General features: G+C 44.1%; 2 protein-coding genes, 2 long non-coding RNA genes, 1 other non-coding gene and 1 pseudogene across 10 annotated transcripts; 4 read left to right on the forward strand and 2 right to left on the reverse strand.

Moving 5' to 3' along the window:
• Nucleotides 1-5,797: 5,797 nt before the first annotated feature.
• Nucleotides 5,798-13,246, reverse strand: Barx1 (BARX homeobox 1). Its single transcript, XM_034510849.2, has 4 exons — nt 12,947-13,246; nt 10,959-11,250; nt 10,775-10,859; nt 5,798-10,421 (listed from the first exon to the last, which is right to left on the reverse strand). The coding sequence occupies exons 1-4, from the start codon at nt 13,167-13,169 to the stop codon at nt 10,257-10,259; spliced, it is 765 nt and encodes a 254-aa protein (XP_034366740.1). The 5' UTR covers nt 13,170-13,246; the 3' UTR covers nt 5,798-10,256.
• A 15,033-nt stretch (nt 13,247-28,279) lies between these two features.
• On the forward strand, nt 28,280-29,208 carry LOC117713784 (eukaryotic translation initiation factor 2 subunit 3 pseudogene; annotated as a pseudogene).
• A 7,181-nt stretch (nt 29,209-36,389) lies between these two features.
• LOC143443266 (uncharacterized) lies at nt 36,390-47,976 on the reverse strand. 2 transcript variants are annotated; one of them, XR_013112080.1, is made up of 4 exons: nt 47,674-47,976; nt 40,148-40,568; nt 38,261-38,298; nt 36,390-36,804 (listed from the first exon to the last, which is right to left on the reverse strand). It is a non-coding gene; the product is annotated as an uncharacterized LOC143443266 (long non-coding RNA). The 2 variants fall into 2 exon arrangements; XR_013112079.1 differs by having other exon boundaries at nt 36,390-40,568.
• Nucleotides 47,977-48,031: 55 nt separating this feature from the next.
• Nucleotides 48,032-94,610, forward strand: Ptpdc1 (protein tyrosine phosphatase domain containing 1). Of its 5 annotated transcripts, none has more exons than XM_034510706.2 (10): nt 48,032-48,246; nt 67,929-68,016; nt 81,636-81,807; nt 83,629-83,709; nt 83,929-84,047; nt 85,311-85,448; nt 87,542-88,788; nt 90,292-90,477; nt 91,250-91,360; nt 92,592-94,610. In XM_034510706.2, the coding sequence occupies exons 2-10, from the start codon at nt 67,935-67,937 to the stop codon at nt 92,709-92,711; spliced, it is 2,256 nt and encodes a 751-aa protein (XP_034366597.1). In that variant the 5' UTR covers nt 48,032-48,246; nt 67,929-67,934; the 3' UTR covers nt 92,712-94,610. The 5 variants fall into 5 exon arrangements, with proteins under 5 accessions (XP_034366597.1, XP_076795186.1, XP_076795185.1 ...); XM_076939070.1 differs by lacking the exon at nt 48,032-48,246 and adding an exon at nt 62,107-62,248; XM_076939071.1 differs by lacking the exon at nt 91,250-91,360 and having other exon boundaries at nt 48,068-48,246.
• A 5,878-nt stretch (nt 94,611-100,488) lies between these two features.
• LOC117714437 (small nucleolar RNA SNORA17) lies at nt 100,489-100,620 on the forward strand. The gene has a single exon (XR_004607522.1). It is a non-coding gene; the product is annotated as a small nucleolar RNA SNORA17 (small nucleolar RNA).
• A 25,868-nt stretch (nt 100,621-126,488) lies between these two features.
• Nucleotides 126,489-137,695, forward strand: LOC143443267 (uncharacterized). Its single transcript, XR_013112081.1, has 2 exons — nt 126,489-126,618; nt 134,879-137,695. It is a non-coding gene; the product is annotated as an uncharacterized LOC143443267 (long non-coding RNA).
• The last annotated feature ends 3,769 nt before the right edge of the window (nt 137,696-141,464 follow it).

Consider the following 141,464-nt stretch of genomic DNA (forward strand, 5'->3'; position numbering starts at 1 on the left):
AGCCTCATCATTTATCAAGTGACACTAAAGGCTGGCAGTACCCCTGTGGTGAAGCAGTCCTGCACCACTCCTGAACTGCATGCCTCTTGTGAAGGGGACCTCTCTGTCTGATAGACAGCACTGGTGTCTGACGGTGATGGACCCTCTTCATCCATGTCAGCTGTCCCCAGGAACTGTTTCCCAGAGCATCATGTGGCTCAGAGCCCCAAGCTTATCCCTGCTCCCGAGACCCTGTGTATCTTCTCAAGTGTCTCTTGGGTCTTCCTGACTAGAAACTGCTTGCTAAGCATAATTTCAAGGTATGGGAGGCATCTGTGGGCCCTCTGTTCCCCTGGGGACCTTCCCACCCACACTCAGCTCAAGCCAGCCCTCAACATACTCTTCTTCACCTCTCCAGCCCCAGCCTCACCATCTCCCTCCTTGACTATGGCATCCTTCCCTACAGCTCCTGCCTGGGTCTCAACCCACCGTCACATGCAGAAAGGGAACCCCCCAGACCTCCATCAGACCCTCTTGAAGAAGAAAGCCAAGATCTGGGCATGCCTCATGGCTTCTAGCTGGACCTCGCAGGAATCTTCCACCGGCTGCTCCTTCCAGTTCACTTCTCCTTTTCATCTCCTCAGCCTGTTGGTGGTGCCTGTCAAATGCCTCACACATCCCCGCTGCCTGCTTTCTTTTCACTGAAGCTCCCATCACATCCTCTCCTCACTTTGCTCACTGTCTGTCCCCACTTGCAGGTGCCTATTAGTGTTTGTAGCCGGTGGTTGGCTCAGTCAGTAGAGTGCTTGCCTTGGTTTGATCCTCAGCACCGTGTAAACCAAGTGTAGTGGTGAATGTCCTTAGAAGGCAAAGGCAGAAGGATTACAAACTTAAAGTCATCCCCAGCAACATAAAGAGTTTGAGGCCAGGAGCTCAGTGGTTAAGAGCATTTAATTAATTAATTAATTAGTTTATTTATTTATTTATTTTAAACTCCAGATTTTATTCCCCTCCCTGTCCACCCTTCTACTGTTCCACATCCCATACCTGCTTCCTGCCCCCCTGTCTCCACAAGAATGTCCTCAATAAATCTCCTTTAAAAAAAGCAACTCTGTGTAGTTCTGTGGTTTCAATGGCATTCACACTGTTGTTCAGTCATTACCACCTGATGAGGTCATCAACATCAGGACCAAAACTCTATGCTGACTGAGCACAGAACCAGGAGGGAGTAGACTCATCACACCCAGCATCAGCACCAAATTATGTAAGTTCTATGATGCAGGAACAAGGGGCAAGACAAGCTCAGACACCACTGTGAGCTGCTTCTCCATGCTTGGGAGACCTGCTGGGGCCAGAGGTGGAGTCTTGTCTACATGGGCCCTCACACCAACATCAAGAGAGCCTGAAAGGTTCTGTGGTAAGCAGAAAGTGACCCACTGGCCAAAGGTCATCTGTTTCCTACAAACTGTCCAGCCAACTTCATCATCTGCCAAAGTCTCAGGATGCTCCAGCCCAGTCCCTAAGGTATCTTTAAGGACCACAAAAGAGAAAAGAAGAGAAACCAGTCGTCCCAATTACACCTCCTGCCCAGTGTAGACGCCTTCTGCACAACAGTGTTATGGAGCTGTCCTATGGTTGGCTTATTTTGCTAAGTAGGTTGTCCCCTAAGTCTCTACGTTTTTTAAAAAGTATATGTCATGGTCTCCTTATTTCCAAGACTGAATAATATTCAATCATATGTATCCATCACATTTTTGTCATCTGTTTATCCAGTGGTGGGTACTCACTAGATGCAAACATGGCTACCCTCAAACTTGGCTGCCTTAGCTGACACACCCTAAGGTCACCTAAAAAGAAAGCTTCTTTTGAGAAATTGCCCAGATCAGATTGGCCTATGGGCATGTCTGTGGTGGAATTATCTTTTTTTGTTTTTGAGACAGGGTTTCTTTGTGTAGCCTTGGCTGTCCCAGAACTCACTCCGTAGACCAGGCTGGCCTTGAACTCAGAGATCTTCCTGCCTCTGCCTCCTGAGTGCTGGGATTAAAGGCATGTGCCATCACCAGCAGGCTCAGGGATTAGTGGGATGAGGGTTATGAATTTCTGGGCACTCCCAGGATCTGATCACAGCAGAAGCACCAAGAAGACCACATGGTGATCACCCATTCAACACTGATATAATCATCACTCACCCATCACCCATTCATGCATTCATCCATTCATCTGTCACCCACCCACCCATTCACCTATGCAGCTACCCATCCACTCATGCATATGCCTATACACCCACCCATACATACACACATGCTCACCTACTCACCTACCTACCCATCTATGTACCCATCCATCCCTCCATCCATTCACTGCAGGGTCTAAAAGGCAGAGAAGGAACAGCTAAAGCATGAGTATAGTCATAGCCTGGCCTAACCTTCAAGGTTCTGAGCAGAGATCTTCCATCCGAGGCTGCCAAAAAGATCTGCTCAGCACCTCATTCCTACTGCCATTTGCCGCCAGCCAGTGCTGGGGGAGGGGATTTTATATTGTGGACCTGGTGAAAACAAAGACCAGACTAGTGATTGTTAGTGGAAATCCTCACAAAATACATAGCAGCTAGGACCTCCAAGTCCAGCCATCCCTCACCTCTCACTTCTCAACACAGGCACCAGTGGAACAGACAGCCCGGAGTGCAGCCATATGCTGCTAAGGCCTGACACTAACTCCAAGGAGACAGTGAGATGTGCTCGGTGGACCTTGGTGACAGCAGGGTCCTCGGGGAACCCAGACCGTGTGTGTGTGTGTGTGTGTGTGTGTGTGTGTGTGTGTGTGTGTAAGCCCAGGCTCCTTCTTTACCAACACTCAGTCCATTTTCCTTTAACCCTGTCCCATTAACTTGGCAAGCCTGGAGGATGCACCACCTCAGTAGCTCTAAGCATCCCACTTTAGGCGGCAATAAACCCTTTTGCTGTATACCCAGGCACTTCAATGAGACCATGACGTGCTGTTATTCTTCCCATCTTAAAGAAGGGGAAACTGAGTCACAGCTCGTGTGCTCACAGTCCTGGTTATCTCTTAATGCAGGTCTGCAAGTGCAGTGGGTGTCCCTGTGGGGCAATGCTGGGTAGATAGGAACAGGAACATGCTGAGGACTAGGGTTGTGCCCGGAACTGAGAGACGGGGACTCTTAACTACAAATATAGGGCATCTGAGAGTAGTGAGCCCCAGAGAGCAGCACAAGGCCAGAGTCAGAGGGTGGGGAGGGGGGGCTAGGTTTAGATGGGGGCTGCAAAAGCAGGTGTTGAGTCGCCTGAGGAAGGAGGGAACTGGATGAGTGTGCAGGCAAGGAAGCTTTCCTTCCCACTGTCCACCCCAAAGGACTCAAGGTCTGTTGTCAAACTGCAGGGTGGTTTGGGAGCCCTGGGACTTCACAGTCTTCCTTAGCACTTTCCTGGAAGGATTCATTCTTTCCTTCTTCCTCCGCTTCCCCCCGCCCCTTTGTCTTCTCCCGGATCTGCCACCGCCTTCTCCTCCTCTCCTTGTGTGCCCCCCACTGCCAATTTCCTCACCTCTTCAACAAGTGTGGGTCAATTTTTGGCACCTTGCTTTGACTTTGCCCTGCCTCAGTTTCTCTCTTCTTCCTTCCCGTCTTCTTCCATCCCTTTTCCTCCCCTCTTTTTTTTCCTTCCCCATCTCTGTGCTCACCCCCACCTCACTGGGCAGGGCCAGTAAGGGCCAGTTCCCGCCTCCACCTGCCCCTTCCCTCCAGCAGCGCCCCTGCAGCCTGCCTAATGCTTTTCGCATGGTGCGTCAGTCAAACGCCCTTCTAATGTCCTTAAAGCACGCAGAAAATTGCAACCTTATGAAAAAGAAAGAACATGCACATGAACGCGTGCGCATGCACACACACACACACACACACACACACACACACACACCACAAAATTGCCTGGCAGGGGCGGAGCTGGAGTTGAGTGTTTGCTCCCAGACTATTAAATTTAGTGTGCAGAAGAGCAGTAGGCGGAGGGACCGCCTCCCAAGGCTGCCTCCTTCAGGCTGCCTTCCAGGCAGGTCTGGATCCACCTCCTGACTTTTCCCTCCCTTCCTCACTTCTACTTGTGAATTCTTTCACAGCTCAGGAAACACCCAGGACCTTTGCTCTTACTCTGATCCTGATCTTTCCCCAGGAGTAGCAGACACTTTCTTCTTGTCACTGAGGCATCCATCAATAGACGTTTCCTAAGCTTCAGAACCTCCATGACCACCCTGACTAAAGACTGCCCCCATTCTTTATCTATGGACTGTTAATTTTCCCTTCCTCCTCTCCTTTCTTTCTTCCTTTCTCCCTTTCTTTCTTTCTTTCTTTCTTTTCTCTTCCTCTTTCTTTCTTTCTTTCTCTCTCTCTTTCTTTCTCTTTGCTTGTTTTGTTTCTTTGCTTGCTCTGTAGTCCTGGCTGTCCTAGAACTCATTATGCAGACCAGGCTGGCCTAGAACTCACAAAGATCTGCCAGCCCCTGCCTCCCAAGATTGCTGGTAGTAAAGGTGTGAGTCACTGTACCCAGCACACCTGCTTAATTTTCAACTGACTTGTCATTGTGTGCCATTGTCTCTAGTTTTAATTGTGACTTCATTACCTTCTACCTAGCCTATTCCCACCTGCAGCGTGAGCTGATGGTCATGGGCTCCGTGCCTAGCACAAAGTTTAGCCCCAGCAGCTCCTTAGCACTTACTGAACAAATGCTAAGCTCCATTATGGGTGGCTCAAAGCATTGGGGACTCTAAGGCATCGGAGACCCTCTCCCACAAACATACACTAGACCTTCAGGCTGCCAGGCAAGGGGTTGTGGTGACCCCCCACCCCCAGCCCCCAGTCAAGTCAGATCCAAATTCCACTCTTAGTGTCTCTGTGTTCTTCAGCCAGTCACCTAACATCTCTGAACTTCATACTCATCTGCCAAATGAGAGCACCTCTCTTACTTGGCTAATGGGTGTAGGAGGGACATTAGGCTCATGGGAGCAGGCGTGTCCTCAGGACTAGAAGCTGCACATGTCAGTAAATGCTTGTTTGTTTGGTTTGGTTTGGGGATTTGTTTGTTTTTGGTTTTGAGTCTGGACTTTTTCTGGATAATTGCCCAAGCTGTCCTGGAACTCAGTTTGTAGACCAGGCTTGCTTCGAACTCATAAAGATCAAACTGCCTCTGCCACCAGAGTGTTGGGATTCCAGCTGTGCACCACCACTGCTGAGTGCTTGGTAAAAGAACAAAAAGAATGGAGGAGAGGAGATAGCTCCATCGGGAAACTGCTTATCTCACAAACTGGAGGAGCCTATTATAACCCAAACACTGCTGTATTCCCAGCGCTGGGGAGATGGGCTAGACCACCTGGTCAGTAAGCCCCATACTGTGCCCGAGAGACCTTGTTTCAAACACAAGGAAAGCAGTACCTGAAGAGTGACACCTGAGCTTGACCTCTGACCTTCACACACGTGCACACATATGTGCACGCACACTTGCATGCACTGTACATGCACATGTACATAAATATTTTGAAAGAAAGAAAAAAAGAAAGAAGCAAAGAAAGAAAGAAAGAGAGAGAAAGAAAGAAAGAGAGAAAGGCTGGCCGTAAATATTAGAGGGTTTGAGATGCCATGATGTCAGTCACACGATTACTCCCTGAAACACTAAAGAGAAAAAAAAAAGTCACAACGATGTCAGTGAAGCTGCAGCCCATTGCTTTGCCACTACCCGGGAATTTTCATTTCTTCTTACCCAAAGATCTCTGCAGCATTATTAGGACATAGTTTTTTTTTTTATTACAAACCATTCTTGGGTTTACATTTGAAAAATAACAGAGAGGTGTCCCGCAGGCAGGAGGCATGCACTTGATCCCCAGCACCACAAAAAGAAGATTAAAATACTTAAAAAGAGGGAGGGAGAGATAAACTAATCGGCTAAAATGTTGTTCCCCTGGGTCCCCTCTGGTGCCCTTGGCCTTTTCCCTACTAGCTCAGCTTCTACCTCTTGGCTGAGGCAATGTGGGCGCCCACGCTAGGCCTAGGTGATGCCTCCTGGCCAAGAGACACCACAATCAACTCCACCCCACCCCCACCCCCCAACACACCTGTTAAAAGGACCCAGAGGTTGTCGTGGTAAAACTTGAAACTTTTGAAGTCTTACAGATGGGTCCCTTTTCGAAGTAGGAAGAGAGAAGGCCTTGCCTTTGAGTGCAAGCGCTGGCCCACCTGGAACGCCCTAGGAATTAGTTGTGTCCCATACCCCAAGATCCAGCACACTCAGCATGCAGCGGGTGGTGTCCTACAGCAAGTGAGGTACCCAGCCCGCGTGCTTCTCCGAGGCCAAGAAGATTCCAAGCTTCCCAGGAACTCCTGGCTTAGACAGGATTCCTGAGCAGGCTCTGTTTTGCTTTTGGTTTTTGGTTTTTTGGTTTTTGTTTTGTTTTTTTCCCATGGGTTTCTTCTCTCTTGTTGTAGCTCCTAGGTCAGGGGTTCCCAGGATGTAAAAACAAATAAGGGGAACAAAACGAAACCAGGCCGAGGGACTCTGGGTAAACAGAGAAAGCGTCTGATTTCTTCGGGGGACCTCGGAGTTGCCCAGACGAGGCAAAACTGGAGCCAGACTTTCGGCCACCTGCAGCTGAGTGAGTTATGGCCCTCTCGCTTCCCCGTTAGGGCTCCGAGATGCTCCCTCCGGTTTCAGGTGATCTTAATCTCTGTCTTAGTTAACCATTTAGTTAACCAGACTCTGGGTGTGGGGTTCTTTCTTCCACTTTGTAAGTTCACACCGACCATTCTTCAAGAGGTCAAGAACAAGGAAAAGGGTACGGCGACTTTTATTATTATGAAAAAGTGGGGCATCGGCGTGGTGAGCTCGGGGCCGAGACTCTGCTGGTGGTGCCTGGGCTGTGCGTACAACCAGCACGGGGCGAAGGCTCCAAGGCCAGAAATCCAGGTCTTCCTGGATTAGCCCTTGCCAGGCCGCAGAGGCAGCTCCCAGAATGAAGCCCGGCTCCCGCCTCTCCAACCGCCCAGACTCAGAGCTCAGGACCCATGGAAGCGTATCCCTACTCGCTGCGGAGCGCTGCCACCCTCCTATCCTCGAGTTCTGCGCTTTGCGGAGCCGCCACCGGCCCTATGTGTGCATGCAGCGCGAACCTAGAGTGTCCGCGAGCGAAGCCCATCTGAGGGTTCCCACCGCTCTTCCGGCGGTCTGTCCTTCCCTTCCCTGAGTCCCGCAGGTCCTCGCTGCCCCCGGAGCCACCAGAGCCCGCATCCTCCCTCAGAGGGCTCCGTGAAATACCGCCCCGGCCGCAGCCGCCTGAGATATTTCTGAGGTCTGTTTCCCAGGACCTTGGGGGCTGAAAACTGACTTTTGAGGCAAGGGTCTAGGAGGAATGAGAGGGGCCTTCTCTTCCCCCCTAAACGCCCGCCTGGAGTGAGGGGCGTGGCCAATGAAGGCAAGGAGGGGCCCTCGGCTCTGGGGGCGCGAGCGGGTGGCACACAAGCCAGCGCCTTAGGGCTCCAGTGGTTAAGAAGAGCCCTTCACCGCGAACCCCGGCTTTTAGAACACTTCGGACTTCTCCCCTCCCGGAGCCACCTGCCTGGAAGTTTCCGTCGAGTCTCAGGTACTTTCCCAAGCAAGAAAACTCCTACCTGCCCGCGAAAGGAAAAGCATTACTTTCTCTCTTCCCTGGCTCGGGGACCCTGTTTATGTTTGCATAAACCTGATTCTGATGTATACCTGGAGCACTGCCGCTCAGACAGCGATGAAACCTTGCCACCTCTTTCTGCGTCGGGATAAAGAACCAACCGCCTTTTGAGACTCAGCTTGCCTCCAATGACCCACTGATAATTGGAGAACCGGAGTCAGGTTCCTCATCTGTGTATGGAGGGCGCTGCACTCTGAAATTTACTTTGAGTCTCGACTCTGAGTCTCGCCTCTGCCCGTAGCCCTCTGGCTCAGCTGGGGTCAGCCAGTGAGGAGCGTCCCTGAGGAAGCCATAGATGCACTTAGCAAGTAATTTGCATAAGATTGGTGTCTTCAGATTGAACAAAACAAGGGGGGCCGGCAGGAAACGTAACTGACTGAGTTAGAACCCCGTACCCATTTTCCGGCAACCTAATAGGTTCTACCCTTCTATAGTTTAGCACAGTTGATGGAGAAAAAGCTGGAACCTCAGTCCTCCAGGCCTCTGGTCACCTTCCTTTTGATCTGTAAGGATTAGCCCAAATGACTGCTAGGGCCTGCTACAAGAACATTTCGTAATAACACTGCTAGGCTGAGCTAACCTGGGACCGGAAGGGATTAGAGGGGCACAGTGTCTCTCTCTCTCTCTCTCTCTCTCTCTCTCTCTCTCTCTCTCTCTCTCTCTCTCTCTCTCTCTGTGTGTGTGTGTCAGACAGACAGACAGACACACACACACACACACACACACACACACACGCTCTGTTCCTTCCAGGTGGCCAGGGTTGCATCCTTTCTTGGGCTGTTTGTAAGGCTCACTTAGGGACCCAAAGCAGAGATGGTCTCTCAAAGACCTAGCACGACCAGGGTGCCAGAAGAAACTTCTCACAAAGCCCTCACAAAATGTGAGTTTTAGTTTCTCTGGACCATGCCTATGGAAATTCCAGGGAGAAGTGTAAACTGGGTTCTAGGAAGAGACCATCTAAGCAGACGTAACAAGTCTGGAGCTGGAGAAGCAGGCAGCACCTAAGAGCTCAAATACTATTCTTGCAGAAGCCTCGGATTCTGGTCCCAGCATTCGTATCCTTTGGCTCACAACTGCCCCAACTCCAGCTCCAAGGGACTCTGATTCCTCTAGTCTTGCCCCACAGCTGCACTCAGGTGCACATACCCACGCCACAACACACACACACACACTTGAAAAATATGAAAATTTAAAAATAAAGGGGATAGTCACCAACACAGGTGACTGCCACATTCTTAAACTTAAAAGCTTTGCCATGCATGTTTTTTAATCCCATCATTTGGGAGGCAGAGGCAGGCGACACTCTGAGTTCAAGACTAACCTAGTCTACGTAGCAAGTTCGGGGCAGTGAGGGTAACAGCGTGAGACCTTGCTTTAAAGCAATGACCACCAAAACCCAAAGCCAAACCACAAAGCCTACAGCATTTTGGGGACCCCAAGAGGACACGGCTTCGAATGCTAACGTGTCCAGAACTGCATGGTCAAGTTGTATCCCCTTTCCAAGCTTTAGCTAGTAAAGTGAACATTCCTCCATTCCCACCCGGTGGTCACCATGAGCCCCAAACACAGAGACAGAATGTCACATAATCACACACCCCCCTACACACACACACACACACACACACACACACACACACACACACACAAACAACTGAGACCTTTTTGGTTAGGAGAGGCACCAGTAGGCATTCCCTGCCAAGTCACTAGGACTGACTGCCTAGCATGCAAGAGCATCCCATGTGCCTCAAAAGAACTGGTCAGGAACTTCCGAAGGAAGCTCCAGGAGACCTAACCAACAACTTGTATGGCTCAAGCTCTGGGACACTTCTGAACTGGTGCCTGACTGATTTCTGATGGTGCCCTCCCAGGTCCCCCCACAGCTGGGAAGGGAGAGTTCAGTCCATATTGGCCCCTCATGCTCATGATTAATTCTTAAGTAACCTAGCTGTTGCAGTGCTTGGGCCATTAGGTAAGGGCACCGCTTGTAATTTCTAAGGCCTTTCCTACCTTACCGCCCCTCTATCCCTCATTCCGGAAGCCCGCCATCAAGCCCCCCACTGTGTCATAAAATATTTTATTGGAAAAAAAAAGTCACCGTCTTTGCAAGAGGGGGGTAGAAGCCTCAGCGACATCGGGGACCAGGTATCAGTTGATCTGCTAGAGCCGACTCTGCAGGGCAGGGCGGTAGGAACCTGCACCCGGCGGCTGGGTCCCCAAGGCGCGGAAGCGAGTGTGTGCCTGCCGTGTCCGGACCCAGAAGGCCGGCTGGAGGCCGGGGAAAAGTGTGGGCAAGGAGCGGGGCGTGAATGCGCGTGGAGCGCCGGGCACTGCGGAGGTCCAAGAAAGACCAGACGCTTCGGCCACGCTGGACATGACTATCCCAGACTGGGGACAGGAGCTCGCTGAGACCTGGGATTGGCTTCCGGGCCTGTGTCCTTCTTTGTCTGGCCCTTAATTGTCCGCATCCAAAGTAGTAAGAAAACGTTTAGAAAGCAAACGGCCTGAGCGCGGAAGGGCCAGCTTCTGGGTCCCTGTCGACGGCGCCGCACCCTCCGCGACGCTCAGTCCTCGCAGTTTCGGTCGCTGGGCTCGCCCGGCGTCTCCGCTGGCTTCTCTGCCTCCTTGGCACGCTCCTGCTCCGTGAGTTGCTCGCTCGTGGGGATGGAGTTCTTCTTAGGTCGTCCCTTGGGCTTAGTGGGAGACTCCAGGCCACCACCCTGCAGCACCTGTTCCGTGAATGAACAGTACTAGGTGAGAAAAGAATCAGGTCAAGGACCACCCGGTGACCAGGGCCCCGACCACGGCATCACCAGTGTGGCTCCAAGCCCTAAAGAAATCGTGGCCGTTTAAAGCGCTGCTGGGGAGGACGGGCCGGAGATGGAGGAGTTAGAGGCTGCCAGGAGGTGCCTGGGATAGAGGGGGTATGTCGGCTCTATAACGAACCTAAGCAGAAACAGCAGCGCACTGGATGGGCTGGGCAGAAGTCTTAGTGTGAGGAGGGCAGGGAGGTATTTCTTGGAGGACACCGGGGACAAAGCCAGGGAACCCCAGCACGCAGGAAGCCACCAGCCACACTCACTATTTTCTTCCATTTCATCCTCCGATTTTGATACCATGTCTTCACCTGTAACTGGCTCAGGCCCAGGGACTCAGCTAGATCTATTCTGGAAAGAGCAACGCACACCCTCAGCAGGTCAGGACACCACCTGCCGACAGCACCCCCCCCCCCCCGCCCCCTCCAGCCCAGTCTTGCCCGGCACTACCTGTCAGGGGTAGAGAGGTACTTCTGCTTCTCGAAGCGTTTCTCCAGGCCCATCAGCTGCAGCTCGGTGAACACCGTGCGGCTCCGGCGTCCTTTCTTGGCTTTCGTGCCAGGTTCCCCGGAGCCAGCTGCTTCCAGCTTCCCGCGGAGTTGCAGCTCCAGCGGCAGGTGCGATGCGCCTGCGGTACCTGGCATCCCAGGCCCCGCGGCCAACAACGCCGAGCCCAGCCCGGAGCAGCCGAGCGGCGCCAGTGGGAACTTAAACACTGCGGCCTGCTCGGCCTTCAGCACCGCTGCAAGGGGAGAAAAGAAGAGAACCCGGTGAACTGGATTCCAGCCTCCGAGGCCACAGCGCTATGCTGCTCTTGGGAGCGTGAGCTCAGTCTGAGCCAGACACTCCGCGAGGACTTAAATCCAGCATCCTGGGCGACTCTCCTTCACGTAGCTATCCAGAGAAGTCTAGAAAAGACTATCCCTCTCACCCCTTGCTCTGTTTTTTTGTTTTTTGTTTTTTGTTTTTTGTTTTTTTTTTTTTTTTTTTTTTTTTTTTTTTTTTTTTTTTTTTTTGCAGTCCCCATGAGTCAGCGGGCTCTGAAATTTCAGGATTCTTTAGAGCAAGTTTGCTGCTCCGAGGACACGGAGTATGTCTTTCGTAAAAAAGAGAAACCAAGAAGAAACGGGTGAATTTGAAAGGGGAAGCTTTTGCATTGGGAAAAGAACGCTGTGGAATATGAGCGTTTGTTTTTCTGGGCGCTGCGCTGCACCTACACGGACGCCTGAGGGTTGGACATCAGCAAGGCAAGGGTCACCAAAGCCTCCGTTGAACCTGAAAATTGCCTTTCTTGTTCTCTCTGTTCAGGCTTTCCCCTCATGGAGATCTCGTCCGTATTCTTTAGCCCTAAACCGGCTGTTTGCCCGCTTCAAACGAATTGCCAACAACCGAGTCGTTGGTAGTGAAGAGTCCTTGGCAGATGAACCTCAAACCGGCAAACTGGACCAGCTACCACCAAGACAGGATCTGGGGCTGGTCCGGAAGGCCGCTAGCTAAGCTGGAGTCTATATAAGACGCTTCTTTTCCTGGTAGGCTTCTCCTTAAAGGATGGATCTCCCTGGCTGAGAACCATCAGGGTGAGGTAAGCTTAGGAAGGATAGTAGGGAGTGGGACGAGAATCTTGGGGAGCGGGAGAGGTAGAGGGGAGACAGACCCACTTTACCAGAGAGAGTTACTACAAGCCCTGGGCCGAGGTGCGGTGCAGGGCAGACTGTCTCGCAATCCCCCAAGAGACAAGACTGAGACAGAAAAGATCTGGGCAAGTGGTTCAAGACACATGAAGTCCAGCTGACCTGGAGGTGGAAGGGCCAGCTGGGCAGCAGATCACAACCAGGCCTCTTTCCCTCCAACAAGGCCTACGGAGATCCTGGCTGCAGCACAGGCCTCGGCTGATTGCTGGCTGGAAAGCACGGGGCCCTGGGAGGCTCCTGGGTGGCTCGGGCCACCACCAGCATCCAGCACTATGAGACACGACGCTCTTCTCCAGAGGTCTGAGCTTTCCCAGTCTGGGCAGTTACTGTTATGCCTAGTTAACCCTATCGCGAAACTCAGGCTTCCCCTGGTTTGAAGTCATTTTGATCCAGAGTGCACGGTAGATTGATTTTATATCTACCATGGGGATGCGGGCTCTGTCTGGTTCCTGGGACTGGCCTATCACCCCATTTGAAAACTCGAAGGCGGCCCTGAAGCAGAAGACTAACTCTCTTCTGGCTTGGCCTGAGGACACAAGGCCTGGTTTCTGCGTAGCCCATGGCTCGCACGCACCCTCCACTTTCCCGCTGGAGTGCGCGAAGAGACGCGCCTGGGGCCTGCGCTGAGCTGCATCCCAGGTCGCTCCAGAAACAGGGGAGAAAGAGGCTGGATTGTGGACAACCCCGGGGCTCGACTCCCACCCTCCCGCCAAACCCAGGCCGCTGCACGGCGGCCGATGCACGTACCCAGGTGGCTGTGGAAGGGCCGGGCGGCCAGCAGCGCCTGCACGCCGAACTTGAGCAGCTCGCCCGCGGCGGCAGCGGCTGCGGCCGGCGCTGCGCCCTTGGGCCCGGGAGGCTCGGTGAGGATCTCTTCGATCATGAAGCTGCGGTAGCGATGCGGTCGATGATCGGCACAGCCCTCGGGCTGACCGAAGCGCGCGGCGCCCGGCTCCCCCGGCCGCTGCATCGCCGCTCCCGGGGATGCGCCCGCGGCTAGGAAGCGACGGTGGCTAAGCTCGGGCGCGGGGCCCGCGCGGGGCTCTAGGCCGGCCCGCAGCTCGCGGCGGCGCGCGGGCGCCGGCTCATGCCCCCTCCCCCGCCGGCTGGCCGGGCGGAGGCGCAGGGCGCGGGCGGGGCGCGCGGGGCTCGGCCAGTCGGACCCGGGACTGCGCCCCCGCCCCGCGCCGCCGCGCCTCTAGCCTGGCCAGCCCCGCGTCACTGCCTTGCCCCGCCCGCCCTGCCCCGCCCCGCGCCTCGCCTCGCCGCCGCCCCCCACCCCCTAGGCCGAGCTGGAGGGAGGGACCCAGGAGGGAGGAAAGGAGGTTGGGAGGAGGGAAGGAGGGAAAGAGCTCAGGATAGGGGCTGGCAGGCCGGGATCAAGGGAGAAAGAGGAGAGCTCGCCCTGAGGATAGGACACTGCGGAGATGGGCAAACTGAGGATCTTGAATGAGAGGCGAGAAAAAGTCTGAAGACAGAGAGCAAGGACCACGCAGGATCCTAGGCAGTGATGTGAAGGTGTCCAAGACGCCTCTTAGACGTGAGTGCGCCGCCGAGAAAGGAGAGAGCCCTGGAGGTGCAGGAGGGCACAGGGAGGGTACAGCAGAAGGGCCAGGGACTGGGTGGAATGGGGAGGGGCTGGAGTGGTCAGGAGGAGGAGGGGCAAAAGCCACGCAGGGAAAAGGGTAGCCTTAAGCAGCATCCCCGGGTCAGCGAGATGTTATAGGGATGTGGTGCCGCAATACACCGGGGTGTAACTCTCAGTGTGGCGACCATGCCTGTGCACCACTCCTCTTCCCTGTCCACCCCAACCTCAGTTTACCATTCTGATCTCAATTCCCTGGAAACTGCGCTGGGAGAAAAAACAATTCTCCAACTAGGATTTACTCAAATGTGTTATCTAAGCATAACTGGACACATTTTCTCTGGCAACCACCAGACTCAGTGGGCTGAGTTACGTTTACTCAGTTAGAACAAGGGACAGGATACAGGCAGAGGAATAAAAGGGAAAAGACTGTCACTGGATGGACTTGGGGGCAGGGGTCATGGAGTATTCTGAGAGTCTGGAGGGTCTGGCTCTACCTCTGAGCCCCCAGGTTCTCACAGGACTAAAGGTGAGATCTTCCTCTTTTTCTCTCCCCAAGCTAAGCTCCGTTGAGTATGCCTCAGAGTCTTAGCACTGACAGTTTCTGAACTGTCTCAAGCCTGGAAGACTTGACTCTTGGCTCCAGGGAGTTTGTGGGGACGGAAGATGAGACTTTTCTATTCCCAGGGTGCCCCACACTGGCTGCTCAAGAGTAACAAGAAGGGTAGGGTGTTCTAGGGAGGTTAGGAAAGAACTTGCTGCACTTCCTAGCTTCCTTTCTGGAGTCTTGGGTTCTGTCTCCACCCTGTCCAGCCTTGCCAGTCAGTTCCTCCTGGACTGGCCTCCATGTTTTAAGCCACTCCTACTTCCCACGAAAGCTCTTCACAGAGCCTAAGTCTTCACCTCTGGGAGACTGAGTTCATCACACCCATATCCCAACTCTCCAAGTTGAAATAATTTCTTCTGCCTGCTGACTGGGGGCCTCAGAAGCTGGGCATTGGATTGTAGCATGCAAGACACTAAGAGATAGCCAATAGCCTTTGTCCATTAGTCCTGGGAAGGGGACAAAGGACATCTTTCCAGACTCTCTGCTGAGATGCAGACACTGAAAGCCAAATGTTTAGTGACTTTCTGAGCCACCATCAAGACCAAAGGGAAATAGTCTTAGTGACTTCCAATTGCTTCAGACTCCCAGAGGGGGGTGATCAGGGAGCAAAATGAGTCTTTTAGAAGGGTGATATGGAACCCACTAAAACTTAAGTACCCACACACACAGGAAAGAGTGGCAGTGATTTTGCCCACTTCGGCTGACCCAATAGTCATCTTACTTCCCACTGGACAGAGGAAATCACCATCTACTCATGACATAGGAATCTTGGATGACTCTGTTGCCTGGACAAGGAGTTCAACAATCTCCTTTCTCAATACAACTCAATCCAAGGACTGGTCCAGGCACTCCAGTGAGTAGAAACGGCTTTTTAGGTCCCCTGTCCATACTAAAACCAAGGCCTTTCTGCCTCCACTGGTTCTAGTCTGTCCATCCCTGGAGGGCTCAACATCAGGCCCCTCCAGCCTCTTCTTGTACATCGGAAGGAGTATAGCCTGGAATGGTTTTCATCGGGGAAGAGCCCCAGCCAGCTCCCATCCTACCTTCTCTTCTCTTATTTTGATCCTGACAGAAACCACTCGTATCTGAACACTATGTGCTTCCCTTCCAGTTTCAGCCAGGTTTCCCAAACGCAAGATTGATCCTGGAAATAGGTCTTGAGACACCAAGACCACTCACTCCTATTGTATCCAGTCACCAAATCTGTTTCTATTGCCAGCAAGAGGCTTAAGGTCAAGCTTAACAGAAGAGGCTCCTTTCCCTCTCCCGCCCCCCCATGAAGGCCTTAATTCTAGATGTAGAAAGGCAAACGAGACCCCACCCCCACTCCATTCCACAGGTGTGCCTCTCCCCCTCCCACACACACCCTCCAGCTCCTTGGACGCTGGCCAGGGCTGTTTCAAGCCGCCCAGGCCAAATGCCTGCAGTGATTCGTGCCTGCTAAGAACGAAGCCCCAAGGGCTAAAAGCTTAGCCTGGCACCAAAGGCTCAGGAGCCAGGCTATGCCCTGATGCCCCCTTTAAGCTCGGCCCCGACTCATCCTTTTTTTAAAAAAAACTACATTCTTTCCGAAGTCCGAGGGATCCTAAAGCAAACCTGTGAATAAGCCCCGTTTAGACGAAAAAAAAAAAAAAAAAAACCAAACAAACAAAGTCAGAGATCCTTTGTTCAGGAACCCTGCATTGGCTGACTGGAAAGGGGTTCACGAGGAAAGGGGTCCCCCCTTCCACTTAGAGGACACGGGAAGAAGGGAAGTCCCCACTAGAGGCGCTGAGTCCTAAGCCTGAGACCCGCCAGGGCCTCCCGCCGTCGCCTAAGCTAAAATCCCGGAAACTGGCCGCTCAGGGAGAGGCAGGCACGGTGGAAAAGGTGACCTCAGCGTCCCAGGCCAGCCACCCTCCCGGGTGGCCCAGCAACGAGGGACTCCAGGCCTCAGGAGATCCTTGGAGCAGTCTCCTCGCCAAGAGGGGACCCCTAAACGTGGAACCCGTCTCCTTTCCCACTTGCGAGCCCGGAAGACCCCAGGACTTCCTTCAGCTGGCTGTGGCGGGTAGAAGGGAGGGTTGGGTCACAGCCGAACCGTAGAGCAGGGCCGTAAGGTTTTGATCCGCCCCAGCTCCAACTGCAGTTTCTTAACCAAGCGCCTCCAAGAGGGACGGGATTCTGCAGGCGATCTACCCGGGGAGTGGTGGTAGTCCCTTGAGCCACTAAGCAGCGGGAGTGTCCCAAAGCTAGGTCAGCGACCAGCCTCAGGGGGCTTCTAAGTGGGGCTCCCCTCCAACCCTCCCTGGATCTTGAAGACTTCTTTTTTGTCTACTTTTCCACTTCGGTTGATCTGTATCTTATTCAGCAAATTGAATTTGGGACCGCGGTTGTCTGGAAGGAAGGTTTCTTAAAACTTCTCTGAGCCAAACAACTATCTGAGGGGTTTCCAATTCCCATCCCCATCACAGTAAGCTCTAAGTCCCACCAAGTTCGCCGCCCTCCCAGAGCGCTCTGGGTAAGTTTTCTTTCCAGGAACACCCTGGAGAGCCCCAAATGGGGTTCGTTCCCTTTGGCGGTTTATTTCTTTAAGCCTGCCTCTCCGGGAGGGTTTGTGGTGGTGGCCTTGGCGGTGGCCTTCGGCAGGGGGTACGCTTCAACCTAGATGGCCGAACAGAGGTCCCCTGGACCCGGAGGGCAACGTGTGATCTGGGCAGGGTGCCGTCTGCGCCCTGCACTTTGCTAGAAAGAGGTCATCAGTTTGGGTTCAGTACGCAAAACTGTCGAGAATATAAAATTACGCGGTCCCTACACTCACAGACCACATCTAAGTTGCCTTTCGTTGGAGAGCCGGTCTCTGTAACTGTTTTATTAGGGGTAGTTCGATGTCCGTGTGGACTTTCGTTTTGAGTCTTTCCTAACTCTTCCCGGAGCTTGTAAGTCGGAATGTATTTTGTGTGACAGCGCCTTTGCAGATATGATCTTTAAGATCGGGTCTTTTGTGTTTAAGGACTTGTTGTTTAAGAATGTGTGATTTCCTTTGGAAATTTGGATTAAGATATATCCATAACGCTCTCCAAGGAAACGGTTGTTGATGGTCAAGGCCCCTGGCGAGCAATCCTTCGCTGGTCCTGTTACACACCCATCCCTGCCCTTAGAGCTTTTGTTGCGACCCCAGAATAGAGGTGAGAATCTGGTCATTTCCAAGACGGAGACACAGTGGTCATTGACTTTGGCTCCGAGGCTCGCGCGGTATGGACTGTAGTTTCTCTCAGAGCGACTCACACTGGATCCATTGGGCAGCGAATGCAGAACCTGGGAGACCCTGCCCGGGCCAGCAGAGGTCTGAAACCCCTGCGCAGGAGTGCAGGCTGGGGACTGCAAGTTTTCTATCTCTTCGGGGTAAAGAGATGACCGTCGTGGTGACAGTCAACTTCCAACCCCCCCGTGGGCAGGTGCCCCGCCACCCGTGCTGACCACCTGGCTCGCACCCCGGTTTCTGGTGTAGTCCCGAGGCTCTGGTCGCCGCGGTTAGATTAAAAAACCGCAGACTGACCTTGCAGAAAAGGTTTTTTTTTTTTTTTTTTTTTTTTTTTTTTTTTTTTTTTTTTTTTTTTTTTTCTGCAGAAAAGAAGAGGCCCCAGAGTGGTGGCAGCTGGAAGACAGGAGGAAATGGTGAGATGGAAAACGCCCGCTTTCTACTCTTGTTCTTTCGGGTTTTCCCCCCCTTTCCCATCCACCCATTTCTCCCTCTTCTTAACTCCCTAATTCTAGCACAGGATCCCTTGCCCCTCCCCATCGATAAGTCATAGTTCCCCTATTTTTTCTTAACATCCGGGGTAGAGGCAGTCACAAAGGCCTGTGGCACCCGGTGCAGACACCCCGGTCTCTAATGCTTTTAATACGGGATTGAATCTGCAGAGTCCTTGGAGAGTTTTCTGACTTGGTTATTGGGGTAGGGTCTCCTTCTAGCCTGGGCACCATGAGGAGTCAGCCCCGGTGTGAGAGGTGGGGAATTCAGACCCTATCCCCTGTGCCCTTTAGCTGTACTGCACTCCCGGAAGGAGCCCCTAGTCCTCCATGACAGCGCTCCAAATAAAAGTCCTGTCAGGAAAAGCAAACAGGTGAGAGGGGTGGGCTGGGCAGCATTGCAGCTTTTTTGCCTCAGATGGGATTTGGGTCCTCCCAGGGGTGTGGAAAAGATAGATACAGCCACCTCATTCTTCAGATTTGAGCCCAAGACCAGCCTCCTACCATGGATCCAGGCTACCCTTCTCCTGTCTGCTCTTTTGAACTGGCCTGAAGAGGGAGAGTCATGGCTGCCGCCTCCACAGGTCCTGTGCTTTCCTGGGCCCTCTCTCCTCACATGACACTTTTCTATGTCAGAGACTTGTGTAACTCTGGCTGGTCTCAAATTCACTATGGTGCCAAGAATGGTCTTAAAGGCCGGGCTTAACTGATCACATATCACAAATGTCCACAGGTGACCTCACTGGGCACCCAGGACCACCCTTACCATGTTCTCCCCAAATAACAAACAAACAAACAACACAAGCAAGCAAAACAACAACAACAAAAAAAACAAAAAACAAAAAAACAAACCAAAACAAAAAAAAACAAACAAAAAAAAAACACCCCAAAACAAAGAAGCAGGTGTTTATTTATTTATTTATTTATTTATTTATTTTGAGGTAGTCTCATGTAGCCCAGGTTGGCCTCAGATTTGAACTTGCTATGTTACTGAGATGGGTTCCTAGGCTCCTGATCCTCAGGCCTCTGACTCCAACCAGGACTTGGGTACAGGACATGAGGGATGGTGGGGTGTGTCTCTCTTAACAGCTTCCACCAGGAACCAAAGGCCTTTTACTTTTACTGTAAGAAGCCAGACCAGTAAAAACCTTATGCTTTTTAGGTCACGTGTTGCCTGTTTCAGGTCCAGCTTCATCTGTGTGCCCTGAAATTTAAGTTTGACACCATTTTCGCGTCATGAACTATTCTCCTCATCTTGATTTTTTTTCAACCACTGAAAAGTGTAAGGTCTGTTTTCAGCTTATCTGCCTTATAAAATCAGGTGGGGAATGGCTGCTCACCAACTTCTGGGCTATAATTTATTCTTCAGACTGTAAAACACACACACACACACACACACACACACACACACACACACTCGTGTTCAGAGGGTTATCAAAGCTTTAAAACTTGTTTTGTTGTTCCCTCGACCCTCAGAGAAGCACCTGTTTGTTTGATAATACCCTTAAAATCACAGGGGCAGTCTCCTCTGTCTGGCTCTGGGTTTTTTCAGCAATTTAAAATGTTCTTACATTTTCATCAATTTAAAATGGGAATACTGTAGTAATCAAACCCTTAACTGAATAAAATGCAGCTATCTGCTTTCTCTTTGTCTCATTCTCTTTCCTCATTTAAGTTTCCTGAGACTGGGGTCTCCCTACATAGACCAGGAGGGCTTTGAACTCAGGGATTCACCTGCCTCTGACTCCTAATATCTCCTTTTATGTTTTTCCTTTCCACCCCACTCTGTTTGTTTGCGTCTTATGAAGTGCAGGCCATCCTGTACTATGTAGCCCAGGTTAGCTTAATCTCCTGTTCTTCTCCTCTGCCTCCCAAGTTCTGGGATTACAGGCCAGTCCAGTTACACAATCATCTCCTCAATCAATTCTCACACAAGTCTTTGGAGTCGAGTTATTTACCCTGCACACTCCTTGTAATGGGGTGCTCATCCCTTCAGTGGCAGCTCTAACAGTCTTCTGAGAGCCCAGTGACTTGGAGCATCAGTGTCAGGGAAGGCCACCCCTGGGGAGAGTGTTCCCACCATGCTACATCCTTTCCCATCTCCCTCCGTTCCATCTAAATCCTCTCCAGCTGCTGAAATGTGGATGGTCAGGAGGCTGCGGCCTGGACTTGTTGGAGTTTCCCAAGCCCTGAGCCTTTGCAGCTGCCAAGTGACAAATTCTGCAAGGAATAGGCAAAGGGAAAGAATGGCAGCAGAGTGGCTATTATAGATGTGAAGCCAGTTAAAAGTTTCTCCAGGAAATCTTGCTCCAAAGCTGGCTCTTTGCCCCACCCCCTCATCTTCCAGGATTCTTCTGCCCTCTGCTGGTCACATTATGTCTTAACTAGACTCACTGAGGACAGCTCAGGAAAGGGAAAAAAAAAAAAAAGAGAGACTGCTTGAGGCCAACTTGTGGAAACAGCTGGGGATGCTGGGAGACAGAATTGGTAAAATGGTGTGTGTTTGTGCGCGCATGTGTGTGTGTGTGTGTGAGATGTGCATGTGTTTGTGAATGATATACACATCTGATATACTTTGAGTTGAGGCTAGGGGCAATATTGTATGTCTTTGTCTATTTAACTGAATCTTATTTTGTGACAAGGTCTCTTATTGAAGTCGGGGCTCCCCTGTTTGGCAAGACCACCTGGCCAGTGACCGCCAGCATCCCCCTGTCTCTTTCTCCCCAGCACTAAGGTATAGGTGTGCACCACCATTCCTAACTTTTTATATGGATTCTGGGGATATGAACTTGGGTCTTTACGGCTGTGTCCAATCACTTTATTGACTGAGCCATCTCTTCAGCCTCAATCCCAAGTAAAATCATTTAAAAATTTTGTCTATTTATTTATTTCTATGTGTATACCTGTGAGTATATCTGTGCACCACATACACACTTGGTGCCTGTGGAGGTCAGAAGATGGTGTCAGATCCTCTAAAGTTAGGGTTACAGGCAGTTGTGGACCAATATGTGGGGTGTTAGGGACCAATCTTGGGTCTTCTGGAAGGACATCAAGGGCTCTTAGCCTCTGAATCATCTCTGCAGCAGCCTAAGTAAAACTTTTGTTTTGTTTTTTGTTTTTTTGTTTTTGTTTTGTTTTTGTTTGTTTTTCGAGACAGGGTTTCTCTGTATAGCCCAGGCTGTCCTGGAACTCACTCTGTAGACCAGGCTGGCCTCGAACTCAGAAATCTGCCTGCCTCTGCCTCACAAGTGCTGGGATTAAAGGCGTGGGCCACCACAGCCCGGCCCAAAACTTTTTTTTTTTTTTTAAAGAAAGAAAATCGAGTACCTTCTTTTCCTGGCCATCACTGGTGCTGCTGATGGAAAGAAAATGCCATTTCATCTGCTCTCAGAGAACAAAGTCCAGCCGCTGAGGTGGATCTAGGAGCTTGCAAGGATGACCCAAGGTTATGGGCATAGCAAGGCAGGAGCCAGCTTTCTACAAAGGTGACCTGGTGTAGCTTGAAGTCCAGGTTACTTCCAGAAGCATATGGAGTAACATGGCTTTTTCAGCAAGGTATCTATCATCCAATCAGTGTAAGGCCCTGGATCCTTCCCTGTTCCTGTCATATCTCAGCCAATCTTATATTTTCTACTCTAGGAAGCTGAACCCTCCCCTCCCCAATGTTTAGCCCAGGCTAGCCTCCAACTTGTGATCCTTCTACCTCAGCTTCTCAAGTATTACAGGCGTGTGCCACCACATCCAGCTGAGATGGACATTTTTATGCTTAATTTGCAAGCAAGGATACTACCAGAAGGCATGGAGGAGTGGTGGCCTATTTGCTTGAGTTAGCAGAGTGGGCTTTGGAACCAACAGTCCTTTGAGGATACCTCACTGCTACCATAGGCCTTACCTCATGCTGAGTGGAGATGGGTTGGGTTAGCCATCTTCTGTCCTGAGTTTCAGGACCTGACCATTGGACAGGGAGGGTTTGTTTGCAAGGGCCCAGGAGACTATGAAGGCATCTCCATACAGAGGGCAAGATGCCGTGGCTTAAGATATCCAGAGTACTGGCCTTTCACTGTGGGCAAATATACCCTGCCCTTTTTTTTTTTTTTTTTTTTTTTTTTGCATCTACCCTGTCTCACCCCATCTCTGTCTAGGGGATGAAGATAGCCACAATAGACTAGATGGCTTGTGGGGAAGTAGAAACCTGTGCCCAAGAGTCCTGATTATTCCCTTCTGTTTGCATAGGGACAAGTGGGGTTAGGAGCGATATTACTTTAAGCTCTGTGTGTCCCTTTCCTAGAGGATAAGCAACGTGAGGGAGAGAAGGAGGAAACACACTCTGTCTTTGCACTTCCGATTCAAAACGCACTGTACCTTGGAAAATCATTGGCTCGCCAGCTCTCCTCTTTCTGCTGTGGGTCCGTTGAAGCAGGGAGATCCGTGTGGCAGGCTAACTCTAAGGCGCCCCCTGGTGTCCGTTTCCTGCATAATCCGCCAAGTTGAAGGTAAAGCCGTGCAGCCGCGCTCCACACAATGCTATCTTTATAGTAAATGCAATTGAGTCCTTAGATAATTGACTTGCATTGATCTAATTGGGTGATGCCTTTAAGAAGCCTTTAGGGATTTCCTGAGGTTAGAGATGTTCTTGAGGACTTGAAGTGGTGGTAGGGGGATGTTAATGGCCAGAATCCTGGAGTAAGGAAGACAGTCTGCCTCCCACTCAGGTGAGCTCAGAAGAAACTTCATTGGCTGAGCAGAGACCACAGCATGGCAGACACTTTGCCCACAGCCTCCTGGGATCTTGGGTAGACAACTCGTAAGAGCCTGTCTGCCAGGATGCCCAGCTTGGTCTCTGTCACCACTAACCAGGAACAAACCTCGGAGTCACCACATCAATGAGTCTGCTTACCAAGACATCAAGACCTCTCTCTTGTCTCTGCAACACTTGCCGTTGCTCAGGGAGTCCCCTTCGCCAGGCTGACAGGTGTGGGCAGGAACTATGTGGTACTGATAGGGTCCATGTCCTGGCCTTCCCATCAGGTTCCATCTTACTATGATTAAAAGTGACAAAAAGCCAGATGTGGTAATCCAGTATTCTGGATGCTGAGGCAGGAGAATTGCATGGAGTTCAAAGTCAGCCTGGAGAAAAACAGGAAAACCAAAGCAAATGAATCAAACAAACATAGAAATTATTCCCCAGAAGGGGACATCGTCCAGAGAAGGAAGTGTTCCTAACCTAGGCAGGTCCTGAGCTGGATCCACAGTGATACCCAATCACGTAGCTGAGTTCACCAGCAAGGGGGTATAGAAAAGGTGGGCCAGCAGCAGCTGCAGAGCAGATCTGTTGGCTCCTCCTGCTCCTGTAGAGTTTTTAACTTGCCTGGACTCGGGAGGCAGGACTAGGGTGCATAGAATTTGGTCCTGAGGCAGCTGCTTGGCCCCTGGCATCTGTTGTATCAGCCTTGCCTCTGACATAGCTTCACCTTCGGGCTACAGGCTCTACCCACACAAGGCTTTCCTCTTCCTCTGTGGTAGACTTCAGTGACCCATCTCACCCTCTCTTAGTGGATGCTTGGAGACTCTCAGAGGCCAAGGCCCCAAGAAGACCTGAGAAGAAGCCTGGGGAGTAAAGGCCCAGCCCAGGAGGAGCTAGCTTCAGCCAATCCCTACTTTTTCCAAGTGGATGAGCTGTGGGATTGGTTCTCTCCTTCCACCACATGGAAGTGACTTCATTGTAGAGCCATGTCAACACTCCCCTACCTTATTTTTGAGACAGGGTGTCTCGCTGAACCTGGAACTTGCCATTTTAGATAGACCAACTGGCTGCCAGTCTCTGTGCTCTACTTCTGGGCTTCTAGATGTGCACCATGGCATCCAGGTTTTATGTGGGTGTTGAGGATATAGACCCTCACTTTACTTCCTGAATCATCTCCCAATCTCTGAAGTAGGATTTAGCACTAACCAAATGAATACCATTCCACCTGTCAGAGCCGCCCGTTGCCCAGACACAGAGGATGGGGAAGAGCTGAGGGCAGTGGATCTGTATCCCCGAGTCACTTGCATAGTAAACTCCCTCAAAGGCCAGCAGCACACACACTAGAAAAGCTTGTGACTGGAGTGAACAGCTGTGGGGGTGGCTGCGGGAACTAGGGCTTGTTTGCTGAAGACACCAGCAGTGTGCTATCACCCTATCTACTGGAAACAATCCAGCCTTTCAAAGTTGCCAGCTGAACTGGGGATGTGAGTTTAGATTCCAGAGGGGAAAGACGCCTTACCAGAGGGTAAGTGTGAGGATGGGCTGAGAACAGTAGTGATTCTGGGAGGGAGGAGGGGCTGGGAGGCAGAGGGGAGGAGTCACTGGAAAAATTGGCACAGTAACTAGCAGCCTTTGGAAAGAGGCAAATGCCACACTGGCTGCCATGATCAGTTCCAAGTATGGTGGCTGACAGGTGACAGATGTTCATGAGGACAGAGAAATTAGGGTCTGGGGACATCAAGAAGTCTGGGATTTACAGGACAAAGGAAGCAGAGTCACAAAGAAAGAGCTTTAAAATTGAAAAGGGCTCATGGCATCTTTTTAAAGATTTATTTATTTTATGTATATAACTAACATGTCATTGTCTTCAGAAACACTAGAAGAGGGCATCAGATCCTATTACAGATGGTCATGAGCTACCAAGTGGTTGCTGGGAATTGAATTCAGGACCTTTTGGAAGAACAGTCAGTGCTTTTAACCACTGAGCCAGCTCTCCAGCCCCAACTCATGGCATATTTGTCAGCGCAGTTCCTGCAGGGGAGGTAGGGTTGAAGAGGCTTGATGTGAGTGGCCTGATAACATGTGGCATTGGGCAGAAGGCCACACACCAGGGTCATGCTTAGAAGCATATTTCCCAGATAATGAGCTTCTCTGAAGTTACTTTAAAACCAAAATTATGACATTCAAGCATCAAAAGAATCAAATTGTTCTGTAGATAAGCTAACTGTAGCCCAACCAATGGAACAAGTCTCTAAAATAATATCATAGAGTGTACAGCTCAACAGCATGGAACTTCAATAACCAATATCCAGCTGCAAATTTTCAGGGATGCAGAAAGAAGAAAACATGAGCTGTAAATGGGCCAAACAAACAAATAAACAAATCAATTATTGAAAGAGACTGAAAAAATGGCAGAGGTAATGAAGTTAGCAGACAGGAAAAAAAAACCACATTTTAAAAGTAAATCAGCAGACCAGCTTTTGCAGAGATGGCTCAGAAGTTAAGAGCACCTGTTGCTCTTGCAGAAGACCAAAAGGGTTGGGTTCTTTGCACCCATAACCATCTGTAAGGACAGTTCCAGAGGCTCCAATGCCCTCTTCTGGCCTTCGTGGGCATTGCATACCTATAATGCACCAATAAACATGCAGGTAAAACATCCATACACATAAAATAAAAATCTAACCATATAGAGAATTATATTACATTACATGTACAGTGGCTTAAACTCTCATACTAAAAGGCAAAAATAAAAATATGTATAGATAGTTAGGCAAAACCCAACTATGTACTTTCTACAACAAAGTCTTTTGAATAGAAAATCATAGATATATTAGTTAAAAAAATTAAAAAGAGATCTGACACAAACTCCAGGATGAGGGATATTATAATCAGTTGGTTTCTCAGCATGATTTAACCTTAAGTTGGTGTATGTCCCATAGAGGGCTTCAAAATACACAAAGGAAAATATACAAAGCAAGCCAGAGAAACAGAAAAACATCCCTTATACCTGGAGATGTAAACCTTATCTGCTCGGACTAATTGAGAAAACTTGGTCTCCACATGTATATGTGTGCACACATAGCCATGTAAACACATGTGTGCCTGTATATGCACAATACATGAGCACTCCCAAAGAAAAATAAATATTAAATACAGAGCACCACCACTAGCCCGTTTGACTAAGCTGACAACAGCACACATTATATTCCTATATAATTCCAGTGCACATGGAACTACTTCTCAGAGTAAACTAAATGCTGTGTAGAAAGCCAAGCATCAATATGTTTAAAATGTTTTTAATCATTTAGAGCATGGTGTCTGATCTCAGCTAAATTATAAATCAATCACAGAAAAGTATTAGGAAAATCCCTCACATTGGAAATTAGCCAACAGACAGACAGACACACACACAAACACACACACAATGAAAAGGGGAAAACAACCCATGTTAAAGTTTGCAGAGCAGGGAAGAGTAGGTGCAGAGCACTTGCTTAGTATGAGAGGTCCTAGGTTTGCTCCCCAGTACAGCAAAATACATCAAAATACATGCATAAATGAAGCTATGTGCACAAAAAGCAGTGTTTAGGAAGGAGCTCAGCATGCTGAATGACTTTCTAGGAATTAAACATCTGAAACCAATGCTTTTAGAGAGAATTGTTGCATACTGTATGGAAGCATCACCTGTCAATAAAAAAGCCTGTGGCCAATGAGCTGAGGCAGGAAACAGGAGGCAGGGAGTTCTGGCAGAGAAGGAGGTTAGGGAGAGGAATTCTGGGAAGGTGTTGGGCATGGGAGACAGTCAAACCTGAGAGGTAACTAGCTGTGTGGCACTCATAGAATAAAATTAATGGGCTAAATAAGTCATGAGCTAGTTGGGGGAACAAGTCAAAGCATTTATTCATTGGCCTAAGCATTTATTCATATATAAGAAGTCTAAGAGTCATTCATTATTTTCAGGGGCAAAGAGGCTAGGGTGAAAAACCCCAAGGTTACAAATGATCCAAGCTTTTATATGAGCAGATTGGGGAAAATGAGAAAATGAAAGTAAAGCCTAAAGTAAGTAGAAAGAGCAGAGCAAAAGGCTAGGGATGTAGTCAGGGGTAGAGCCCACAGATGACATATGCAGGGCCCCAGGCTTGAGCCAAAGCACCAGGGGGAGGGGAGTAATTGAGAGCAAATCAACAAAACCAAAAAAAAAAAAAAAAAAAAAAAGTTGTTTGAAAGTTTAAGCAAAATGAGCATACTTTTGGACAGACTAAGAAGAATATGAGAGATTATCAATATGAATAGAAGACAGGCTGGTGAGATGACGCAGCAGGCAAAGGCACTTGCCACCAATCCTGATGATCTGAGTTCAGCCCTCTGGGACCCATGGTAGAGGAGAGAATAATTCCTGCAAGTTGTCCTCTGACCTTCACGTACACACTGAGACACATGCATGTGTACACACACACACAGTCACACACATAGAGACACACACAGACACACAGAGAAACACATAGAAATTCACATACACATGCACACACACAGACACAGTCACACACAGACATACACACACACACACATAAACACACAGAAAAGCACATACACATGCTCACACACAAGCACACATAAGCACACCCCACACAATAAATGTAAAAAAAAAAAAAACTAATAGAAAGAACCAAAGACAATATATCAACAAATATCTGACAGCTATTAAAAGAATAATGCAGACATTATAAAATTCTTAATGCCAGGCCATTCTAGAAATGAAATCAGATTGACAGATAATATATATATATATATATATATATATACAAAAACGTTCTTTAAAATATACAAAATATGATCCAAATGCGTAGTAAGGGGATGATATCATCCAAGGAGTCTCCAGCCATTATGCAGCCCTAAATTTGCAGTTAAAAATATTTGGTGAAGGCACAAAAAAAAAATCTAACAGGACTAAAATGGATACATTCCAAAACTTTGTATCATGTTTTTAAGTAAAGTCACTTGGAGTTCCTGTGCAAATTAAAAGAGAGAAGTCCAAGCAGTGAGGATGTTACCAAGTTGACACCACTTTCACATAAAGTTATCAGCAGGCAAGCTACAATTAATATTGGCACAATTGGTCATGTAGCTCATGGGAAGTCCACCGTGGTGAAGGCTATTTCTAGAGTTCACACTGTCAGACTCAAAAATGAGCTAGAAAGAAACATCACCATCAAGCTTGGCGATGCTAATGCTAAGATTTATAAACTCAATGACCCAAGTTGTCCTAGCCCAGAATGTTACAGATCCTGTGGAAGCAGTATACCAGATGAGTTTCCTACAGACGTTCCGGGGACCAAAGGCAACTTCAAATTAGTCTGGCATTTTCCTTTGTTGACTTTCCCTGACCATGATATTTTGATGGCTACGATAGCTGAACGGTGCAGCAGTGATGGACGCACCTCTTCTGTTGATAGCTGGTAATGAATCATGCCCTCAGCCCCAGACTTCTGAACACCTGGCTGCCATAGAAATCATAAAACTCAAGCATATTTTGATCTTACAGAATAAAATTGATCTAGTAAAAGAAAGTCAGGCTAAGGAACGTTATGAGCAAATTCTCGAATTTGTGCAAGGAACAGTAGCAGAAGGGGGGCAATTATTCCAGTTTCTGCTCCTCTGAAGTACAGTACTGAAGTCATCTGTGAGTACATAGTGAAGAAAATATCAGTAGCCCACAAGAGGCTTTACTTCAGAGCCCTGTCTCGTTGTTGTCAGGTCATTTGATGTCAACAAACCTGGCTGTGAAGTCGATGATCTTAAGCGAGCTGTAGCTGGTGGTAGTATTCTAAGAGGAGTGTTAAAGATTGGCCAGGAGATAGAAGTCAGACCCGATATTGTCTCCAAAGATAGTGAAGGAAAAGTCATGTGTAAACCAACCTTTTCCAAAATTGTGTCACTTTTTGCCGGAACATAATGATCTGAAGTATGCCACCCCAGGTGGTCTCACTGGAGTTGGAACAAAGATCGACTCTGTTTTATGCCAAGCTGACAGAATGGTGGGACAAGTGCATGGTGCAGTTGGAGCTTTACCTGACATATTCGCAGAGCTGGAAATTTCCTATTTCCTGCTTAGCCGTTTTTGGGCTGTACATACTGAAGGAGAGAAGAAAGCAGTAAAGGTCCAAAAGCTGTCTAAGAATGACATCCTTGTGGTCGACATAGGATTCCTGTCAACAGGAGGAAGAGCTAGTGGTGTCAAGGATGATTTGGGCAAAACCGTTTTGACCAATCCTGTGTGCATAGAAGTAGGAGAAAAACTTGCCCTTACCAGAAGAGTTGAGAAACACTGCCATTTAATTGGCTAGGAGAGAGAAGAGGAGTGACCAGTTAATCCGACTCTGGATGATGACTGAAGACTTCAAGTTAAACAATGCCTTTGGATGGAGCTGGAATTTCTTTCAATAGCCTAGGAGTATATTTTCAAAGCAGTACTAGAGAGAATCAGTTTCATAGCGCATTACCTTACTAGTAGCTATAAGTTTATTCTTATATTTTGCCGATGAAAATGTAACCTCTACTTTTTTTTCTTTTTATTGATTCCTTGTTTCACATCATGTTGTCCAATCTTACTCATCCCCTCATATCTGACCTTTGTCCTTGCAACCTCCCCCCCAAAAATACAACAACAAAACAAAGCACAGAAAACATCATTGTGGAAGCTGTAGCTTCTGTGACAACACCAATGTTGGATCCTCATCAGGATCCTCCAGTTAACCTGTTGCTGTGCTGCTGTGCTGTGCCATGGAGATCCTGCAGCTTTGGAACAGCAGGGCTGGCCTTTCACAGTCTCAACCATTGGAAGATGATAGAGATTTTAGGGTGGGTCAATTCAGAGCCCTGGATCTGGGCAGGGGTGGTAGCTGAGCTGGTCAGCTGGGCCCACTCTTCCAAGTGCTACAGCCTGTGAGGGGCTGGGCCAGCTCTCCCAGTGTGTCTTCACCATCAGGGCCAGCTTCACTGTGTTGCCCAGGTGAGGTGCAGGGTCTGCTCATGCCCTTAAGGCCAGCTCTCCCTACAGAAGGTGGCAATGGGGGAGGGCATTCCATCCACACCACCTCATAACAGATGAGTGGCAGGGCCAGCTGTCCAGAGTGCTGTGTCCAATGAAGGATGGGGTCAGATCTGCACAGCCTTGGACATCCCAGTGTTCTCTAGTGGTAATAGTGAGCCATGGACACTGACCCACCACTTTGGACCCACGGACTCAAACATGGCCCCAGTTGCAGGGATGCCCACTCATAACAGGCTACTTCTCTCCACTCTTGAGCCTTCAATTCCTTTTTTCTCTCCCATCTCTCATGGTGACAAGCATGTATCTATCTACAGTTATGCACTAGAGGGCAGGTCTGTGGGTGCCGTGGAGGTCTAACAAGACCTTGTGTTCCTCTTCCCATGCTGTGCTGCCTTGGTTTAATTTGTTTTTTATAAGCCCTAGGCATAAGATTGAGTTTTGGCCATCAAGCTAGGATGAACAAAGGATTGCATCTGTTCCGCCCCTGATATAGAACAATACCGCCGACAAGGTGTCGCTGTGCCCACTGCTGGCTGGGCTTTCTATACATACTATCTTAATACCAAAATTTAACAGATGCAGTGCATTAAAAACAGACAAATGTTTCTTAGATTCAAAGAAAATTCCAATTTGAATCCAGATGTAGAGAGAATTTAACACTTTTCATGACCACTTGAATTTATCCCAAGAATACAAGATTGGTATTTAAAAAAAAATTTTTTTTTTTACTCACCAGGCTAATGTGTATTTAAAAGAAGATTAGCAAGTGTTTATTTCAAGGCAAACAGAAGCAGTGTGTGACAAAGTTTAACATCTGTACATAATTTAGATAAACAAACAAACAAAAACAAAAACAAAAGTACAAATCTTCAATGGCTGGAAAGATGGCTGGCTCAGTGATTAAAAGTTGGACGCTCTTGAAGGGGACCTGAATTCAGCCCCTAGCTAAGGTCCTACTACAGGCTGTAACTCCAGCTCTCGGAGAATCTGATGCTCCCTTCTGGTCTCTGCAGGTTACTGAACTCATGTGTGAATAACCCTGCAAAATCGCATAACTAAAAATAAAAATATTTTCCAAAAACTTCTCAAAACTATGACTAGAAGGAAAGAACTTTAATCTCATAAAGATCATTCAAAAAAATTTAAAAAATTTTAAAAAATTATCTAATTTAAAAAAATAGTAACTAATGACAATAGATTAAATACTTCTTTCAAAGATCAGAAACAAGTCAGTATCTACGTTTTAGCATTTGTATTTGAATGGCAGTGGAAGTTCTAGACAGTCCAATAAAAAAAGAAAAGTGTCTGTAACTCCAGTTCCAAATAATCTAACACTCTCTTTTGGTCTCTGTGGGCACCAGGCATTCATGTGGTGCACAGACACATGTGCATTCAAAATGTATTAAATAAAAAATTTTTAAATTTCAAAAGAAAAGCGAGTAAGAGACATACAGATCACAAAGAATTAGGTGAAAATATTTTATTCACAGATGTAGAAAACTCATAATTGACAGAGAATTTTCCTGAATTAATAAATGAGGTTAGTCAGTGATTTCAGAATAAAATCAATAAAAATCATCCTTAATAGCTAGCAATAAAAAATATCTAAAAGATGAAACAGAGCTAGTTTATAATCGTATTAAAATATGCAGTTTCTCTTCCTGACCTGGCCGCCATCTGAAAACAGCAGGTATGGCCCTTTGATACCCCATGGCCGTGGGCCTCCACAAGGGCCAGCAAGCTGAGACACAGCCGTCACCCGGGCGCCTCACCAAGCACATCAAGTTCGTGCGGGACGTGATCCGGGAGGTGTGTGGCTTCGCGCCATGGAGTTGCTCAGAGTGTCCAGGGACGAACGCGCACTCAAGTGCATCAAAAGAAGGGTGGGCACGCACATCTGCGCCAAGAGAAAGCGGGATGAGCTGAGCAACGTGCTGGCAGCCTTGAGGAAGGCAGAGGCCAAGAAGGATTGAATGAACCCTCCCCCAATAAAAGATCATCGTTCCTAGGTGCATACCTGCATTCAGAATGCTAAAACTTTACTGAGAGAAAATCTACAGACTGTAAGTGAATGAAGCCATCTGGTGGAGTCACGCATGGATCCAAAGCCTCATTGTGACCCGCATGAACTCCCAGAGTTCCTAACACCACACATAATGGTCAATTGGACAGTATTGTTTGTGGGGGTGGGGCAGGCTGAAGGGGCTGATGAAGTCACAAGCAGACTCCTTATAAGAGGCCCTGAGCAAAACGGTGTTTTCCTCTACCTTGGTTGCCTTTTGCTCTCCTATCCCGTGTCCTCTAGAGGACAGGGCATTCAAGGTTTGATCTTGGAAGCAAGTGAGTAGCCTTGTCATGCGCCATGTCTAGCAAGGCCTTGATCCTGGGCTTCCAGCCTCTGGGACTGTGGAAATGAATTTCTAATCTTTGCTTACACCCAACCTCCAGTATTTTGACTATTATAATGGTGTTAGTGGAGTGTCGTTGTTGATTTCTTCAAACAAGGAGTCTCAGTAGGCTTTAGATAGAAAGTCGAAAGTTGATTCTATTATTTATAGTGAGACAAAATAGGAAAAACTATTTTGAAGGAATAATAAGTTTTACTTAATTTAAAAGTTGGCTTATAGTCCTAATAGTAGCTGGGCGTGGTGGTGCATGCTATTGATCCCAGTACTCAGGAGGCTGGCTGATCTCTGTGCGTTTGACAACAGACTGGTCTACATAGCAAGTTCTAGGCCATCCAGGGCTACATAATTAGACCTTGTCAGAAAAACCAAAATCCCTACAGTAGCAACTGTGTGTTAGCATAGGGACAGACCTACGAAGTCAGCAGGACACAATAACACACATATGGTGACTCAGTGAAGGGAAGGGGGTTCTTTTTTTTTTTTTTTTGAGGTTTTATTTTTATTTTTTTTAAGATTTATTTATTTATTTAATGCATATGAGTACACCACCATTGCTGTCTTCAGACATACCAGAAGAGTCACCAGACTCCCATTACAGATGGTTGTGAGCCACCATGTGGTTGCTGGGAATTGAACTCAGGACCTTTGGAAGAGCAGTCAGTGCTCTTAACCACTGAGCCATCTCTCCAGCCTGGGGGAAGGGGGTTCTTGTCAATAAGTGACTCCGGATAAATGGACAGCCATACGGGTAAAGCAGGCTTCAGATTCTACCTTACTTTAAATGGATAGTAATTCCATAATGCAACAGCTAAAACAGTGAAACCACCAAAGCCAGGGACACACCTGCTCTGTAAGCACTTTATGCTTTGCAGGACAAAGCGACTCTGTCGGAGCCACTCAGCTTGGACTTCAAAGCACTAGAACAGCTAACAATACCACAATACTAGTTGGACACAACCACACTGAACCAACAAGGTTGTGTCCAACTAGTGCCTGGCTTACAAAATCAGGTAGAGTTCTAAGTTTGAAGCCATGTGCTACCTGAAGCTCTCTGTTCTGGAAGGAAGCAAACGAAAAAAATCTGAGTTTGGGTTAGGCAATGATTTCTTCAGGTCAATTAAAACAATCTATCATAAAGGAAAATATTGATATATCTTCACTGAAATAAAAACCTTTGCTTTGTCAAAGGGGGGACGGTAGTGCACACCTTTAATCCCAGCACTCAGGAGGCAGAGGCAGGTGAATCACTGTGAATTCGAGGCCAGCCTGGTCTACAGAGCTAGTTCAAGGACAGTCAAGGCTACACAAAGAAACTCTGTCTCAAAAAATGATTGCTTTTTCAGTAAATCCATTCCGATTTTCAATTAGCCGAACTGTTTCTGTGGCAACACTATAGATCTCATCAGGGATTGATGTTGGTGGACTGGTTCCTCCTCTTCCTCCTCCTCTTCTTCCTCTTCCTTTTCCTTTCTTTTCCTGTTGGAAGAGCAAGTGCTCAACAGGAGCATTTACCAAATTAAATTTGGCCAAAGGAAGTCTAGGTTTCTGAACCCATCATGGTGCCATGATGTCACCATGGCAACTTTGTTTATACATCTATTGGACCAACAATGAAATGGCCTGGGAAAGAGGCTATTGGACACCTGCAGAATGAGTCATTTTCTCCCCTTCCCTCAGCACCTCCTCTGTGGTGACTGTCCTTGGTAGCCATTCACAGATCACAGATGAGGACCTTTGACTTCTGTGGAAACTCAGAGAAACCTGTCTGCACAACCCTCCATCAGCTTAGCTACCACCAGCCATCCAGTCCTCTCCTGACCCCCCAGCCTACTATGAGATTTTTATGGCTGTCTTTCATGGTCACTTTGAGTGGGGGCTATAGTGCTATTCATTTGTGAACAGTAAAACAAAACAGTCTCCAATTCTCCCTCAGTTAATCTATTGTAAGGAGCATTAATGAGAGGCCTAAAGGCCTCTGTTGAGGGAGAGAAGACAGCTGAATGGTAGTTGGTGTTGATGAAGCCTCAGTCACTTGCTTAAGCTATTTTGCCTTCCAAGGCTACCAGACTGGCTTCCTATACACCATTACCAAGTGTGATAGTTTTTTGTTTGTTTTTCAAGGCAGCGTTTCTTTGTGTAGCCCTGCTTATCCTGAAACTCACTCTGTAGACCAGCTCTTGAACTCAGAGATCTGTCTCTGCCTCCTGAGTGCTGGGATCAAAGGCATGTGTCACCACCACCTGGCTGTGATGGTTAGTTTTAATTGCTAACTTGTCACCACCTAGAATCAGATCCTCACTGGGGGATCACGACAGCCCCTGGGCATGTCTATGGGGGATTATCTTGATTGCCTTAAATAAAGACCCAGCCTGAAAATGGACAACATCATTCCTGGGTTTGGGGCTCTGGACTGTCTAAGAGTAGAGATAGCTAGTTGAAATCTAAATATGCATGCTTTTGTTTCTTTTTGCTCCTGACTGTGGATATGACTAATTGATTTGGGTTTCTTCCTTGACTTCCTGAAATCATGCAGTATAACCCAAAACAGGGAGCTGAAATAAACCCCTTCTTCTCAAATGTGCTTTGTCATAAAGCTTGTATTTTTACCATAGTAATAGAAATGAAACTATGATGTTGTTTGATGGTAGATTGCTGTTGCATTCACCGGTGTTCTGAGTAAGTTTGCAGACAGAAAGCTTTGGTCACAGTGGCTGCCTCACTTTCCATGGTTAAGAAAGTCAGCCTCAGCTGCGCAATGATGGCTCACGCCTTTAATCCCAGCACTTGGGAGGCAGAGACAGGCAGATTTCTGAGTTCGAGGCTAGCCAGGTCTACAGAGTGAGTTCCAGGACAGCCAGGGCTACTACAGAGAAACCCTGTCTCAGAAAGAAAGAAAGAAAGAAAGAAAGAAAGAAAGAAAGAAAGAAAGAAAGAAAGAAAGAAAGAAAGAAAGAAAGAAAGAAAGCAAGCAAGCAAGCCTCTAGAGAGATCCAGCAGCAAGTCAAGAGTTTCCAAAGCCTGCCCATTCCATAAGCCCTGGACGGTGACTGTCCTTCTGAGTGCCAGAGGCTCCACACAGCTGGTTCCACTTGGCAGCCACCACCATTTCTGCTGCACCACAGACCAAGACACAGGTGTGAGTTCTGTCTGTCTTCACTCTCCACGAGACCTCTTGCTGTCAACTCAAGCAGGGTTTCTATTCTGAACAGCTCACACCGCCAGAGCCTGGAACATCAGGAAATCGGTCTGCTCTGACTCCTTTATCCAGGCCCTTTCATCTGACTATTTCAAAGTGTCCTTTCCACATTAATTAAATGATGAATTAATCAACAAAGTCATTAGCTAATTGGCTTTCATGTCTGGAAGCTCTTTCATAAATGTCAGGAAAAATGACATTTTCAACGTTTAAAGATACATTCCCCAACCTGAAATGCTGAACTACAGAGGATGACTTCCTGCTAAGGCTAGATCAGAATGAAGGGGTGGGGTGTAAAAGACAGAAGAATGGTTTCTGGGCTATGGCAGTCTGTCACTGTTTAGAGGGGCACTGCCTGCTTTCCACGCTGGTTCTGATAGGTACAAAGCTACCAAGTGTCTCATGTTTGACATTCAGCTGAGTAATCTTAGAGGTTAATTTCCATGACCCTTATCTATGAAGTGGATACACATCTAGTCTTTTCGAGGAGACTAAATCGTTATGTAAAAGCACATTATGAACTGCTAAGTGCAATTATATAGCGTTCTATCCGCATGGACATTTAGCTCCTGGGCATATGGAGTGGGGCTGAAGTTGAGCTAGAGCTTCCGGAAGAGCTAGAAACTGCAACATTGTAAAGAACTGTAGAAAGGAAAGTGGGGCCTTCAGGACAAAAGGAGCCCGACAAAGGCAAGAGAGGGCTTGGTTTCCCTGACAAAGAGGCCAAAGTTTGCACCGCTAGGTTTAAGGACTGGGGGAAGTGGAGTTGGGAAGAGGGGTCACGAGCAAGATCATGAAGCCCCTTGAGACCATCCTAAGGAGTTTAGACTTGTGATAAGTGTGGGAAAAAAACATTTGAAGAGGGAGTGGCACGGTCAGCATTATATTTAGAGTTTGTTTGTGTTAAACAGACCAGAGCAGTCAGGATAGGCAGAGCGCTCACCCAGGCTGGTGCAATGACCTTATGAGGGGTCTGGGACAGGGAGATTGTAAAAAACGTGGGGAAGATCATGTTAACTCAAGTGGTTCTGAGGAGGTCCAATCTGCCGACCAGGTGGTCAGGAGGCAGCAGGGGAAGGAGGGAAGATGTTTCCCAGGTTCTCTCTGAGGCCGAGGGATCAACGCTGGTGGTGAATTGTACTCAGAAGCAGCAGTCTGGTGGTCAAGGACTAACTGAGTTCTAGAATGTTGAAACAGTTCACATTCTCTTCCGTGGGAGGTTCCTTTGGGATAAGTAGAAAAGTATCTAACAGACTTAACAACGAAGTCCCAAAGCAATGGAGACCTTAGACAGATAAATATAAAAGTATTATTATTTTTTACTGAGATTATCAACTTATTGATAGTATGAAAAATATTTTACACCCAAGGAATTAGGAGATGGCTAAATCAGCAAGGTACTTGCCACTGAAGCATGAAGACCTGAATCCAGATCTCCAGAACACATGTAAGAAGGATCTGTAATCTCAGCATTGAGGAGGAAGAGACAGGTAGACCCTGGAGCTTCCTGGCTACCCAGCCTAGCTGAGCCAGTGATAACCCAGTTCAGGGAAAGACACTGCCTCAAAAAAAAAAAAAAAAAAAAAAAAAAAAAAAAAGATGGAAAGTGATTGAAAAAAGTCTTGACCTCTGACCTCCACATACATGTGCACACACATATATGATTACATTCACATTTTAAAAATTAATAATTATAAAATCAAAGGATACTTTGTATCTATAGTTTTTTAACTTCATACTCGTTCAATCAAATGAGAAATTGCAAAGTCTAAATTATATTTTAAGGATTACCATATGACATTTAACCCTTCATTTTGCATGAAATCATGCTCTTAAACCCCAAGAGAGGGATCACTCCTAAGGACACTTTAGCCCAGGGATGCTTTTCAAGGATAAACACATTTTCAGTATTGTGTCCAGTGTCACGTAACACTTGCTTGAGAATTGCCTTCCACATTCAACTTAAAATCTTGTCTCTTGGTCCCTCACCTGAAATAAAGTCTCGCTGTTAGCCTGTATGATAATGCAACTTTAAACCTGTGATTTCACTCTCATACATATGAATGAAGAATAAAAACTCTGAGCTGCCAAGAGATTTCCAGGCTTTAATAATAACTTACATTTTTTACTGTTTTCCCATGCTCTGAGTGGGACTGAGAACGCTCAAGGGGTCCAGGAGGCTCTATGACGGAGACCTATTCTGCCGTCATGTGACCTTCTCCTCTTGTCTTGCCATTTTGGGATCCTTTCTAAGGCCAGAAGTACCCACTCTTATCCTCATCAACTGCTGCTTTATTATGGCTATGAATACGCTGGCATACAATGTGACATCAAGGATAGAAGAGAAACTGCTCTTTCCTTCCTCTTGGAGTGTAAGTCTTGGACCAAATTTCCATGATTTGAAGGCTGAACACGGTTAGGGTTAAACTCCATAGTCTAGCTTGGATTTGTACTAGCTTCTCAAAGATATGAATGGGGAGTTAATGACTTGAATAAAACCAGCTTTTGCTCATTAAAGGGTAAGCAAAGAATATTATTTTATTTTATGTACTCTGGTAATTTGACTGCATGTATGCCTATGTGAGGGTGTCAGATCCCCTGGAACAGAAGTTACAGACAGCTGTGAGCTGCCATGTGGATGCTAGAAATTGAACCCAGGTCCTCTGAAAGAACAGCCAGTGCTTTTAATCACTGAACCATCTCTCTAGACCCGCAAGGAATATTTTAAAGTACGTACTTACCAGGCTCATTTTAGAAGAGGTAATAATGCCGTAAGCAACTATGCCATTATAAAAGAGAGAATAGAGAGATTTACAAGGTTAAATATGAAAACGTGCTTCCTTTTAAATGAAACATATCAGCTTATTAACCAAGATAACATAGTTAGAGAAAAAAAAGTAAAATAAAATTTTTGACACATGCTATTCAAAAAATGGGTGCATAAAGACAGGCAGATGATCAATGGTTCTCAGTAAAAGTTGGAAGCTGATTGATGAATACTCCAAATAGCAGAGATAAAGTCTAAGACCTGTTGGTGCAATATATGCAGTGACAGCCATGAGCCACAAGGTGGTGCTATTCTCAGACAAGAATCCAGTTGGTCCAAGATAGACATTTTACCACTCTATTCAGATAGAGCATCCTTTTAGGAAATCAGCCCTGAACTTCTCAAGTGCTTAAGAACTATTTTACATTCATGTTGTTATTCCTTTGGCCTGGGATCTTTCTCACTTTTTCCTCCCTCCATCCCTTTTCTAACTCACATTCACCTCATCACCTAGAACACTGTTTCTACAGGAAATCTCACCTCTTTGGAATAGATTTGTCTCATAGTGTACACTACCAGAACATCCTAGTTCTCATATAACATATATGTATGTTATACATATATATACATGTTATATATGTAACTATATATAACATATAAACTATATATAGACCATATTATTTACATAGTAATATAAATATTATAAGAATATATATGTGTGTGTTATATGTGTATATATATGTTAGACATGGTCTTGCTATGTAACTCTGGCTATCCTGGAACTATGTACATCAGGCTGTTCTCAAACTCACAGAGATTCACCTGCATCTGCCTCCCAAATGTTGGGATCAAATGTGTGTGCTACCATGACCAGCTACTATTTTGTACTTGAGAAATTTCTTCTTCTATTAAAAATTTTTATTCTATTTTATTTATATGGATGTTTTGCCTACATGTGTCTGTATACCACTTGCATGCCTGATGCCCTGGAGGTCAGAAGATAGTCTCAGATGCCCTGTAACTGGAGTTTCAGACAGTCAGGAGCCACCGTGTAGGTTCAGCTGATAGGAATGCTTGCACCCAAGCCTGGACCTAAGTCAGAACACCAGAGTCCACGTAGAGGAGATGGAGAACTGACACCCATATATCATTCTCTGACACGATAAAATAAAACTCATAATAAAATTCCTTAAAATTAATTTAATGCCAGGCCTGGTGACTCATGTCTTTAATCCCAGTACTCGGGAAGCTGAGACAGGAAGATTTCTGAATTTGAGTCCATCCTGAACTACAGAATGAGTTCCAGGATAGGCAGGGTTACACAGAGAAACCCTGTCTCAAAAAGCCAGTACAGCACGTATGTTAACCTGCTGAGCCCTTTGAGCAGCTCCTGGGTGAGTGGTCCTCACTCCTCAGGGGAGACTAGTAAAATCTTGCATTGTGTGGCAGGTGGAACCAGCAATCAAGTCTGAAAAGTGTATAGTCGACATAGTATCAACTTTTCAATAACAAAGGTAAGTCTAGCCAAGGAGGGCAAAGGTCAACCAGATTATCCTTCTGAGAAGCTATGCAACAGATTGAATAAAGGATGAGGAGACTGCCCCCATGCCAATTGCCTGGCAGACCTCTCAGCCTCGATCAACCCAAGTGTTAGAACCTTTACGTGTACTCCCTCCTCTGGGCTTCAGAAAGCACTTTGCGATGGCTGTCTGAATGGACGCTGACCTACACACACTGAAGACAGCCACTTGAGCAGGGACTGCAGTCCATTTAGGAACCTAAGAAATGATACAGAAATCTCTCTTTTCTGTTGCTGCATAAATTATTTCAAGTTTGGAGGCTTAAAACAATTATCTATTACCTCACAGTTCTCCACTCACGGTCTGGCTTACGGGAACCAAATGTCCGAGGCAGTTTCCACCTGAAGGCTCTGGAGAAGGTCCAAACTCATTCTGGATGGTAGGATTCCATTCCTTCCAGATGCAGGACAAAGGTCCCGTTTTGTTGCTGGGCTTTAGCCAAGGATTGCTCTCAGCTTTTCAAGGCCTCTACCATTTGCAAGGCAAAAACAGTGAGAAACTCTCTCTTGTTCTTTGAACCTCTGATCCTTGCTGCCACTACCGGTCAGAGATCTCTACCTTTGAAAGTTTCAGTTGATTAAGTCAGCCAGGCTCGTCCTGATTAGTCTCTTTCTTCTTCTTTTTTTAAAGTTACATCTTTATTTTTATTATATGAATGTTTTGGCTTCATGTATGTCTGTTTGCCACTTGTACGCCTGGTCCCTGTGGAGATCAGAAAAGGGCATTAGTTCTCCTGGACCAGTAGTTACAGGTGGCTGTAAGCCACTTTATGGGCACTGGGAACCAAACTGGGACCTCTGCAAGAGCAACCAGTATTCTTAACCACTGAGCCATCTCTTCAGCTCTCTAATTTCTCTTTCTTAACATTAATTGTGCCATGTCACATTTACTGCTCTAGAAATGGTGGTGAATCCTGTCAAGTTCTTAGTCCCAAGGATTATATAAGATGTGAACATGGGCACACCAGAGTGGGAAATCTTAGAAGACAGAATCCTGTGTACTGCACAAGCCTCTGAAATTGTACAGGTGTTGATGTGACATCAGCTTGATCTTCCACCTGCTGCAACTGGACAAACCATTAATCACTGAGCTGGTGTTTCATTTGTAGGGTGGCAATAAATACTCTGTTTATTGGGCTTTGTAAGCATCAATGAGAAGGTAGATACACACGTACTTTGCGTCATCAGGACCTATGTGCCAGGATCTAACTGCAATAATATGCACAAATGTACAGTATACCACAATGCAGTAGAAGAAAGTCTCCGAACTTTCTCTCTACTCTGTACATCAGTGCTAAGGATGGAACCAACATCCACACACACTCCAATAAGCGCTTGACTATTGTACCATATCCCCAGATCCAACGAGGTCTCTTTGAATATGACAAAACCAAAGACCACATTTCCTAAAGTGTCACAATAAAATAAAAGATTAGGCCACCAAGAAACACAAAGCATTCTTTCAAATGGCCATTTCCCATCCAAGGCAAAGCTAGGCCACGCTCATAGTTCATATACGACTAGACTGTTTTAGCTTTCAGCCAAAGGTGAAATATCTTTAAGCAACTGGCAACTAACTACGGACTCCCAATCTAGCATGGCTTCGCTTGCACAGTGTTGGGGTCAAACTCAGGGCTCTCCTTAAATGTGAGGCACTACAGGCATGACCGGGCCAAAGACAGATGGACATGGCCTATCTACGTTGCTTCCCCTGTGACCCTTCTTTCATGCAGACACTGTGAGCAGCAGTAGCATCTAATTAAAACTCTTCACTTGTAACGCCAAGATCCTCTGTAGTCTGTAAGGAAGCACAAGCATCTGGTGAAAACCCAGCTTTACTTTTGTTTGTGTGTTTGTTTCCCACAATGCAGCTTGCTTTCTGAGAAAGAAGCACACAGACCTTGATGTATCTTCATTAAGAACAATGACATTTTATCAGACCTATTTCCTTTTTTAAAGTTTTTAAAATTAAATTTATTCAATTTTATGCCAGAGTGTTTTGCCTGCCTTTTGTATGTCTGTGCACCATGTGTGTGCTTGGTGCCTGTGGAGGTCAGAAGAGGGCATCAGATCCCTTGGAACTGGAGTTACAAATGGTCATGAACCATCACGTGGATGCTGGGAATTTAATCTGGAATCTGGTCATCTGCAAGAGGATCGGTGCTCTTAACCACTGAGCCATCTCTCCAGCCCCATCTTTTATTTAAAAAACAAAATTATTAGGTGATGTCTTCCTGAATCCTTTCTTTAAAAAACACAGTGTGTGTGTGTGTGTGTGTGTGTGTGTGTGTATGTGTGTGTGTATGAATGTGTGTCTATACAGCATGGCAAGCATATGGAGGTAAGATAACAACTCACTGGAATTGGTTCTTTTCTTCTACCATGTGGATTCTGGATCAAAGTCAGGATGTCAGGCTTGGTATTGAGTGCCTTTACCTGCAGAGCCATCCCACCTATTGCTGCCTCAGCACTTTCCAGCTAAATGCCTATAAAGCACAGTACAGAATCTCTCACATAGTGGGTCTATTTTAAAGTGCATGCGGGGCCTGGGGAGTTGCCTGGTTAACCAGACATACCGGTTGTGCGTACTTGTAATCCCAGCACAGAGGAGGTGAAGAAGGGACGATCCTCGGGGTTCCATCGCCAGCCCGTCTAGAAAAACCACTGAGCCCTGGGTCCCAATGAGAGACTCTCATCTCTAAAAGCAAGGTGGACAGCTCCTAAAGAACAATACCCAAGGCTGCTCTCTGGCATCTACACGCGTGCACACATGCACATACCCCCACGCACATACAAAAGCGTTTGCTCAATAAATAAAATGCAAGCGTTAAGGCGTTAGATAACTTAAATGTGGCAGCTCCAACAGCCCCTAGAAGTTTTACATCACTGGACCTGGGAGATGGGTCAGCAGCTAGGGGTGCTTGACACCAAGTCTGGTGACCTGAGTTCAATCCCTGAGACCCACTCAGTGGAAGGAGAGGAAAGGAGAGAATCCACTCCCAAAAGTTGGGCTCTGACTTCCACATGTGGACCATGCCACATACATACATACATACATACATACATACATACATACATACACACAAGCTAAAAAAAAAAAAAAAAAAAGGGAGGGGATCCAGGTTAGCCTGTCTAGTTAAAGCTACCTCTAGAAATAGCCATGCAGGATAGGAGAGGGGTTCATGAGCCACTACCCTTAGCTAAGAATCTACTGGCAGTCGATGGCTGCCAAAGAAGGTTAAAAGTCATTTTACTTTGGGCTGTAGCCCCAGGAGGGTTGTCCACACTCTCGTGGGCAGCCCTACACAAATGCACACATGGACAGCACCAACTGGACTCAGGGGTTCTTTAAACATAAAAGAGTACATGAAGTTGGGAGATGTGTTGGGTGTCCAGGAGAAGTTGCAGGGGGGAACAGTATGAGCAAAACACGTTAAATATCATGAAAACTTCGAAGATTAAATAAATAGTATAAAGATGCAAGAATAGCCATACAGCTGAGATGAGCAGCTGTCTCTCTGCTGCCTTGCTTCTCTGTCGTCTGGAGCGGATGGCACTCAGGGAGGTTAATGAGCCCTCTCTGGCTCATGCCAGCTTGCACAGTCTCCTCCATTTAGAAGATAAACATCCACTTGAAGTGTCCCTCATGTGCTAATGACAATATGATGACTAGAGCTCTCCTGCTACATGATTTGTGGACTTTTAAGAGGCTACACTGTAATGCTGAAAATCGGCTTGAACATTGTAGCTACTCCGTTCAAGGTTTTTAACCCTTCATTTCCTCCACTCATCCCTTAACTGTATCTCTTGGGGTCCTTCTATCTCACATGTAAAATGGAAGCGGATTGGTATGGTGCTGCACATAGCCCTAGCTATTTCAGAAGCTGAGGTCAGAGGTCATGTAAGCTCATGCTTTAGAGATCAGCCTAAGCAACACCAGAAAGAGAAGGGACGAAGAAATGGCGAGGATAAGAAGTTGACCAGAGAGATGCTTCTGCTGAAGCTTCCTGCAGACCAGACTGGAGCTTGGTTCTCAGGACCCACATCAGACAGTTCACAACTCCAGCTCCAGATCTGAGGCCTTCTTCTGGTGTGCATATGTGCATTCCACATTGGCAGGCACATAATAAAAATAAATCTTTCCTACAAAAGTTAGATTTGTATGGATACCCTGAAACTCCAAGACATGTGTAATATGCCTAGTATAGAGCACATTCAACAAGTGGGGTGCTGGGATCGCTGATGTGTGGTGCTTCGTCGTGATTGTCTATTGGATGATGTTTAGAATCACTGTAGAAAACAACCTCTGGGCATGTCTGTATTGTTTTGATTAGGTTAACTGAAGTAGAGAGAGTCCTCTAAATACGGATGAAAACTTTGAATGGGCTGGTGGCCCAGACTGATTAAAAAAAAAAAAAACTCACTTTTTGCTTTCTGACTGGAGATGTTGCCTTAATGCTTCTGTGGCCACAACTCCCACACAGTGATGGTCTCAGGCCTCAAACTGTAAGCCAAAATAAACCTTTCTTTCCTGAAGTTGTTTGGTCAGGTGTTCTGTGATATAATCAGTAATGAACACAGTATATTTCTCCATGTATAGTCTTGAAACCTAAATATAAAGTCGTTTCTAAAGTATGCATAAGGTGACTATCTGCCCATCACTGCTGGATGATGGAGATGTAGACAAAGAAGATGGGTCAGAAGAAAGCAGGAGGACATGAATATTTACCAGCAATCACCATTGAACGAGGAACCATGCACCCGGAATCCCAGCCATTGAGTTTGGCTTTTGAATCTGATGCCTCTCTAACATATTTGTTCTTCAAGAGACATCAAAGTCACCGAAGCTCCTGTGCTCTCTGATGACTGGAATCTCTCTGAATTTAGTGAGGTAGAAGAGCATACTTCAGAGACCTCTATCCCAGCTGGGCCTGAGCTCTCTCTCGGCCTCCTTTTCTTCTCTTCCTTATTAGCCCATTGGCCATGATGAGCTATTCCATTCTCTCATCAGAAGTGTGGCTGTCCCGGGTCTCAGTATATGACTTAGAAGGTAATTATACTGTGGCAAGCTCATCTGCCCTCCAGTTAAGGGTTTTTATAGTTTGGTCCTCATCTCCTCTTGGTCAGTAAGACTAAATTTATTCCTCTTTGACAGTTTGTGCTAAGTCCTGTTAGATAACGCACATTCATAAAATGTCAAGAAGACATTCCTGGCTATATATAGGCACTTAAGAGAACCTCAAGATGAAGAAAACATTCCACAGTTCTCATTTCCCACAAATCTTCAGTAAGACACTCATTTTATTTTATTATGATTTTATTTAATGTGTGTATGTATGAGTATGCATGTGCCAGTGCTGTGTGTGTGTATGCATGTGTGGGTGTATGCGTGTGTGTGTGTGTGTGTGTGTGTGTGTGTGTGTGTGTGTACACCTCATGGGCATCCACTCTCTTCTACTGTATGGGTTCTAGGGGTCAAACTCAGACTATCAGGCTGGGCAGGAGACACTTGGACCCATTGAGCAATCTTGCCAGACAACAAGACACTCACTTTTAAAACTGTTTTGGAGTCATCCATTTGTAGTAGTAGTAACAACAGCAGCAGCAGCAGCAACAACAACTAATTAAAAATTTGGGGTTGGAAAGACGGCTAAGTAGTTAAGAGTACTGATTGCTCTTCTAGACTACACAAGTTCAAGTCTTCTCCACACCACATGGCAGCTCACAACCAATTTTAGTCCCAGGGAATCCAATGTCCTCTTCTGGCCTCTGAGGGCACTGTGTGCACATGGTGCACAGACATACATACACATACATGCAAGCACAGCACTCATACATATAAAATAGAAAAAAAGGTAAACAAAACAAACCCCACCTCTCACAGCTGCTAAACCTTAATTAGTCTCTTTCTCTCAACACAGTAATTCTAGAACGATTGAATATAAATAGGTCTGTTGAATACATTGTAAGGAGGTTAGACAGTAACAAGAGTACCAACTAAAAAATCTTGACTAAAAAAATCTTCAAAGTTAAAAAAATAAAATCATCATGGAGATGTTAAAAGATACTTTGTGATGGTGATATGTTCATGTAGTTTTAGTGGGAGGTGTCCTTTCTTAATAAAACATAAAAGCTTCAAAGAAAGGTTGGAAACCAAGCACAGTGGTAAATGCCTATAATTCCAGCACTCCAGAAGTTGGCAGGAGGGTGAAGGAATTGAGGAAAAAGAATATATTTCAGTGGGTAGAAGACTGTCTCAACTTGGGTGTGCTTACTTTTTAGAAGGTAGGCTGCTGGACACTCACAAACCAACTAAGCCACTGACTCCCAGTTCTTGTCTCTCAAACGTAAAGAATGAAATTCACAGATCAGAACAGTGAGTTTTAAAAGGAGTTTTTTTTTTTATTATAGACAGAAAGATCTATTGCAGAAAGTAAGCAAAGCTCCAGAGGGGGCCTGTGGTGGTTTGAATCAGAACAGTTCCCTGGAGCTTGAGCCTTAGCTCAGCTGTTAGGAGCATGGGCTGCTCTTCCCGAATTCCCAGCACCCACATGGTGGCTCACAACCAACTATAATAGGATCTGAGGCCCTGTTCTGGCATGCAGATGTACATGCAGATAGAGCACTCATATACATCACATACATTATAAATAAATATTTTATTTTATTTTATTTAAAAAAAGAAGAATCCCCATAGGCTCATATGTTTGAATGCTTGGTCATGAGGGAGTGGCATTACTTGAGAGGGGTTAGGAGGTGTGGCCTTTTAGAGGTCATGTTACTGAGTCTGAGTATGTAAGATCTATAATCTGATCAAGTTGTTGGGTAGGCTTCTAGAAAGGTCTTTATTAAAATAAGGACATGGTAGATGGTGCTCCATCTACCATTTTGACCCATGACACAAATTGAAAGGAAGCCTGATTTTTAAGGGCGACAAAGCAGAATGTTTGGATCCCTGGGTAGAGCTAACTCTCTAATGAGAAGGCATGCCTGTGGGTTTAGGTCAGGATTCTGGAACCTGGGGTTTCTGTTATAGAGGGCAGAGACCAATCAGCCACTATTAACGACAGGACCCTCGTTCCTATCCATGAATTCTATTCCTGGGTGATTTCTCCAGGCCTGGAGTCACCAGAAGTTCAGATGCTGGAAAGGCTTTGACAAAGAAAGACTAAGAACTGCAGGAGAACAGAAGGAAGTGGCTCTGGTGTTACAGAAAACTGACCAAAGAAGAACACCACTCTGAGAGTTGGAGAAATAGGATTTATTAGGCTAGCCTACCCTACTGTGGAGAGATTTATAGTTTAACATAGTACTTATGGGTTTCAGCTTTGGTCATTCAACTGCTATGGTACTGGTGTCTTTAAATTATTTCCTTAGTGGCCATTTGCAGATGGTACGTTTCAGGACAACCGAGGGAAATTTTCTACTGCAGTTAAAGCATGTTTACATTAGTGAGTGGCAGTTGGGACTTTGGTTAGCTACACGGATCGCTGCAGGCACGTGTTTCACCAGATACTTACGGGATCCATTTCTTGTGACAGCACTTGCTCTCCATTTTTCTCCCTCTACATAATTCAACTTCCCCTACTAGTACAACTCTAGGGCTGATATTTATATTTAACCTGTCACAGTGCAAGACAATATTGAATATATTAGACAATACTAAATATAATAGTTCAATTATATTAAGGTGCACACTGAAGACATTCGATGCATAATATGGGCTTTTCTTCTTCTCTGGGCGCTGCGATGGAACACGTGGTTCTGTGAGCGAAGCTTCAGAGCTGTCCTCGCTCCTCCTTACTCACCTGCGACTCTGCGCGGGGATGCTGGGGAGTCGGTGTCCCCATGCTTCAGGCTGGCAGCCGCGCTCTCTCACGGCCCTGAGGGTCCTCCGGCTTTCCGCGCACAAGCTCAGCGCACACGTAAACTCAGCGCGCGATCACACAGCCCCAGCTCGGCCTCCCGGCCGCTCCCGCTGGTTTGAAAACCTTAGGAGCTGTCCGTCGCGTCACGGGCCTCCTCGAGTCTCCATTGGCTGGTTCGTGTCACGTGCACCCAGCGGCTCCGGCTATTGGCTGGCGGGTCGGGCGCGCGCAAGACCGCGGCGGCCGCGCGGCGTCATCGGCTGCCCGGCTGTGGAGTGGCCCGTGCGCGCGCCAGAGGGAGACGTTGTGTGGCGCGCCCGGCGGGGAGTCCCCCTGCTCAGAGGCGCGGCGGGGAGGCCGGGCCCGGCTGCCGGTGGGCAGGCCGGCGCCGCGGAACCGGAGCAGCGCCTTGGGCCGGCCGGTCCTCTCCGCCCGCGCCTCCCGGCCCCAGACGTGTGAGACCGACCCGCCGGCTCCAGGGCTCCGAAGCCGGAGAGCGAAGCGCGCCAAGAGGTTCGGAGTCCGCAGCCAGTTAGGCGCCCGCCGAGCGGTCCCCAGACGGTTGTCCTTACGCGGCGGGTTATCCAGGGAGGCGTTTTGGAGGCGCATCCCTAGAGGCGGGGCGGGGGACCAGGGCCACCAGGCGCCCCTCTGTCTTGTCAAGTGCTGCGACACTCCGATTTCTCGTGAGCAGCTGGATGCTTGCTTGGGTGTTTTAGTTGAAATCTCTTGATTAGAAATTTTAGCAACCAGTTTTTTTCATTACAAATAAACCAGACAAGACAGTCACAAGGTTACGGTGTCAGACTACCACTTGGTGATCCCTAATTCAGACCCAATTCTGCCAGTAAATGAATCACTTGACCTTGACCAAGTCACTTTTTTCTCTGACATGCATTCTCAACATTGATGTCCCTGCCCTCGTGTGTCTGTCTGTGTGTGTTCTTATATAATACAGGGTTTGTGGCCTTTCAGAGGATCACAACATAGATACACACCGTACCTGTTGGTATTAAATTTTAATGAAAAAGAAAATATAGGAAACAAAGAAGGCCCAGGGAGGAGAGGGAGAAGTGGGGCGGTGATGAAGGGGGAGGAAGCTTGAGAACCAGTGCTTTAGAGAAATAGCTGATCAGATATTCCAGCAAGAGTTGTCTATGCTAAAAACTGAACACAAACTATCATTTATTGACTGCGAGCCGAAAGAACCTGAGAAGCTGTTAGCATGGCGGACACTATTAAGCTGTGTGAACATGTACACATCCGCTTCTACATCACTCCCCAGCCCCCAAGCTGCACACAGCATAATCGTATTTGATTTTAACAACAAAGTGTCATTCCAGGTTGTTATTGTTGTTGTTGTTTTGTTTTTCCCTCTGAGAGAACGGAAGGCTCGGGTGATTTGCCACAATCAGAGCTGTTAACGGAAAGAAATAGGATGTAAACACGAATGTATGGCTCCCAAACCACCCTGTGGTTTCTGGATTTCCTGTTCAGTTGTAGCGAAATTTCTCTGTACCCAGGAATTCCACCTGTGGCTTTTTAAAAAGTGTGGATACCCAGGTCTTGGAGAAAAACTGGGACCAGCCTGAAATTTGCCTCACAAATTTCAAATTTTAAACCTCACAGATGATTCCCATTTGGTAGTCCATAGCCCATCTTAGCAATAACTAATTCCTAACCAGATTCCAGTGCTTTCATAGCATTGAGTCCTGGAGACCCAAATTCCCCCATCTCAAGCAGGTACTCCCATTCCCTTTTAAGGGAGGACGGTTTTCATCAGAAGAAAATCCTTTGTTGGTGGAATCCAAGAGAATTGAGAGAGCACTATCAAATAGCTCTCTCTTTTTATATGATCTTCTTTGAGCACTACTGAATATGTTTTTTTAAAAAAGGTCAATGTAAATCACTGTTAAACCCTATGAAGAAAAGTAAAAGTCACAATTTACCAGTAACATCACCAGTCTAACAAAATGATGTGTGTGATGTTTATTTTGCTCTATCATTATTCTCGATGCCCCTGATGTCACGTAAATTTAGAACATTCTCAGGTGAGATTGAACTTCAGAATTCTAAATCTGGGGGGGGGGGGGAACCTAAAACTTATCCTGAGGATAAATTTCAAATTACTGTTCTCTTAAAAGTACATTTCAACTTTTTTTCAAACCAAAATATGCCCCCCAGCCCAAAGGTTTTTTTCCCCCCAAAGTACAAAGTATGGGGGGAGGGAGTTTGACAGTACACCCCTTGAAATATTTTCTATGAATCATCTTTGTTAGTGAATATTTCTTTCATTTCTCATATCACTTCAACTTCAATCAAAATATGTATGTTTATGTTTCCTCTTCTTAAAATGATGTAAGTAGAAAAATAAGCCGGCTCTTTGTTGGTATTAACTAGATAACGTGATGCATTGACTAGATTAATGATAAAGCTAGTATTTCATTTTTCTGTTTCTGTAGAAGCAACATGAGATTAAAAACAAACAAACAAACAAAAAACATGGGTTTGGATTTAAGGAAAGATTGGTACGCTAATCCGATTGTGACACTTTCTAGTTATGACCTTGGAGCAGTGACTTTTCTCTCTTGTTTTTACCTCACCTTTAGATGGGAACAGTGTCTTCAGAGTTGTGGCCTTCATATAAAACAGCACATTACAGCCCCAGTAGAGTGCTAACTAAATTATCTTTTTGTTAACATTATTTCTTTCACTCTCTAGGACATGTTTATAATTCTAATCCCTCTGTAATACTTACGAAGATTTTTTATTTACAAAAAGATACATTTATAGAGGATTTACTATATGTGAGATACTAAAAAATTCCTTTAAAAATAATGGGTCGTTTTTAAAAGATTCTGAGAAAACTAAAGGCAAAAATAACCATCTAGATCTTCTCATGTTTTGCTTCCCATGACCAAAATCATTATGTTTAGTGTCTCTGTAAATATTTATGAACACTTATGTTTCAGGCCTTTAATATTGGTGATATGAAGAGACTCTTCAAGATGCCTGGTCTTATAAAAATTAATATATGAAGAAAACACTAAATAAAGCCATGCATTTGTAGATTGTGATAAATCTAACTAACATCCACAAAACTAACATGGTCAAGTAATATGTTATGAAAGTCTTAAACACATAAGTGTCAGTAAAAATACATTGTATGTCAGAGAATAGAGGATTGAAGGAAAATAAGTAAGAATATAATTAAGGATTTCCCAGGTCTAAAATGTTTTAGAAGAGACATAATTTTGAAATTCTTCCATGAAACGCCAATATTCTTCAGCTTAACTTCTATCACACACACAGACACACACACACATACAGACACGCACACCCCTTTCCTTGGATTTCATTTTTTAAACACTAATTACCACAGGTACCTCGTTTGGCTGATGTCGCTATTTGTTTGTATATTCTCTGCAGTACTGGGGATAGAACCCAGGACCTTGCACACACTGGGGAAGTACTCTACCAACATGCTATTATCTCCATTCCTCTGAGATTTTGTTCTACAAATTATTGTAAATTGACAATTTATAATTTTATATGTTTTTATATAAAATTATGTTATGATTTGTGACTGTGGTGTGAAATAAATTAGCATCCACTGTTTCATTTTTCATGGTGAGAACATGTGAAATTTGGCAATTTGGAAACATACATCATACTAGTATTAAGTGTACTCATAATGCTGTACAACTGAGGGGAAACCCTATTTCTACTGTTGGAAGTTTTCTAGCATTCCTTCTGACAATCATCTCTCCACTCCCCAATCTTCCCCACAACCTGTCTGACTACTGTTCTGTTCTCCTCTGTTGTATTTTCTCTTCGGCTCACTTCCTTACCATTGTGTTTTCTACTTCCAGCCATCGTGTTGAAATTGATAGGATTTCCTTCTTTTAAAGTCAGAACAGCAATTTTCCCTTGTGCATATATATATATGTATGTATATATGTGTGTGGTTGTATATATGCATGTGTATGTATTTGTACATATATACATATGTGTATATATGTATATATATGTGTGTGTATATGCATATGTACACTGTGAGTAATATACAGTGAGCATGGAAGTACACATAGCTCTTTTGACAAACTTTGTGTAAATACTCAGACCTTGTGTGTTTGTGTTTTGAGGAACTGCCCCTACTTTTCTCTGTAATGCTAAGAGCAATGCATGTGTCTCCTGAGTGTCCTGTTTACATTCTTTTTTTTTTTTTAAGATTTATTTATTTATTTGTTTATTTATTTAATGTATTTGAGTACACTCTAGCTGCCTTCAGACACACCAGATCCCGTTACAGATGGCTCTGAGCTACCATGTGGTTGCTGAGAATTGAACTCAGGACCTCCGGAAGAGCAGCCGGTGCTCTTAACCACTGAGCCATCTCTCCAGCCCCTGTTCTTCATTCATACCTGCACTTTCTTTGACACACTGATAGCCACCATAATGTAATCTAGGAATTACAGTTCTAGCCACACAATTCACAGCTTCCATTTAAGTCTCTGATATGTTTCGATTTTTTTTTTTAAGATAGGGTCTCACTATATAGCTCTGGCTGTCCTGGAACTCATTATATAGACCAGGCTAGCCCTGAACTCACAGAAATCTCCTGCCTCTGCCTCTAGAGTGCTAAGATTAAAGGAATGCACTACCGTGCCCAGCTTTGAGTTCTTTTCCTTTCTTCCTTTTTTACTTTTTTGTCTCTGTTCTTGCATATGGGTATTCAGTTTTCCCCAAAACCTTAATTTAAAAAAAAATTTTTTTTGCATTGTGCCCTTGTCAGTGGATATATTAGTATATGTTTATTTAGATTATTCTTTAACTATGCTTTAGAACCTAACAGCTTGAACTCTTAGTTTATTACAATTTTAAATTTTTCTTATGTTTTTTCTCCATTAGTGTGTTTTAGTATGACATTACCATATATATATCATATACATGTGATATATATGTGATACACTTGGTCATATTCACCCCGTCTGTTTCCTTTCTTACCCACTTTCCTCTTCCACACCTCTAATGGATCCTTTAGTTTCATGGCCTTCCCAGTCCCCATCCCTAGATGCTCCATATGAGAGTATGTAAGTGACTCCTCTCCATGGAAGTTGGCTTGTTTCATTTAGGATGGTGATCTCCAGATCTATCTATTTCTCTCAGACATCACAGTTTTTTTCCCATTCCTTTATTGGTGGCACCAAGATTGGTTTAGTAACTGGGCGTTGTGTCCAGTAGTAAACCTGGATATGCAGGTATTTCTGTGGTAAGCATACTTTGATATACCCAGAAATGGTTGATATAACCAGCTCATACTGGTTTCCATGATGGGTGGCTTATATTTCCATCAAGAGTAGAACCTTGGAAGGGTTCCTTTCCCTCCTTGTATTCTCATCAACATTCATTGTTTTTTGTTTTCTTGATGGCAGCTGTTGTGGCTAGGGTGAAATGGTATCTCAAAAAAAAAAAAAAAAAAAAAAAAAAAAAAAAAAAAAAAAAAAAAAAGAGGTAGTTTCTTAGTTGAGGACTTTTTTAGTGGCAGATCTACATAGCTTGGATCTGGCTGATACAAAATACCTCATTTATTTTGGATCTTTCTGGGAGTGGATAAGTATAAGTCTTTTGACCAGACTTCCTGTTTGAATGCTGTAATTTTTATATAGCAAAGGTAGCTGGCCACCATAGATGAAGGCAAGTTAAGAGAAAACCCACAAATAATCACAGGAAGGAAATGATGTCATTTTTAAAGGTCTGAGTTATTTCTATTCATTATAGTTCAAGTAACATTGTTCTATACACACCTGTTCCATTTTGCAGTTAGAACTTTTACCAACCCTTTTACCACTTACCTCTCCTATATGTGAATTCAGAACATATTCATCCAAAATTTTTGAATACTTACTGTGTACCAGGTATAATGGTTTAAATGTACCTACCTCAGGACAAATTCCTATGTATTTAAGGACTCTGATGTCACCTACTTATGGAAACATTTTCCATTTAGATTCATAGCTTTGCCAAGTAAGACTTCGATAGTTCTTATTTACTACTTGTTTTAAATACCTGGTTCTAGAGATGTTATATTTTCATCATTGCTTTGAGTCTTCTGTTTTAGGGATTAATTGCCTTTTTTTTAAAAAATCATGTCATGGCTCTGGTTTTATTTTATTTTGTTCCCAATACTGCTTCCCCAAAAGTATGAAGTATAATATAATCATGTTTTATAAATAAAATATTTTTCTTCAAAGATAAAATATATAATCAAATTTTGAAAATAATCATTAATCAGAAAAGAACATAAAACTCTATAATCAATTCTTAATTTTTGTTGTGCATTCTTCCAGTCTTTATCTGTGTGTTATATGTAGAGTGAAAGTGTACTCTCTAGTATGTATCTGTGTATGTAAACTGTATTATTACTGTGGTGTGCATGTAGAATATGGGTACACGCATGTCATGGGTACATGTGTTAGGTTAGAGTTACATGTTTTAGGAGTTGTTTCTCGCCTACAACAGTGGGATCCAGGGACGGAACTTAAGTCAGCAGGCTGAAGGGACAACCACTTTTATGCCACTGAGCCACCTCGCTAGCCTGTGTATTATATTTTGTGACCTAGTTTTTAATTTGATGATCCGTGGCAAATCAGCTTGCTCCTTACTCCCATGCCTCAGTTCTGTTTAGCAGCTGCTCCGTTGCTAGAGTTGGAACTAGAAGGCTCCCCTTACTAAATTACTGCACAGGACAGATTCAGAAACCTCAACTGCTGACCCGGGAATAAAAGACTCTTCTCTTGTTCTTTCATTAACTCTCGCCCCATTTCCACTTTCTTAGTCTGGAGACAGTGGGGTTCTTTTGGCGGCACCCCTGAAGGGAGATTTAATCAGAGACCTAATCAACACTGTACTTTTCTTCTAATGTTTCCCAGATGTAGTTGACTCTGCTAGAAATTCTTTAATCTAGAAGCATCCTATTTAAAGGTGCTCCTATAGCTCAAGCTAGTGGGAGAGGCTGCGTTAGAGGTAGACAAAGGAGGAAAGCCAGATTGGTCATTGGACATAACTACCGGTAACTTGCAGGTTTAGAATGGGATTTTGTGTATCATTCCATTTCAGGCAGACTATATTCCTTCTGATTGGCTTCTATCCCTCTTCTTCTGTTTGGAAGACTGGTTCCTTATGGATTTTGTTTGACAACCTGATGGGCCTGGGCCTGGGCCTGGGCCAGGCCTACTGGGCTTAGTACAAGAGCGTAGTCTACAACACTGACCGCCTGCAGGTTTGAGTCTACCACCCTCATTGTCTGCCTTGGCTGTGTACGTGTTAAGTGTATCATCCTTGTCCCCACTCACACTTACATGCTAGAAACCAAATCCAGAGCCTGCGCCTGTTAGACAGGTACTGTGTCAGTGAGCTGGAGCCCAGCCATTGAGTAGTTTTAACCCATTGTAAGAAGGGATGGTGTTTTGAGCTATCTAGGTCATTTTGAACTTTTGAAGAAAGGTGACTAACTTTCAAAAACTAGTTCAATCATCTTAAAACATAAAGAAATTATGTAGAGTAAAATGTAGAAACGTGAGGAATCTTATCTTTTCTTTTCTTTCCTCCTCCCCTTTTTCTGAATTCCAGGGTTGTTTGTTGAGCACAAGTGCCTAGCATAGGATAGCATCAGACTGCCTCGTTTCCATAGTATTCAACAGACTTGGTCACAAGCTACAAGTTGTTGCTTCCATCTGTGTGAATTATTAACCTAAATTTAAAAGGAGAATTTGCTTTTTCAAACATTAACTTTGTATCAAAGTTGTGACTTAAGAAATACAAAAGCTAACCAGGCAGTGGTGGCGCACACCTTTAATCCCAGCACTTGGGAGGCAGAGGACAGGCAGGATTTCTGAGTTCGAGGCCAGCCTGGTCTACATAGTGATTTCCAGGACAGCCAGGGACTACACAGAGAAACCCTGTCTTGAAAAAACAAAAAAAGAAATACAAACGCTAAATGCCCAGGTGAAAAACCGAATCCTAACGGCTGCCCTGTTAGCTTTGAACTTTGTCTAAAATGTTTAAGCAGGCAGCACCCATCTGGAGAATAAAGGTAGGCGGAGCTTGCCAGATTCTATACAGGTCGTCTCCATACTGCCTTTGGCATATGTGGGTCCAGCCTCAGGCTGGGTGCCATGACTGAGGAGGCAGCACAGGACCGAGTCAAGCCCTGTAGCCAGAGTAAATTGAGAAAAATTGCCCTACCTGGCATTTCCTAGCTTTGGGGCTCCCAGAAGCATTTCCTGCCTGCCTAGCCCTTGCTGTGGCCAGATTGCAGGTCTCTCACTGGAGTTTATGGTTACTGCAGACTGGCTACTGCTCAGCTCTAGGTCTTTATTCAGAATCCTCTGTATCCAAAGGAGAGAGCTGGCCCTGTAGTCTCAGGCTAGGGTGGAGGGGAAGGAAGGTTGGCTCAGACCTCTGGATTGCTGCTGCCCCTCAGAGCTGGGGCTTAGAACATCAGAGAAACCAGAGGTACAGATGAAGCATGGGTGTGGTCTCACTGGACAAAAGGCAGGCAGAGGACAAGTGAGAGCTGTGGCCAGCTGCTGCCCAGCAAGCCCTTTCCTGTGCACATTACATTTATCCTCCATAGATAGAATTTTATATTTGACTTTTTTGAATTCTAGATAGTTTTGTAGCATTATACCTTGATTTTTCATATTTTAGTGTATTGCCAAAATAATATGCCATAGTGAATGCTGGTATATATCTTTCCCAACTCCTCTTACATGAGATTTCTGTATGCTGATTGTCCTAAGTAGATAAGTCATCATCATCATCATCATCATCATCATCATCATCATCATCATCGTATGCTGAACGCTTCTCATTTTTCTGGCTCTTTGAGTCAGCAGCATCCTTGAATAAGCTTACTTCTCTGTGTCCTGTTGAACACTATTAATCTGCTGCTATATCTTTCTTTCTGCCCAGTAGCTGAGCTAGTTTCAGTCATGGGAGTCTGTGTACCTGATTTGTAAAGGTCCTATTGTCACTATCTTGTTCCTGCCTGATGGTGTGAGGCAAAGGACTGTACCGAATTGCAGACTTTAGTTCAGTGTTTGCTTTCTTTTGAGAAGAAGCTTTTTAAACAAAGATGATAAGGACCAACCACCGGGGAGAGTCTTTCTCTCTGCAATTAGCTATGCTTGATCTGATACACTTGGGGAAAGTATTGTCATTTATATCCTTCTCTATGATGACATGGTTCAAAATATAGAAAGCAGATGCTACTGATAATTTGTAGATTTTTTTGAAGGGTGAATGCCCATAATAATTTAAATTGATATAAATGTGTGGCAGAATAATTGTACTTCTAGCTTGCCTATACCTCCCATTTGTTTTCTGAGGTACTATTACTTAGATCAGTGTAGAGTTCTTGACAGACAAATCAACTTAAATAAGTGAACACAGAAATCAAGTTGAACTAATTTTCTCTATATTAAAAATTTAGACCTTTAAATGTTTATTTTTAGAAAATTGTCTAGGTGATCTCAAATTACAGAGTAACAACACTCTTGTATTGTAAAATTAAGATGTGGGTAAGGCTTACAGTGCAAGCATGAGGATCTGAGTTTGGATCCCAGGTCAGGTGGATGACTTCAGTAATCTCAGTGCTCCTACAGCAGGATGGGGAGCTGGAGTCAAGAAATCATGATAGCTCACAGATTGGTTAATCTGGCATAGCTAGTAGTAAACAAAAGACTGTGTCAGACAAGGTGGAAGGCAAGGAACCATACCTGAGTTTCTTTTCTCATCTCCACTCGTATACTCTGGTACATGTGTGTCTGCACACTCACAGATTAAAGAAAATGACATATTACCTTAAAGTCAGTGTTAGACATGTGACGAAGAGACCCTAGAGCCCAGTGCAGCCTATTGTAGGCTAGCCTTTATTCTTGAATGCTCTTCCCTTGCTTACAACAGTCCTTAGAGTATCTGCACTTGTTAATTCCAGGATGTACTCTTGTATCCCTCTTACTAAGCACACACTTCCTAAAGGACAAAGACTATTTTATTCATCCTTGTGCTCCACTACCCTGCATACCATGGTTTTTGTGGTGCCTGTCAAGGGCTCAAGTATTTATCAGATTGAATTGGTTCATGTGTGCCTGTCACATGGTCTCTTTCTTTCTGAACATGTCTGCCTCCCCTTGAACCTTTACTTCTGTATGTGGCTTTCTCCTGCTTTGCAAAAACTATACCAGCACAATGACATAATTTTATATTATCAAGAGTTGGTAAACTGTAACACAAATGACCTGAATTTATAGCTGTGCATGTAGGGGATATTGCTGCTGGCCAGAGTCGGCAGCTCTGCTCTGCCCTCTGCCCTCTGCCCTCTGCCCTCTGCCCTCTGCCCTCTGCCCTCAGCCCTCAGCCCTCAGCCCTCAGCCCTCAGCCCTCAGCCCTCAGCCCTCAGCCCTCAGCCCTCAGCCCTCTGCCCTCTGCCCTCTGCCCTCTGCCCTCTGCCCTCTGCCCCAGCTTTGCCATCAAGCATGCTTTCATTTGGCTCCCGCTCTTTGACATTCTTGGGCTAGAGTTTTGAGTTCTTACCCACTTTGTAGCACTACAGGATAATCTAGGCTTATCTTGACTATTCCCTGCTCTAGCCCTAAAAAGAGTCAGTTCAACAAGGGTTCCTGTGTCCCTTCTCTGGAGAATGGTATTAGAAACTAGATTTGCTCTGATATGCTCATGAAGCAATGAAATGATATAAGCATATCAGAGCAACATTTCATTGCTTTCAGATAACTGACTGTGACCAGAGTTATACACACACATACACATGCACACACACACACACACACACACATACATACATACATACACATACACACAAATATATGCCTCTACTGCAGTGATCTCTTATTTGTCATTTTGCTTTCCATGGCTTTGGTTATCTAGTTAACCATGGTTTGAAAATATGAAGTGGAAAAATTCCAGAACTAAAAAAAATTGTAAATTTTACATTGTGTGCCATTCTGAGCAACATGATCCAGTCTTGCACTCTAGTCTCTCCTGCCCTGGCCATGAGTCATCCCTTTGTCCAGTGGATCCATGCTGTGAATGCCACCTACTCATTAGTCACTTACTCATAGGCCACCACAGGGACTCCTGTTCAATTATATAGCAGTACATGTGTCCCTTTGTGCAGCAGGCTAATGGCTGCATCACAATGCCTGTGTCCTTCACCTCACTTCATCTAATCATGCAGGCATTGTATTGTCTAACATAGTAGCTAGAATGTAGTAAGATATTTTGAAACAGTTACATAACTATTAGCAATCTATTGTTACAATCGTCCTATTTTATTAGTTATTGTTAATATCTTATTTGCCTATTTTATAAATTATTCCATAGTAAATGTGCGTGCATTAAGAAGAGTAGAGGACATCTGTAGTCATTACTGTGCATGGTTGCAGGCATTCACTGACAGACCTGGAAACATGTCTTTGCAGATAAGGGAGAGCACTCCATCGGCTTAGCAGGAGTTCCCCACAGTGCCATGGCTGCAGCCATGGATCACTTCCTCCTTACTCACCTGTAACTTCCTAGTCCACGCTCTGGGTTGCCCTCCATTTGCCATCTTTTCACTTGTGTTCTGTGTCTCGGTGTACACGAGACAGAGTTAGGATTGCTAGCTTGTCCTCTGTAGAAGCAGAACTAGTACACGTGGATGGTTCCTTGTCTCCAGCAGTTCCCATTCATTCCCGAAGTGATTTGCACGGCTTTCCCACCACTCCCTCCATGAGCTTCCCTCCTTCCTTTATAATGTGGTTAAGTTCCTTTGCTGCCTTCTGGATCTGTGCTGCAACCCACCCTCTTCTTGATTTTTTTTAAATCTTGAATTTTAAAATACATTGGTAGGTATTCTTTATGTTGTGAAAATCTATGGTCCTTGGTAATTAATCTTTATGTTGTGAAAATCTATGGTCCTTGGTAATATGTATTTATTATAACACTAATAAATAAGATAGATTTTTGGTCCTGAAAATAATCTGTGCTGTACCTGGTCAGCCCTCTACCCTTCTGAAAACCCTTGCAAAAACTGGCTAGTTTTCTGTCTGTGTAGTTTTTGTCTTTTCCAGAAACTCTACAAATGTATTCACATAATATATAACCTTCTCAAACCAGAGTTTTTCACTTAGCACAATCCCAGACCACATGTGGAGAACACAGTCAGTTTCCTTTAGGATTTACCCACGTCCCTCAGATAAACAGCTCTTTCATTTCGGTCACAGAACAGCATCCCTAGTACAGTGTGACATCACAGTTCCGTCTGGCTTTGTGCCATCATAAACAATGCTGCTGTGCAGACTCACGGGCAGGTGTTTGAGTGACGGACATCAGATGGGAACACAATTTTCAGATTTCATGTAACACTCTGTTTAGCTTTATAAACAGCTGCTGAACTCTTTATTTTGTATTTATTTCAACAGCAGTGAAGGAGAGCTCCCATTACTCTCCGTCTATGCCAGTACTTGATAGACTACTGTTGGACTTATTTGTACCCTTTGACTTTTGTTTTATATTATCACTATATATGTGTGCACATGTGTGTGCCATGGCATGTATGCAGAGGCAGAGGACAGTTTGGGGAGTCCATTGTCCTTGCACTGTGTCGGTTCTGATTGGACTTGTGTTGTCAGGCTTATGCAGCACATGATTCTGTCTGCCAAGCCATGTTGCCAGCCCAGGCTCCTACTTATGTTTCCTTGTAACCGTGCTAACTCATGGTTAGTGGTATATATTACGGCTTATTTTTTTCCTTTCTCTACATTGAGTGTATTACCAAATGCTTGTCTAAGTGTTCTGCGTTGGTTTGTTCAGGTACTGGACCATTTCTTCTTTAACTTAGCATACAGACTGATGCATTTCATTTTTGTCATATTTATACACATACTTGGTTTTAATTTGTTCTTCCTTATTTATTCATCCTCTCTTGAATCAAAATTATATTTGATTTAAAGTTCAAACAATGCATTAATGTGTAAAGGAAATGCAGTGTAATATAGTCTGTCTTTGTTCTGAACCTAAGGCCCTCAAACTATGTTATTGTTCTCCTTCTAGCAATAAAAATGGCATTTTCTTTTGCTTTGAAATTTTTTTTCACATAGTTATGTGAAAAGTCATTACACTGCAATTTAATTTTACCTTTTAACTTGTTTACAGTCAAATTCCCAGGTTATTATATATTAAGTCTGATTAAAAACATAACTGATTTGTATTCTGTATGTATTAAATGCATTATATGCAATAATTTTTTAAAATTTTTGTTTTGTCTTGCCATTTTTTAAAAAAATAATTATTTATCTTATATATATGAGTACACTGTAGCTGTCTTCAGACACACCAGAAGGGGGCATCAAATCCCATTACAGATGGTTGTGAGCCACCATGTGGTTGCTGGGAATTGAACTCAGAACATCTGGAAGACCAGTCAGTGCTCTTAACCGCTGAGTCATCTCTCTAGCCCTGACAGTTTTTTTTTTTTTTTAAAGACAAGTTTTTACTGTGTTGAACTTGCCTCTGTCTGCCTCTGCCTCTTGAGTGCTGCATTGTAGACATATGACTTATTATACCCAGTTTGTACTACTACTTACTCAAGGTTTTTTTTTTTTTCCAAAATATTCTCATTATTACCAGGTTACTTTTTACAACAAATAAACAGCATTTTCAATTAATTGGTTTGTGTAAGTTGTCTAAGTTGGATGCCTGACCTTTATCACTGTGTAATTTGCAGATATTTTCTCCTAGTCTGTTTCCTTTTCTCATTCTCTTAATGTCTTTGACAGGAAGTTTGAACATTTACTTTTTTGTTTACTGAAAACAGATTCTTTTCTTATACAATGTATCTTGATTACAGTTTCCCATGACTCTACTCTTCCCAGTTCCTCCCACCTCCCCTCCCCGCTGGATCCACAACCTTTCTGTCTCATTAGAAAGGAACAGGCTTCCAAGAGATACCAGACATAACAAAATAACAAAGATATAATAATGATAATAATAATGATAATAATATAAAACAAACCCTTTACATATATGTTGGATAAAGCAAACCAACAGAAGGAAAAGAGCCCCAACAGCAGGCATAAGAATCAGAGAACCACTTGTTCAGATGCTCAGAAGTCCCATAAAAATACTAAGCTGGGCTGTAACATATACACAGAGGACCTGTTGTAGACCCGAGTACTCTGTGCTTGCTGCTGCAGTCTCTGCGAGCTCATATGAGCCTTGCTTAGTTGAGTCAGTTGTTCTCTTGGTGTCCTCTATTCCCTCTGGCTTTTATACCTGCCTCCTCTTCCTCAGGGATTCCTGAGCTCTGAGGGGAGGGATTTAATGGAGACAGCCCATTTAGAGCTGTGTGTGTTCCAAGGTCTCATTCTTTCTGCACATTGTCTGGCTGTGGTTCTCTGTATTTGCTCCCATCTGCTGCAGGAGGAAGCTTCTCTGGTCATGGCTGAATAAGGTACCAATCTATGAGGATAGCAGAATATTATCAGGAGAGTCATTTTGTTGTTAATTGGTTTTTTTTTTTTTTTCCAGTAGTATTTGGTTTTACCCTAGGTCTCTGGGCTGTCTACCTCGAAGCTTTTATATGTTTAAGTTCAACCTTAAATTTTTAGGTGTTGTATGTTAAATTCAACCCAGTTCTGTATATTTTAGAAATGCCATACTTTCCTTGTGATACTCTGTTGCATATGGACCTGGAATTGTCTAGTGTTATTTGTAATAAAACATTTTTTTCTGTCCTGTTATCTGTGCACTTTTGTCAAATATTAGTTGGTTTTGGGGCCCAGGAGATGACTCAGTAGGTAATGGCACTTGCTTCAAAAGCTCAGCAGCCTGAGATCCAGCCCCCAAGCCCACATAAAAGTGAAAGGAGAGAGCCAGCCCACAGATTACCCTCTGGTCTCCACATGAGCACGTGGTGGACACCTCCCTCCTTCCCACTCACACCATGCATGTGCACTTATGTGTGCACACATAATACAATTAGAAACTTTAAAAGAAATTTAAGGCGCTGGAGAGTTGGTTAAGAACAGATACTGCTTTTGCAGAGGACCCTAATTTAAGTCTCAGCACCTACATCAGGTGGCTCCCAACTGTCTGAAACTGTATTTCTGGAGGCTCTCTTTTAGGCTCCCCAGGCATCCTGCATCATACCAGTGTGTAGATACAAAACTAACTCTCTTTCTGTATTTATAAAATTAAATTTTTTTAGTTGCTTAACTGTATTTTTTGACTGCTTCAGTCTGGTTTGTTACATTGAATGATGTCTTTTCCTTGCCTCTCTCTACTTCTTGCTGTAGCTTTATAGTAAGTCTTGAGACTGGTGAATTGGCTAGTGAGAATCCTTTGTTACGTAAATTTTAGAGTAAGCACACGCAAGTGCACATGTAAACCCAGGTAGGGTTTAAAGGCTGTGCTTTAATCCTGTGTGTGTGTGTGTGTGTGTGTGTGTGTGTGTGTGTGTGTGTAAACCCAGGTAGGGTTTAAAGGCTGTACTTTAATCTGTAGGTGAGTTTGGAAGAGAATTGATGTCTGGACTACGTTCAATCATCAAGAACAAACGTATTTGTGCCTTTATTTGAGATTGGTTCAGACCTGGAGGTAACTTGTCACGGACAGCTTCTAGTGGTGAAGGGATAGCGTGTGAACCAGCATCAGCTGTTGCTGCTAGTTTACCTCATTTGTTTGTTGTGAAGTCTTTCTGAAGAATATTAATTCAGCATCAGTTTCTTTAAATGATGAAACAGGAGGGTTCATGGAGTGTTGTTTTTCCATGGTGTGTGTCTTGTCTCTTGGGAACTTTGCAGTCCCCTTGCAGACTTCCCTAAGGTGTAGTTAAGATGTGAGATCACAGAAACTGCCAAATAGATCATATTTGTAAAATGGCCTTTAGCTCTCTCCCTGAGGATTACCGGCGGCTGTTTTAAGTGTCCAAGCCTGCATAGGTAAGCCTGTCCTCAGATGTGAGTCAGATATAGAGTTGGCATTTGGGAAGGCATCATAACAGAGAGAAAATATAGACCAGGGCTGAGAAGAAAACAGATCTAATCTCTTGAGGACTCAGAAAGAACATAAGATTGTCAAGATGAAAGATTTACAAGAGCTTAGAGATGTAAATGTGTCCAGGAAACTGAGAGTATGATTCTGTCCTTGTACTTGCTTGCATTGTTCTAGGTGTGTGCTGTGGCCTGTGCATACACACTAAATAAACGTAAAAAACGAAAGGCTAGCCGGGCAGTGGTGGTGCATGCCTTTAATCCCAGCACTTGGGAGGCAGAGGCAGGTGGATTTCTGAGTTCGAGGCCAGCCTAGTCTACAGAGTAAGTTCCAGGACAGCCAGGGCTACACAGGGAAACCCTGTATTGAAAAACCAAAAAAAAAAAAAAAAAAAAAAAAAAAAAAAAAGGCTACTAAGAGTAGGAATAAGTGTGCTGTCTTATGTAATAGGGTATGATAAAGATTAGATGAAATAAAGATATATAAAGGATTAATTCCTGACATGGAATAAGCTAGTATCATTTGGTTATAATCTGTCTTAGTTTAGGTTTTACTGCTGTGAAGAGGCACCATGACCAAGACAACTCTTATAAAGAACAACATTTAATTGCAGCTGGCTCACAGGTTCAGAGGGTCAGTCCATGATCATCATGGCAGGAACGTGGCAGTATCCAAGCAGCCAGAGGGTCTTAAAGCCCACAGTGACACACTTCCTCCAATAAGGCCACACCTCCCTGTGGTGCCACTCCTTGAGCCAAGCATATTCAAACCACTACATATCATATTATGAATGAGCATAAAACATGCTTTCATTTGAGCATCATCATGTTTACATGGCTTGGATAAATTCACTCACATTCCTGAACTGTGATTATTGTCTCAAATATTAGCACATTGACAATGTTGTACTTAAGAGTGAACAAAATCTCACACATAAGAACGACAGAGAGTAATTAATATCCGAGTGCTCCCCTGGATCAGACACTAGGAAGCAGGGACAAGGAGACACTTTCACAGGTGCCCAGAGTGTCCTGAGTGCCCAAGGTGCAGTGGAGCTGGGAGAATCAGGGAAGGGTTGGAGCACATCTCAGTGCAAATCTCACAAATTCTCTCTGAAAAATATGCAGAACACAGTTCCATCTAGAAAACAGAAGAGAGTGCTGAGGATTCTCTAGTACCTCACAATCTCATCTGTGAAACAAATTTCTTATGAAGTAGAACACTACTTCCTAAGTGTTCTCCTCAGATGTGTGAAGAATACTTCACCCTGCACTCAAGCTTTGAGTGGTGGGTACTAATTAGTGAAATGTGTGACTGATTCTGAACAGTGGAGTCATTTGCGGGGATTTTAGGGATGAAAGAACTGTAGGATATAGTGAACAAAGCACTTGTCATTGAGTCAGGAAGTGAAGTTACATAATGTGTGATCACAGAGTGAAAGTCAGGATTAAAATGGAAACTCCTTGTTCTGTAGGTAGGCATATGAATAAATTCAGTTATGAATGGACCTAATGTCTTCTTAAGACTTCTTGGAAGCTCAGCTGTTTCTGCTGGCAGGGTAATTAGACAGGTAATGTGAAGGATCTCTTACAAACTATTTACAGTAGGAACAAAATGAAGTGACTGTTGCCTAGAAGGACTGGAAAAATATTACAGTATTGCAAAGTAAAATAACAAGTGTTTGCTTCATGTCCGGCCTTACTTTAGTGGTGTTAAACACTTATGGACATTCAATCTTTCTTATCCTTACAACCTATGAAGGTAGATATACAATCCTCATTTTGCAAAAAAAGTCAAAGCTCAAACCAGTTCATATAGTTGGCAGTTGAATAATTAAGTTTTAATTAGAACTTTAACTCTATAATATATTTAAATCATGATATTTTGATCAGCAATTATGTATAATTGTACTGTGTTTCTATGCAATGGTAGCATACAGTAGACGTTGTTTCAGAGATCTAAGATTTGAGTTCAGAGATGAGTGGAGAGATATCTGCTCCAAATACATAATAAGGCAGATGTATTCTTCTTACCCTAACTAAAATTCTAGACAACCTTATGAAAAATGATTGGAAAGTAGGCAGGCCAGCCTTCAGTCTTTTAGAGATGTAAGCAGGGTGAGCTTGAGGTTGCACGAGCTGCCTCCTTGGGGGCAGTTTCCAGACTTAGCTTAAGGAGAAGACCAGGCCCTCCAGAGATGCACAAAGGGATGAACTCAGAGGAAGGCTTTGCATAGATAAGGTCTCAGAGAGAATGAGGGAGAGCTCACCCCAGAAAGCCCTTAGAGCTTTGATGAACTGCAGAGTGTGGGGTGGGTACTGATGTGTACAAACTGTCTGCGGCCAGAAAATATGAGAAGTCAGCTGGCTGCAAGTAGTTCTGCTCCGTTACCAGAGCGGGATGGCCTCTGTTCACCTCACTGCAAACCCTTGGAAAGGTCAGCCTTAGCAGTGCGTCTGAAGTAACACAGAGTCAAGGCCAGGGAGCACTTCCACCACACATATCAAAGGAAATTTCCAAAGAAACCAATTAACTCCTTAAATAAGAAGTAGATAGTTAAGACCTGATGGAAATGTAACCAGGACTTTCTTGAGGAAGGTAGATGAGGAGAGGTCTAAAGAGGGGTATGGACAAACAGGAAAACTTAAATTTTGAAAGCAGTGAGACTGAGGTAAGCAGATTCCCAGGTAAAGACAGATTGACAACCACAAAGAAAGAAAGAAGACTCTGCATAGCACACTCAAGGGCTGATTTTCTGTTACCAGATATTGAGGGTCTTAAAGTCTGTTTCTCATACTGACTTTTTACTACATACTCAGACTTGTGAAAATTGACACTCTAACTCAAGTAATTATACAAGTAATGAAAGTCAAACTTTATTCTAATACACTATTTGTTTTGTTTTGGGGGAGGCTTTTTACAATGAGAGGGATTGAGCCCAGGCTTCCAGCATTCTGGGCCAGTGCCCTAGCTTGGAGTGTTCTCTTGTAGCACAGGAGACGCACTCTGCCAGAGCCCAGTGTTGGTGCTACAAAGCGGGCAGGAGGTTGGTTTGTTTGTTTGGGGGGTGTTTGTTTTGAGATAGTGCTTCACTTGGTAGCCTCAAATTTGAGCTCCTCCTGCCTGCCTCTTGTGTGGTTGGCCCTTCTGAGGACGCCAGTCTGTGAGCGGTCCCAGCTACACATGTGGCAGTGATGCCAGCCAGAGACATGGGGCTAGCACACTGAACATGTAGAGAATGGGAACTGTGCTTCAGAGGCCACTATGGTGGAAATATTTCATTTTAGAAAACAAAAACAAAACCCCCATTCTTCCTGTTAGAGTATTTTTTTCTTCCCAAGGAATCAAAATGTACCCAACTATATGCTTGTGAGTGGAAAGACAGGGCACATAAGTCAGATATGCGCAGTTTTTCATTTTCATTTTTATGTGAATTTTCAGTATAAATTCAGGAACATAAAGCATTAAGTCTAAATGTGACAAGAAAAGCAGTTTAACATTATAATAATTAAAAATTAAAATGTAAGAATTTCTGTGCAATATCAGCATCTAGTTTTGACTTTTTTGTTGTCTATGTATAATGTGTGTGAATGTGTGTGTGTATGTGTGTGTGTATGTGTGTGTGTATGTGTGTGTGTAGATATGCATGTAAGGGCACATGTGGAGATCAAAGGTTATAAAAGTTATTAGTAAGATAGCTTATACTTCTCTTTGTCTCTCTCTACCTCTCTTTTTCTTTTCTTTTTCTTTCTTTTTTTTCTTTTTTTGAGACAGAGTCTTTCTACATAGCCCTGGCTGTCCTGGAACTCAGACTGGTCTCAAACTCAAAGAGATAGATCTGCCTCCTCCTTGCTGGGATTAAAAGAATGTGGCCACTATGCCCAACTTCAGTTTATCTTTCTTTGTACTGACTTTTCAAACAGTATATGTGAACCTGGACTGGCTGAATTTCAAGTGTTAGGTATCTGGGGATGGGGCTCAGTAGTAGAGCACTCACCTAGCATTTGTGACAGCCTGGGTTCAGCCATACAGGGAAGGGAGAGAAAATGAAAGGGCCATGTAGCTAATGACCACCATATTGGGCGGCAGATGTCTAACATGATTAGTTAAGTAATGATCGTTTTTACATTTTCCAACAGACAAGAATGGCTGCAGGAGTGTTGCCGCAGAGTGAACAGCCATATTCCATGCTGGTGAATGACAGTGGGCATGCTGCACACATGGACGGTAAGAACCGCTTCAGTGTACTTTCTGTCGCTTTGTGGAAATTTATATTTAATAAAAGTAAATTGAAAGGCTCTGAAAGAAAAGCTCTATTTTTCATTTCAGAGGCCTGGCCCAGGTGTTGTTTACGGCCTTTGCTTTCTGCCTCACTGACTGGCCTGGTAGAATTCCTCTACAAAACCCTGAATAATGTCTTGGCCTTTTGAAAAAGAGGTGTGTCAAACTGTGTTCATCTGCCTTATCATCTTAGGCTGAAATTACACATTTGTTTCTGACCTCACACGGCTGCCTGGGAAGCAGCCATTCATTTCTTTCCCCTTCAGTTACATGCAGGAGTCACTTGTAAAGCATATTTAGATGTATCCAGGCCCAGCTCTGTCAGTGGTTTTGTGTGAGTTCTTTCCTATGGTACCCAGGCAAGGAAGCATGCCATAACTTACACTCCTGTTGCTGTACGTGCCTTTCATCCTTTTGTAGTTCTGAGCTAGGAAATGGATGAAAGCTTCCACTCTGGCCTTCTTTGTTGTATTAGGCATCATTCTATTGCTGTGGCAAAATATCTAATAAAACTCAGCATAGGAGCCAGTGAGATGAAAGCTCAGTGGGAAAGCCACTTGCCACCAGGCCTGAGTGCCTGAGTTTGACCCCAGAACCCACTGGTATAAGGAACCAACTCCTGCAAGTTGTCCTTTGAGCTCCATACTGCTGTACTCCCCCTCCCCCAGTATAAATTAAAGTAGTATATAATAAAACTTTTAATTAATTTAAAAGAGAAAATGTTTGTTTTGGGTCATGGATTCAAGCATTTCAGTCTATGCCAGCTGGCCTATTCCATTTGAGCCTGTGTGAGGCTAACTATCATGACGGAAATCCATGGCAGAGAAAGCTGCTCACTGGACTGGGGATCAAAGACAGAGGGAGGGGTCAGAGTCCTAGTATTTCTGTTGAATGGCATGCTCACAGTGACTAACTTCTAGCATCCACCTCTTAAAGGTTCCACTACCCTTCAATAGCACCACAGACTGATAACCACGCTATGAGCATAGGGGCCTGTGAGGGACATTTAAGATCCCACCCATAACGTGGGCCCTGTTGCTGTCAGGTGATAGCCACAAAAGCTGGTGAACATTTTCTTGGCAGTAGTCTTGCAGGATTTTCTAACAAGTTGACTTTAGTGCAGTTGAATAAGAGACGTTGCGGGATTTCTTCTAAGGGTTCGGATTAGATGATCAGAAAGTAAAGAAGGCGGCTCTGGCTACAAACTGTTCCTTCAGTGCTTACTGGGAACAATCAACTCTCAGTGTATTGTGTTCTCATTGGAATCCATCCACTCTAGGAGGGCCTTTCTCACATCAAGAGAAACAGTGTTTCCCACATGGCCAAATCCCAAGGCCTTGTAGATTCCTGTCTATCTGCTGTGTCTGGCTTTAAGGGAACTACTTTTGTACCTACCATTTATGGACATTGATGGGCCAGTCCTCTTACCTGTTCTTTGTTTGGTCTTAGAGAGAAGTGCTAAAAAAATCAAATGCAGTGACAGTGTCCACCCTGTGCTTCCTGTGTAGGGTATTCCCCTGGGTGTGACCCAGGCAGCAGTCCACCAGCCTGCTGCTTCCCTCTTTCCTTCATCTGGCTTACCATCTAGTGGAGTTCTTTCCTGCTGGGTTCTGTCAGCTTTGATAGGGAGAACTCATCACACAGGAGAGAACCAGGGCTCCAGCTACTGAATCCAGACAGGCAGGTCTTAGGGACACCAAAATACCCTACACATTCCTAGACATCCAAGGCAGGGAGACCATTATGATCCACTAGAGATTTTTTTTTAACCTTTCAAATTTTTAATTGAATAATTTATTAATGTTAAATTTATTTCACATAAGTACAGCTAATTCTTTATTAGGAAAAATATGGAAAAATAAAAATCACTTATTATCTAAAAAAGTATATCTCATTAAAGGCAGTTATACTTTATCTTATTTCAGGGTAGAGAATAGGTTTTTGAATGTTGGCTAATGAATCATTGGAAAATGATTAATGTCAAGGTACATAAATAATATTCTTACGTTTAGAGAAAAGTAGAAAATTCATTAAAACCCAGCATTATTATGAGATAAACCTAGGTTTAAATCTTGGTTCGACCACTTAAAAACAACAGCTATGAGCAGAGAAATTTCAAACATTCATGGAAGCACAGTGAACAAAAGAAAGTACACATAGTTGCCAGCTGACAATTGTAGTCACTCACTTCCTCTGATCACTTTTCCTGTGCTTATGGTAGGTGTCACTTTATTCAGTGAACACCTACCTCCTGCCATGATAAAAACTCTTAATTTATAATACCATCAGCTATCTGTAGTGTTCAGACTTCTCATTATCTCATGATGCTTCTGGGTTGACACCTCCAGCCTATATCTCACACACACTCACACACACACATGCACATGCACACACACACATACACCACAGATTACCACTCAAGTTTTGTCAGCTGTGCCTATGATACCTTTTAACAGCAAAGGGCTTTTCTTTTCTTTTCTTTCTTTCTTTCTTTTTCTTTTTCTGGAGGCAAGGTTTTGCCATTCAGCCCTGACTAGCCCCAAACTCTCTCTGTTTCTCAAGCGACCTTGAACTTTGTCAGTCCTCCTGCCTTGATCTCCCAAGCACTGGATTATGCAGACTATAATGTCTTGGCCTTCTAATGGTTTTGAAATCTTGTTCAAGGACCCGAGGCCTTTTCTTCTGACCTTAGTTTGTTTACAGTCATGGCTTAGTTCTTTTGTAGCATGTGTATCCGGGTTGTCTGCTCTTCCCTAAAAGTAAGTCTGAGATTTTGCAGTTTTGTTAGAAGCCTCACAGAAGTGGCTCTGAATTTCTCACTGTGACCCTCAGGTGACCCAAGTTATCATTGTGCTTCATCACTGGGAATGTTAAGGTGGATCACATCAGTAAGCTGGTCCCTGCCAAGATTTATGTAATATAAATTATTCTTTCTCCATTCATAGTTAGTATTTCATAGAAAGATGCTTTGAAGCCACGTACCATCCTGTTCCATATCCCCTTTGACTCAGTAGTGTCAGCACCTACTGATATTTCTCCTGAGTCACACTGTGGTGGGCAGTATATTTGTTAAGTGGCATTCTACTGTGAAGAACAATGTTCTCTTTGCTTAGTTATTGCAGTGGATTTGTATTTTGTTCAATGGAATCTGGTCTTCCTGTCTTTTGACTTGACGTTTCAGCTACCTACACTCAACCAGCGAGAGCCTGACAGATGTTTTGCTGTGTCTCCATCATTCCCGAGACACTGCAGGATCTTCTAGACCATTTTAGTCCATCTCTACCCTCACTCTGAAAGCAGACATTTCTCCAAGAAGTCCTAGTTCATTTTAGTGGGAAATGGCCCTCTTAAAAACCTAAATCTGGGGTTGGAGAGGTGACTCAGCAGTTAGGAGTACTTGCTGTTCTTCCAAAGAATGGGAGTTGAGTTCCCAGCACCCACATCAATAGTGTCATAACCACCTGTAACTCTAGCTCAGAGGGATCTGATGCCACCTGGCCTCAGCACGCACATGTGCACATGTGTGCACACATGCACACTCACACACACACTCATGTGCGTGCGCACGTACACACACAATTTTAAGATAAATAAATCTAAAACAAACAAAAACCTGGGTATGCCCATTGCTTTTGCTATGTTGATGTTCCCAAGCCTTCTCAGGCAACGCTAAGGAATGTGTATACACACACACACTCTATACACACCTGGTTTACATCTTACATTTAGTGATACATATATGTGTGTGCATATGTGTTGAAAAACTCAAGTTGGCATTTTTACTTTGATGTGTAATCCAATAGTATACTATCCTTGTTTTTCCCATTTTTGTAACTCGCTTGTCCAGGAATGCGGCACCTGTACTTAACCCAGCATCCTTATTTCTCTCCTCAGTCTCCCAGTTCTGCCCGGACAGCACCTGTTTGCCCTACACAGGACTGTAACCACTCAGGCTCCAGTCTTCCCTACCCCGACTTTGAACTCTGCTGGCTAACCCTGGTTTAGGTCTACCTAGGATTTTCTCTTTGATGATATATTTGAAATTAGGATGTTGAGGACTGATACTTTATCTTGTTTATACTGTCTTTGAATCAGAAAACCCTAGCATTATAAAAGGGGACTGGATATGTGCCCTGTCATGTCCTAGAGGGGATCATGTAAGAGTGCTCCTCTCCTTTAATATTTGGCAGCACTCTCCAGTACTCATGTAAGCCTGGAGAATGTTTTCAAGACCCTTTCATGAACTAGGCGTCTTTACTGCTACCATGCGGGTCGTCTTGTGTTGAGTCTTTAAGAAGCTGTACATTTCTTCTAGGTTGTCAAGTTCATGAGCATAATGTGTTCTTACTAGTTCTGTGTTATCCTTTCAGGTGTGCCCAGCCTGTGACACACAGGCTAAAGGTGGCCTAACACAGCACTCTGAACTTGCTTGTGTGTGTGTGTGTGTGTGTGTGTGTGTGTGCGCGTGCGTGCACGCGCGTGTGCACGACACTCTCTCTCTGTAATTTGAGTGTGATCTGTGAATTTGTATATGACGTTGTGTCACATTGTCAAGGTCAGACATGAGAATGAGTGGCAGATTGAAGTGACAGCTCACCTTTTTATCTCTATAGTTTGTGTCAGCTTTTCTGGAAGTTTATCAGTCATATTAATATTTTCATGGAGCCACTAGAAAACTGCCACTGTTTTCCCTTTTTGATTTTTTTTATTTCTGCCCTTTCTCACCCTTCCAATGCTTGCTTTATGTCCTGTTTTTGTTTGTTGTTTTTGTTTTCTCTTACCTTTCCAGTGACAGGTTGGAGCTTGGGTTGTTGATTGGAGACCTTTCTTCTTTAGAGCAGTATAAATTTCCTTTATTACTGTGCTGTGTAATTCAGTGTATTCGTTTTCATTTTGACTCAACCTCTGTGTTATATTAATTTCCTTTGAGACTTTCTTTTTAACCCACAAATTAATTTATACCTTTGACATTTAAGTCTTTAGAGTTTTTTCCTCTTGTCTTTCTCTTACTGATTTCTAATTTAAGTTCTTTTTTTTTTTTTTTTTTTTTTTTTTTTTTTTTGTTCAGAGAACATTCTAAGCTTCCAGTTCCTTTAGAAATGACTGCCAGGGCACTTTGTAATTACAGTCCTTATTGAATAATTTCAGTGTTACACATCTGATGATCAATTTCTTCTCAGTCAAGTTGTGATTTTCTTAATTCTTGGTGTGACAAAAGATTTACGACAGATTTTTGGCCCCTGTGTTTTGTTTTTTCTTACTTAGCAGGCAGTTTCCTCATGGGCAGTCAGCTTCAGATTCAAGTGAGATCTGTCTGCGCAGCCTCCGTTGGCTACCACCCATAGAGCCCCATGGCATGTGGGTGGGGTGGAAGCCCAGCTTCCCACCACCCTGTTGACACCTGCATGGTAGAAGTGGAGTCTGCCTTGCGTGGTCAGGGTGCCTTTGAATTAGGTCTGATTAGCTCCTCAGAAGTGAAATGATGATCTGGGTTCCACTGCCGTCTAGGGCAGATGGGAGGTGACTCATACGCTTTGTTGCAGTTGTGGTTGCACTTCATTTCTCTGCTGTGCCCTGTGAGTCTCAAGAGAAGAGGAGGTGGGAAGCATCATGCCAGCATTCTTATCTCCCACCCTTCTTTTCTCATGGATGCCAAGTTGACCTGGGGGGCTCAGCTCCCCACTGGATCTCACTAACACCAGGGGATAGGAAAGGGAGTCTAGACCACCATATATCACATCCCCTTCCTTCTCATTCATGGAAGGTTAGAGTGGAGAGACTCCGGTTCTCTGGGCTCTCCTGACCCTGAAAGCAGCAGTGTGAGCCAGCTTTGTTTCATGCTTTATTGTTCAGTCTTGTTTCTACCAGGGTAATGTGTAGGCTGGTCTCCCCACCAGGCATCACTAGGACCAAAGCTTTGGGAAAGCAGAGTGCTCACCAGCCATGACTAGCACTGCTTTCTTCAAGCTCCTTGATGCTGGCTGAGAATGGAAGCTCAGCTGGGGAACTGGCATGGGAGGGGTTGTCAAGAACTGACTGGGTGTGCATCAGGCTCCCATTAGGACTTGCTGTGGCAAAGCAAGTGTAGACCCAGACCCTGCCAGCCAGGAGGATTTCAGCATTGCCCACGTGTCCCTGGTAAGGATGGGAAAACCTCTCTACCCAGCCTATTACCTCATCCCCAGAAGGTGACCCAAAGTGCCACATCCTTCTTTCAAGCAGGATACAGAAAATTCGTGCTCTGCTGAGTCCTCTCTGCCACCCTCCTTTTCTGCAGAGTTGAGAGGTTGGGAGATGAGCAGCTTCCTTTTTGTCCCCTCAGAAACTAGAGTAAGAGAGACTATAGCAGTCTCCAACCCTGGGTCTTCCTCCTCCTTAGCTATCTTAAGAACTACCAGTCAACTTTCTGTCTCCATGGAGAAATTTCCTTTTCCTGAACATTTTGTTTAAACAGAAGTATACAATACATGGTCTAGTGACTTACTGATTTCACTTGGCTTGATTTTTGAAGTTCATTTGTGCTGCCTGTGTTAGTACTTCTGACCTTCAGTTGCAGAGATACCACATTGTACGTGGGTCAGTTGATGAGTGTTTGGGTTGTCTCCAGGTTTGACTGTTGTTAAGTACTGACTCTGTACAGGGCTGTGTGTAGAGTGTTTTCTCTTGCATGGCTTTATAACTCAAGTCAAAGGCTGGTTCATCTGTCACTTCCTTTAATCATTTAAGGAGCTGCCAGACTGTTTTCCAAAGTGGTTGTTCTATCTCGAGTTCCTACCAGCAATGAGGAGGGGCTCCCTGTGCGTCTCTCTTCACAAGCACTTGGAGCTTACCTGCCTGTTCGATTGTAGCCATCCTGGAAGGGTGAAGACATACTTCGTTGTGTTTTTTTTGTAAACATTTTCCTAATGACTAATGATGGCGTTGAACATCTTTTAATCTATTTGTGGATAATTTCTGTATCTGTTTGGGAGAAAGTCCTATTCAAATTACTTGCTATTAAATTATTAATATAAAATTTACATACTTAAACTTCACTCTTTTAAAGAAGTCATTTGTCTTCTTTAAAAGACATAGTCATGGATGCTGTTGTAAGCATGAGCTGATGTTTATTCACCCCTGTGTTAATCCAGAACACTTCATCAAACCAGAAAAAAACTTGTAGTAACTAGAAGCGGATTTCTATTCCTCTAGCTCCTTGCTCCCTGATATCACTCATGTCTCAGCCCCTATAGATTTGCCAAGGGATTTTTGTGTTTAGGATAAATGAAATAACGCAGCATGTGCTCTATTGTGTCTGTACTTAAAAATAATATCAATCTTCAGCCTTGATTAAGCAAATAGTACCGTATTCCTTTAATTACTAGTATTCTATTATATGAATATAACACAGCTTGTTAATCCATTTGGGTAGAAGGACACTTGGGTTGTTTCTGCTTTGGCTGCTATGAGTAAGTGTTGTTATGAATATTTGTATACATATTTTTCTGTGGGTGTGTTTTTTATTCCTGGGCATAAGTGTTTGAGTAGAATTGAGAATTCATGTGGTAACTGCATGTTTAACATTTTGAAGAATTAAAGCTACCAAATGTTTTTGGTTTGATTTCCCTGCTGGCTAATGATGTTGAATGGTTTTTCAAGTTCTTTGACTTCCTGGGAGAAATGCCTGTTCAGATTCTTGGTCAGTTTCAGAGTTGGCTATTGGTCTTTGTGTTGTTGAGTTGTGTCTGTTGTAAGAGTTGTTTGGATTCTTTTTTTTTTTTTTTTTTAATATTTTATTTATTTATTCTATGTGAGTACACTGTAGCTATCTTCAGACACACCAGAAGAGGGCATCAGATCCCATTATAGATGGTTGTGAGCCACCATGTGGTTGCTGGGAATTGAACTCAGGACCTCTGGAAGAGCAGTCAGTACTCTTAACCACTGAGCCATCTCTCCAGCCCGAGTTGTTTGGATTCTTAACTTACTATACTCACTTTTTCTTTTTGTTCTTTCTCATTCTTTTCCTTGTAAGTTTTGCGTTATCTTGTGTTGCTTCATTATTTGGGTATAATTTCTGTTCCTACCCACTTCTTTTGTACTTGTTAATGTAAGTCACATGTCTCTGTTATATGACCAATGAATGAATGCAGTTACATGCATGTTGTTTTGTATACTTCTTTTATATCTCACCAACTTCTGCAGTTTACCAGTGTCCCATCTTCTATGTAGGTCTTATTCCTGTCCTGGGTAACTTGATTTCAACACAAAGAACCTCTAAGACCTCCTAAGTGGGCCCACCACACAGCAAATTCTGTTCCTGTTGATATGAGAATGCCTGTATATCTACTTCATTTTTGAAAGATGATCTTGTAAGATTTTTAATTTAAGTGTTTTATTTTCAGAAATGTGAATATGTGTCCCTCTATTTTGAGGCCTCTATTGTTCCTGATAAGAAATTTGGTATTAGTTTTATTGGGACTTTCTTGTATTTAAGGAGAAAATATTGATCTTGAGACATCTTACAGACTCACATCTCTGTGTGGAGCTGGTGTTTTACCTCCTGAAGCCCACTGAGCCCCTCAGCTGACCCTGCTCTTTGCCACATCTGCAGTGCTGTGATTTCACTCCACTGCCTTCTCTGCTCTCCTGGTGCATTCTTGGTATATGCCTTGGTACACTTAGTGCTGACCACATTTTATGGAGGCTTTGTTTATTCTTCTTTATCCCCTATTCTCTGTTCTTCCATGTATATAAATTCTATCATGAAGTTCTCTGATTTCTGGGTTTATGTCTGCTGTTGAGTTCCACAAGTACATATATTTTGTTGTTTCTATACTTCTACACCTCTGAATTCTGATTTGCTTATTTTAATACTTTTCTATGTCTTTATTAATAACTCTTATCTGATGAAACATTATCATCCTTTTTAAAAAACAAAACAAAAAACAGACTCTCCCATAGCCAAAGCTGGCGTTCAATATGCTGTGTAGCCAGTGATGAACTTGAGCTCCAGATTCTCATCTCCCTATTTTAATGCCCCTAGATGCTGGCTCGTGTGAGAGTTGACTAGACCTTAATTGTCAAGTCCGTTTTACCCTTACTTTGAAGCCTCACAGTAGCCCGTGGCCCAGGAAACTCAGCTCTCCTAGATGACAGTGGTTTCAGTGGGCTTGCTTGCCCTATCTTTCACACATCTTGCTGCCAGGCTGTTGTTAATGCCCTCACTCAGAGAGTCTAGATCACTGTGTTGTGTTAAAGCACACTCAGGGACCTCTACGCCCCACAGCTTGAGCAGTGCTAGTTTTGCAGCCAGCCCTGTAGGTTTATACTCTGTAGATCACTTCTTAGTTTTCTCCCTCTCCCTCTCCCTCTTTGCCTTTCCCTGCATACCCTCTCTCCCTCCTTCCCTCCCTCTCTTCCCTCCTTCTCCCTCTTATCTCCCTCTCCCTCAATCCATTCCCCCTTTCCCCCTCCCTCTCTGTCTCTGACAGGCTAGCCGATGTGTGGTTTATCTTGTTCTCATAAAGCTACAGGGGTCTTCTTACATCTTTAACATCATAAGATGCTAGTACCTTACACTTTGCTAGTACCTTACACTTGAATTTCCCATACATTGTTTCAGATAGAGACAGTTGCTTTGGGAGGAGCTCTTACCATCTGCTGTTATTGGTGGTGTTGCTGTTTGCTTTAAGGAAAGGTTTAGCACTGGCTGGCTTCAAAGTCACAATCATCCTTTGTTTCAGCCTCTTGCACATGGTTAGAGGCAAGATCCTCCATGTCTGGCTGAGTCCTTTCTTTTAAAGTCTACTTCTCTCTGAGCAGAACCCCCTAGCTGTGGTTCTGGAGCCTGGTACAAGAGCACCGCCTGATTCTGTAACATGTAATGCTCCTGCCTTTCACAGAGCACAGGTGAGAGTGTCTGGTTGTCATGGCTTTCCTGTGGTGGTACACCACACCTACAGACAAAGTGCAGTGAGGGCAACTCGGCCTTTAACACTCTCAGCATGCTACACTGAAAATGGAGAAGACTAGTAAGGAGAACTGAGGGCCCAGACTGGCGATTCATGAACCAGAAGATAGCACTGTTTTGATGTTTTGATGATCTACAGAGTGATCACAATCCCTATTGAAATCCCCTAGGCATAGGAAAGAAAAATCTATCCAGAGTGTAGGAAGAACCTCAAAGGACCTCCAAACAGACAAAATGATCTTGAGAAATAACAAAACAGATTCATTTCCTAGTCTTAAAACTTTTATGCAATGCCACATTCATCAAAATAATGACAAATATAGTGTAATAGAATGGAGAGCCAGAAATCATGTTTGTATGTATCACAAGTATAGCAAGACAGTTCCACATGCGACGGTATTCTGTTCAACAAAGGATAACAGAAACACTGCAAAAGATTGATGTTGGGTGTACAAAGTTTGCCTGTGGTGCTGACTTTCCAGCTTTGTGTTCCTTTCATGTGATAAGAGGCTGACTTCCTATAAAACAACTGCATTAATTCTAATTCTAATTAACTCTGTCAGCATTAATTCTAATTCCTCCTCCAAAAGCTCACCTTGAACTTGCAATGTTTTCAAATCCCTAAAGACAGCTTCTCCAACACTGTCCTGATTTTAACTCACTGCACTCCCCCCTACCCCCGCACCCACTCATGTTCCTACTACCTGTGATTGTCTCTAGACTTTTCACTATAATTCTTCTGAGGCCCTTCTTTCTCTTCCTGTCACAGCTAAGTCTTTATCACACTTCTGCTGACTCTCACAGACTTCTCTGTTGCTTGTCCAACCTCACATGCACTCTGGCCTCTGCCTCTGGGGTCCACTGAATTGTTCTTGCTGGCGTATCTGATGGTCCATTGAAAGTAGACTCTACAATTGTGTTTGCTGAGCAGTGCATATCACAGACCCTTGGGTTTTAATTGTAGTATCTTTTAGAGAGTTTGTTTTCATTTTGAAGTATCTCAAACTTGGGGGAAGAGTTACAAGTTACAACACAAAGATGATTTTGTTCCCTGAGCTATGTGTGAGCTGCAGAAGCTGTCTCTGAGGTGATACAGAAACCATCCCTCCCTTAGCTTAGTCCAGGTAAGTCCCCCGCATCAGAGCACTTTGGATTTAGTACAGTTTGGAGAAGAGCCACGTTTAGTTCCCTTTGTACACATCCTTCAGTGCCCGTTTTCTGGACTCACTCACCAACAGCACCTCCTCCCTGTTGCCTTAGATATCCGTGCCTGCCACAGAGCTTGAGGGTTTCTCCCACCGCCTGTACGTAAGTTCTGTGTGAACCAGCTGAAAGATCTGCTAGTTACTTGGGCTAGATTCCCAGCTCCATGGTGGCACCGCGGCAGTCCACCCCATGAGGTGTCTCCCATCCATAGCTCCCGTCCTCATCAGGTCACAGGGAGCCCCCATACTTGTCTCTTTCAGAGTCTCCATGTGCTGCCTGCCTGCTCAGAATACCAGGGGTTTGCTCAGAGGTCTTTTCAGACTGTCACCAGAACATGCACAGCTCTTAGGCCTCCTGCCTGCAGGCCCCTCCTTGGTTTCTTCCAGTATCTTCTATGCTTTCCTCTCATGGAACTCCATGGAACTGCCATATATGATTCTCAACAGTGGGCCTTGTTGAGACTATTTTTCAGGCCATTCTTTCAGGCAGTATAACTGCTTCCTGAAAGAGGGTGGGGCAGGTAGAACCCTTTTCCATTTCCATGTGATACTACAGATAAAGTAACAATTGGAGCATCAAATTAGACCTCTTCGTCTCCGTCTTGTTTCACAAAAGTACACGATGCCAGAGCTATGAGGGTGGCATTTTAAAAGCATAGATTGGAGCCTAATCTATAGCAGCAGTTATGTTTCCATCCGCACACCACTGAAATACTTTTGTGCAGCGAGCACAGGAGAGAGCGCGGGCACAGCCTGACATTAAGGAGAGAGGAGGCGGACAATAAGTGCATTGCAGTTGTTGAGTTTCTGTTTTCTTTATATCCTTTATTCTCAGACTGCCACCTCCCCCTCATCCAGTGCCTTTAAAAATGTGATACTTTAGTGAATTTTATTCAAATGCCTCCACCAAGACTTAGAAGCTGTTTTTCTCCCCTAGCAACGAAAGGCAGAGAATTACAGTTCTGAACTTTGGAAAGGCATGCCTGCCTGCTCATAATGACTCTGGCTCACAACTAAGTTGCTTCCAACAACAGTGTATAACCAAGAATCAGGTTTTCACTTCTGACAGTAAAAAAATGAAACGTCTTCTTAGCTCTAAATTGACTTTATTTGTTCCATTCAAGTGTTTCTATCAAGAAAACAGAGGAAGGTGGTGGCTCTGAAATACCGTGTGAGCCTTTAATAATATTGCAGGAGCTAGCATATGCCTCTGCGTCACAGTAAACTTGTTTCTAGCCTGTTCCAAAGAAAAGTAGAAGGATTTTCTTTTAAAATACCTGGGGACCAGCTATGAAAAATATAACAAAATGTAAACTTTTTAATGTGTGTAAAAAGCAGTGTTTTATCATAAAAGCATTTTAAAATTCATTACAGTATCTTGGAAGTGATTCTTTGAGGAGTCAGATCTTTAAGTGCTTTTGAGAAGCAAAATAATCTAGATTTAAAAACAATCTACTTTAAATGCATATTATTCTTCCCAGTATTTGAACAATTTGTCCAAAACACAATCCGCTCGTGTAGGATTTTTGCCTGTTCAGATCTAAGTGGGAATCAGTAGTTTCTTTGTTGGTCACTATGGAAACGAATCAGCCTATCCTGAAAAGCTCTTAGATCATACAGACCGATGCCTGTGTCTCAGTGTAGCTCCTCACTGAGCAAGCCAGAGCTGGCTTCTGCCTGCCTCGTACCCTTGCCTGCCTGGAGCCAGTGCCATGCAGATGCAGGACCCATCCCGGAGGCCCTCGGCGGTGCACTTCCTCAGTGCCTTTCTACAGGGCCGTCGGCACTCCACTTCCGACCCAGTCCTGAGGCTACAGCATGCCCGGCGCGGCTCTGGCTCTGCCACCAAGCTGCTATCCTCATCTTCTCTCCAGGTGATGGTGGCTGTGTCTTCTGTCAGCCGTACAGAGGAGACTCCAAGTTTCCCGGAGAGAAAAAGTAAAACTCTCTTTCTTATAATTTGCTACCCCTGTGTCTAAGTGTGAGGAATGTGACTAGATAGTTATGACTGTACTTTTAGAATGCTGATAGTCAGTTGTGTCTGTGCTTCTTACTTTGTATGCTAAGACCAAATGGGTGTGTAAGAGGAGATGAATGATGGGATGATTTGTGGATTTCTTTTGTTGTTAAAAGTGTAGTTTTGAACAAAGTTCATCCTCTTGAAAAAGATGAGCTTTTGCTTTTTCTCCTCATTATCAATATAATATGTAGAAATTATTGCCTGCCAGTGAAAGCTTTTGTAATATTAGATGAGGGGATTGACAGCAGCTCACATACAATCCTGAGGTGAAATGAAACTGTTTCCCAGCAGCTCACATACAATCCTGAGGTGAAATGAAACTGTTTCCCATGTCACCATACTATTGGAGGGATAGAGTCTTGACCCTGACCTTCCTTGTATATTCTAGAAAATTCAGGACGCCCAACTCCAAAATACACAAAGGTGGGAGAACGTTTGCGGCATGTCATCCCTGGGCACATGGCATGCTCCATGGCCTGTGGTGGGAGAGCGTGTAAGTATGAGAACCCAGCCCGCTGGAGTGAGCAGGAGCAAGCCATTAAGGGAGTTTACTCATCCTGGTAAGTGTAGCTGTGGGTCTGGCACAGCTCTGTAGGGTGGAAGGAAGCAAGAATGCTTAGGAACCAGCAGCAGGCTCTGTGGAGGAGACGTGGGCCTGGAATTCAGGGCGTCTTGCACACATCCCCGGGTTTACCAGTAGGCCAGCTGTGGGATACTGGCTTACTCAACCTTAGTTTCTCACTTACAAAATGGAAATAATTAAGCCCAAAGCTTTTACATTAAGTGAAATATGTATGAAGTGTCTTAAGTTAATGGGTAATTAGATAGTGATTAAATTTCAAAAATTGTTAGAAAAATTGTTAGTGAAAATGGTCAGGTGTGAGTGTGAAAAAAATGACATGGCTCATGTGTAATCCTCAGATGTGCCTCAGATAAGGTCTGTGTTCACATCATGTGTGTGCCATTATGGAATGTACCCCAGTCTTCCTTGACTGGAGGGCACAGGCTGCTAGTTCATCAGGAAACCCATAAGATGCTGCCATTGTTTCTTGTGCATAAGTGCAATCCATTCTATCCTTAAGTCATACATACGCAGTAACAATGAGCTAGTCGGGTGTGTATTTGTGATTTGGAAAATACTGATAGTCAAATTGTGTTTGAGCTGAGCATGACGATGCTTTAATCCCAGGACTCAGGGAGCAGAGGCATTTAGATCTCTGTGAGTACAAGGCTCCTTTACTGTGTTTCACTACAGCGTGGCTCTGTACTGTGGTCCACTGTTGTTACTGTTCTGTGCATGTCATAGTCAAGCCTGACCCTAACGCTATGAGGAGACAGGTTCTCCCAAGTCAGAGCCAGACAAGCAAATGTGTGCTGGAGCATAGCTCCCACGAACACTGCTTAGTTGTCAGCTCATCCATGCAAGCCTTTCCCATCTCCACTGCTCTCACCAGTGCCTTTTGGCATCTCAGGTCTTTGGGAATCAAGTTTTACACTGAGAGCAACTGACCTGTCAGTCCCCTGCCTCTGTTAGTCCTCTGAGACGCATGTGAGCCACAACTTGCAATAGACTATGTCACACATCTCTTACCAGCTTCCTGATGACAAAGTTGAAGAAAACAGAGTAAAGCTGGAGGTTTAGCAAGAGTGACAGGCTTCTTATGGCCAACTAACTGTTCTCTGACTCCTTCTGTCTGTTCATTGATTGATTCATAAACATCGATTGGATTGTAGGACGAAGCTCTGCACTAGATGCTTTCAACTACCACTCATTTTCATAAAACCTTGTGAGATGTTGATGCCATTTTATTGGTAGTCCAGAGAGATCAATTAATTTGCTTCACAGATAGCAAAAAACAAAACAGCATTTAAAGTCAGGCACAATTGATTCTGGACGCCCCCCCCCTTTGCTAAATTACCGCATGTCGGTATTTATTTATATAGCCATTGTCCAGGATTTGTGATAAAGAGGAGCTGTACATGCACGGCCTGTTGACGTCTCACACAGCCCTATGATGTCTGGCATTGCTAACCCTCTGCCATCTCAGGAAACTGCTGTCCAGTGCCAGCCTCCCAGTTGTCCTCCATTTAGTAGACTGGCACTTAGGCACAAGGTGAAATTCCCTTTTATGTCCACTAGAATCTGTTGAGAACCCTTAAAGACATTTTGTCAGAATCCATAAATAACTGAGGTCCTAGAGTTTTTCCCCAGGGATTTAAGGAGCTGCAAGGTTTCTCACAGTTCTAATTGTGATGTAGAATTGAAGCCAGATTGATGTAAGAATATAGAAGTTTAAATCATTGAAGAAAAAAGTTACCAGTCCTGTAATGTAGACTCTCCTGAGTTCTGTGCCTCTCAGTTGTCCTGTGCCCATCTTCAGGGTCACTGACAATATCCTGGCCATGGCTCGTCCGTCCTCTGAGCTGCTGGAGAAGTATCACATCATCCAGCAGTTCCTCAGGTAAGTACTACATCGGCCACAGCCGTGGTGAACCAAGTCAACGTGCTTTTCTTTAGTTGATTATGGGATCAAGTGAAAAGGGCTTCACTTCAAAAACAGGCAGTGAAGAGCTAATTTCAAATAAAGGTTTGAGAGCAATTAATAATATTTTACTAATGCTAAAATCTGATTTTTCACGACTCCAGGTCCTTACAACCAATTGTTCTTTTTTCTTTGAAGTCAAGGCATAAAAACAATAATCAACCTGCAGCGTCCTGGGGAGCACGCCAGCTGTGGGAACGCTCTGGAACAAGAGAGTGGCTTCACGTACCTTCCTGAGGCCTTCATGGAGGCTGGGAGTAAGTTTCTCCCCACCCTGAGTTACCCCACTCTGAGAGGACAATACTTTTGACTTGCAGGCTGTAGGCTAAAAGGTCAATACTTGCCAATAGAATCTGCACAGCTGTGGGATTTGAGCTTGACTTTAAGTGGTGCTACTTTTGATGTTGCTGTTGTGAGCACAGGCTTTCTTTTTTCCTCTGAGAGAGGAGCTGGGAGGAGACGCTGGAGTAAACTGGCTCCATTCAGTTAGTGCCTGTACCCTGTCAGGTAAAATGACGACCTCACTTTGTCCTTCAGAGTTGTGCCACACAGCTTAAACTTAGAGTCACCAACTTGTCTCCTATCACTTAGAGAGACCAATGAGGATTGGAAGGTGAATAACTTTGCCTCCTAAGAACATGTCCCCTGGCCAGCCCAGAGCTCATCTTGGGGGGCCCTCTCAGTGTGGTCATTCAGACCATGGTGAGCAGGACGAGCCTGCGGTCTGGGAACGTGCTCTTAAGAGACTTATTGTCTGGCTTTTTCCCCCCCCTAATCAGCCTCGCTATACATGTCTATATAAACTCTGTAGCCATGCATCAGCCTCGCTATACATGTCTATATAAACTCTGTAGCCATGCATTAGACTCGTTATACATGTCTATATAAACTCTGTAGCCATGCATTAGACTCGTTATACATGTCTATATAAACTCTGTAGCCATGCATTAGACTCGTTATACATGTCTATATAAACTCTGTAGCCATGCATCAGCCTCGCTATACATGTCTATATAAACTCTGTAGCCATGCATCAGCCTTTTAGAGAGTTTCTATCTTGACCATGAGTGTGTGTTATTTACCTCCATTTTAATTTTTATTTCTACTCTGTTCTAATTCTTTCCAGCTGAGTTTCACAGAAAATGTATCAGGTAATAGAGGATGTGCTTGTAGGAAATGTTAAGTTAAACTGCCTAGAAATACAAAAGTCCTGTTACATGGACAATGTGGCTCATGCCTTTAATTCTATCATTCAAAAAGCAGAGACAGGTGGATCCCTGTGAGTTCAAGACCAGCCTGGTTTGAATATAAAGCTCCAGGCCAACCAGGGTTATACTGTGAGGCCCTGTCTCAAAAACCTAAATAAAATACAAATAAAAACAAATAAATAAATAAACAAACAAATGCCTGCTCACTCAGTGATTTCTCCATGTATGTCTTGGAACTGATTTTTTTGACTGTCCTTGCAAGTATTCTTCATGCATATTAATTTTGTTTTTCTTCTTCCTTTCACTGCCTAGTTTATTTCTACAACTTCGGGTGGAAGGATTATGGCGTGGCTTCCCTCACTGCCATCTTAGACATGGTAAAGGTCATGACATTTGCCTTACAGGAAGGAAAAGTAGCTGTCCACTGCCATGCAGGGCTCGGGCGAACAGGTGAATTCTAGGAAGCCATATTATTGTTTTGTGGGGATAATTAAAGGAATAAGATTTCCTAATTCTAAAGATAAATATTTTTTGGATCATAACAAAATTTTGAAATTAAAGAAATAAACGACATTGGAAGTATCTTAAACATGTATAATAACCACGTATCGATAAGAGTGTTTCTGAATAACTTAGAGCTGAAAACTCATCGTGTTAAAGCATGTTTCTAAAAATGCTTAACTGACCAGCTTATTTAAATGGAACACCTTATTTTAATAAATAGTGTTTTTTAAATATTTTTTATAAAGATTGATTTTTATGTCTACGAGTGTTTGCTTGCATGTGCATCTGTGGACCATGTGCATGCTTTGTGCCCATGAAGGTCAAAAGAGGGTGTCAGATCCCCTGGGACTAGAGCCACAGACCATTGTGAGCACCATGTAGCAGCTGGGACTCAAACCAGGATCCTCTGCAAGAGCAGCAAGTGCTCTTAATGACCCAGCCATCTCTCCAGCCCCAAAATACTTTTCTCAACTGAAAGAACAACTGAAATAGCAAGCCTGTCCACCTGCTATGTTTTAAGTATTTACGCGTTTGCTGTCTTTGAAGTAGTTAGCAACTATAGGAGTTTGATAGGCTGTAGTGTAAGAAAAATGAAGTCATCTGCTATATTTAGTGAGTGGCAGGGTCCATATTACATCTGTGGCTTCTGGCTTCATCTTTCATGTGCTGTCTACTTTGGCATACTACTTGAAGGGAGACTGTTTGCATGTCGAGTTCTGTGTAAGTCGTTGGTTTATATAAACACTCAGCAAACTTCATTACATTGCTGGTCTGATAACAAAAAGTAATGGGCAGAGGGTTAATAGCGTCACTGCAGTGAGATTTAGTCAGACAAGACCACCTCGGTGTGTACCCGCTGCCTGAGATAGCCTTCCTGCCTAGGAGCATCCCAGGCTAGAATCCAGCTCATGTAGGGATTGATAACCCCTAGGTTAAAGCAGATGCCTTGTTCCTGGACACTGCGTGTTATACCGCACAGACCTTATCCTTGTCTAAAGGTGTGCTGTATCTGCATGAAAAGCTGCATTACGTTCACTGGAGACTGGAGGACATGCAGTTCTCAGAGGTTCTCGTTATCACATGTAACTAGATGTCCACAAATTTATGAATTGTATAGGTTTTTTTGATTTGCCTTTTACACTAAGATCTGTTGACTATTGTGTTATAATTTATTGATTATGAATTCTTACCAAGAGTAACTAGTGAAAATAACAGTTGTCATACTGTTGCAGCTGACATCTCCTTAATAGTATCTGCTTATGTAACAGAGTTATCTCATAGTTTGGATTAAAACACAGACTATTTTAGACATAGTTTGGAAGAATTGTCAGGCAGAGATGTATGCTGTGAATGTAGATAATCCCAAAGCAAAACCTTCCCAACCTGTCCTGGCAGTGGGCAGCAGAGATGACAGAGCAGGAAGTTCTAAGTGCAGAGCAAGTTGTGGACTGGATGGAAGTATCAGGAGCTGTTGACACTGGAACACAGAATCAAGATTTGGCTTCCTCCATGCCAGCGTTGGGCAGGAGTGGACAGCTGGAGCAGCTCCATAGCTTACTTCACCCCAATCTGCGAGTCGTGTGGTAGCGTGTATCTGGGGTGCAAAGCTGACTCAGTCACATGAGTGGACTGTCACAAAGGCATGTTAAGGTCTCTGCAGTAATAAATGCTTGAGGGGTTGGGGATTTAGCTCAGGTGGTAGGGTGCTACCCTAGCATGCATGAAGCCCTGGATTTGATGCCCAGTGCTACATAAACCCAACCTGACAATGTACACTTATAATGTTAGCACTTGGAAGGTAGAGGCCAGCGGATCAAGAGTCCAAGGTCATCCTTGCTTATGTACAGAGTTTAAGGCCAGCCAAGGTTACATAAGGTCCTATATGAAAAAACTGCAACAAAACACTGCCTGGGGTCATTGTTACTGTGTGTCCAATGTGCTTGTGTTTACATGATTTCTTAACAGTATTCAAGTTTTAAATCATCAAAGACTGATGGGTTAGTGAGGCCTTTCTCATACTAATCTTCTTTACTGTTCAGGTGTGCTAATAGCGTGTTATTTAGTTTTTGCAACAAGGATGACTGCTGACCAAGCAATTATATTTGTGCGGGCAAAACGCCCCAATTCTATACAAACCAGAGGACAGCTACTCTGTGTACGGGAATTCACTCAGTTTCTGGCTCCACTTCGTAATATTTTCTCTTGCTGTGACCCTAAAGCACATGCTGTTACCTTAGCCCAGTACCTGATTCGCCAGCGTCATCTGCTTCATGGTTATGAGGCACGACTTCTGAAATATGTGCCAAAGATCATCCACCTAGTTTGCAAACTGCTGCTTGACTTGGCTGAGAACAGGCCAGTAGTGATGAAGAGCATGTTAGAAGGACCTGAACTCTCTGCTGAAATCGAAAAGACTGTGTCTGAGATGGTCACAATGCAACTAGATCAAGAGCTACTGAGGCAAAACAGTGATGTGCCTGACCCTTTTAACCCCACTGCAGAGGTGGCCGAGTTAGAGAATCAGGATGCGATTCTTTCTAATGAGCATGAGTTTGACCCCCTCTGGAAGAGGAGGAATATTGAGTGCCTTCAGCCCCTGACACATCTGAAAAGGCAGCTCAGCTATAGTGACTCAGACTTAAAGAGGGCCAAAGCCATCCTGGAGCAAGGGGAGACACCTTGGACAGTGCCTGCCCAGGAGCTGCTAGACCATAGTCTCCAGCATCAGAAGCCCACCAGCCATTGTTACATGCCACCGACTCCAGAGCTAGGTTTTAATAAGGATGCACTGGTTCAAAATACATTTTCTTTCTGGACTCAGTCAAAGTGTGAAGGCTTAGAAGGACTCAAGGATGAGGGATCACTGCTTTTGTGCAGGAAGGATATTCTGAAGGAAGTACAGCGGAGCAGAACCTTCTCTGTAGGTGTTTCCTGTTCACACAATCCTGGAGAACCAGTGCCACCCAACTTCACAAGTATCCATAAGGATCCAGAGCAAGTCACCCACTGCCGATGTGAGGCTGCTGGTGGTTGGGTTCCAGGCCCTGTTCAGGAGACGGGCAGGAGCCCCTGCAGCCCTCTGAACTGTGGCTCCAGACCAAAGGTGCAGTTCCCATATGGACAGGAAACCCAGGACAGCACACACCTGTCTGAGGCAGTGCCACATGCTGGTCTGCAGCCTGACCTGAGTGCTGAAGCAAGGCGAATACTGGCAGCCAAAGCCCTGGCAAACTTAAATGAGTTTGTTGAAAAGGAGGAAGTGAAAAGGAAAGTGGAAATGTGGCAGGTATTTGTATTTGATTTAAATACACATGTGCATCTGTTACATCTGACAGGAGGACATGGAAGCCATTTGTTGGCTCTTACTTAGAGCATGGACTTTTACATTCTAACTCCTTTTTTGTGTTTTACTTTTTGTGAGAAGACAGTCTTTAGCTGTACTCTCTGTACTTGGAATAAGTACCTTGTTTAGAGAAAAGATGCCCCCCTAGAAACTCAGTCAGAGAAATAGAACCTGCCCCAGCTTGGGACTGATGGTCTTTTTGACTCAGAAAAATCCTGAATAGGCATCCATACTCCTCTGTGGATTATTTGAAAGACTTTATTTATTTCATTGTTAATTATGTGTATTTGGGAGACAGGATATGAACAGTTTCACATAGGTGCCCTCAGAGATCAGAAGAGCATGTCTGGCTTCCCTGGAGCTGAAATTACAGTCATTTGTAAGACGCCCGATGAGTGCTGGGAACTGAACTTGGGTCCTCTGGAAGCATGAGCTTTCACCCGAGCCATCTCTCCAGAGCTTGCTATTAAAGTAACTGCTACTGTCGCGCTTCTACCATACATAGAGTCAGGAAGCTAGGAGATCTTCAGAGGCAGGAAGTTAAGTTTGGACCTCATGCTGATTCACAGTGTCCCACAGAGGAGAGAACCAATAAAGCTCTTCTGGATCAGAGCTTACCCAATGAAACTCAGACAGCCTTCCTTCCAAATATGTTTTCTTTATTCCTCACTATAAACTGAAAAAAAACAAAAGCCTCTCATCCAGTCAGCAAATATTTCACATGCATTACTGTTATGTTAAGAACTAGCAAAGAGGAGGATGTTTGTGTTAAGAATGTCACGGGCCACTCCTGCATGTCTTTCAGCCAAGGCTCATCCCTGCCACAAACAGGGCTAGCTAACTACTGACAGAAGAGCCACTGTACTGCGAGGCCCTGACTGATTCAGAGACCATAGAAATAGTTCAAGACCAAGTCTTCTTTCTCCGGCATCTGGTAAACAAAACGGAAATCTGACTGCAAATGAAGTAAAATAGCAGATTAAAAAGAAGAGACCATGTATAAGTTAGTCTGGGATCTCAGCTAAACCTTTTAACCCAAACTGTGAATACACACACAGAATATTGCATTAAAGCCAGTAAATGTGGTATGTGTTTTTCCAAGTGCCTGTCAGAATCCTACAAAGCAGGTAACATGCCCACTGCCCTGAGGTCTGGGAAGTTAAAATCAAATGGGAAGCTGTGTAAACACTCCCAAATATCTGGAGACAATTCAAATATGAGTTTAATTATTTATTTATGTATATTCAAGAAAGAAGACACTGTCTTGAACTACTTCTATGGTCTCTGAATCAGTAAGGGCTGTGCACTACTGTGGCAGGCCCCAGGGAAGGTCCAGATTGCACCTCAGAGCCCAGCCTTCACTCTTAGGTGCTTAAGGACCCTCTTGTTAGTGTCTGTACACCTCTCTTTCCCCAAATCCATCCCTCTCTCCTTCTTCCTTTGTAGAAAGAACTAAATTCCCGAGAGGGAGCCTGGGAACGAATATGTGGTGAGAGAGACCCTTTCATCTTGTGCAGTTTGATGTGGTCTTGGGTGGAGCAACTGAAAGAGCCTGTAATCACCAAAGAGGATGTGGACATGTTGGTCCACAGACAAGCAGATGCTGCCGAAGCCCTGTTTTTACTAGAGAAGGTAAAGTAGCAATTGGACCAGCTAATGAAGTTAATTAAGGCCTTGATACAGGCTTCACACATGTGCAAAAAAAATCCATTACCAAAAGAATGAATTTTCTATTTATGTCTAATTCAGTGGATTTTCTTTTATTTTTCCCCCCAATTTTGTGTGTATGGTCTGTATGCAAGTTTGTATATTTGCATGCAGTGCTCCCAGAGGCCAGGAGAGGGCATCTGATTCCCCTGGAGCTGGAGTTACAGGTCCTGTGAGCCACATGCTGTGGGTTCTGGGAGCTGAACCCAGGTCCTTTGCAAGAATAGCGCATGCTCCTAACCACTGAGCCATCTCGCCACCTCCCTGGTGGTATTTATAGCCAGGCCCCTCATGCCCATCAGGCTTTTTGCATGGGTTCTAGAAATCTGAATTCCAGTCTTCAGGCTTGCACAGAAAGCTCTTTACCTGAGCCATCTTCCCAGCCCTATGTATATCTTATAAGGTAAGGCTTTTTTTCTGTGTGTAGACTCCTTTTCTTAGGATATTTTCTCAGTGGTTAAATGTCAGAAATAAAACAGGAGATAGTTGGTAAGAAAGGAGATTAACCTTGTTGGGCAGCTGTGAACAACCCCTTGGGGAAGTAATTCCAGAAGGACCCCTTTTACCGACAAGGCACAGTAGAGCGGCTTGCCCAAGGTTTATGGCCGGTGTCTAGGTGAGATCAGACCTGATCCTACTGCTGAAGCTCATGCACTTGGTCTCATGGAGCCATCTGTAATGATGACTGTGTCCGCAGGGGCAGTACCAGACCATCCTCTGTGTGCTGCACTGCATAGTCAGCCTGCAGACGCTTCCAGTGGAACTGGAGGAAGCTTGCCTTTCACACGCCATTAAAGCTTTCACCAAGGTGAGTCCCTGTGTCCTCCACACCAGTCACACCCCCTCTCAGTCAGGGATCCAAAGGTCAGCTTCCCTTCCCTGTAATGCAAATGTGCTTTGGGAGTTTCCTAACAAGTGCTATCAGGACAAAGCTGACCTGTCAGGTTGTTGAAGGATAATGTGGGAGCAAAGAGAGAAATGGCTGGGTATTCAGCAAGTCCTGTTCTTCATAGGAGTCAGAGGCATTTGCATATTCAGCCAGTTCCACCTTAGGTGTGAGCAAGAATCATCTAAGCAGAGTTAAATGTCCAAAATTATCAAGTTGGTACCCACAAAAATATGAAATACATGCTTCTAGGAGAAATGCAGTTGTTTATTTCTGACACATGAGCCTTGTGGACACCATCAGCAAGACACTGGCAAACATGTAGAACAGCATCCTGCGTCCTTGTGCTGCTGAAGAAGTGAACAGCCTTTTCCTTTTTATAATTTGTCTAAGAAGGAGCAGTTTGTGGAGGGGAGAAACTGTGCCAGGACCCTGATTCCCTCTCAGTAGGACATAACCTTCCTCTGGGACAGTGTAGGGTTCTCTGTCCTGTTACCATCATTCCTCAGTAGAGAGCGAGAGGTGTGGCAAAGGCCCCAGGTGTGCAAACCGTGCCTTCCCAGCAGTGGCAAAATTACAGTTATGAAGTAGCAATGAAATAATTGTATGGCTAGGGTCATCACAACATGAGGGACTGTATTAAAGGGTTGCAGCATTAGGAAGATTGAGGACCAATGCCACAAACATTAGATAAAGGACAGAGCTACATAGTGACAGGTGGAAAGCCACACTGTTCGGGTCTCATAGTCCAGTGCAGCTTTAGGACTTCTTGACATGGTGTGCCCCCTTTAGAAGGAAACTTCCCTTGCAGCACCAGTGGTTGGTCTCAGCCTCACGGCACTGCTCACATCCCTGCTCACGTCCCTGCTGCTCACGTCCCTGCTGCTCACGTCCCTGGTGGCTCCTGCCTGGACTGTAGTAAACTCCAGGCATGACATCAATGAGTTTTCAGTCAAAGGTTTAGTATGGATGTGGTTGACAGCTGTAACATAGTCTTTCAGCTAAAATGCATGAAACTTAGCATATGTGTTTAACTATATGTATTTTATATAACTCTTTATTGTTGTTTTTTCCCAATCCTTTTCTTTGCAAACAAACTCATTAGATTTTTTTTTTTACTACAATGTCTTAATTTTATTTTCTTTGTCCCCAGGTTAATTTTGATTCTGAAAATGGACCAATAGTTTACGATACCTTGAAAAAAATATTTAAGCACACGTTGGAAGAAAAGAGAAAACTGGCAAAAGACAGCCCGAGGCCTGGCCTCTCCTGAGGCTTTCTTCTCTGGACAAGCCTCCAACTTAAGCACCCCTCCCTCCTAAGGGTGGCTCTTCTGCTCCGCGTGGACCATTGCTGGCTGTGCTTCCCCTCCGTCCCTTGTCAGTTCTGTCTCCTGTGCCGAGAGTGACTGTTTGGTTTTGTTTTGTTTTTTGTTTTTTTTTTTTTGTTATTTATTTTAAAATATCTTTGAGCTGTGTCTTGAAAAGTTGCCATGAAGTTGGTGCCACTTTATTTATTTACTGAATTGATATCATTGTGTTGACGTTTTAAGTATATCTGTGTTCTTACTCTTTTTGACATTTTGAAGAAAAAATATAACCCTTTCAAAACAGTTACTTTTTTTTTTTTTTTGACAAAACTCTTTGTGGCATTTTTATCAAATAGATCATTTTAGTAGTAAAACCTCACTGTGTATTCATCCCAAGGCATGTCTCCTCTCCCTCAGAGATATGACCTAAGATAGTCACCAAGTGTCTTAAACTGTTTTATATTTGTTACTAAGAAGGCTATTAATACATTTAAATGACTTTTAAAAACTTTGAAGCTTTTTGTTTTTCTTTTCTTTTTTACAGATGTGGCAAAATCTTTCAAAGAATATTATTTTCAGTGATTCGGTGGTTCAGTTTACTTTAATAGACTGACTGGAGTGGTTGGGATTTTGTACCTATAGAAAGGAGGCTTACTTATTGTCAGGCTTCCACACAGTCTCTCCTTTGGCTGTCAGGGGAGGGAGCAGCTCTCAACCCAGAAACCTATTCTGCTTCCCCAACCTGCTGCCAAGCCAGTTCACTGCTGTACAGAGAAACAGAGCAGAAGTGGCCAGTATGAGCAGCTGCTAAGGACCAGAACTGGTCTTTGTTCTGCCAGGGACTATGCAGAAAGGAGAGCAGTGCTGGGGGCAGGCTGCTAGCCAGCCCTGCTCTCTGGGGGCAGTATGGTCATCCTGCACAGGCCGCTCAGAGCTGGAGCAAGTCAGGCTGGCCACTTCTGTCAGGAATGCTGCTGTTGCCACCTGGCCTGTGCCTAGCCCCGAGCTGCCCTTTATAAGCCCACTTGCCTTGGCCTGCCTTGGCCTGCCTTGGCCTGCCTTGGCCTGCCTTGGCCTGCCTTGGCCTCTGACGCCTGCCGGTGGCTGTTTTGCTGTAAGGGTTATAATTTTTAAGTTGAATTTGACCCCAGGTTGCACTCACCCTAACTGGCTTTAAATAAGGACAGGTGACTGGTCAAACCTGTTCCTTTAGATTAAACTAGTAATCAGCAATTGAGGTCTTATTTAAACTAAATTAATACATAGGCATAGCAGAGCCCGTGCCATAATAGTTTTCTTGACTATTCAAACTAAAGAAGTAACTCTTTGATTCTCAGAATTTTAGGAAACATGCAAGACTGAATTAGAATAAATGAAATTTGTCTAACCCATCCTTTCTGAATTACAGTCTAGTGTATCCAAGCCTGTTCCGGTCATTAGCCTTGCCAACCCGATGACAAAGGCCAGGTGCAGTTTCCTTCACCTTGGATTTTCTTCTTGGGAAAGGAAATCAGGTGGCAGTTAATGAACCAGCTTGCCCAGTCCTGAAGTATCTTTTTAAGTGCCTAGCCTAACAACAGGAAGTCCTTGCATTCTGTGTACATTCTAAGAGCTGCTGTTCAAAGAGAATGCTTGTCTTCACCTCTTGTCAACCTTGAATGGCAAGTGACACTGCGGACCCTCACCACCCTCCCTCCTGACAGCCAGCTGCGCCTGTGCGTTTGCAACACTTGTTTTAAGTTCTGCAACAGTCATGCACTGACTCCATTGCATGTCAGAAAATCCAAATACAGCGGTCTGAGAAGACACGGTCAGGTTCTGTGCAGGTATTGTGCTTATCTGAATAAAGGTGAAAAGAACCAACCACTGCCCTGTCTTGTAGTTCTTCACTATAGTGCATTCTCCTGGGATACAGGCAAGGTGTTGCTCTCAACTGAATTAGCAGTTGAGTTGGCTAGCCATGCTCACCTTCAGGTGTGGTGGGCCATGATGGAGAGATAGCAGGTTCTAAGAGGAACAGTTTTTAAAGCAAAATCCAGGCAGACAAGATTCTAGCTTTCCTCTATCTAAATGAATAAAGACTTTTTTTTTCTAGCCGAAAGGATGAAAATGTCACATATTGAAGAAATTTTAAGGTTGCAAATTTGGCTTAAGAAAAAGCAATTGAGAGCATCCCGTACTGAGTGTGCTCTTCTCACTGAGGGCAGGAAGTACCTCATTTCCCCTTAGCATCCTGAACAGCGTTATGGACACCAAGTGATGAAGACAGCAAGTAAGGCAGACTCCCACTGTCCGCTTCCTGCCCACACTGCAGACTACAAGCTCTTAACTGGTGTACCATCCAGTCTAGAGCACCCTCATGACACCAGAGCCCCGTGGGCACTGAGATCCTAGATTCATTAAAGAGTGCCTATTTTCCACAAGTGTGGAAACAGCACACACAGGAAAAAGGCAGAGCCAGCACCGTGTGCCAGTCTCCATCAAGCATACCACTCTCACCAAGCGAAGCAGGTGATTCTCGCTACTGTCGGTTTCTGCTGCTTCTGAGACTCGCTAACTGCCCTCTGGGAAGAATTGCTGCTCCTGCTGCAGAATTTGTTTATGTGCATAACTTGTTCTCTGTGCTTATTTACTGGATCATATATTCAGTCAGCTTTCCAGTTTTATGTGAATATGCTCTGTTATTACAGAACAGATATGAGTCTAGAAGGCAGGTGTGCCTTACCTCCCCCTGTGGCCTGACTTCAAGTGGGCAAGAAGCGTGAGGGATCAAGAAGATTGAAATATCCCGACACCTCTTGTAATTAAGTTTTATGTATCCACAGTGACTCATACTTACTTAACTCATTCTTACATAACCTAACCATTAGCCTGCAGTTTGTCTCTGATGGATGGATAGATATGTGAAATGGGTGGGAGAGAGCCTCCAGTATTCAGGGATGGCTTTGAACTCTCTACATTGTTGAGGATGGCCTTCCAATCAATCATCCTGCCTTCACTTCACATCAGCCATCCACCTCAAAGGAATAAAAGGCGCGGTTGATTCTGGAGCACATGAGAGTGAACATGGCCCAGGAACACAGACAGGTTACTCCAAATTCTGTGGTCTAATGCAGAAGCAGTTTAATGACGTTTTAAAGAACAACAACAACAAAAATCATACATTTAATCTATACTGGTGGGTACATCAGAAAGGCAGGCACAGCAAGATGGGGGAACTTTTCTATAAGCCCAAGATTCTAGGTGATGGCATTCTTTGCTTCTGGGTTGTTGCAAGCTAGTAGTCTGCTAAGTTAATACATTTAAAAAGGCTTTTATCTATTGTCACAAGATTTGGTTCCAACACAGGTGGAACAAGGTCCAGCTGTTCCAGAGGGCCAGAACTGAGCCCAAGATAAGACAGTTAGCCCCTGGACATGCAACATGGTGATCTCTCTACAGTACTGCAATACAGTCAGTCGGGTCTTGCAGACACAACTTATTTCCAGAAATTCTCATCCATGCCTCCCAAGTACTCAGATTTTACCTGGTGTGTGCAGTGTTGGGAATCAAACCCAGGCCTATGCACATACTAGGCAAATGTCCCTACCATATTTTAAATAAGATTCTCTCTCTCTCTCTCTCTCTCTCTCTCTCTCTCTCTCTCTCTCTCTCTCTCTCTCTCTTTGTGTGTGTGTGTGTGTGTGTGTATGCGCGCATGCACATGTGCTTACACATATAAGTTCAGTACCTATAGAGGCAAGAAAAGACATCAGATCTTGAACTGTAGTTACAGAAGTCTCTCAACCATTGTATGGGTGCTGAAGTCCAGACTCGGGTCCTCTATGTGAGCTGTAATCTATTTTAACTGCTGGGCCAACTCTGTAGTCCTTTACCCTTTGATTTATTGCAATTTTTTTTCATTTAATTCCTTTTTAAAAACGGGCATTTGGGAAATACCCAATGGCTAAAGCACTTGCCATGTAAGTAAGAATAAGGACCAAAGTTGAAGCTCCCTAGACTACATAAACTCAGGGTTGGCACTCAGGCCTCTGAGCTTCCAGTGCTCAGAAGGTAGAGATAGGACTCACCCAACCAAGCTAGCTAGGCAAACTAGCTGTATCTGCTAGCTTTTGGTTCACTTGAGAGACCCTTCCTCAAGGTGAGCAGTGATCGAGGAAGACTACCAACAGCAGCCTCAGGCTTGCACCTGCTGCACCCAGAACCCAGTCACATACATCACACATACATCAGAGGAAAAAAAATTTAAACATTTTTTTTAAGTCATTTTAAGTACATTGGTGTCTTGCCTGCATGTATGTCTGTATGAAGGTGTCAGATACCGGAATAGGAGTTACAGACTGTTGTGAGCCAATGTGGGTGCTGGGAAATAAACTGGGGTCCTCTGGAAGAGCAGCCAGCGCTCTTAACCTCTGAGCCATCTCTCCAAACCCCAAAAGAAAACATTTAAAAACACCCAGGCTTTTGATTGCAGATTCATGTAGAGGGACCATTTCTGTAGGGAAGAAATGGTCAAATTGGACATTCGATGTGGTTCAACCTAATATTAAATGTTCCTGTGACTAGCAGGGAGATAGCCCCTGGGTTTTGGTAAGGTCCAGCTTAGATGACCGTCATTCTAAAGAGCGTCCTACACTTTCACACTGGTTTCTTTTACAAGTAAGGGACTTGGTTTTTTTTTTGAGCAAGACATGTGCCTGTTCTGTGCTGGGCCGTGTGCCACATGGAAACCACTTAGTCATGAATCCCTTTACCCAAGAGCCAAGGTACCATAGTCCAAACGAGCACCAAATTCATGGGATGGAGATTAAAGCTTCACAGCAACTGTGCTGAGGGAGAGCCTCTGGGAAGCTGCTTGCATCATGAGGCTCTGTCCTTATGAGCAGATCCTGCCATCACCAAAGTAGTCTAACCTACTTTCCTCTCTGGCATGTGAGGACACCATGTTCTCCCCCACAAGCTCCACCCCCAGGCTGAAATGTCCATTTTGGTAGCAGAAGCCAGCCCCTTAGCCTGACTTCCCAGCCTGGACAACAGTAAAATGATTCATCAGTTATTAAGAAGCTGCCACCACAGAATGTCGCGTGGCAAGTCCAAGTGCATAGGTAGCCTGGAGCTGGGTTATTGGAGACCTGCAATAGTTCTGGAGTTGTGTCGCCATGATTGATAGTGTGGCCTTAACTCATTCTTAGTGGTCATGGTGGTAAGTGGGCCCCACCAGAAACAGAAAATACTTGTATCTTTTCACAGTGTGTGACTTTAGCAAGTAAACTAAATTCATAAGTGACACTGGTTTGTGGGCTGAAATTTATAAAGTGGTCCTGATTTCTCTTGAGAGCTGAATGTCGTTAAGCATGGGGTTTTTATTCCAAGCGTAATTATTAATTTTAACATCTCAGAGCACTCTAGCATGGAATGCCTGTTCTAGACATTTCTAGAAGTCAGAATGTGAGGATTATGGACTAGTAAATTCTGCAGATTTCTTCTGTCAAAGAAATCTCCAAGCCCCAAAGTGTTCTGGATTGCTGCCTGTCTTCTCTTAGCTGCTTTTAGTAAAGCAGGAGAAGAAATTATTTAAAACAGGATTCATGAGAGGAAAGCAGAGCACAGAGCTCCACATCAGGTACCCTTGACAAGCTCAACGTGTCCAGAAGGAAGCCTGCTGCTAGTCATGCTTTTCATCAGTACCCCGTGTGAATGGCTAAGAGGCAGTTCAGAGACCTTGCAAGCTGTTGTAAAAGCTTGGGGAGGTAGACTAGTTTGGAAAGGAACTGGATGCCTGCAGTCCTCTGGCTGCTGCCCAGGCTCGTCTTCAGCCTCTGTCTCTCAACCTCACTGGTTATGGCTACAGCCATCCCATCAGTGGAAGACCTCCTCCCCAGCAGAGGCACTGTTGGAGGCTGGCGGAACTTTTAGGAAGTATAGCTTGATAGAAGAAAGTTAGGTCACTGGGAGCGGTGTCTCTGGAAGAGCTAGGGCACTGGGGGCATGTCTCTGGGAGAGAGAATCGGGATTCTAGACTCCATCAGCTTCCTCAGTCTCTGCATTCTGTACACAAGGTGAACAGATCCTATTCCACTCTCCCCACTGCGGCACTGTGCTGTGACAGACCCAGCTAGTGAGGCCAAGTCCCCGGAGATAGAAGCCTTTGAACTATGGACCTTTTGTCCCATAAATCTTTCTTTATAATGATCCTGTCAGATACATAATTTTTTTTTCCCAGCAGTGGAACGCTGACAACAGCATGACTTAAAATTATTTTCCAAATCTCTTATTTAAGAAAAGACAGCTGGATTCTCACGGCTAGCTGCCGTCTCGTGCGATCTGTTAGAGTGTCACATGCCTTGCTGCAGCTGGAGAGCCCCCCAATATATTCATGAGAACGAAAAGTTCACATGCTATCTTAGGATTCCGGAAACAGTTTGAGCCTTACAGTTACCTCAGAAGAATGTGAAGTCCCCAAATGGGGCTTGGGAGAGAGCTCAGTTCATGCTCCCTATGCAGGTCCAAGGGCCTCAGCTCATTTTCCTGAACCCATGTCAAAAGGCTGGCTGGGCATGGTGACGTCTCCTCTCATTCGTAGTGCTGGGAGGCAGATCCCCAGGTCTCGGTGGCCAGCCAGCTTAGGCTAACCAGCGACTTCCAAGCCAGAGACTGTCTCAGACAAAAGGTAGACAGGGACTGAAGAACACCAAAGATTATCCTCTGATCTTCGCATGTATGCACACACATGTGCACGTGTGCCTGTTTGCATATGTGCGCGTGTACATGCACACACACACACACACACACACACACACACACACACACACACTGAAGTCTCAGGGATGCCTAACAGTAGAGGATCTCCATAAATCTTCAAAACCAACTCAAAAGAAACCTTCCACCAAGGAGGTCAAGGAGGTGATGTTGGAAGTAGATTCAGTTGGTGAGAAGGGAGAAACGGACTGGCTCAGCTGTTAGGAGCGCTCCTTGCTCTTGCAGAAGACCCAGGTTCCGTTCCTAGCTGTCGCATGGTACCTCACAACCATCCACACTTCACTGTTCCTAGGGATCCAGTGCTCTCTTCTGGACTCTGTGGGCCCTAGGCATGAATGTGCTGCATAGACAAACATACAGGCAAAGACTCTCATACACATAAAATAAAAAAATAAGTAAAAAAATCAGAATCAATAGATAAGTAGCCGTAGCAATCATTCCATATAAACTTATTAAAAGAATAAAAAATTTTAATGGTTTGGTGTGCTGAATAACCTGTAGGTAAATGAGAATACACTTTTTTTAAATTAATAAACTATAGATGATGTGAGAATTCTATTAAAACCCCAAAAATTTAGTATTTGCAAATTTCATAAGTTAACTGCTTCGATAAAAGGAAGAAATAAAAAAAAAAATAAACCTAAAAGTCAATGAGATAGTTCTCTGTGTAAAAACACCAGCTACACAAACAAGCCTGGTGACCTGAGTTCCATCCTTACAACCCACAGTGGAAGGAGAGAACACCCCGAGGTTGTCCTCTGACCTCCGTGTATACCATGGCATCCACATGTACACACACACACATACACGCACGCACGCATGCATGCGCGCACACACACATGCACATGGCAAGGCAAGATAACTTCTAAAAAAATTCTTATTTGGTGAAATACAACTTAAAACTATATTCTATTCTTACTTTTTAAAAAAAAATCACTCCACCCATTTGACTAACAATGAGGAATATTCTAGAAAAATTACTGCTGCCCCTACAGGCACTGCAGATATGGTTGCTGTGTCACATGTGTGTCAGCAGGTGGCAGAGAGGAGAAAGGCTATGTCTACACTCCGTGTTCTGACCTATGGACATTTGAATAGTTAGTAGCCTAACATTCCTTTAAAAAAAAAAAAAATTGAGCCTGAGACTACCACCAGTTTGGCACCAGGGAGCTAGCCTGAGACAGCTACCACAAGTGCCAGGCAGGCCTGGACAGACTCACAGGATGGGAAGCAAGCCAGAGACTAGAAGAACCCCACTTGGGACCAAGGGTCCCACAGCAGGAGTGAGCCCAAGACAGATGGCCACTTGGGTGGGCAGGAAGAGCAGGCCTGACACATCCACCAGACTGGGCCCCATGGGGCCAAGACATGGATCGAGCCTAAGATGACCACCAGTCTGGTGCCAGCCACCCAGGTCTGAAAGAGGCAGACCATACTCAAGATGATTCTTGCCTGGTGCCATAATGCATGAGGGGGCCATAGCACTCCTGATACCATTCCTGAAACAAACCCAGACACTCAGAGACCTCAGGTGCTACTAAGAGGAACAAGTAAGAGGCGGAGAAATGGAAGCGAAAGAGAAACCAAAGTACGTGGGCACAACTAAGAGAGGTAGACCTGGAGAGGAACAGGCTGATGTGACTAGCCAGTGATGCCACCTAGGACCATGGTAGGGTCCTGGTCTGTGCTGACACTGGGGTCCAAGTCTGGACCCCCAATCCTGCAGCAGTATGGATCTGTTACCACCAAAGGACAGGCAGGCGTCCTTGGTCTGAGCTGTCACTACAAACAAGTTGATGTCAGAGAGCTGTGCAGAACAGGCCCCGCCCCTCACCTGGGTTTCACGGGAGACCTGGGCCTAAGGGCATGAGAACCTGAGAGCTGACTCAGCCCCTAGCTAGCTGCAGTACTTGGGAGAGCAGAGCATTTCAGGAGCTGAGGGTGAGCAGGCCCGGAGGATACAAGTCTGGGAGAGTTGGTCCTAGCACTAGTCTCCCTGTGGTGGTGTGGAGTAGGGAGAGATACCCTTTTCTCTCCTCCTCCTTTTCCCCTCACCACCTGTGGCAGGCAGGAGAGCTAGCCCTGGGGTCATGGGAGCAGGAGAGCTAGCCCTGTCTCCCACCTGCTGCTGCAGGTATGGACAGCGTCAGGAATGGAGGCAGTACAAGATGATGAAGTTCACAAAGAACTAATAAAAGTTAAAATTTTTTTTTGTTGTTGTTACTGGATTTTAAAGGAAAAAGGGGGAAAAATTAGATAACCAGACAAAACGCCTGACATTTACAAGGAAAACGAAGCTGGATAGCCACCAGATTTGTTGAAAGCAACTCGTGCCAGAAATGAGTATCTTGTTAGGGTGTGTGTGTGTGTGCGCGCGAGCGCGCCACCTATAATTCCAGCTCTTCAGGAAGTAGAGACAGGAGATCCCCAGAGCAAACTGGCTGGTGTGGCTAGCAAAAACAGAAAGTTCTGGACTCATCAGGAGCCCATGCCGCAACATGTCAGGCCGAGGGACCCAATATAAACTCAAGACCTTCCAGACATCCATGCACACCCATGTACAAATCCAACACACAAACATGGGCACAAAAGACATTATGAATTCCTGAAGGTCCTATGCCTGAGTCATTTATCTGTAAGTTTATCAGGGGACAGGAAACTGTATTGAAGACAGTGCATAGATATCCACTCAATGGGAAAACTACAGGCTTAAGGACCAATTTCCTTCGATAAACAAGTTGCAAGAGAAAATGAGAGGAATCTGCAGATCAAAAAGATCCTGCGTAGACCTGATTTTTATCCTGGTGTGAAAACCATCACGAAATAGTGATGCCGATGCATGCAGGAGATCTGGTGATGCCAAGGAGGTACTGCAATCTTTGTTTTTAAAATGTTTATGGAGGGAGGGGAAACTGTAATCAAAATGTGGTGATGCTCTTCTCAGCACTGGGGGGGGGGGGGGGGACGGGGACGGGCCGGGGAGAGGCAGGTGGATCTCTAGGCTAGTCTGATCTACAGCTCGAGTTCCAGGACAGATGGGGCCACACAGAGAAACCCTGTCTTCAAAAAATAGTTGTAAGTAAGTAAGTAAATTAGAAAGATATATTGTATGAGAAAAGAATCTATATCCCACAAACAAAAGTTTAAAAATGAGTTTAGCAGTTGTCTTTCCTCCTCCCCATCTCTCCTCCTCTTTTTCTTCCTCCTTTCTCTGATTTTTAGAGAGTATCTCCATCTAAAGCCCAGGGTGGCCTGAAGCCACCTAAGCCTCAGAAATTCTGAGACGCCACTATATCTGACTTTCCAAACATCAGCAATCCAAACTTGAAATTGCAAAGACAACGTCATTTATCCTAGCATCTAAAAGAAAAGTCAAGATACCAGGACATGAACCCCAGGAGCTGAGAACCGCCTGTTGTATGAGCCCTGGAGTAGTTGCTACAAGCTATCAAACCTCGCGACTTACAAGGAATGAGTTCTCTCTGGACTCTGCTCAGTTTGTGAGTCTGAGCAGCGTGTTTGGAGGGCTGTGGTCCCTTCAGAAGCCCTCTCACTTCCCTTGGCTCCCAGCGTCCTCAGTGTTTGGCTTGTTGCTAAAATACTGATTAGCTCCAGTATCTGTTTCCATAGCCAAGATCTTCACACCCATCTTCTCCACGCCCCGACCCTCTCTCTCCTGGCCTCTCCGTCCTCACACATGAGCTCCATGGCTATAGGGCCATCTGGGTAACTTAGAATGATGCCTCCAAGATGCTTAAATATATCTGGAGAGCCCTTTCTTCCACATGAGGTCCCATCCAGGCCCTGCAGATGAAGTTAAGGATGGCGTGCTCTGGCGAGCGTCATGGCTCACTTTACTGACTGTAACTGGAAACTATGATAGACTACAACATAAACTAGACAGCTACGAGCTAAGTGAACGATGCACCTGATTTATAAGTGGGAAGACTCGAGACTATCAAAATGTCACACCCTCACCTCACTGGTTTATGTTTCAGTGCAGTGCTAAGCAAAACCCAGCAGTCTTATCTTCGAGAAGTTGAAAAACTGATTCTGGCCAGGCGGTGGTGGCACACGCCTTTAATCCCAGCACTTGGGAGGCAGAGGCAGGTGGATTTCTGAGTTCGAGGCCAGCCTGGTTTACAGAGTGAGTTCCAGGACAGCCAGGGCTACACAGAGAAACCCTGTCTCAAAAAACAAAAAACAAAACAAAAAAAAAAATAAAAAAAAAAAAAGAAAAAGAAAAGAAAAGAAAAAGAAAAAAGAAAGAAAGAAAGAAAAAAAGAAAAACTGATTCTGAAATGTATACGGAAAAGCAAAAGACCAGACAAGCTTAGACAACTTTGACATCCTATGACCCCTTGAATGATCCTCCTTCCAGAACATTAGCATGTGTGTGGTCCTGAGATAGAGCGTTTTCTTCCTCACTTATAAATATTATTCATTTTGACAGCTTTAGTGAGATAGAATTAACGTACAATCCTTGGCAATTTGGTAAGGGTGTGTATGTGTGGTGTGTGTGTGTGTGTGTATGTGTTGCCAGGGATCCAGCCCAGGGCCTGCTGTACACACCAAACATGATCATTCCATTAACTATATCTCTAGCCTTAATTCAGTAAGCTTTGATATATGTATACATCCTTGAAACCGATACCACAGCCAGCATATGGGATACCTCCAGGACCCTAAGAACCTCCCGAGACAAGTACGGAATCTCCCTCCCCAGCCAAGAGGCCACAGACCTGGCTGGATTGGCTGCAGTTTTACTTAAGCTGAATCAGGAACAATGTTCTCTTTTTCTGTCAGGTTTCTGTTTCAGCATCATTTGGCTAAAGTTCATTCCTGTTATCATAGGTACCTGCAGCTTATTCCTTTTATTGATAAATAATATTGTCCCCAGTGGATAGTCCTTATTTATTTATTTATTTATTTATTTATCTATTTTAGTATTTTTGAACTAGTCTCTCTATGTAGCCCTGGCTGTCCTAAAACTCACTATGCTGTTCCAGGGTGGCCTTGAACTGTAAGAGACCCATCTGCCTCCTAACTGCTGGGGTTTATGGTGTGTGTCACCAGTGTGTGTCACCATGCCAGCTCACTCCATAGGGTTTATCCACTCACAGGCTCATGACATTGGCATTGCTTCTAGTGTTCCCAGATGTCATGAGCACCTGAGTGCAAGTCTTTGTAGCCACATGTCCTGCTTTGTTTCTCTTCTTGGATAGATATTTAGCAATAGTTGGACGATATAGTGTTTTCATGTCTCTTAAAACCATGTTCCAGAGTGATTGGGCCATTATGTTCCCCACTGGCAATCTCAGAATTCAAGTTTCTTGATATCTTCAACTAACTATACCTGGTATGGTGAATCCTGCTCGATTTTTTTTTTTTATTTAACAATGTTGAAGTCCTGCCTCTGTACCCCTCCCCCATGTGTTTACACGCCTAAGTGTGTGCTTGTGGAGGCTCAAAGTTGATACCAGGTGTCTTCCTCAGTCACTCTCCTCTCCCTGATTGGCCACCGAGTCCCCGGAATCTACTGTCTCTTTCCTCAAGCACTGGAGTGACAGTCACACAGTGCCAGGCATGGTTGTGTTTGTTTGTTTGTTTGTTTCCTGTGTGGGTACTAGAAGATCTGAACTTAAGTCCTTATGCTTTCATGGACCAATTTTCCCAACTGGGTCATCTCCTCCTCTTCTTCATCTTCCTCTTCTTCTTCCTCCTCCTCCTCTTCTTCCTCCTCTTCCTCTTCTTCCTTCTCTTCCTCCTCCTCCTCTTCCTCCTCTTCCTCTTCCTCCTCTTCCTCCTCTTCTTCCTCTTTCTCCTCCTCTTCCTCCTCTTCTTCCTCTTTCTCCTCCTCCTCCTTCTTGTTGTTGTTGTTTTAAGTTAAAAGTAAGTAGACTTTCTAACTGAGTTCTGGTACCTGATTGTGGATCTCCAGTGGACCTCTGCAATTTGCTGTGTTTTTAAAATAGGAGGCTTGGACTATTTTATTTTATACTCTAAAATGTCTTTAAATAAATTGAAATTTGTTTCTTAAGTTTTCCTTTTCTTGAGAATTTCTGAAGGATTGAATTTAGGAAAGAAAAAAAAAACCCCCAATTTGTGTTGTAACAGCTGCCTTCCATCCTTCCTTAGTCCCTGTCTCTAAATATTACTCAGTAAAAGTAAACCATCATTTTTCTAGACTCTGACTAATGCTTTTTTTTTTTTCTTCTTGGTTTTTCTGGCCACCACATTCAGCACACAGCCTTGCTTGCCAGATGTTTGGCTTCCTGCTTTCTATATTTAAAACCCACGGAGGAGAAAGAGCTGTGATAGCCACATAATTTTTTATTTTCTTCTTTGGGTCTAGGGATTTAAAATGTTGACATCATTTTAATTTGAAGGCCCAAGAATGCCATTTCCCTAACCTAGGAAAGGGTACAGGCGAACCGTCTTCTGTAGGACTGGGAGGGAGGTCAGGCCAAGGCCCGAGGCCTCCTCTGCAGGAATTCTGACACAAAGCCTCTTGGCTGTGGGCCAGAAACTGAGTCATGGGGAAAAGCTGCCTGCAAAATAAACCTTTGGGCTAATGAGAAATGCTGCTTTAGAAAGGCCTTTGTCAGAGCTGAAGTTAGAGGTCTGAACACAGCAGCCAGGCCTTCATTCAGGCCTGACTAGAAACACTTTGGAGTCCTCCCAAACCCCCTCCAGGTTAGGGACCCTTGAGCAGCCTGTGCCGAAGCAGGGGTGCACACAGGAACAGACAGCAGCCCGAGGCTGAACGGGTCTTTTTTTATAGGACATTCCAAGCCAAGTCCTGTGAAGATTGAGAAGACCACAAAGGACTGGACCACATGTGCTCACCTGGCAGAAGAACTGGCTTTCTGGACACAGGACCACTAAATGTGAGCTCTTTTGTTTCTTTGTTCTGAGAAGACCAAATAATTCTCTGTCCGTCTGCAGGAAGACAAGGTTCAAAATAAAATGAAGCCAGGTGTTCATTCTGGTGACGAATTTCTAAGAGCCGTACTTTCCCAACTTTTTGTTTTGAGGCAGAGTTTTAGTATGTATTCCTGGCAAACCTCAAAGTCACAGAGAGCTTCCTGCCTCTGCCCTCTGAGTATTGGCATGAGTCAGTAAATCCAGCCTTGTTTTTTATTAATCTATTGTTAGAGTTCTTTAATCTCACTGTTTACATCATCCGGGAATTGTCCCAGTGTCCCTCCCCACCATGCTCCTCTATGCTGTGAAACACCTTAGTCTTCCCAAAGCACCCAAGGCAAGGCCCGAGACTGTGTCCGTGGCTCTAGACATTGGTTCAGTTCCTTGCCCTCAGCCCTCATCTGGACTCAGGTAGAGACCTCCAGCGTAGTCAGGACACACACATATTTTCCTTAAAAGTCTAGAATCACTTTTGGAGGTCAGACCCTCTAAAGGACAGATGTCTATAAAAAGTGAAAAACAACCCCTGAGCTCCTTGGGTGGGACCCCAAGGAAGTCACTGCGTCTTTATCTTTTTGATAAGTGAAGGCTGTCTAATTTATCAGTGTATTCTCTGGCAGGTAGTCCCAGGGCTCCCGATGGCCTCAGGGTCTCAACAAAGCGTCTTGTATCTCAGGCTGGCCGTGCATTCACTATGTGGTACTTGCATTCACTACAAGGTAGCAAGGACTACCTTGAACTTCTGGTCTTCCTCCCTCCACCTGGTACATGCCTGGTTTATATGAGGCTTCATATATTCTAGTCAAGCACTGGACCGACTGAGCTACATCCCAGCCATCTTTCTGCTTCCCTCTTGGCAACAGCCTGGGTACAGGTTGAATTCTGAGCATGTCACTTCCAAATTTCAAGTCTCAGAGTTGGTCCAGAATTGCCTGAAAAGTATCAAACCAGATTCCAGCCAGTGCCCTGTTCATCTTCAGCAGTCAGAGACACTGTCCTGGTCCCCTTCATGAGCAGGAGATTTGGTAAGTCTTCTGAAGTGAGAGGAAATCTGAGTCAGTGCCATGTGTTGGTCCTGTGGTGAGTAGGACCGTGCAGGTGGAACACTGAATGCAGTGCTTGGCATCCAATAGAGGTCAACAAACGGTCACAATCCTCCATCACAGCTATCCTTCTAGACATGCTTTATTATGTCATTCTAGGTGATCATTCCTGACATTCTAGCCCTCAGAAAACAGAGGTAGGAAGCATATGAGTTTGGGGCTAGCCTGGGCTACATAGAGGAAACCTGTCGCAAAGCAAAATACAGTCTATCCTTCCCTCTTGGAGCAAACAACAGGTGATCATTTCAGCAGGAGCAGAGCCCAGGGTCTACTTCTTCACGTCTACTCTAGTGCCCCATGAATGGTGTCCCATAGAAGAAGGAAGGGAAAGACTAAATTAGCACAGCTCCAGGGAACACAGGGGTAGAAATTAGAATGTGAATTTAGAAACAGCACCAATCTCCCAGTGCTGATGAATAGAACGGTTTCAAAGTTGGGCTTATATTCTTGTCCTTTTTGTTTTTATTTTAGAGTATTTTATTTTATTATATTTTTATTGAATATATTTATTTTTCATGGTACTGTGTTACATAAAGACACCTTTGTATAAGTATACATTGTATGTTGGACACATTCCCGCTAATTTATTTTTATCATATTTTTTATTAAATCATAGATCTGAAGTTGTGGTGCACATCTCTAATCCCAGAACCTGGGAAGCTGAGACAGGAGGATGGAAAGTCTGAGGCTATCCTGGGAGAGACAGCAAGACCCTATCTCAAAAAAAACTAAACAAAGAAAACACCAGGAGGTGGAGATAAGGCACAGTAAGTAAAGTTTTCTGGTCATCAGGTCCGGCTAACTCATAGCTCCAGGAGGAGCATCTATCTCAAAACATGAGAGAGAGAGAGGTAGAAGACATCCAACATGGACCAGTGGCTCCAGATACATATATATATGCACAAGTACATGCATACATCACACAGACACACACACACATGCACGCACACACGCACACGCACATGCAAAGGTATCGATCTATGTTATGTTAGATTTTTGTTTTATAAACTAGCCTTTTACTATGGACAGTCTGAAAATCCCTGATCTAAGCTGGACCAAAAATCTAGCTCCACCCCCGAGTATCATCAGTATGAGCCAAAAAGCTCCCACAGGGACCTGTGAGGCAGCTCTCCTCAGACCCAGGGCTGTTCCACAGCAGGCTGAGGACAAAGGATGCAGAGGCCAACTTTTATTCTGTTGCCTTCTGTTCCAGGACCAGACTGATCGAAAAGCCCTAGGGAAGCTGGGAACGCATTGAGGCAGGTGGGGGTGGGCAATAGTGGTCAGCTATGCAGGCGTAATCCTGGGCTTTTCCTGGAACCCAAGTTTCTGTAAAAGGGATCATCTCACTGTCACCATGGGCTTGGGTCTTTGAGGCAAGTGTCCCTCTTTGGCCCTGACTGCTTGCCTTTGAAAACTGTCTCCTGGACTAACAATTCTGACGGGGCCTCACCGTGGGTCCCATGAGCCTCTGCTCTGCACTAAACACTGCTCTGCCAGAGTATGCACCTTCTCCTTCACATTTGCGTGTCCAAGCATGACCCATCCTTCAGGTTCGGCTCCTAACACCGAGTCCTCCACAAAGCCTGTGTGAACCAGCCAAGACTGAACACTTTGAACTGCCAAGGATAAAGGTTTAAATTGGAAAGATGTGCCTCTTTAGTTCCAGGAAGTTTCCAAGGAGCAGGGAGTAGCTGGAGTTCTTGATCAGCTCACTGACTCACTGTCAAGGCTGCCTCACATTCTCTGCAGCTCTTGGGACTTGACTTCTTGATCATAAGACAGTCTCTATAGTTCCAAGATCTTCCTGAATGTGAGACACACAGTAGGTCTTAGGATGGTAAAGGAACAAGCCAGGGACCACAGGTAGTATCTTAGCTCAAGTTTTATTGCTATGAAAAGACACTATGACCATGGCAACTCATTAAAAAAAAAAAAAAACAAACAAACAAACAAAAAACATTTAATTGGGGCTGGCATGCAGTTCAGAGGTTTAATCTGTTTTCGTCACTATGAGAGGCATGGTAGCATGCAGGCAGACATGGTGTTGAAGAGGGAGCTGAGAGAGTTCTACACCTGAATTGGCAGGTAGCAGAAGACAGTGAGACACTGCCTGGCTTGAGCATCTGAGACCTCAAAGACCACCCACAGAGACACAGTTCCTCCAACAAAGCCACACCCCTCCAACAAAACCACACCCCTCCAACAAAGCCACACCCCTCCAACAAAACCACACCCCTCCAACAAAGCCACACCCCTCCAACAAAGCCACACCCCCTCCAACAAAGCCACACCCCCTCCAACAAAGCCACACCCCCTCCAACAAAACCACACCTCTTAATAGTGACTCTCTGTGGGGGCCATTTTCATGTAGCTACTCACAGTTAGAATGCAAAAGGCTTCCAAGATGGCCGTGTTTTACAGACCACGTATGAAGGAACAGGAGAGCAACCAGAGACTCCTGGCCCTAGATGATCAGGTCTAGTCAGCAGATGGTGGCTGGAAGCTGGAGCCAAGGTTCCTGGCTCCTCTCCAAGAGTCTCCCTTTGCAAGCTTACTGCAGATGTGGGAATGATTGTGTACAGAAGGAGCTAATGGCCAACCGTGTTTATCGTCTAGATTATAAAGGACCACAAGCTGTTGTAAAGAGCCAGCTAACGAGGACCTGAGAGATGGCTCAGTAGGTAAAGTGCTTACATAAGCACGTAAGAGCCAGCGTGCAACCCCTAGAGCTTATGTTAAGAAAAGGAAAAAAAAGCTGTTATGTTGTAACCCCAGCACTGATAGCCTTGTTATTGTTTTTATTCTATTTCATTTCGTTTTGCTATTTGTTTTCTCAATTTTTTAAAAAGATGAGGCCCATCTTCAGATAAGAAGCACACCTTATACTAGCTTATAAGATGTATAAGACACAGCTCAGCGTCTGTAACCTATTTCCCTTATTTCCTGATATTTTTTCTGTAGTATATATCTTTTTAAAAATTATGTTATTACTTTATATTTTGTGTGCAGGTATGTCTGTGTACTGTGTATGTCCAGAAGAGAGCATTAGATACTCTGTATCTAAAGTTGTGAGCCCTTGTGTGGGTGCTTGGAATAGAACCTGGGTCCTCTGGAAGGGCAGTCAGTGTTCTTAACTTTTGAGTCATCTCTCAGCCCCTGCCATATATATTTTAAGGGTTAATTTTTGGATACATTTGTCAAATGTATATCCGACCAACATTATCCAAAAGTTTCCAGGTCACTTATACATGTGCACACATGCACACACTGAAAAACTAGATGGTCATTTTGAAATAAGTTCTAGGGTAAACTTTTGGTTCTTGTGGACAGTGACAACAGGGATGAGGTCCTGGGGCTGTTGTTTGGGCCACTGGGCTATCTGTGATTTGGCAGCATGTACTGGGTTTTCTGTAAGCAGAAACTGAGAATCTGGGTTGTGAGAAACCTAAGTCACCCAGCATTGTCCACAAGATTGCCCACGTAGGGCTGGAGTGGCCAGGTGACGAGTGTAAAGTAGCTTGGGGAGGGTAGAGCCGAGAACACCTGCAGGATCTGGGGGCTGGACCCTGATGAGACCACATTGGGACAGCGGGCCCAAGTTTGAAGGAAAAAACTGGGCTGGCAACATCTGGGTCAACCTCTGAATATCTTCCTTCCATACTAGACAATACCTGTTGAAATTGGGCCTGTTACATTACCTCCTCTTTCAGCCTGGATAGTGTAACAAGGTTTACTCTGCCTTTTTGAAACAGTAGCAAACACAAAATGTAACAACACTTTTAAAGGCACTGGGTGTTTGTCCAACAAAGACAATTCCCATGATAGAAAACAAACTAGGCGAATGAAAAGTTCTTCACCTTGCCACCTCGAGTTTTCTAGCCTTGGCCCTGACAGGGAGTTTCAAGCAAGGAACTCAGATTGCCTGAGTCCCGAGAGATGAGCGTGTGTGGGGCACCAGGAGACAGCTCTCAAGGTCAGATCCGTAAGAAAAGGGAGCACGTGGAAGATGGAGCAGGCCTAGAATAGTGCCTGTCCCCACCAGCGTTAATGGGAAACTCAGCAACCATAAGCGTTGGGAAGTACTTGCTGGGTTTTGTTTCTGTAGTGGAAACAATCAGCCTTAGACTGACAATTGCTCTGCCCTAACAAACCGTTTCTAAGCCGCCCAACTGCATCACAGAACAAAATGTAAGGTTTGCAGGAATTCGAAAATACCCAGCACCCAACAGAGTAAGATTTACTGTGTCTGGCATCTCATCAAAGATAATCAGGCAGGCAGTAAAGTCAGAAAACATGAAGACAATAACCACAGAATCACAGCCAAGTCAGAGCTGACAGATGGTAGAATTCACGGGCAAAGACATTAAACATTATTATAACTGAGGGCTGGGGAGCTCGCGCCTCAGATGAAGGGACTTACTGTCCAGCTTGACCACCTGTGAGAACAGATACTGCAAAATTTCCTCTGACGAGCTCATGGCATACAGGTGTCCCAACACACATGCACACGCACACACACATTAAATAAATAAAACATAATACAATTAAAGTTATAATAACAGTGCTTGCAGTGCAGGCATGAGGACCTGAAGTTCAGATACCCAGCACCTCTAACACCAGGTACGGTTATATGCCTAACAACTCCAATGTTGAGCGTCAGGCAGAGACAGGTAGATCCTAGGGACTCAGTGGTCAGCCAGTCTAGCTAGAATGGAAAGCTCTATATTTAGTAAGAGGCCCTGTCTCAAATAATAAAGTGGAGAGTGATGGGCCAGCATACCCAATATGTTCTGGCCCTACACATACACAGATAGGCAAGTACACCTGAACACACATATACATACACACATATACATATACAACATACACACATATATCACAGATACACACACGTTATACTTACATAGCAAGTCCCTCTTCCTTAGAATTTAGGTTGCAGTTTTTTGGGTTTTGTTTTTATAAAAACTACAATGTCATGAAAATGGATTCAACGACAGATCAGATATTATTAAAAAAAAAAAAAAGAAAAGAAAAACGAACTTGAAGATATAACAGTGGAAATTACACAACATGAAACAAAATAAAAACACAAGGATTTTAATTTTTTGGACTAGATTGTTGGTGGGGTGCAGAATGACTGCAAATGTTCCAAATTCATGAATGTATAAACTGTTTTCTCTTCATGTCTTGTAACATGTTTACTTCTTAGCATATATATAGGTAAATAGAATCATTGAAGAAAAGATAGAATGGACAGAAACTTATATAAAAAAATATAGCCAAAAGTTCTCCAAATGTAAAACCTGACAAATAATTATATATGTTAGTGTGTTCCCTTGTGATGGTATGTGGGGTATGTGTGTGTGTGCATGTGTGTGTGTGTACATGTGCATGTGTATATGCATGTGCATTATATGTATCTGTGTGTGTGCATGTGTGTGAGTGTGTGCATGTATGTGTGCATGTGTATGTGCATATGTACATATGTGTATACGTGTGTGTGGTGCATGCATGTATACATGTTTGTGTGTGTGCAAGCATATGCAGGACATGGTTGACATTGGCTATCTTCCTCTACCACTTCCTGACTCATCTTTTGAGACAAGGCCTCTTCAGAACCTTGGATGGAGCTCACCAAATCAATTATGTATGTACCTCAAGCTCTGAGCAGCCATTAAAATAATCAAAGAGTCACAGCTACTAAAATTACTAAGGAGACTGAGTGGAATTATAAAAAAAAAAAATGAATGCTTGATTAATCCTAATGAAGATCTGAAAAAGGACAAAGAACAAAGAGGCATTGGATACATCAAAACAGATAGCAAGGTGGTTAGACTCAAACCAACTAGATCAGTAATCACATTGATCCAAAGCCCTCCATATTCCTATTAAGACGGCATTTGTCAGAATGAATAAGAAGTCAAGACCTAAGTATCAAAAACACATCTCAGGACCAGTGACATGGCTGAGTGGGTAAAGGTGACGACTGTGTAAGCCTGACAGCCTGAATTCCACCTTCAGAAAGATGGGGGAAGAGAACAGACTCCACACAGGTGTCTTCTAACGTCCATACATGCACTGGTACCTGTACCCTCTCTCTCCGCCCCCAAGTGCTGTGACGCTATGACTGCTACCATTAAGCACAGCAACAATAAGCATAAATAAATAATAACACATTTTAAAACACACTTTAAAATAAACAGAATTTTAAAAACAGTTCGTAATTTAGATTAAAGCCTACTGTCTTAGTTAGGGTTTTACTGTTGTGAGCAGACACCACGACCAAAGCAAGTCTTATAAAGGACAACATTTAATTGGGGCTGGCTTACAGGTTCAGAGGTTCAGTCCATTATCATCAAGGTGGGAACATGGCAGCATCCAGGCAGGCATGGTGCAGGAGGAGCTGAGAGTTCTACATCTTCATCTAAAAGCTGCAAGTGGAAGACTGACTTCCAGGCAGCTGGAATGAAGGTCTTAAGCCCATGCCCATAGTGACACAACTACTCCAACAAGACCACACCTCCTCATAGTGCTACTCCCTGGGCCAAGCATGTACAAACCATCACACCTATGGAGGACACAAGCTAAAAAAATTTTTCTCATGAAGAAATCAATAACCAGAATAACCATTTAGTAAAGTAGAATTTGCAGCTAAAATTTCTTTCATAGCTGAGTGTGACAGTACACACCTTTAGTTCTAGCACTTGGCAGGCAGAGGCAGGCAGATCTCTGTGAGTTTTAGGCTAACCTGGTCTACATAGCAAGTTCCAGGCCAGCCTGAACTGTGGGGAGCCGACAGAAGGCGGCTATCATCCTTGCAGCCATCTTGAGCTGTATACCCTGACAACAGACTTGTTTACAATAGCCTACAACAGCTGAGCACACTCTGATAACATCTTGTTTTGGATACCCAGGATCTTTTCTTGGGTGTGTGAGACTTAAAGGTGTGATTTAGAGCCAAGACTTAAGGGCGTGACTTAGAGATCAGATTTAGAGATAAGACCTAAGGGTGTAACTTAAGGGTGTGGCTTAGAAGTGAGACATATAAAAGGTGAGAGGCAGACAGAAGACTTCAGTACAACTTGGAGTAGAAATAAGGCACTGAGGAAGAAGACACTTGGACTAGAGAACTCAGAGGAAATTATTATTATTAGGAATTAGGCACTTGAGTCTTGGCACTTGGAGGAAGAACTTGGAATTAGACATTAGGCACTTAGCACTTGGAAGAAGTAACTTGGAACTTGGAGGCACTAGGGACTAGCAACTAGGAACTAGGGACTAGGAACTCAAGACTTGGGACTTGGACTAGGAAGAGAGACTGAAGAATAAATGGGATTGAATCACACTCTAGACTTCATTCTTCGAGTTCGTCTTCACTCTCTCTCTTTTGCTGAACCCCGACCCGCGGATGGGAGCAGCTTGGGGCAGTGTGGGCTCTAACAGTTTAGCCCTCAAGGCTTTTGGCAGTGCGGGTTCCAACATTGATAGAGCGGTCCCCGACATTTTTGGCCCCAAGTGTGGGGTAGCTCGGGCCACAACACTTGGGCCCCCAAGAGTGGGGCAGAGTAGTCCGAAATACTGAACTACAGAGTGAGGCCATGTATAAAAAAACCAGTGGATTATTGCAGTCTCCAGTCCTCTCTTCTGCTCTCCCTCCAGAAGTTAAGTGGTTCCAGCCTTCAAGTTGTGGCTTTCTGGTGACCAGCCCTTATCCTGAACCTATTTAGACACTGTGCTTGATAGCTTTGTGTTAACTTGACACAAGCTAAAGTCATTTGAGAGAAGAGTACCTCAATTAAGAAAATGCCTACATACGCTCAGATTGTAGGCAAGCCAGTAAGGCATATTCATAATTAGTGATTGATGGGAGAGGGCCCAGCCCACTGTGGGTGGTGCCATCCCTAGGCTGGTGGTACTGGTTCTATAAGAAAGCAGGCTAAGCAAGCCATGAGGAGCAAGTCAGTAAGCAGCACCCCTCCATGATCTCTGCTTTAGCTCCTGCCTCTAGGTTCCTGCCTGTCCTGTTTGAGTTCCTGTTCTGACTTCCTTTGGTGATGAACAGTGCTATGGAAGTGTAGGTCAAATAGACTCTTTCCTTGCTTTGGTCATGGTGTTTATCACAGCAATAGTAATCTTAACTAAGATAGGGACCCACTAAGACTTATCCCACATAGACCAGTCAATCAGGTTTAATGGAAAGACACCTGTTATAAATAACAAAAGATGCTGTAGTCACTCAGGAGATCCCAAAGCTTTTAGAAGCTCTGGACCAGGTCCTAGGGACAAAGATCAAACACGTATCTCTCATTACACCATAGGAAAACATGATAAAGACTTCTAGGAAAAGTGAATAAGAATTTCACACTTACACTTAAAACACCAAATTCCTTGAACTAAGACCTAGTTGAAGACTGGGATGCTGGCTCTTATCACTGTCAGTCAGGAATTCACTGAAGGTCTAGTCAGTGCAATCAGGCAGGAGAACAAAATAGAATAAAACAGCTTGAGGAGTCAAAACTAAAAGGGTTTTCAATGACATCATTTAAAACACCACCACAACAAACACCAATCTGACCAAACCAAAGTAGGTTTTGTTTTGTTTGTTGTGCTAGAGTTCCAATCCTGGGCCTTGTGCATACCAGGTAAGCCTTTACCACTGAGCTACATTCTAGCCCTCTCTCAACCTTACACATTTTGAGACAGCCTCATTCGGTTGCTCTGACTGGCCTTGAATTCAGTCTATCCCAGGCAGGAACTGAACTTGTGATCTCCTGTCTCAGGCCTCTGAGTAACTAAGTTCATAGGCCTATACCTCTGGGCCTGGCTCAAATAGTTGTTTTCTTGTTTTACAATGAAAAACATGCTCTGGGAATAACAGAACTATTTGTATGGATGGATCGATGAGTTGGTGTATACAAGAATCTATTATTAATCTGAAAGTTTCTGGGTACAAGAAGCCAGACAAAAAGGAGTGGGATCTCCATTCATGTAAATTCCTGAAGCTGTGAAGTAACGTTTAATTAGAGAAAGAACATCAATGAATGCTAGGGGAGGGGAGGTTGAGAATGGGTTGGAAGGAAGAAGTTACACAAAGATAGGGGCGGCGGGTGCGCTGGAGAGTTGGCTCAGCGGTTAAGAGCTCCTGTTGTTCTTGCAGAACAGCTGGGTTCCGTTCCCAGCACCCACACTGTGGCTCACAGCTCCAGTTCCAGGGAATCTTAGTCCCTATCTTCTGAGCTCCATGGGCGTCAAGCATACATGTGGTCCACGTACATACTTGTTGGCAAACATTTACACACACACTCCCCCCCCCTTTTTTTTTAAGAGCATGGGGACATTTTTGAAAAAGATAGATATGTCTGTTGATAATGTGGTGATAGCTTCAAAACAAATGAGTTTTTAAAACATCATGAGCTTTAACACTGTTGGCTCTCGTACTTCATTTCTACTCCATGGGGCTGTTGTAGAAACAGTTTAAAGGATATGAAGCAGGCTTTCTTAACTTGAATCAATATATATGTCAGTAAACAGAATATCCTCCCTCCCTCCCTCCCTCCCTCCCTCCCTCCCTCCCTTCGTCCCTCCCTCCCTCCCTCCTTTGTTGTGTAGGCCTATTGTTGGTAGACTCTACAATTGCAATTCAGTATTCACACAAGCAAAGACACCGTTCTTGCTCAGACAGTTCAGACCCTCACTGTGCTCACTCTAAGTCCTGACAACATCAATACAGACACTGCCAAACCTGCCTCTTGTCCCTGCTGCTGGGCTTCCTCCCATCTCTAGCCTGAGCACAGTGGTAGCTCCAATGAGGCCTACTCTGCTGTGGTAGCTCCAATGAGGCCTACTCTGCTTCACTACAGAGCCAGAGCTGTCAGTAAACATTCTGGCCTTCCCTTGTTCTCAGTGTTATGTCCAAGTTTACACACAGTATTACAATATTCAATGTGGTAGTTTGAATAGATATGGCCCCCATAGAGTCATGTGTTTGAATGCTTGGCCATAGGGAGTGGCACCATTAGGAGGTGTGGTTTTTTTTTTTTTTTGGTTTTGTTTTTTTGGTTTGGGTTGGGGAGTTCGAGACAGGGTCCTGGCTGTCCTGGAACTCACTATGTAGACCAGGCTGGCCTCGAACTCAGAAATCCGCCTGCCTCTGCCTCCCAAGTGCTGGGATTAAAGGCGTGGGCCATCACCGCCCGGCGGGAGGTGTGGTCTTATTGGAGGGGATGTGGCTTTGTTAGAGGAAGTGTGTCACAATGGAGGCGGGGCTTTGCGGTCTCATATAAGTTCAAGCTCTGCCCAGTGTGGAACATTCTTCTTCAGCTGCCTTTGAATCAAGTAGTAGAACTCTCAGTGCCTTCTCCAGCACCATGTCTGCCTGTGTGCTGCCATGCCCACCACCATGATGATCAAGGACTAAACCTCTGAAACTGTAAGTCAGTCCCAATTAATGTTTGCCTTTGTAAGAGTTGCCATGGTCATGGTGTCTCTTCACAGCAGTGCAAATCCTAACTAAGGCACCTTACATATACCATTTTGAACTCTGATTCAAATTATTATCAAATGAAATCACAGTTATGTTTGCCTGGTAGTAGGATGCATATACACAAATCTCCCTTTTTCTCTGGTTTTGCTCTATTGGTTTCAGTGATCTGGTACCAAGCAAAACCTGAAAATATTGAAGGAACAATTCTTAAAACACTTTATAAGTTTTAAGTTGGACATCACTCCGGATCACATGAAAACTGTATACCACCCTGGATATGAATCATCACCCCCCCCCCAGGCCCATTAGTCCCTCTGTAGCATCTCAGCTATGAGATCGGACTCTTGTGGTGTTGTAGTATTATGTTCAAGTCATCCTGATTTACTCAGTGATGGCCTGCAAGAAGCTGCCCACTGCTTCCTTTGATCATCATTGCAAGATAATTAACCATCATTCCAAGAACAGGAAAGATGGGCAGAACACAGCGAGGCATTTGGAGAAACGAACATCTTGGAATTTGTACACACCACTCTGATTGTCTTACTTTATTGTTAATCATTTGGTGCTTAATTTATGAATTAAGCTTTATCAAGCAGGAAAAAAAAAACCCAGAGTACACATTATGGGGAGCCGACTGAAGGCGGCTATCATCCTTGCAGCCATCTTGAGCCATATACCTGACAAGAGATTTGATTACAATAGCCTACAACAACTGAGCACACTCTGATAACATCTTGTTTTAGATACCCAGGATTTTCCCTTGGGTGTGTGAGACTTAAAGGTGTGTGACTTAAGGGCGTGACTTAGAGATCAGATTTAGAGACAAGACCTAAGGGCATGGAATGACTTAAAGGTGTGGCTTAAAGGCGTGGCTTAGAAGTGAGATATATAAAAGTCGAGAGGCAGACAGGAGAGTACAGTACAACTTGGAGTAAGAATTAGGCATTGAGGAAGAAGACACTTAGACTAGAGAACTCAGAAGAACTAGGTAGTAGGCATTAGGCACTTAGCACTTGGAACTTGGAACTTGGAGGCATTAGGGACTAGGGACTAGGGACTTGGAGAGAAGAAGAGAGACTGAAGAATAAATGGGATTGAATCACACTCTAACTGGTCTCTATTCCTCGAGTCCATCCTCACTCTCTCTCTTGCTAAACCCCGACCCACGGACTGGAGCAGCTTTGGGCAGTATGGGCTCTAACAGTTTAGCCCCCAAGGCTTTTGGCAGTGCGGGTTCCAACATTGACAGAGCGGTCCGAGACATTTTGGCCCCCAAACGTGGGGTAGAGCGGTCTGCAACATTTTGGCCCCCAACCGTTGGGCAGCTCAGGCCGCAACAACACATAGTGTTGGGTACTATATCCAGCATCAAGTATTGGTTGTGGGTGGTAGAATGTATCACCTTGCTGATAAATGGGAGAGGACACTTGTTACCTAAAGGGAAGCGGTATGACAGAAGACAGAAGGGCAGAAAGATACACTTGCTAATGTGCTCACTGCGTTGCTGGCTTGGTGCCTGGTTCTGCCTCTTCACCATCTCATTTATCATTCTTCAGATACAAGAATCCTTTCCCACCAGGCAAAAACCTGGAGTGCAGGGCTCACAGTTAATACCAATCTAGACCCCTTATGATTTTACATGGCTTGTGTACCTCCCCCTGTGTTTGCTGTCCGTGTTAGGGAAGGCTTCATCTCTGGACTTTAGGGATGAACTGCAGACCACAGGTACACTGGATCAGGCAGGATGTTGGCTATAGACAGGCCAGAGTGGAAGACATTGGTTATTGTTGCTTTTGTGTTTTAAAGAATATTAATTACATGGGAAGTATCTGGGATTTCATCTTCTTCTTAAAAAAAAAATGTTTGGTAATACTGAAAGAATACTGTTGTATTCTTTCAATAAAGGTCTGTATTTGGCTATAGCAGAAGTAGATGACAGTGACTCCCAAATGAGATGGGGGGTGGGGGTTCTGACTTATTTAAGACTCCAGGTAGCAAGTGGAAGGTGGTTGGCTTGGGGGACCCTGCTGCTCCCCACCCTCACGTCTCAACATGCACTAACCGTTGCACAAGTTAGGAAGACTGCTGACCCAGACAGACAACAGGTCCACAGGCTCTGTAGGTGGGCAGAAAGGACAGGGGTCCACACTTCTCCCAGCGTACTAACCAGCTTTTCAGCAGTGTTCCTAGAAGTTCCACCCCAGATGTCTGCATCTGCTTGTACTGCACCCCAACTGTAAAGGAAACAGGAAATGAATGTAATATTTTTAGCTGCCCACGTTGCTGCCCCCAAAGAATCAGGGCTCTTTGGGTAGGAAAGAACTGACAAATGGATCCTGGGCAGACGGCCAGCAGCGCCTACATGCTTTGGGCCTCCCGTCCTAGGAGCAAGCGCATGGCCTCCTGCTACTTCTCTGGATATCTTTCCTAAAGAGATACTCTTAGTTCCTTCTCAGCAAACAGGAACGTTCTACAAGCCGGCCACCACCACACGTGCTAGGCTGGAGATGCAGGCAAAATGGCTGCTTATGGACACCCAGCGCTGAGAACTGCTTTGCAGAAGTAGGAGCTGGAACTCTCCTCCTTGTTGGAGTGGCTCCAGCGGGCCTCCTCCAGGCTTGGCGCCAGCCCCACAGCAGATGAAGAGGCTGTGCTGAAGCACACAGTGCAGTTTCTGCACTAGGACATGGCTGACTTCAGGAGGCTCCTGGAAGGCATCGCGCTAAGGCCGAAGTGTCCATAGGAACAGACATCACTGATTAGGTCCTGCCTGAATGTGTGAAGGACCCAGTACCAGTGCCTGGCTCTGGAGGCCCGGCTCTCCGGGTCCCGGGCAGCAAGCTGAGAGGGTAAGGGCGTGGGTGGAACGCACAACGCTGGAGGAAGTTCTGTGCCTGTCAGTGCCCGGCTCCCTGCCAAAGTCGGAGGAAGCTGCCGAGCTTTCTGGACCCACATTCTGCCTCCTCTACCTCCTCCACTAGGGTGCCCTCTGCACAGGGAAGTGGGCTTGAGGCCATGAAGTCCATGGTGTAAAGTCCTGTTTGGGGCTCCGGAATGTCAACATTTTTGATTATTTTGGCTGCAATTAGAAAGTAGGTACACGTCACTTCATGGGGGGAGGGGAGTTCTTTCCACATTGTGATTTCTCCCTCCGTAAGGATCACCCAGCTGGTAACTGATATTTAGGGCTTCTTCCTTTATTGGGGAAACCTACTTATTAAGAAGTGTGTTGCTGCTTTCTAACTCCCAACCCCCAAACAAGGTTTCTCTTTGTAGCTCAGGCTGTCCTGGAACTACCTTTTAGACCAGGCTGACCTCTAACTCACAGAGATCCACCTGCCTCTGCTTCCCACATGCTAGGATTAAAGGTGTGAGCCAATTCTGCCTGGCTGGCTTCTTATTGCTTCTTAAGAAGGTTTCCCTTAGCCTGGTGGTGCTGTAGGTGAGTTCTTTGGGGCAACTAAACAGAATAACAGAGGTCTCTGATTATTTGATATGCAAATTTCAATTAAATAAAGTGAGAGGAACAAGCATTACAATCCCTAGAAGGAAGCCATTGGCTAACTCTGATGGCCTGTTCTTTTTCCATCACAATAACTAATTTGCTGAACATTTATTGTGTATGCCCTATTAGCTACAGTTTTATGTTAAGGATTTGATTTAATTCTGAAAACAACTGGAAGAGCTGAGACTTCTTTCTTTCTGTTACGAGCAAACTCTGAGGTCAGTGCATTTAAATAACTAGCCCAAGATCACACAGTTATTTAGGAAGTGAACCATGTACAAATCCACATCTGCCTGGCCTAGGCCTGAGTTTTAGTCTACCCTAGAATCTCTGACTTGAAAACAGCCCCTCCAAGAACACTGCTGCAGTTCTCCAAAGGAGCATAGTCTTTAATTCCAGTCTGTTGGTTTTCATTAAACATCTACCATGAAACTCAGAAACTCAGTAACTGGTTGTGGAAGGCTTTGTGAGTGCTAGTTATATACACACATTGAATTATGTATCCCAGGTTGGCCTTGATGTTGAACAAGGATTGCTTGAACTTTATAATCCTCCTGCTTCTACCTTCCAAGTGCTGGATTACAGGGATGCACCATCTAGTTCAGTTTATGGGATACTGGGGATTGATTCACCTTCCTGCTTGTTAGGTAAGTAATCTACCAACTAATTTTGGGGGACCCTGTTACACAGGAGTAAGTAAATATGAGAGTACCTGAAGTCTTAAGAAGAATATATTCAAAACTGCAGTTAGTAGAGGGTTGGCATGTGGGTTCTGAGTCTTACTCTTATCCTCCCCCCAGCTTCCTTACCGTTGAACGTGACTCACACAAACTCCAGTACTTCCTATATAGAGAGAAATGTGTCTGACACTTACTGGGGAAGTGCTGCTGTTGTTAATCCCAAACATGCATGGAGAAAGACACCAACCAAATCATCAAAGTAATTAAAGCCAGCTTCTTTATTCATGTGCATGGGCTGTCTCTCCCTAAAAGTGGGGTTCAAGAGATCAGCATTGAATGTGAGGAAGGCAAGGTTTTTAGAGCTCAGGGGTAGGGGGGTTTTCAAATGGGGGAATTTGGCTGGCTGGCTAAATAGGTGGGGTTACAGAAGCAAAACATAACAAGGTGGTGTTCATAACAATTTTTTCAAACAATGGTAGGGTTGCAAGATGGTCATTACAACTTTTTGAAACAAGGACGTAGTTGTTTCCTGGAACAGGCAGTACAGAACTATTTGTTGTTAAGGTTACAGGTAGGGCACAGGCTAATCCTTGAACAACAGATTTAATCATAAAGAGGAATGAACCTTATTTGCCTTTACTGTAAGATGGCTTCCAGCCTAAGATGGAGGCAGGCTGGTTCATCATTGTGACCTCAGGAATCCCAGAATGCAGGGACTTGGCTTCTGTCATAACCCCTACTCTCAGCCTTTCATCTCTGCTTCTCTGTATGTATGTGTGTGTGTGTGTGTGTGTGTGTGTGTGTGTGCATGTGTAGCTTGTGCACGTGTGTCTGTATGTGTGGAGGTCAGAAGTCAATGCCAGTCACCTTATTTTTTTGAGATGGGGTCTCTCACTGAACATGAAACTTACTGATTTTGCTGGGCTGGCTGGGTGTCTCCCCAGCACTGGAAGTAGGTGCATGCTACCACACTTGGCTTTTTATGTGGTGCTGAGACTGACTGAACTAATGCCCACACTGAGTCATCTCCTCAGGCCCCTTGCTTCTCCACTCTTGCTTGTATCTTTCTGCAGATAGGCCTCTCCTCATCTGTCCTTGAGGCTTTGAGGCTGATGTCAAGAGGACTCTCTCTTCTTAGTTCATTTCCGATATACCCTTAGGAAGGAACTCTAATTGACCTCATTTAGATAGTGACTTTTGTAGGACCGCTCTGCCTGTGCCACCTTCTCAGATCTGTGGTGAAGGTGTCAGCTAAGACCGAAACCTCACACTTGAAATGGGTCAGGAGTAATCCCTGACCCTTACCCCAAGAGGAGACCGCTTTAAGTCCAGAGGACTCATTCAGTGACATCAAGGACCAGGCTTGGAATACAAATGAAGCAGGCTCACTGGTGACTGATAAATAGCGGAGATCAGGCTGCACATCAACAATACACTGTCATGTTGGAATGCAGGCTGAGTGCGGAAATTTCAACTTTTTTTTTCTGAGAAAACCAAGAAATCCAGATATTTTCAAATTAAACGTCTTGATCCTTTTGAATGCTGTCAGCCAATTTAAAAATAGATCTAAAACATTGCCTGAGAGTAACAAGCATTTCTGTGAACAAGTGGAATCCTGGAATCCAGCTTCTTTATAAAAGCCTGTTTGTAAAGTGGTTGAGGAAGATAAAGTGAGACAGATAATATAACCAATGTCCACTCCTCTCTAAGGGTAACCTTGGGAAGAGACGTGTCCCTCTCTGCTGCCTGAGATCTCTGCTTGTGGATTTTTTTTTTTTTTTTCTTCTGTTGTGACTCCTCAGGGAGTAGTGGCACTTGAGGCCCTTCAGGAGTCATGGGCATATGGAATAGATGAGGTTGTAGAAGACACTGACAAATATCATTCTTATGTTAACCAGGCCAGGCCATAACAGGGCCTAGGCCAGCTGCCAAAGGTGATCTGGTGTATTAGCCAGTATTTACCAGAACAGCAGAACCAGTAATATATTCAATGCTCCCACCTTATGACAGTCTGACTTACAATATTAATTTATTGGGTCCAACTTCATCACAAGCCAAAGAGCATGTGTGTGTAAATGTGCATGTGCATTCTTGGCTCAATGATATGAAGTCTAAGAAGTCTTATACATTACTTGAAATTTTTTTTTTTTTATTCAGCATATATGCGTGCATTTGTGTGGTCAGAGGACAACTTGGCAGGAGTTGGGTCCCTTCTACCATGTAGATTCTGGGAACTGAACTTTGTCATCAGCCTTGGAGGTAAGTACATTTATCTGCTGAGCCATCTTGCTGGGCTGAGACCCATAGTTTCCATATTGAAGGAAGCTGCACACCTAGGCAAGCTGCTGCTAGTGTAATCTGAGGGCCTAGAAGCCAGAAAGCAGAGAGAATCCAACCACCCTGTGTCCCTGTACCATTTTGGTTTATTCAAGCCCTGGATGGATTGGATGAAGCCCACTCACATTAGGGAAAGCCATTTGTTTTTCCTCAGTTTACCAATTTAAATGCTAATCTCTTCTAGAAAACATCCTCACATACATCCAGCACTATTTAACAAGATATCTTGGGGCATGGTGGCTCAAACTGACACACTAAAATGGCTTGTCACACTCAGAAATAAGGACAGAGAGTTTAATCTGTGAACAGCAGGGAAATCAAGAGTCGATCATCTTGAAGTCATGGAATGAACAATGAATGTAGAGAAAAAGGAGATGCAGGTCAAAGATCTTAACAAAGGAAGGGTTGAGGCACAGAGGCCAGAGGACATTTCTAGAAGCATGTATGCATTACTTTGACGGTTTTGGTTACAAATATTGATTTGTCTGGATTGAGAAAATTTGGAGGGAGCCATGCTAGAGGTAGAATGGGAACTGGGAGGTGGCAAAGCCTCCAGGACACATGAGCTTCTCTAAGGACCTCAGCTGAAGGAATCTGCTCATCTTCCATCTCAATATGCACCCAATTCTTTCAGGGCCCAGTGGGTTGCTTCTTCGTGGGTTATTCCTATTGTTAGGTCCCAATTCCCAAAGTCTAGAATGCCCCTCAGGAATGCCCTTTCTCCTAGGACGGAAACCAGAAACCTCACTCATCCATCTCTGATCAGATGGCTACATTTAGGCATTTTGGTCACCTTCAAATTAGATTCCTGTTTACTGAAGAAAAAAAAAGATAAAGAAAAGGGAAACAAAATAACAAAACCCAGACAGCTATGCCTATGGAGGACAACCTACTGTGAGGAGTATAGCTTTGTATGAAGACTTGTGGCACTGTGTACCTTTGGTTAATAACCCTCTTTCTCACAGTATACCCTGAGGGTTGAAGCCCACCCCAAATCCTACCTATCCCACAAGCTCAAGTTTATTCCCCTCCTTTAGTTTCTTGTTCAGTTTAGCCCCAAACTCTCCATCTTCTAAACTCTCTTGTCATTTACTTTGGACAGAGAATGTAAGGATGGCTGACAGTTGGAGTTCACAATATAAGCAATTGCTGCCGTGCACACTGCCCTTTCCCCTGCATGGATTGCAGATGAATGCTCGCGGGGTTTTGTTGGATGTTTCTCTCTCTTTTAAAAACTGCACAAACCTACTATTTTTTTTTAAAAAACAGTACAACCCCCTCTCCCCCCAAAAAAGCTAGAACACAAGTCTTGAGATTCTAGACTCCTAGTATATGGTAAGTTCCAATAAGAATGGAGAAATACCTTTGCATTGATTTAAAAAGTAAGGATTGCTTTGAAAACGAAGTTTTAGCACAAAAAATTTCAATACATGGGAAGGGAAAGAAAAATAATAAAAGCGATAAAAGTTACTCCATAGGTGACATAATCCTAAGTGACAGGTGAACGAGGCATGAAGTCGGGCCTCCGAGCTTCTAAGAGGGAAGACTCTGAGTGGACCCAACATCGTGGTGCACGTGAAAACCGCCCTGAACACTACAGCACCTCCCGCCTTGCTGCCGGCCGAGCGACCAGCGGCCACGTGACACGGCTTGTCCATCACCGCGGAAGGCGGGACTCAGAGGACGGTCCTCGCTATTCTCCCGGTCCTCCAGTAGGGAAAGAGGAGCCTGTCACGGAAGGCGGGCCAGACCCGCCTTCTCCGCGGCGGGGGCGGGCTCGGCCGTCACCCTCCAGTGGGGTCCGGGTGAGCCCCGACCAGCTAAGGCGAAAGGGCGAGGCACACGTCAGTCAAGAGGTTCCGCCAATGGGCGCGTGCGCTGCCCGCGGCTCCCGCCCCCGCATCGGATTCCCGGCGCGCGCGTAGCCTTCCCTCAGGCCGCCGAGGCGGCGCCCGCCCGCGCTTCCATCCGGGTTCTCGCGCGCTGCTCTCCGGGCGCGGCGGTGGAGGGCCACGGTGGGGAAGGCCGGATCATTCCCGTGGCGGCAGCGGGGAGCCTTTTCTGCGAGCTTGAGGTGGGTACCGCGGGCGTGAAGGCCAGCGCGGGGACGTCGCCATTTTTCCTCCTTCAGACTCGCAGCGGCAGCGGGCGGGCAGGAAGGATGGCAGACTTGTGGGCTGCCGCGCCGCACCCTGGGACCCGTGGGATGTCCTGGCCGCCTCGGGCAGGCGGGTGTCCCCGGGGCTGGTGCACACCGACGCCGCGGACCGCGGGGTACGGGCGGGGGAGGGGTGCCGCGTGGCCGCTGGCCTGCCCCAGCCCCCTCTGCTTCCCGCCCAGCTCCTCGGCGACCGGGCGGGGGAGGGGGTCATTCTTCACATTCCTCACCTCGCCCCTCCCCCCCGCTTCAATCAAACTTGCGGCGGGCGGAAGTCCCGCCCTCTGGCTGGCGCCGGTTGGCCGGTGTTGCCTCCTGCTGTGGAGTGACTGGCTGCGGACGTAGCCCGGCCTCTATGACGTCACTTCCGCCATCAGGTTTGTGGGCCGGGGAGACCTTGGCTTTGGGGGTTGGGATGAAGGAAGGTAGGAAGTGCGGGGGGAGGGACGGGGCGGGAAGGCGCTGGCAGGGAGGGACGGAGAGCCAGCGCTGGCTGCTTGCCCCTGCTCCGCTCGGCCAACTGCGGCCCGAGGGCCTGGAGCAGCTGCTGGGGCTGGAGGTTCGCTGCGGCGGCCCGTCCTTGGCAAGGGGGAGGGGAGCGCGAGAGCGGGAGGAAACTGTATCCCAGGGGATGGGGTAGGAGATTTGCAGCTCGGTGGCACCGGAAGCGAGTCTGGCCTTTTGACTGGGAGGCTGCAAACTCTTGGAAGCGAGGGCCTCTCGGAGGCCGGCTAATAAACTTCTCGGCGCTCTTTAGTGGAGGCAGGGTGGTAACCTCTATGTCCTTGGCCACTACTGCCCTTCGGTGATCCAACTTGTTAGTGTAGGGTCTGTGTCACAGGTGATCGTGTGTGTTTGTATGAAAACTCCTTTCAACTTTTTGTGTAAAAAGTACGATTATGAAAGGGTAAGGGGGGAGGAAGAAAACTTTAGGAACTGAGTTTAAATGGAAGGTGATGACAGATTTCTTTAACTATTGAAAAATGTTGGCACCCTGTTCTTGAAGTTAGAAACATTAGTGTTCTTGCTTTTGATTGCTTGACAGTCTTGTGAAGAAAATTGAACGGCAAGTTATGCAATTTTATAAGAAAAATTAGTTTAATACAGATTTTTCTGCATTCTGGCTTTTCATTATGTTCTGTCAGTTTGAAGCAGCAATAATTTTGGAAAATTTGAAGTTGTTAGTGTAACAAAAATACCTGTTGGAAATGTAAGAATTTTTATTAGAGAATAGAAATCTTCAGAATTAAGTCGGGTCTGAAAAGTATTTTCAAAATTGAGTAAGTGGGGTGTGCATTTTACCCTATGGGTAATTTTATTGTAGAAACTGATAGTTTTGTAGACTCGAAGCAGGCTGTGCACACCCCCCCACCCCACCCCCGCCAGTATAAATTGAAGTTGTACTGAATTTGAGACTTAGTAATTTTTTAAGCTGGAAAGATAAGAGGATTAAGAGGAATGCAAGACGTGGTTGTAAAGAAAGTGTAAGGTGGTGGTGGCACACAACTTTAATCCCAGCAGTCAGGAGGCTGAGGCAGGCCGGTCTCAGTTTGAGGGCAGCCTGGTCTACAGAGCAAGTTCCAGGACAGCTGGGGGTACACAGAGAAACCCTGTCTCGAAAAAAATGTAATTCAGTTCACACTGAGTGAAGTATTAAAACAAATGTCCTGCTGGAGTTGTTGCTCCAAGATAGAAAGCTTGTCAGACATGTCTAAATTGGTGGGTTGTGTTTTCAGTACTAATAAATGCTCATAATAGTTAAATGTTATTAAGTCTCGTCTAAATTTCTTGAGGAATGTCTAAAGACATTGCTGGGAATGTCTCTAGTAAACCTCCAGAACTAAGGAAACTAGTTGGCTTAGAGAATAGTATCCTAAATATCTTACTCCTTTTATTTCAGTAGCTAGTGTTGCAGAACTCAGTGTGAGTTGGTGACAGTTGTGCAGATAGCTCAGTGGATGAAGGCGCTTGCCATCATACCTGACAGTGACCTGAGTTTGGATCCCTGGGACTCAACCCACATGGTGGAAGGAGAGAACTGACTCCAACAAGTTGTCCTTTGATCTTTCATTTGTACAGACACGACACAAAATAGTTGAAAAGGAAGACTACAAAGCCAGAGCTGGAGAGTAGCTCACGCAGTTGATAAAGAGTGTCTGCCTGAAGCCCTGGGTTCCATCCCCAGTACTGTGTACTTAAGGCTTGGTGGCACCTGCCTGCAGTCTCAGCACTGCTAGAGGTTATCCTCGGCTAGGTGGAGGGTTCCAGGCTATTTTGGGCTGTATAAGACCCTGTTTTAAATAAAGGAGGATGGAGGGAAACACCACACCAATGTTGCAAATCATGTATCCTGAATCACTTTAGTGTGTGGTGATCAGAAACTTTTTAAAAAAGTTTGAAACATGAAATAATGTGCTAAGTCAGCTATATTTTTTTTTCTGCAAAGTACTCTTTTGTGTGTGGCAAAATGTTAATGTCCTCCTGAAGGGTACATTCCCTCTCTATAACACTGGTCTCCAAGGAATAACAGAAACAGCTCTATAGTCATACTCCTTGAAATGTGTGAAACACTGCCCCTCACCCCATTTAAGTGTGTTTAAGTTGGGAAGCTTACTTGCCACTCAAGGCTAGTATGTGTTTTAAAACTTCGAATATCTTTAGAAACATACTTACACTATAAAGAATGTTTTTACTAATTGTCAATGATTTTTTTTCATGTTCCTCAGGACTAGAGTATTGGGCGAAGGGGGCACCTTACATGGTCCTTGCATTTGTGGGTGTTCTGTGCATTTTGTAATCAATTAAGAGTAGACTGCATTAACTAGGTAGAATGAGTTTGGCTTTCTGGTACCTAGTGAAATCATTACAGCAGGAGTATATTTTAGTTACGGTGTATACCATTTTGAGCTGTTCCAGTTTTAGGTGTTCAGTGTTGATAATTGGTTTTTAATGAATAATGCAACTATGATGCATTGTTTAGCTGTTTTTCGAAAACTTATATTTGCTACCTGCATGTTTGTCTTAAAGATAGACAAAAGTTTTCTGGTTTTCCAGACTTACCTCAGAAAAGGTCTTTCCTAGATACAAGATGGATTTAAAGTCTCTAAGACAGCTGAAAGGTACTTTTGTTACTTTAGGACTATTTTGAAACATTTAAGATAATTTGTTTTTAATTGATATGTCTGGTGGATATGGTTAGGGAGCATTTTGTTTAACTAGTTACCCAGTTCTATTTCTCTTAATAAGATGAAGGTACATTGAAATGCTGGGAAGGAAGGACTGACATCATCTTAACTTTGTCCCATACTTTTTTTTTTTTTTTTTTAAATCTTTGTTTTTGCTCTAGGCATCTCTAGCTGGCCTGGAACTCTGTTCTTCCTACCCCCGCCCCCTACCTCTGCTTCCCAAGTGCTTGGATTAAAGGCGTGTGTCACCGTGCAGGGCCCATATCTTGTTTTCTTTTGGCTTGTGTGATTGACAGATGCCTAGAAAGGAACTTAGACTGAGTTGTCTGTTAAGAATAGTTAATTTTAGCAGGTTGTGCAATTTATATTAAATAACTAGATTTAGGTTAAAGGTCATGGTGGCTCTTCAGGGCTTTTGAGTGTAGAGAAGGATGATGGGAGATTTTAGAGTAAAGAAAAAAAAATCTATGTAAAATGATAAATAAATAGAACAAGTCACCCAGGTTGGACTTACTGCCTTTCCCTAAGTTTTTCCACATAATTTAGGCTTAGAGGAGAGTATATTTCGGTATGTGGGGATAGCATAGAGCTTACATACTCTTTTTTTTTGTTGTTTTGTTTTTCAAGACAGGGTTTCTTTGTATAGTCCTGGCTGGCCTGGAACTCACTCTGTAGACCAGGCTGGCCTCGAACTCAGAAATCCGCCTGCCTCTGTCTCCCAAGTGCTGGGATTAAAGGTGTGCGCTGCCACCACCGCCCGGTGTGGTGTGTTCTTGTAATATTTCAATTTACAGTGGAGAACTTAAAAAGGAGCATTGAGGACTGTCTTGGCATTGATTACTTTTTAAACAGTTTTTAGAATTTAATTAGCTATGCTGATATAATAAAAAGGGTGTCTGCCATATTCCTAAGAAAGGAAATGGTCCTTTTGGGAAATGTGACCTAGTAAATACTTTGCTATTTATAATTTAGCATGAACTTCAGGATTAGTGCAATGTATTTAATAAATAGGGTGATAGAGATCTTGAAATTGTGTTAACTGATTAAAGAAACAGGAATCTAGAAAATGTCATCTTCCTTCGATTGCTCATAAATTTACCATTGCTAGAAATACTAAAAGTGCTTTATCAAAGAAAAGCAAAAATACCATAGAAGAGTTTGTTGAGCAAGCATCAACAGTTTCATATTCACTTGAGATAGTATTCTGATTTTGAATTGTGTATAATAAGCAAGTGAAAGTGAAGGTCAGACTAGAGGAATCACTTTACTAATTAGAAAGTTGGGCCCAAGTGAAATTTATTTAAAAAAAAAAAAAAAAGTAGCTCTCTGAGCTACTCTACACACAGAAAAATACCAAAACCTAATGTTAAAAATTGACTTCTTACCTGCACTAAGTGTGTTACATAGTTGCCAGTTGTCTTTATTTCTGAATGCTGTTAGATTGGTTTTCCAGTCTTTATCTAATCTTGTTTTAACTTTAGATTTTAGTTTCCAGTGTTTGCCCTATTCAAGTACTAAATAGCAGACCAGGAGCAGTTATTACCAAAAATCAGTTTGTGAATATAATTATACTCAGGAGTTGAAGGTTAGTATTAATTTGTGAACAGCATTATCTTTTATATTTATATCAGGCAATTAGAGAGATGGGTATAAGGTTTAGAATTATAGATACTGAATGTGGTGGCTCATGCACCTGTCATTACTGGAAATCTGGAGCAGGAGGACTGGACTGATGAATTTTGGGCCTGGGCTGGGTTTTAAGTAAGATGTTGTCTCACACACAAAACAAAATATACTAAGAAGAACTTGTTGGGTTGGAAGAAGTGAAAGTAAGGAATACTGATTCTGTGTAGTAGATTTCTGTCTCCCTTATTTCAACACAACTTACATATCTTGGGTTTTTTTTTTTTTTTTTTTTTTTTTGGCTTTTCGAGACAGGGTTTCTCTGTGCAGCCTGGCTGTCCTGGAACTCAGTCTGTAGATCAGGCTGGCCTCAAACTCAGAAATCCACCTGCCTCTGCCTCCCAAGTGCTGGGATTAAAGGCGTGTGCCACCACTGCCTGGCAACTTACATATCTTGTAGATTTTTAAAATAACTTAGGTTATGTATAAGTGTTTCACACATATGTATGTCTGGTACAGAGGTCAGTCCCTTGAGACTGGTATAATGGATGATTGTGAGCCTCTGGATGCTGAGAATTGAGGCTGGTTTCTCTTCAAGAAAGAAAAAGTGCTTTTAACTGCTGAGCCATCTCTCCATCCTGGGAATTGTGTTACTAGCTCTTGTCTTGAATAAAGTAAGCATATTATACACTAATCAAGATTGAAAAATCTTGTGTTTTAGGACTGAGTATTTCTCAGTGCCAGAGCATTTGTTTAGCATGTATGAAGTTCTGGGTTGCCTTTTAAAGCACTGTTTATACATGCACACACTTTGAAATCCTTGAAAGAATATAACATGTTTACATTTTTTTGTGCAGTGTTGGGGGTTGAGTTGAGTTTTGAATATGTTAGGCAAGCATTCTACCATTGAGCTACACCCTCAACCCCAAGCATGCTTTAAATGAGGAAATTGGATGGAGGTTAGTATTAAACTTAAAACAGAGAGCAGCAGTCTTGCATCTTAGGGATGCGTGTATTTTATAGTGATTTGGCCTTTTTTAAAAGGCCTTTATTTGTATGTATATCCTCTTTTGTCCTCCAGTTCTCTGGAGCAGGAGTTAGAGGTGGTTGTGAGTCACACAATATGGGTGGTTTCCTCTGGAAGAGCAGCCAATGATTTTCAACAGTTAGCCATCTCTCCAGCCCTGGGTTTGACTTTTCTAGAGATAGTGATTGGAAATGTGTTTCTTGGCATTGTAGAATTGAAATGAGGTCTGATGTAGTCTGTTGGTAATCCTTTGCTATTTCCTCCAATTTGGGGCAAGTTGTTAAAACTTATTATGAGCTTTTACTTAAAAGTACGAATTTTACTTAGAAATGATGGAAGTTTGGTTTGGTAAATGTTTCCTTTTCAGAGACGTTTTGTTCATTGTGTTGATACAAGTGGAAAACTAAGGCTAGAAAGACTAAATTGTATGAGGGTTCAGTTCAAAGTGAATGATTAGGAGAATTTGAAACCTGTCTTCTATATAACTTTTTTTTTTCTATATAACTTTCAAATAATGCTTCTCTGAACATTTGCGTATAAAATTTTTGTGTTCATTTTTCTTGAGTATATGCTTAGGAAGAAAGTTGCTAGATCTTAAGTAAACTGTTTTTACTCATTAAAAAGCAGTTCTGACCATCTTGGCATTGTTAGCACCAACAGCTGATTTTCTAACTCTTGAACACCAGTTGTGGTTAGCATAGATGCCTTAAGAGTGCCTGTCCTACTTAAAGCTATTGGAGTGTTAGGGTGCCATCCGAATTTAAACTCAGTGGCCTTAAGTTCACAGGCTTCCCATAACTGAACTCTGTAGGCTCAGTGGTTTCCTAGGGTGGTTCCTAGAACTCAGAAACGGTACCTTATAAACCATCATTGTTTTTTTTTTTTAAAGAGATGTCGAGTAAGGCCCAGAATGTTTAACAGGAGCCTTTTTGTCCTGGTGGTCAGAAGACAACTTTGCACGAGGATGTTTCTAGACTGAAACTTTTTAAAATCTGTCATTCCTTTTAAGGATGTTCATTACTTAGAGGCGGGATTGGTTTATATCACTGGCTATTTTGTAATTAACTTTCCAGCTTGCTTTCTTGTAGGTTGAGAAGTAGGCTAAAAGTTCTTAAGGCCTTAGTTTTTCTGGTAATTAGCCCCCAACCTGAAACTGGGCCTCTGGGTACCAGGGATTTAGGTATAATATTTCAGGATCACTAACTGAAGTCCAATACTCACTTAAACTTGTTATATTTGATGATGGCTTAAATTCTTAGTGAATTAATAAACTTAAAAGCAGCTTTGCCATTTCCTTATTCTCAACAATCTGTAAGATTCTAGTTTGTGTACGTCCTTGCTAGAACTTTAATATCTTTAAAAAAATGTTTGTGTGTGTGTAGGTCAGAGAATGACTTGTGCAAATCAGCTCTCCCCACCATGTGGATCTTGAAGATTGAATTTAGGTCTTCAGGCTTGGTGATAGGCAGCCTTACTCCCTGAATGTTTCTATTCCTCACTACCTTTTTTGATGAGTAGCTTTAATGGATGTGTCCTGTTTGGATAGGTATTTTACTAGTGACTAAAGAATGATAATTTAGATCTTTTCATGTACTTATTGGGTATTTGTGTTTATGAGCCATATCTTTGCAATAATTACAACACTGTTCTTTCATTAAGTTAACTTAATGCCGTTACTTCTGTACATGGTGATTGGAAGGTTCTCAGCAGATTACCTCTGTTTCTAGATCAGTAGCTATCCCAACACTGGTAAAATACTTCTTACTCCAGTCCTTCCTGGCTTTTGTTTTTGAGATTGGGTTTTAATTTTGTAGCCCCGTTTGGCCTCAGATTTATAGCAGTCACAACCTCCCTGGTACTCTACTGAAAATCTGTTGACCTCGTATATGGCTTTACTTTTTTGAATTGTAACTTGTATGACATTGAATTAATACATTTTTGCTTATATTTGTAGTCTTTTCTATTAGATCCACTACATAATTCATTTATGTCTCATGAACATCTTTTCCTACTCCTTGATGATAATTTCATGTAGTATATTTAATGTGCACATATTTTGGCTATGATATCACATACTAGCTATAAACCTCGATTTGGTCATCTCATATTGGTACTCTGGAAACTAGGTTTTTAGATTGGGGACATTTAAGCTGCAGTATTAGACAGTGTAAGAATGTAACTTCTAGATCTTGTAACATACTGTATTAGGGGTTTATAGCCCAAGTATATCATATAATATAATGAAACTACAACATAGGTCATATATGTGACTGTTGAGTTAAACTTCATATTCAAGTTAAAGAAGTAAAAATCTAATATTTTCTTTTTCTTCATTACACAGGGAACCGGAATTACGAAGGAGAATGGCTTCCTGTGGTGTTCAGCTGTGATTACATTCACCCTGGATGTTCTCTTCACTGTGGGATGAGGTAGTAGGTTGTATAGTTTTAGGGTCACACCCACCACTGGGAGATAACTATACAATCTACTGTCTTTCCTAAGGTGATGGAAAAGTCTGCATTCATGGGGTCTCATAGGAAACCAAGAACTAACTGCAGTGTTTTAAAGTATATCTTGCCTTAAAAGCATTTGCTTATGATATGCATGTCTTTTAGCACTTTGTTTTTTAATTTAACAAGTAGATGGTGGGAATAGGCAAGTTTTTACTTATTGTGTATTCTATGTTGATGTAAATGAGGATTTAATTTTGATTGATGTTGATAATTTAATGTTAACCTTTCTTGAAAGAGACTGATGCTTATTCCAGAAGAAAAAATTGCTCTATCAGAGTGAGGTAGTAGATTGTATAGTTGTGGGGTAGTGATTTTACCCTGTTTAGGAGATAACTATACAATCTATTGCCTTCCCTGAGGAGTGGACTTGCTGCATTGTTTTTATCTAGAGGATATTATAAAACTTAGGTGAATTCTGATCATTTGTTTTGTTTTACAGTTCATTTCCTCAGTGCAATAAACATTGTTAACATTTTTAGTGTTCATGTTTAAAGAAATTTAGGTAAATAACCTGAATGGGAAAAGTAAATATCTAGGACGAGGCCTTTTGGGATTATTAATAGATTTATTGTTCTATATTTTTGTTATATATGCCCAGAGAAAGATGTCACAGATAAATGGGCATACCAACTGGAAGGTTACTGCTGGATTAAATTGAAATCTGGTTATTTTATTATTGTACTTAAAATGCTATGAGTATTGATATTATTTCACTGGTATATTGATTTGGACAAAGGAAAGAGGGGCTCTGGCTTCTGTCTTGGTTCTCCAAAGACCTCAGTTTTACCCACAAAACAAAAGAGTGATTCAAAACTCAGGTGACAAAGTCCATAATTGGTAGCTTTAAAGAAAATATGAGAGGGGTATTTAAAAAGGTGACTTGAATGTTAGCTGTTGATGGGCTCATGTTTCAGCTTTTTCTAATGCTCAAGCTATCTGTTGGACCTTCTAAGCAAGGCAGTTCTGACTTTAACTACAGTGCATTGGTATAGTCAGTATGAACTTTCCATGAAACACCTCCTTTGGATTGGCTCAGTTCAAGTGATGTATCCTGAACCAAATTTAAACTTTTTTGGTTTTTTGAGACACAGAACTCTGTGTAGTTCTGGCTGACCTGGAACTCACTCTGTATTCCAGGCTGGCCTTGAACTCAGAAATGTAAACTTTTTGTTTACTTTCTTGTGTAGGTGGACAATTTGGTCTTTGTTATGAATTCGACATACAAAGCATTGAGGAACTAGATATATATGTCTTATTTAATGCCAGAGAAAAGCAGAAATGTTTAAGATCTTTTGGGCTTAATCTTTTTGCTTTTTGGGTTTTTCTTAAGTTAACCTACCTGTTGAATGTATTGCAAGTAGCTGAGGAGTTTGTGGCCCCTTACTCCAGCATGGATATCTACCAGTTTGCAGTTTTGAAACATCCTTTACTGAGGCCTGGGGATGATTACTTATATTTAACTTCATGAGGACTAACATCCTTATTACACCAAGTAGATGGAATTTGGAGAACCAGTGTATTCTGTAAAACCACTGAAGTGACTATGGAAAATGACAGAATCACTTACAGCTGATCTTTGCCAGTGGTAAAAGTCGTGACCAGAATTTGCTTCTGTTTTAATTTAGACATCAAAAATTGAAATAATTTCTGGGTCAATGGAGATCCTAGCTGTAAATGAGAAGTATACGGCCTGTAAATGGCAAAAGCTTTATGTTCGTTTGTTTCAATTGATGAGTAATTTTCTGGTTACCAAGAGGCCATTTTATGAGACTTGATATTTGAAGTTTTAATAGTTGTTTTAAATAAAATATGCAGTGGGCTGAGTATTAGATTGTTGGTTTCTTTTTTTAATCCTCTGATGTAATTGGATTTATTTTTAACATAACCTAAAAATTGATTTTTCATCGATTGCATTTTTGGCTTTTGCTAAGATCATGTGGCCAAGAACTTTTAAGAATATCAGTCAAAGAATTCTAAGTGGTTAAATTTTAAATAACTCAAAGGCCTGATTTAACAGGTGTGTGAAGTACATCTGCCAAGTAGAAGACCAGCAAGAATAAAATGGGTTCCTAGGAAGAGGTAGTAGGTTGCATAGTTTTAGGGCAGAGATTTTGCCCACAAGGAGTTAACTATACGACCTGCTGCCTTTCTTAGGGCCTTATTATATCAGCATACGTTTCGTGTAAGCAAGAGTTCTTCGTGCAGGTGGTTCTCGTAAGTGGGAACATTTGCAGGCCTTCTGAAGACAGTATTTGCATTGATGATTAATAAACAGCAGCATTGCACTACATCAGTTACCTAATGAGAATCTGAGGTTTCCAAAGTAAACCTTAGTTGCTCGTGTATCTTACATTTGGGGTCACTGGGAAGCAGAGTTCATACTCATCTTTTACTTAATTTTTCTTTACTGTGACATGGAGAGCATCAGCTATTCCCATATTATGTTTGAAAGAAAGCATTTAACAAAACCGTGGAGACATTTATTTGCCTTTAACACCAAATATGTAAAATTCATGTGTTTTCTGAGGTGTGGGAGGCAATTGTGTTAAGTGGCTCAGTACAGCCTGCACTTTGACAGGACAAATGAAAATGGTTGCCGGGATAGTAGACTAACCTTTTCAATAAAAGTGTGACATACTTAAAAACTTGTGCTTTTCTATTTTGTGCTCTTTCTCACTCAATAGTATAACTTAGGCTGCCCTTGAACTTGAGATCCTTCTATCCCACTTCTCAAACGCTAGAATTACAAGTGTGTACCCTATACCTGACACCAAATCATTTTTGTTTCAGAGATTATTTATTTTCTATTAGTGACTGCCATTATTCACAGATGTATTACTAAGGCTAATTCAATATTCACAGTTTTCTGTGTGTAATTCACATTACATATTATGATTATAAATGTGGCTACATTTGCATACACCTTTAAGTATCTGAGTTTGCACAAGCAAATACTACCATGCAAGTACTTCTTCATTTCCTCAGTCTGGGTCAAACATTTACCATATGAGGAAAACTTTACTAGTAGTAATGTGCTCTATGAAAACTTTGGGTAAGGAGGTTGGTGTCTTTGCTTTCATTGCTGTAATAGAGACCCTGAGGAGGGACGGGTTTATTTCAGCTAAAATCCCTGATTTGGATTTTGGTAAAATCAGGGCAAGAACCTGAAAGCAAGACCTGAAAAGGGTCTGTAGACCACTGCTTGCTGGCTTGCTCACTGGTTTGCTCTCCCTGCTTTCTATATAACTCAAGACAAGGTGCCCAGCAGTGGTACCTCCTAAAATGGGCTGGGCTGTGCCGAGCCCTTCCAACTCAGTTTAATATCTCAGACTTTTCTGCAGACCAATCTGATAGCATTTTCTCACTGAGATTACCTCTTCCCTGATAACTTTGTATCAAGATGACAAAACTAAAAAATCGGGAGTTCAGAGTATACATATGAGAGCATTGAGATGGGATTGTGAGGGTTTTGTATTTGCATTCTACTGGTGTTAGTGATTATGGCTATTTTGTGATACAGGGGTATAGGTTGGTCAGTACTTTGATCTAAGCTTTAGATCAGATTTTTCAAATCTAATCAAACAGCATTTGCTGTTAAGTCTGTGACAGTCTCATGTCCTTGGCTGTCTTGGAACTCACTGTGGAAGCCAGGCTGGCCTCTGAAATTAAGATATCTGCTTGCCTGCTTCTGCCAAGTTCTGACATTTAAGACATGGCCCATCATCAGTTTTAAGTCATTTGTATAAGAGAAAAATGTACAATCCTACAATAAGTTTCTTGCAGAGGAAATTCAGTTTACTAAGTGTCGTAGGGGAGTTCTGAAAGGTTTTTTTTTTTTTTTTTTTTTTTTTTTTTTTTTTTTTTTTTTTTTTTTTTTTTTTTAACTCTGAGGGAATAGTGAAGACACTTAATCAGGGTCTTAGTAAAAGGCTTTTTGGTGTAACTAAAAATAGAGAATAGTTAGGTTCCTTGGGTGGTAGTTCTGTGAGCATGAGCACAACAGCATTGCAGTGGGGTTACCCAAAACTTCTGCATCTTAGAATTTGGCAACCAGACTAGGGTCAGGCTCAATGTGAGCATCAGTTGTTCCTGATGCTTTGGAAATTTTGGGTCACCTTAAATTGATTACTATTATGCTTTAAAGCAAGATAATCAGGCATGCAAGCAAGTGTGAGTACCAGTGCACTCTGAAAAGTATGTGGGAACAGAACAGGTAGACAGCTGAAATAAGGTAGTCCAGAAACTGCTCCTTATAGGAACATGAATTAGTAATCCCAAGAAACACCTTCAGAAGAGCTGAACTAGGTCAGACTTTAGTTCATATTAGCATTGTATGTCCTCAGCGGGCCTCCCTAGATTTTACAAAGTCGAGAGACATCCATAACCTGTTCCTAACTTGTACAAACAGGATTGTTAAGGCTTGTGTGTATTGTGAAAGGTAGGACACAGAAGTGAGCACAAGGTGGAACCCAAGTGACCCAAAGTCCAATCATTTGGATCTTTATTTTGGCAGTATTACTGTGTCTGGCTCTGTCATTCTTTGAGCATGAGTATGCCACAAGCCTAAGCATTAATATGTTTAAGTAGTGTTGGAATTCATGCTGTGTTGGTGACTGGGCTTTGGGCTCAGACAGAATATTGTAGAGTGAGTGGTCATAGGTTTGTTTGGCTCCTCCTTGTAGACAGTCCCTAGGAACACAAGATGGACTAGTTCAGAGGAAAAAAAACAAAAACAAAAACCAGGCTTTAGAGTTGGGAGCTAATACCTCCACATAAGGCCCAGAGAAGGGATATCAGTGATAGAGGTTGAGTAGACTCAGAGAAGGGATATCAGTGATAGAGGTTGAGTAGATTGTATCAGTAATTGGGTTTCTTGTAGTTACTCAGTTAATTCTGAATGCTTCCATAACCGCTTATTGGAACAGAGGGTCTTTAGATGCTTTCTAGTGGGAAATAACAGATCAAACCAAGACTAAACTACTGAAGGTACCAGCTAGTGGTGAGACAACAGAAGTGGATATAAGTTAATAACAGCCTGGCTTTTTAAATTTAGTAACAGGCACAAATAATGTTAAAATGAGAATAAAAATCTTAATCTTTCACATGTGACATTGCATGCCCACATCAGGGACTTTCTGGAATGCTTTGATAAGGAATAAAATAAGCATCGGAAAATGGCAAGTTTTTAAGGGAAGTAAGCGAGCAAGGAAATGTACTACTTTAGAGAAACAGAAGGCATTAATAATCAGCAGGAAAAAATCCTGAAGGAATGGCGGAAGATAGGCTATTTTAAGGTAGGGGTGTGTGTGTCCACATGGCAGCTCATAACTATAACTCCAGTTTCAGGGGGATCTGGCGTCCTTGAACAGACAAATGTGCAGGCAAAACACCAATGCATGTAAGAATTAAAGGGTGTCTGTGGGGGTGGGGGGATGAAAGCACAAAGCCAATTACAACTTAAGGATCTGGAGTTGCCAAGATTTGGGAAGTTTATTCAAAGAGATGACAGAACAATTGTCAAACCTGGAAAGGGCTAAATGCAGATATGAGATTGTCAAAGATCAGTCCATACTGAGTTCAACTAAACATGCCCCAAATCATGTTTAAAATCAAACTGTCAAATGAAAAAATAACATCAAGAAGAAGGAAATAACATCTAAAAGGGGTAACAGACTTAGCAGAAAGTTTATAGACTTTTAAAAAAAATTAATTGCATATTTTTCTCTTTTTTTTTAACTTTACATTTCACTCACTGGCCCCCTCCCAGTCACCCCACAGTCCTTACCCCCTTCCTCTCCCCTTTTCCTCTGAGCTGGTGGGACCCCCTAGGTATCCTTTTAACCCTGGCACTTAAAGTCTCTGAGAGACTAGGTGCTGCTTCTCCCACTGAGGCTAGACAAGGCATCCCAGCAGGCCAAACATGTCCCATGTACAGGCAACACATTTGGGATAACCCCAGTTCCAGTTCAGGGGTGGGCAATCTTTCCTTCTATTCCATAGGAGTCCCCAAGCTCCATCCACTTATGTAAATGAAGTTCTCCCATTAAAATTGAGCAACTAAGTGGTTAAAACAAGATTCAACTATGAACTGTTTAAGAAACTTCACCTTCAAGGACAAAAACTGAAAAGGGAGGGGTGAAAAAGTATCCCATATGAATAGAATCATAAAGCAAGAGTAGAACTATCAGAATACAAAATCACAAGGATTAAGAAAAAGCCATGCAGGGCTCTAGTGGCCCACACCTTTAGTGCCAGCACTCAGGAGGCAGAAGCAGGTGGAGCTCCGAGTTTGGAGCCAGTGTGGTCTATAGAGAGAGTTCTAGGACAGCCAGCTCTACACAGAGAAACCCTGTCTTGAAAAACCAACCCGACCCAATCCAATCAAAAATCCTCATAAATGATAAAAGGTTCAAC

This window comes from Arvicanthis niloticus, chromosome 8, assembly GCF_011762505.2.
Source record: "Arvicanthis niloticus isolate mArvNil1 chromosome 8, mArvNil1.pat.X, whole genome shotgun sequence".
Classification (NCBI taxonomy): domain Eukaryota; kingdom Metazoa; phylum Chordata; class Mammalia; order Rodentia; family Muridae; genus Arvicanthis; species Arvicanthis niloticus.

Coding starts and splice junctions, on each gene's coding strand:
- Barx1 (XM_034510849.2), bottom strand. CDS start 13,169: ATGCAGCGGCCGGGGGAGCCGGGCGCCGCGCGCTTCGGTCAGCCCGAG. Junction 11,251..12,946: donor GCCCTTCCACAGCCACCTGG/GTACGTGCATCG, acceptor CTCCCCTTGCAG/CGGTGCTGAAGGCCGAGCAG. Junction 10,422..10,774: donor GGATGAAATGGAAGAAAATA/GTGAGTGTGGCT, acceptor TTCACGGAACAG/GTGCTGCAGGGTGGTGGCCT.
- Ptpdc1 (XM_034510705.2), top strand. CDS start 80,940: ATGCAGATGCAGGACCCATCCCGGAGGCCCTCGGCGGTGCACTTCCTC. Junction 81,166..81,635: donor AAGTTTCCCGGAGAGAAAAA/GTAAAACTCTCT, acceptor TGTATATTCTAG/AAAATTCAGGACGCCCAACT. Junction 85,449..87,541: donor TGCAGGGCTCGGGCGAACAG/GTGAATTCTAGG, acceptor TTTACTGTTCAG/GTGTGCTAATAGCGTGTTAT.